This window comes from Conger conger, chromosome 14, assembly GCF_963514075.1.
Source record: "Conger conger chromosome 14, fConCon1.1, whole genome shotgun sequence".
Classification (NCBI taxonomy): domain Eukaryota; kingdom Metazoa; phylum Chordata; class Actinopteri; order Anguilliformes; family Congridae; genus Conger; species Conger conger.
The window spans coordinates 29,298,308-29,424,669 of NC_083773.1; the positions used below are offsets into that span (position 1 = coordinate 29,298,308).

General features: G+C 42.4%; 3 protein-coding genes across 5 annotated transcripts; 2 read left to right on the forward strand and 1 right to left on the reverse strand.

Moving 5' to 3' along the window:
- The first annotated feature begins 43,015 nt into the window (after positions 1–43,015).
- On the forward strand, positions 43,016–79,187 carry LOC133109337 (pleckstrin homology domain-containing family G member 4B-like). 3 transcript variants are annotated; one of them, XM_061218623.1, is made up of 24 exons: positions 43,016–43,355; positions 53,875–54,072; positions 57,361–58,690; positions 61,511–61,714; positions 62,043–62,166; positions 63,621–63,714; positions 65,345–65,443; positions 65,983–66,099; positions 66,549–66,647; positions 66,756–66,901; positions 67,479–67,617; positions 68,498–68,620; positions 69,017–69,208; positions 69,608–70,491; positions 71,828–72,077; positions 72,645–72,734; positions 73,621–73,845; positions 74,182–74,352; positions 75,513–75,690; positions 76,073–76,177; positions 76,297–76,557; positions 76,679–76,926; positions 77,096–77,132; positions 77,558–79,187. In XM_061218623.1, exons 1-23 carry the CDS (start codon positions 43,353–43,355, stop codon positions 77,126–77,128), a joined length of 5,313 nt encoding a protein of 1,770 aa, XP_061074607.1. In that variant the 5' UTR covers positions 43,016–43,352; the 3' UTR covers positions 77,129–77,132; positions 77,558–79,187. The 3 variants fall into 3 exon arrangements, with proteins under 3 accessions (XP_061074607.1, XP_061074608.1, XP_061074609.1); XM_061218624.1 differs by having other exon boundaries at positions 77,597–79,187; XM_061218625.1 differs by having other exon boundaries at positions 73,624–73,845.
- A 2,260-nt stretch (positions 79,188–81,447) lies between these two features.
- On the forward strand, positions 81,448–97,029 carry tgm2b (transglutaminase 2b). The gene is made up of 13 exons (XM_061219589.1): positions 81,448–81,582; positions 87,466–87,645; positions 89,478–89,705; positions 89,820–89,938; positions 90,599–90,727; positions 91,258–91,435; positions 92,576–92,711; positions 92,804–92,907; positions 93,184–93,423; positions 93,799–94,074; positions 94,466–94,626; positions 94,863–94,999; positions 95,746–97,029. Exons 1-13 carry the CDS (start codon positions 81,573–81,575, stop codon positions 95,894–95,896), a joined length of 2,049 nt encoding a protein of 682 aa, XP_061075573.1. The 5' UTR covers positions 81,448–81,572; the 3' UTR covers positions 95,897–97,029.
- A 7,149-nt stretch (positions 97,030–104,178) lies between these two features.
- On the reverse strand, positions 104,179–113,197 carry LOC133110629 (regulation of nuclear pre-mRNA domain-containing protein 1B-like). The gene is made up of 7 exons (XM_061220864.1): positions 112,010–113,197; positions 111,465–111,594; positions 110,804–110,943; positions 108,546–108,667; positions 107,729–107,855; positions 107,155–107,330; positions 104,179–106,000 (listed from the first exon to the last, which is right to left on the reverse strand). Exons 1-7 carry the CDS (start codon positions 112,158–112,160, stop codon positions 105,851–105,853), a joined length of 996 nt encoding a protein of 331 aa, XP_061076848.1. The 5' UTR covers positions 112,161–113,197; the 3' UTR covers positions 104,179–105,850.
- Positions 113,198–126,362: the final 13,165 nt, after the last annotated feature.

Below are 126,362 nucleotides of genomic sequence, written 5' to 3' on the forward strand. Positions count from 1 at the left end.
TTCTAATCATTAGTTGGTTGGGGCTCAAGGGCTCTTGTAGCAGCTGCATAATATCATTTTTTGCACATGGAAACACTCATTTGAGGCCATAGATACCAAGATTTGGGGTTCTAAAAATCCCCAGGGTGGCCAGAACTTGTCATCTCCAGACAGAAGAAAATTGGACTGAAAAATAATGTCTAGGTAAAACAACATTGGTGATATCACAATTTATTAGATATTTATAGTGTACTAAATGCATGCATGATATCAGTTCAATGCACGTAACATGTCTTTGATTCAGACACGCTTCAAAGTATTAGTTAATGAAATAGTAATTGTATGGCAGATTGTACTGGGTATCAGATAAAGGAGTCAATAATGAAACAATGTATAGGTCCATAGCCAGAGGGTGGTTATTTTAGGGGGCCTAAAGATGGAAGTTTGATCAATCACAAATGATGTACATTTCTTACATTCATACCTAGTACCTCACCCAAGTACAAGACTCACCACTATATACACATAGAAATGTTGCAGTATCACAGAAACTATTCAATGAAATATATTGGAAATACATTGTAATATTAATTTGTAACTTTTAATCAAAATTCAGAGGGTGCCATCCATCTGTAATCGGGGGGCCCGCACAAAGAGGGAAAAAAGGTGTTCTGCCGAATGAGAGTCGGTGAGCCCAACCCCACCCCTGGTAAAACCATGGGAAAAACACAATAGCTGTGTCTGGCAAGCTCACTCACATGCAGGGAACAGTGGATATTTCAAAGGAAACATACTGTAACTCTATTGCTTAAAGATAAATATAATGACAAATAAAAATAATCAATACAAAAACATAACGGTGCAAAAACATAAATGGCATTTGAATGCAACATCACCTTCAGTCCAAAGTACTGCTCTGATTTCAGCATTGTGTTCTCACCTTCTGAAATTAGAGCATGGTACGGGATGACCTCTCTGCTTACCGCTACGCAGTCAGGAACACATCCAATCTCTCTCCCCTTCCCTCTGCCCTTCTCCCTCACCCCCCACGCTCCTCCCCGCTTTCAGAGTGCATGGTGAAGTAAATGAGAAAGACAGATGACAGTATCAGTGGTTACCGAGAGGCCAGGGAGCCTCACTTCCTCTGGTCAATGTGGAATGGCGGTGTACTGTATGATTAGGCACACAGAGAGTGGTGCGGCCACGGTGCCTCTTTCCTAGAGGAAAGGTGTGTCAAAATAAAAGCGTCACATGCTCAATGAGGCCGGAAATACTCATGTTACAATGAACAAAATGGTATCTCAACAACTTCCTGTTCCTGAAATGAGTCACCCATAATGCACTGTTCAGTAGTATACCCTGTGATCCCTGCAGAAATACAACAACAAAAAAACATAAAAAACAATGAGAAATGGGCCAATGTCTGTCTTTTGTACTATTTAGCAAAATATTGATTTTGTCAGTTCAATCGAACTGCCTTTGTCCGCATGCTGTGAAATCCAGCACTGCACTCATGCCCTCCAAATGTTCTGCGGACAAGGTAAATATACACTCTGTGATCACTTTATTAGGTAGACCTGTACACCAGCTTGTTAACGCGAACATTTAACCAGCCAATCATGTGACAGCAACTAAGTGCATAAAAGCATGCAAACATGATCAAGAGGTTCAGCCGCTTTTCAGTCCCAATGTCAGAATGGGGAAGAATTGTGAGCTAAGTGACTTCGACCGTGGAATGATTGTTGGTGCCAGAGAGGGTGGTTTGAGTATCTCGGAAACTGCTGATCTCCTGGGATTTTCACACATAACAGTCTCTTGAATTGTGTGAAAAACAAAAAACATCCAGTGAGCAGCAGTTCTGTGGGCAAAAATGCATTTGTTGTTAATGAGAGAGGTCAGGGAGAAGGGCTGGTCAGAGCTGACAAGAAGGTGAAGATAATGCAAATAACCACTCATTACAACAGTAGTATGCAAAAGAGCATCTATGAACACACAACATGTCAAACTTCTAAGTGGACAGGCTACAGCAGCAGAAGGCCTATAAGTCTAATACATACCTTTTTGGTGCCATTAAGGTATCACTGCCTCATCTAAAATTGAATTGCAATAATTGTGATTACACTGTGAAATAAGAGAGACCTCATATTGCAACTTAATACAAATACAAATATAATTGACTAAACATACAGCTACATATGCATTTCCAAATCTCTCCCTGACCCACAATAATAAATTGTGATCTGTGAAAATACACTTAATTCACACAAGATCTAGGTTACCTCAAAATGGTTTGAAAGTATTTTGCATCATGTGCATACTGTGGAAAGAACATAACATTGAGTCAGAACATAACACTTAGATAATGTAATGGTCTGCGTTTGTTCTGTCTGTTTTCAGTGTTATTATTGTTTATTCTTGTTATTTATTCATCATCATGCCTATCTGGTTATTGTTCCCATTACAGTTATTTATTTTGTGATCCCCTGTTATGTCTGTGTCTGAATGTTTACGAGCACGAGTCACTCCCCTGTCTGCGTGCTTCACTATTCAGGTGGTTTCGGTAGTTTCCGGGATTTCAACATTTCTTCCAGCCTCGCATTCCTTACTTCCTGCTTCTCTCGATAGTTAAATATTGTAAAGCACTATTCTTACTAACTACTACTAATCTAGATACAGTACAGTACTAATCCGATTAATACACTTACTGTCTGTCTAACTAACTGTCACTTTAATTGGGTAGTTTAGATCACATAACTAACTCACGCAATCTCTTAGTTTTCTGCACTGTTCTATAACTCCACCTTCCTATGCTATCCCTGATTACTTGCTTAGTTTCAGCAAAGTGTTCCCACCTGTCTCTTACTATCACTACGTCTTCAATCTATGCCAATTTCTCCTCCCTAATCCGGAGCTGTATGTTTTACATGTGTGTTATCGTGCATCCAGTCCGTGTTTTCGTCTCCCCCGTTATTGTATCATTACCCTATTATGTTTCCCACCTGTTGTCTATTTGTTTAGCCCACCTTTCTCCCAAGCCCAACCTAGATTGTCACCTACCCTCATGTATTTAAACCTCAGTCTCCACTTTGTTCTTTGTCAGAATGTTGAATCTTTACCAATGGCAAGTTCCTTGTATGCCTGTTATTGAGATTCCTACAAACACCCCTTTGATTTGTTTTCAAGTTTGCCTTGCTCTCTGGTTTTGTTTGCCCATCTGATTTCTTGGTTTTGATTATTTGCTTTGTTTTTCGACCATTCTTTTGCATTGTTTTTGCTGTTTTTGGCATTGTCTTTGGATCTCTTGGCTTTCAACTTGGACTTATTAAACGTTTTTGGATCATCCCTTGGTCTGCGTCTGGGTCCTCAGTGCCGTACATAACAGATAATTAGTGAAAATAAGGAAATGTACAGGAGTAAACATGTCTAAATGCTTGGATCAGATTAGATCAGCAACATGAAAAGAAGTACACAATACATTTCAAATAAATGTCAAAATTATGTATTCTCATTGAGGTGGCATCATTTAAATGGAGTTTATGGCAGAGATAATGCCTGCTCCTCAAAATAATCACATTCTAATTGTTCTATACAGTATAATCCCGAGTGCGTGCCTAGCATAATTGAATAAAAACCAGCATAAACCTTTCCATCTCACTCCACAGCCGCATGAACTAGCTTTTCGTGCCTTTACAAAAATGGACATGTTTACTAGACCCAAATGTGTTTGAGTCCGCTGTGAGTCATAAACTACAGTCCTGCCCAGCTGTGTGTCACAAGAAATACAATTAGCCTGCTAAGCTAAAGGACAAAGTTTCAAAGGAATTTAACGCGCACTTACTCTGAGCCCACGGGCTTGCATTACTTTCTGCAGGGCTCTTTCATGTGCAAAATCATGTCTAGCTTTGCTCCAAATGCAAAAAGCTTGTTCTGCGTCAGCCCATTGCAAATATTTGTATGTTGTAGGATACAGTTGAAACAGCGTGCTGCTAACACGATTTTCTTTTCTAATTGTTAACCTAAATTTAAAGAATTTGTCAAAAAAAGAGGCCCCTATTTTTTACAGAAGGAATCTCACTTTGCTAAATCTCCCAAGTCGACTTTAATTAAGGCTCATCTTAGGAAAGCCAATTTGCTTCCAAATACCCTCCAAAAAATATTTGTCTAATCCCACACTCTCCCTTTCTGTCAGATATTCAGTTGGTGGATCAATAGCTCTTCTGAAAGCATGCTTTAGTTAGAGCACAAAGACGGCCATTTCTAAGGCTGGAAGAGCTATGTATGTACCAGACAAGATGTGTTTTTTAATTTATAAATGTGTTTTTTAATTTAATCTGTAAAATGCGCTATCCAACAAGGTACTTTGCAGGCTGGAAATAGAGAAGACTGAAACATTAACTTTAAACCAGTCATTAGTCTAGATGTCATTTACATATTTAAATGTGATTGATAAAAACAAATCAATCAATGAATTTAATCATCAGTACAGTATGAATCACATTTCAGTGACTGACACCTCACTCATCTCTAATAACTATTAGAAACACTTCACTCATGATCAAAGAAAACAATATGTGACACCAATGTGAAAATAAACAGACACACATATGTACATATGTATGTATGTATGTATGTACAGTATGTGTGTGTTTGTGTGTGTATGAATGTATTTACGAGTGTGTGTCTGTTTCTGTGTGTGTGTGAGAACATCTTTAATCCTAATGATAGGGGTTCCTTGGCTTGGCAAATAGGATTTCTGATGCTTCAATGGAGGGGAAGGGAGGGAGAGAGAGAGGAAGAGAGGGAGGAAACAAAATAAAGGGAGTAAGTGTGAGGGAAGGATTTAGCAAATGAAGGAGTGGGAGTGAGAGACAGAAAGCGAGAGAGAGAAAGCTGAGTGTGAGAGGGTGAGCGTGTGTGCGTGTGTGTGTATGTGTGTGTGTGTGTGTGTATGGCAGGGCACATTTTAACAGCCAGCTCTGCTGCATGCCCCAGTCTGGCTTGTTATGTCTGATGTTCTGTGTGCGGCGTTTGGGGAAGGGCGATGACAGCCCAGAAGAGCCCACGCTTCTCAGAGAGCACGCTAAAGCACCTCAGTGGCGGCAGGGCGACGCAGCCACGGGTGGCAGAGCTGAGACTTCCACATCCGCGAGTACCGCTCCACACACCCCGCCGTCTGCGCCCCCCCACCACGGATCAGACCGCTCCGTCAAACGCGCCTCAGCGTGTCTGCTGCACATAGACCAGGGCCGCTGCACCCCAGCCGTGCCCGGCCAATGAGAAAACTGCGTTCAACTGCTGCCTGGCTTCTTGTTAAGCCGCCCAGAGATGAAAATGTGGAGAAAAAACATGGAAATCCTACTTAAGAACTGCATGCTCTAAAAACTTAGCTTTAAACTCTCTATCCTATCGCCTGGTTCTCAAGGGGTTCTTCGGGTGGATTTTGTTTTCAGCCCGTAGGGAAAAGCCAGCGGATGGACAGGCCAACCCCACCCACGTTAGCCGTGCCGCGTTCCCGTCAGTCAGATGCGCACGCCGAGGTTCCACATTACAATTAGTTAATGGACAGGGAGAGAGAGCTCTTATCTAGAACAAAAATCCTCTCGCTAATCCTCTCTTAACACCACAGCTAATCCCGCATTGGCCTCGCTAGGGACAATAATGATGGCCCTCCGCCGCTATAAAATCTACAAGATCTTTTAAAAGTTTCTGTCGTCTGTCGTTTTATGCAGTGATGCTGAGGAGAATTCTCTCATATTTTAACCTCCCCAGCAGCTTTTCCTCAGCTCTCCTCAGTACAGATATGCTGTCCCTGGTTTCTCCGGTTTACTTTCAGCCTTTTTTCTCTCTCTCTAATGAATTCTGCTGGTTTGACATTTGTGCCTGCATTAGACAGCCATCTGTAGAACTTCTCCGCTGGCCTCAGGCTTAATGTGCTGATGTGGGTTTCCCCAGAGCTTTGGATGGGGTCAGAGTCCCAGGCTGCGAAGGGTTAACTCCATAAGAGGCCTGAGCTTTGGCTAAGAGAGGCTACCGCTACAATGACTGCTCAACGGCTTGCTAACACAGCTCCCGCCTCATCGCATTGCCTAAATTAATTCATGTTCAGTGTTTCTTTTTCAATCAAATCTTCAGAATTCAGGTAGTGTCCACATATAGTACAAGAGGGCTTGTCTATGTAGAGCAGTTGAGACAATCTGTGTGGTCTGCATGTCCAAAGACATAAATATGACCACTCTTATACTCAAGCCAGGAGCCATAAGAGTAAAGATTTCAGCAGTGAAGGGGTCTACTGTTATTGCTGTCAAGAGAAACCTCAGATGATGGAACCCTCAAGTGACTCAAACAAAATGTGTTCAAGTTTGAACTGCTAACGATGCCATAATGCTGTGGAGAAGGACTTAGTCATATCATGACACTCCCATCTGAGGAAGGTTCCATGAGCATTGGGGAAGATTACAGTTCGATTCCCATTTGATTGTGGGAACTTTATGAGAATGGTCCCCAGGAATATGTCTAGATATGAAAGTGCCATACACACCAAAACATTTCATATCATTCTGCTGAAAAATGAGATAAACCAAATATACAGATAAAAACTGTAACTAACTAATGAGCATCCTCAATTTAAAGTATATTTCCAAGAGTAACAAAAAGTAGAGTTGTGGGGCAGGCTCAGCCTCCTGAAATGGGACACACTGAAAGGCAGGGTGGATTTGGGGGGAAAGGTAATAGCCTTTTCAATTTCAGTTCTGCCACGCCTGTCTGGATGGCCACCCTCTGTTCTCCGGTCCCTCGCCACAGGGTGCAATTTTCAGCAATTCAATCACTATGGTAACATGGTAACACGATATACTCATGGTTCATCTATATAACCTGTTTTAAAATGCTATGGCATTAGCAACATTGCCTTATTTTGTAACATGTGGGTGGTAAAACAAGTGTGGAGGGACCTCACCTTCTCTGCATTTTGGAAATCCACATACAACACAAAATAAGGCAATGCCAGTGTCCAGCAGAGTTTGGGACAGAGAGGTAGGGGAGGGGGACAGGTGGGGGGAAGTGCAAACAATTTTTTATTTTTTTTTGCTGAATAAAAAGTGTTCTATAGTTTAGTAAGCCAAATGTTTTCCCATAATATTATTTCCAAATACTGCCTACATATACTGTACATAATATGTATATCATGCTCATTTTTGGTGATAGTGTCCTCAAATTTTAAATGGGATTTGCCCAGTGTTGTGACTTGGCTCCATTGTGTTTCTAAGCGCACCAGCCACAGCTACAAGAACCTGTATCCAGTCAAAAACATAAATTATTTTCAGTGAGAAAAAAAAGCTTCCACTTTCACTGTGTTTGAGTTTCTGTAACTTTGTTTTAGTAATATTTGGACTAATGCTCACAAACCCCAGATGGTTAACTTTCAGAAGAGACCAGAATTATGCCAAAAGGGTTCAAGAATAGCAATAATTTTATTTTGGGTATGTCATTTTTAAATGTCAAAAATACGGGTGATACCTAAGGGGTTAATCTCCACCCTTTCCTCTCCTGCTCCCTGACCTGCTGACAGGCTCCCCATCATTCTCGCTCCTAGCTCCTGCAATCCTTTCCCAGCTCTCTCACTATCCTGCCATCTGGACAAAGCCAACATTTATTTTATTTATTTTATTATTGTATACTCTGCTTCAACTTCCATAGATTAACAGTAACTGGCACAATCCAGTTTCTCTCTCCGTACATCTGTTTTTATTTTTACTAATTTCTTCTCAATGTGCTTTCATTTATGGAAATAAGATTGCAGACCACTTTCATTGCAGTTCTAAGGAGCACACTAATAGCAGACAGTTCTCTATTTAGCAGAGTAAAATACCAAAACGCCAATAAATCAGTGCCCCATTTCAACATACCAGTACCACTTCCACATATACTGTATATGAATCTAACAGCAATTGCTATGATGACAGATTATTAAAAAATATTGAGCAATAACTTTTTTCAGTGAAGCAGATGCTGTAGAATTCCTTATAAGCTGAGGTCTGAAAGACTGATGGCCATTCAATTTTGTACATTTATATAAGTTGCTTAAGCAATGACACATTATCATTGCAGTTAGTAAGAGGTACATATTTCTTAGATAGAAAAATGACTTGTTGAGAGCAGGCCGTTGAGTGACTCTGGCATTAGGAGGCATCATGTTCATAATTGACAATTGTCTCCTTTTTCACCCTCATTTTTCACCATGCAGTGTTTTTCTCTGCCTTTGTTAACTGGAGCCCTAGGCAACCAGGAGCAGGGCCAGTGTGAGAGATGTGGCGTGGCCAGGGCAGGGCCCAGGTTGGATGTAAGCTCAATCTTACACTTACAGATGAAGATCAGTGGCTCTGCTGATCCACAGATCTTCATCTGATGGGGATCGACCCAGCGAATGGGAACAGCTTTCTGTATGCTTATGATTGAGATGCAGTTCCTACCTAGCAGAATGTTAAGTAAGGCTCCAATGTCTGGACATATACCATGCTGCTGTTGAATTCTGCTGTTGAAGTCTGGCAGCCCTATAAGAAGGGATGTCATTGGTTGCAATGTCCTGCAGGGAGGTGCTAGCGAGTGTGTTTGATTGGTCGGTCACATGCATTCTTCTTGCACAAGTGGCACTTGAGATGGAGGGGTCACCTTGCATCAACCCGGGCCTCACTGGAGGACTGAATGTTTTCCACCAGAGCAAATATGCACAGAATTTCCCTGGAATCTCTCTGGCATACTCCGGAAGACATAAACAAATTCACCCAAACAAATTCTTGAAAGATGTGTTCATCACATCAAGGAAATGGGGTAAGACAGGGAATCATAAATGTTTGATAACAGCCATTGCCATGTGACAGGGGAGTAAGTCACATGACGGGGAGCTTCCATGGCTCAGACTGCACAGCAGCTCAGCTGGAGGTGTCACATTTTTGTGAGAGCTGTTTTTTGTCATTCTCTGTGAGTGGGGGGGGGGGGGGGGGGCTTTCAGCTCTCATTTCAAGAAAGAAATCCATAAATAGCGCCGTACAGTATCTGCACCCACACAGGAACTCAATTAGCGAGGGCTCTCACAGGCGCTGGATTGAGGGGAGCTGTCTGGAAGTTTAGTGTCACAGACAGACCCTGGTGCAGACTCGGTTCAATGGTTTACACCCACAGAACGAAGACTCGCCTGGGTCAGTGAGGAAAAGCTCCGGTGAAGGTTTCTCACTAAGAGCTTACACTGGTTATTAGTGTTCCCTAGAAGGGGAGGGTAAGGAAAGCATTTCCATTAAAATGTTGCACTCTCACTTTCCAAACATTTCCACATAAAATAAAGGAACGGTAGCATGCAATATGTAAATCAGACATGTTAAATACCCTGAGCTGTTGCCTTTGCGAGCAGAATGCAAATTACACCTGACCCACCAGAACACCTTACCGCGATTTGGTCACAAATGGAAGTAATCCACTTGTTACTTGTTATTCAGCCATTTATTTACTTATTTGTTTTTGTGTGAGCACGCATGTGTGTATGTGAGTGTGTGTCTGTATGTGGACCTGGTCCACTCAAGTAGACATGCTGCATATGATCACCCATTGGCATCTGTCACAGCCAAGAGAGGCTTCAAGCTTCTTAATTAAAATACTGTATGAAAACTACAGTAGGCTATTTACTTTCAGCCTATTCATCTTCCTGAGATGAAAGAAAATATGTTCATGCAATAATGCATCTGCATCTCATTATCACCTTCCTTCATCAAATATTCACAATCTCACAGCCAAGCCAAATTGTTTCAATTATTTAGGCTTAGTATAAACATACCACAGCTAAGTGCCACAATCAAATTATAGACAAAGCCTTACAGGCTCATGATTAAATAACAAAAACACCAAGGGTCTCTCCCTTTTAAGACAGAGAAAACACACCCACGCCATTGACTACTTTCTACAATCTGAGAAAGGTGCACCTGCAACTGATGGTTTACTTCAAGGAGACCATGTTGTGCATCTGTAGGGTGGCTGACTCTGAACAGACACTTTCTCTACTTTGATCTTTATCTGTAACTCTGTGCTTTGCCACATCTGAATAAAGTGAAGGAGATACACAAAAAAGATGGACTCTCTGCTTCCCTTTAAATAAAATAATGTCTGTCCTACTTCTTCTCACAAAATAACCTTCTTGACCCTCTCTAATCCGGTCCCAGGGCTGGATACTCTCCTGGGAGTTGGCCTTCCTCTCCATCAGTGGAGCACATAGAACATTTCCCCTCTCTTTAGTCATAAGCCAGCTGTTACCACAGAAGAAGTCCACCCTTCTCTCTATCCTTGGAATCTCAGACTCTTAAGTGGACTGAATCCGACAGTCCTTTAGAGCTGGGGCACTCAAAATTCAAAAGTCGTACTGCTGGTTTCACCTTCACACCTTTCACCTTTTCACCTTAACCTGCCTCCTCTGATCAGGGACTGCTTTAAACCTGACCCTGCTGAAAAAAAAACAGCTACGAATTAGCAACGGGCTCAGACAAGCTATCATCTTAGGGATAGTATGCATTTTATTGTTGGCTTTTCAAGCTTTTTCATTTTCATTTTCAAGCTGTGTTAAGGGGTGATATTTAAGGGGTTAACGGTGAGTAAAAAGATAGAAAATAACCCTTCACATCACATTGGCAACAGCTTTCTTTCACATGTCATGTATTGCCATTAGCACATAGATTGTGTGTGTGTGTGTGTGTGTGTGTGTGTGTGTGTCAGGTGTGCATGTGAGAGAAAGAGAGAGAGAGAGAGAGAGAGAGAAACAGAGAGAGAGAGACTTCACTCAATTAAATGAATTCATCACTACTATGATTATCTTCATCCTGTTAAATGAAAAAGCCTTGGGCAGCTCACAATGGATCACACTTCATATTGCATGTCTCGTCATACTTGCGTCGCTTTGCAAGGTCTTTTTTCGAGGAAGTCGGTAACATCTTTTTCTCGTTGCTGGTTAAAAAAAGAAACAAAAGGAGACGGAATGGAAGGAACTGAATATACTGTATTCAGATAAAACAATCAATCCTTTCATTCCAGGGGCTATTCTCTTTACAGACTCATTTTAGATAAAGAAAGAAAATATGCGAGAGAGACAAAAATGCAAACTGTATTAGAAATCCCTGCGGAAGTGTTAAAACTCCCGTTCCAATTTGCTAACAGACGTAATGAAATGAACACCTGTGTGCTGCAGGTGAACCACTATGCGGTAAAGAGAACATTCAGAGCTAAAACATTCGGCTAATTGCACTAACACGGTTCTTCATTCATTAGAAGAGCTGATTTCTGTGCAGTTACATCAGAGCTGGTGTGTTGTCAAGTTGATTGATGTGGCACAGATAAAACAACGCGACTGCTGAATTTTGCAGGAAACCAATGTAAGGGGGGAAATTAGCAGAGTTTACGTGGTTGACAAGAGCTTGAAGTGAGGAAATGCAAAGAACAATTCTCTGGAAATGCACGTACCCCCAGGTATATGGCTGAATATACAGTAATAAGCCCAGACCCTGCAGATAACCCAGTATAAGGCTGGCTGATAAACATTAGATTATCTGAACCCTCTCAATTCATATCATTTTTATTGCCAGACCGAATCGCATGACAGGAGGTGATGTCTTTTTTTCTTCTTTTTTTAATTTAGGAGATAGTGTGGAGAGGATTTCTTGACTTATTTATTGATGCATTTTATTTTTATTTTAACCTGGCCAGCATTTGGTCCATGGCGATTTTTATTCACCATGTTAAAGAAAATACATTCATTAGAAATAACCATTATCGATATAAAAATTGCTGCTGTTGCACCCCGTGCCTTAAAAGCAAAAAAATAAACAAATAATCTCTCCTCTGCATAAGCAAATTTACTTACTTATGATAAAAACAAAATCTGTTCAAACATAACCAGTCCACCTACAAATCCTTACCCTTAAGCTAGGCCCATTATTTTGTTTGCATTATTTATTATTTCTTCACATTTGCGATCAAGTGTAGAGTTGATGCACAGGTAATGAGTCTCTCTCCCTCTCTGTGTAATTGATTTGAATGGTGAAAGTGTTATATAATGTCAGACAAAGGGACCAAAGGGACATGGTGCTAAAATGGCACCATGTGACATTTCATGACAAAGGCCTCTCTCCAAACGCACTTATTGGATTTTGTGCCTTCCTTGGCCTGCTTTCTGAGAGACGGATCGTTTACCCGTTTGTTATGGCTTTATTGATCGACTCGGAGCCGTCGGCGAGATATGGACCCCACGAAATGTACTGTGGAGCAGCACTTGTGGAAGTGTTTGCTTCAGATGTTTCTAGAAGAATGCATTTTATTTTTTCCATTGATGAATTGACAGATGCTATTTCTTCCAACTCAAGATGTTTGGAGAAAACCTTTTGGTAGCTTTGTCAAAGGGAAAAGTTGTAGCTTCACCACAGAGAGTTACAGACCAGTTCTTAGTTAGAAAGAGGGAAGGAGCGAGGAGAAAGATGGAGAGACAGAGAAACATAGATAAGGAGAGAGAGAAACAGAGAGTGAGAGAGACCCAATTCCACCAGGAATAACAAGCATTGGACACGCATTCTAAAAAATCCTGAGTGAGATCAGAATGACAGAGCCTGCTGATAGAAAGGGAAAGATGTCCTGAAATTATCTCATAAGTAACACACAAGAAAAGAAAACAAATCAGTTCTCTCTTTCACTTTTTCACACTCAAGTGTATTAGACTTATTTTTTAGACTTATTGGGCTTCTGCTGTTGCAGCCTATCCCTATCCAGACATGCTCAGCAGATGCCACTGTTGTAATGCGTTACTGTCACCTTCCTGTGAGCTTAAACCAGTCTGGCCATTCTCCTCTGATGTCTCTCATTAACAACACGTTTCTGCCCGCAGAACTGCTGCATCATTCCCTGCAAATTCCAGAGACTGTTGTGCATGAAAAATGTAACTTATTGTAGATCCCATTTCTTCCCCATTCTGACATTTGGTCTATGCATTTAGTTGCTGCCAGATGATTGGCTGATTAAATATTTGCATTAACAACCTGGTGTACAGGTCTACCTAATAAGATGGTCACAGAGTGTATATAAAAACATTTCTGAAATGTATCTCTCTAAGATAAAAAATGTATATCATCATATAAAGTAAGTGGATCCTGGAATTATTATGTATGGGAAAAATCAATTCCACATAACTGAAAATATATTAGGTATATGCCAATGGAAAAAAAACTTTTTATACACATTGGAAATTGAAAACTGATGTGTGGCTGAACTAAATGGGCATATAAATGGGCATACTATGAAAACCATAGAGCTTTTAATTGAGCAGGTTTGAGGCACAGTCAAGGATAAAGCCCAAACCACCACTCACACATACACACACACACACACACACACACACATATACATACATCACTTTACACATACACCTACCGTTTACCTCAACACACAAATAACACACTTCTGCCATTTCTGAAAATCAATACATTTTCAAAACAAGAACAACATAGTTGGACTTAAGTGTGTCATTTGCAATATAAGATGTAATATAAGAATAGCTCTCTGACATCGCCACAGGAATCTCCCCACAATCTGTGCACAATCATGCTCTGCTGCCTTCATTCATAGACTTCTAGTCAACTTCCGCAGAAGAGTGCTCCTCATAGTTACTGTTGCCATGGCGGGGTAACAGATGTAAGAGAGCAGGGATCTGATTGATCGATATAGTCCAGTAGTTGGAAACCAGCGGCATATCACTGGACAAGAGCATGCATCCTGAAGACTCCTCTTGAATCACACAGCCAATCAAAGGTGTGAAGTACAGCACAGTAATAATGACATGCATAGTATACTTGGGGCGGGGATACCAATTTATGCATTTATCCCACTGTTTGAGAATTATAAAAATGAGTGACAGTATAGTGTGAGTATTAAGGAAATGGGCTGATAACTCAAAGACTGCAGGTTTGAATCCCAGGAGGTGCCGCTTTGTGCAACTTAACCTGAAGTACTTCAGGATACGTTTTTTTTTTTTCTGCGACTGCTTAGTAAATAATGAATAATGATGAAATTCTTCATGCCATTTACAGTACACCCTGAGAAATGTGCAGATCAGCAAAGCCAGCTGGTGAACTGGAACAAACCCTAACCTGAGAGAAAAAGCAGCAAACTGCATGCACAGCTACAGACACAATGAAAGCAGAGTCTGGGACTAAACCACAGGAAATACAGTATTGACAATAGAGGAGATGGCTCACGTGGATGAATGCTATTTTGACAACGACAACAGAACAACCCCTTTTCAGCCAATAAACAGTGTTCTCTCGCTCTTGCCCTATTATCAGCTACATGGGAACTGGACCATGTTCATGACTCACCTCATCGATACCACACACGGCTGAGGCCCACACTCTCCCATTTCAGCTGGGAGCTTCTGAGTTTCATTAAGAGCTATCTTATCATTGCTCCCCTGGGCACCAGGGCTGCCTCGGGTTATTCCAGATGGAGACGTCTAATGAAATATTTGCCTTGGATTCATGAGTCATGTCTCAACAAAATTACAGGTTTAATTTGTTTTCATAGCTGGGTTTGTGCAGCGCATTCTGCCACTGTGCAAGCAAGCTTTCCAGACTTGAAATTGTTTGAAGAGGCAATTTCAAGGTTACTGAAATATGACTGAGTTCATGGGCCATTTATGATCATGGTTCATTTAATATTTTATGTAATATATTAAGCTCTGTTTGTCTGTGGTGGGCAGGTTTGTTTCGGCCAAAAAGCAAAAGTTAAAGCATTTTGCTCGAAGAGGTAATGCATGTTCATGCTGTTCCACACTAAATGTACCTTGCCACTGTATTAGCCAATTAATTAAATTGTTGAAATGTTAGAGACCGGAACACCACTATTGTAATACCTGATTAACCATGGGAGGACTACAGGAGGAAATATATTCTGAAATTTAGCCCAATTGCTAAGTTTGGTTACCAAGGACACATGCATGTATTCCATTTCACAATTCCATATGCGTTTATAGGTGTGCAGCTGACCGGTATATGAAAAAAAGAAAAGGCATTTCAACAACCCTGTACGAAGTTGAATCCAACACTACAACATTAGTTTCAAGGCTGTGAGATTATCTTAAGTGGTACTACAGGAAAGCTCATCATTATAGTCCTGACAGAACAGCAGTCTTGGCATCTTTCACAAGCATTACATATGCATAAAGGAACAAGTTTGTCACGGTTTGTCATATATAATGGTATGGCTGAGAGGACTGTCAGATATAACGCAAGTACAGTGTAGGCCTGGCGATAATCACAATATGACACAATTTCTCATTACAGAAACAAATTTCTCATTTGTTCAATAAGAAAGGAGAGTTCCATTTTTTTATTTCGTGAGCATTCATGCAGAATCTCATCCATTTTGCCTTACACTGCTGCTTTGAAGTGAACGGCTGTCTCCTGCTCTGTTCACTGTTAAAGTGAAACGCCGGACAGCATCTTTGAAGACTTTTAATAGGAATGTGACAAATCATCAGTTTTTGTAAATGGTTACCATCCGATTTTGAAAACAGTTAAGCATGTAACCTATACTGCTTATGACCGGTAGGGGTCATATCTAATATAAAATATTTTTAAAAAACTGAAGTAGCCTACTGACAAAATTTAAATTGCAATTGGGCCACCTAAAATATATATATTTTTTAATGTCAACATTGTAAGTCAGATAATAGCCTAATTTCCAACTTAATGATTTATATTTACATTGACATCGTGCTCGTAGATGTCCAGCAGTCTGTACTTAAGGCTGCGTAGGCTACGGCCAGGCATGCTGGTCAATTGCGTGTCATTTTTAAAAATGCATCAGTTAAAATTCTTTGGGTTTTCATCCCACTTCCCTATGGATTCTGCCTGACAGACTTGATTGGCATGAAATGTGCCAAATCTGCTGCTATTGAGAACTTTGCTACAGACAGGGTTGTGCACTCAAAATTCTGTGGTCACATGAATGTCCAATATTTGCATGATATACAGTAACATAAGACCATGTCGTGGTGGCAACACAATAAATCTATATATAGAGGGGTGGCCTGTAGCGTAGTGGTTAAGGTAAATGAGTTGAACATGCAAGGTCGGTGGTTCTAATCCGGGTTTAGCCACAATAAGATCTGCACAGCCGTTGGGCCCTTGAGCAAGGCCCTTAACCCTGGATTGCTCCAGGGGAGGATTGTCTCCGGCTTAGTCTAACAACTGTATGTCGCTCTGGATAAGAGCGTCTGCCAAATGCCAATAATGTAATGTAATGTAATATAGTGCCTTTATCCAAAGTGCTGTACAATTGATGCTTCTCATTCACCCATTCACACACCAAAGACAATTTGCTGCCATGCAAGGGACCAACCAGCTCATCAGGAGCAATTGGGGGTTAGGTGTCTTTCTCAGGGACACTTTGAAACACCCAGGGTGGGATCGAACCGGCAACCCTCCAGATGACTGCTCTTACCCCCTGAGCCAATGTCACCTGGAAACAGAGCAAATATAAAAATGGGATTTTGTATAGACACCATAGTCGACTGGTCTAATGATTTTACTTTTATGCCAATGGTTTCTATACAATTTGGGTAATATTTCCATGTAACAGTAAACTTTGCCAATGCATTTGATTTTATACGGCGCAGGGCAATCTTTGTGGGGACCGGATTAATGTGATGTAATTATGTTTTGCTTTATTTGTTTTTATATTTACGGCAGAGTGGAAAGCAACGTTCGAAAAAGTTAGCTGGTACTTTGAATTTGTGTCAGCGTATCCTGTGTCCTATGTAAATCTTAAGAAACGCCATACAATACGCCATAAGTGACCCAACAGTTTCAGATAAAAAACACACGGAAACTATAGTACTGCAGCATTCAATTATTACGCAGCCAGAATTATCAAACCAATTTATTGCGTTTTGTCACTGGTGGTGAAAGCGCATTTATTTAATTAAACTGAGCTTACCATTTCAGCTTCAGAAAAAAAGAATCGCTTATCGGTTAGCAGTTAACTGTTTAAACCTTTAACCGTTACACACCTAATTCTTAATGAGAATTCTGAAGGAATCTTAATGAGATGTTGTTTATTACGGTTCACTGTTTACATTGTGTTAATATCTAAGATATTTGTAAATAACCGCATTATACAGCAGACATGGCACTGGCTGAAAAGCTGGTTAACCAATCAGCATCACAAAATGATACTGATAACGACACTTCCGTATGACCAGGGGTGCGCTTCCCGATAACGGTGTCTCTTAGCGCTTTACGAAGACTCTCTATGGTATACCTTACTAAAGTTGTTTACTTTTCTACGTGTGTTCCCCGAACTATCACTTAGGCGGTTGCTTAAGGGATAGCTGCGACGTTACTAGGCCCATCGACTCGCTCTAAGATCGATTATGCACTCCATGCAGCAACTGTTTGACTGCGTTATGAGAGAAAGTAGTGTTATTTATGAATAAATCCATGCAGTAATACTTAAAAATACTGCATTCATCACGACTAGTGGGAACGTATTAATAGAATTAAAAACTAAATTATCCAACCGTATATATAATTTTCGCCAAATTATATATACGGTTAGTGATACGGTTTGTGGCTACGCCATCTAGCAATACTACGCCTTCTTGCCATGTTTTATTTACATTATTTTAATATCTTTGTCATTGTTCCTTAAATTACTTTGCAATCAGGTTTGATTTGGCAGAAGCACCATCACATTACTGGTGTAATTCACTATTTTCTCTGATTAGCTGACGTTTTCAATAAACGCGCACCAACAAGCAAAACGCACCAACACGAAAACCTCTTCTTTTTTTTTAAATTAAATTAAAGTGGTCGTGTTGTGATTTTTAAAGGTGTCTTTTCTACAATTCACATGGCCTTAAAAGTTGGATCACCTGGTTTATTCCCGGTAGCCTGATCATCTACAGTTTCTTATTCAATTCAAGTAACCCCCTTGCAGGTCATTAAATCCAGAAGACATCAATTCACATTATGTACTTTTTCTTAACAGAATCAGATTTCTTAATCAGTACGAACATTATTTTGAATATTTTATATACCTTTAAAATAGCACGCATGAGAAGTAAGATAAGGGGGAGGTATGGAGGTCGGTTCTAGTCGTCAAAGGCCCCCAGGCGATGGCAAAGCCTGTCAAATCCAAAATGGCTGGGCCTGGCTAGAAAGAGACGGAGCTGTCGTCAATACCTGGTATCTGATCAGTGATGAGCCCTGTTTCTCAAAAGCACTGCTGAGGATCATCTGCTCTGGCTTATCGCTTCTTATAATCCTCCACAGCTTGGGAGCACCTTCATTTCAAATGGCAGCACTACAGTGTAACACACAGTACATTAATTACATTAATGGCATTTGGCAGACGCTCTTATCCAGAGCGATGTACAGTTGATTAGACTAAGCCGGAGACAATCCCTCCCTGGTGCAATGCAGGGTTAAGGGCCTTGCTCAAGGGCCCAACAGCTGTCCGGATCTTACTGTGGCTACACCGGGGATCGAACCATCGATCTTGCATGTCTCAGTCATATACCTTAACCACTACACTACGCTACAGGCCACCCTACAGTAACATTCATTTCTGCAAATAACGACTATAAAGTGAAAATAAATACCGGCAGGCAGCATGCTTCAGAGGAAGTGCTTCCTAGCATGCATCCTCCTGACCTGCAGCTGTGAACAGTGCATACAGTACAACAAGCTTTCCCAAGAACGGGTGTGAAAATAATAAAATGGGTAATATCTCAAAAACGTTACTGATTTTATGTGTCCAAATACTAAAATAGGAACTACACCGCAGCTAGGATTCATCATAAGTCAGCAGTTTAAAAAATGTAAATTAAAATGAAATAAAATTTGCGATGATGGTGATACAAGGCAGATAAATATCAGGTGACTTGACCGCACAACTGCTCTGCATAACGGCTGCACTGCAAAAATACCTCCGGTTCCTTCCGCAGAACCACTCCGGGCTCTGCAGTGACGGGGTAAAAGTCATCAAACTGCCCTCTAGCGGGACTGAGAAACCCCTCCAGTTCAGTGGGACGTTGGGTTTGGTGAGAAAGACTGAAACAGAGCCAGATATGGAGCCAGGATTTACACAAGGAGACCTGCAGCTTCCCGTCATGAAAAGAAATGAAATGATGGGATTTAAACCTGATTGCATGATATCAGGATTGATGTCACTGGTGAGATCTGATAAGGCTGCAGATGAGGCTGAAAATTCAGATGATGTGCTTCGGATTAGCGAGACCCACACAGCATGGAAGGACTGACAGGCAATCAAGATGAAGTACAAAAAGAAAGAAAGAAAGAAAGAAAGAAAATACATATCGGTTTGTGTTGTCTCTCTACACTCGCTCCCTTGGCCCTGTGATCACTGCACATGGGCTATCCTACCACTGCTATGCGGACGATACCCAACTCTTCGTCTCGTTCCCGCCGTCTGATACGCAGGTTTCAGCCCGTATCTCTGCTTGCCTGAGGGACATCCAGAGCTGGATGGACAACCACCATCTAAAGCTCAACCCAGGTAAAACTGAAATGATATTCATCCCTGCTAATACCTCTCCCCATCTGGATCTCTCCATTTCCCTCGGGGATACCACACTCACGCCGTCACCCAGTGCAAGGAACCTCGGCGTGGTGATGGACAGCAGACTGTCCCTTTCCGAGAACATTGCGGCGGTGACCCGGTCTTGCAGGTTCTTCCTATACAACATACGGAGAATCCGCCCCTTTCTCACCCCCTACTCGACCCAGCTCCTGGTCCAAGCGATGGTTCTGTCCCGCCTGGACTACTGCAATTCCCTCTTGGCTGGCCTCCCAGCGTCCGCCATCAGACCCCTCCAACTCATCCAGAATGCAGCAGCTCGTCTGGTCTTCAACCTTCCCAAATACTCACATGTCACCCCCCTGCTTACTTCCCTCCACTGGCTGCCTGTCATGGCTCGCATCAAATTCAAAACATTGGTGCTAGCCTTCCAAGCAGTTAAAGGGTCTTCCCCAGCTTATCTGCAAAAAATCATCAGACCCTACACCCCTGCCAGACCTCTTCGTTCAGCCTCCACAGGCCGCTTGGCACCTCCCCCTCTCAGAACCTCCACCTCACGCTCACGACTACTGTCTGTTCTGGCTCCACGGTGGTGGAACGAACTCCCCGTTGAGGTCAGAACTATAGAATCTCTCCCCACCTTCAAGCGCAAGCTGAAGACACACCTCTTCAAACAGCACCTCTCCCCATCCCTCCCTACCTCCCTGTGAACCTTAATTGTTGTCTCTGTGACTTGTGTATCGGTATTTTAGTTGGCTAGGTAAGCAGTGTTTGGATAGTTAACTTTGGTGACTTTTGCTCTGTTTGTTTGTTTGTTCAAAAAAAAAAAAAAAAAAAAAAAAAAAAATGGCCCTTGTCCTTATCTTTGTTGTACAGGTAGCAGTTGAAATTGTACTTACCTCTAGGGTCTTTCAGCGAACTTATCCCTGGTTATGGGTATGCACTTTGTTGTACGTCGCTCTGGATAAGAGCGTCTGCCAAATGCCAATAATGTAATGTAATGTAATGTAAATAAGTACTGGAGCGCTGCAAAGTACTGTTTCATTTCAAATCCAATATGCTGGAGTACAGAGTCAAAACAACAAAACTGTGTCACTGCCCCAATAATTTAGCATTTAACGGTATTTAGGTAAGCACATTTAGGCACTCTGAACTCTGAGATGAAGACAGTGCGGAAGAATTTATTTAGCTGCTTCACATGTATTGCCTATTATGAAGAATTGAGTTCAAACTAATTCTTCTGGCAGATTGAGGATTGTAGATTGCTGATGTCTTTTATTGACAATGGGTGGAATAAACAGTATCCTTTGTATCATGTAAAATGTGTAAAGTCATTACTTTGCTGAGGCATAGTCTTATTTATTTCTTTATTTGGCAGGGGGGAGGTGGGCACTCATGATGTCTGCATTTGAATTCATCTTCCACTGAATTCTGAGAAGGACACTGGGCCCAGGGAATCAAAATAGAGCTGAAAAAAGAAAAGTAATCCACCAACAAATTTCACAGCGGGGGTGATTTTGAATTTCATTTTTCTGTGCCCAAACAAACTGCTGATTAAGACACCTATGCATCTCAGCGTGATGATGACTTGCAGCCAAACAAATCACATTGTGATTTGTTTTGTTTTTTATATCCGCTATAGCAACGCAGCATACAGCACAGTGTGTTACAGTTATTTTTCCTTCACGTTTTATTCACATATATGAAAGTATGCGTTTATAATGCATGCCAAAGTGTCCTAACTTTATTTCAAATTTAGGTTAACCAGAGCCCTGTTAGTCCCGTAACCAGTACAATTAGAGGATTATCAACAGCAAGTCCAAATCCTGCAATTGTCTGTTACCACCTCATACAATATGGATGCTGGATTTTAGGAGGGAAATGAACATAAAACTATTCATAAAAGTACAATATCAGAATAGAATGCAAAGACAGAAAGCGCTACAATGTCTGCTCTACCACCAAACTGTCCTCTAATACTGACGTATCCTACAGTAATGTATGCACAACAGCCTGATAAATACCCCCAGGATAAGCTAAAAACATAGTTTTACAGCAATATGGCCCAACCATGCGGTGCAAGCTTATTGTATTCTGCACAGATTTATGTTGAACAAAGATTTGCCTGCAACACAAATGCACATAGGATGGTTACGCATGTCTGTATATTCATTCTGCTATGCAAACACAGCAATTTCACAGCTAAAACTAGCTAACATTTACATCAACCTGCATTATCACAAGAAAAAAGACAGTTGACATTGGACAACAACATACATTATAATGGCACTTATATATAGTTATTGTTGTATTTGGGGATATTCTAGCTGCCAACCATGGTATGCTAGTTGGTAACTTGATGTATTCTTGTCTTGTCCCTGTGTTCGATTTGCCCTGCTTTGTCTAATTAACTGTAAGTCACTTTGGATAAGTGTCAGCTAAATAACAAATTATTACAAAATTAATGGTGGCAATGTTGTGTAAGACAACTGAGCTGTTGTGCTACTGCCAAATGTTTAGTTCATGAACAATATTTAAGGATATTTTTCTTCTTCACTTATTTTTCCCCTTTGTAAATATCTGTCACTAAACACCACCTATGTCTCCTTTGTGTGCCCTGTTAAATTAGAACGCACATAGGTTTCAGAAGTCCATAAAACATGTCAAATGTACCATTACTATTCCTCTGCAACCACCACTAGCACAAAAACACACAATGATAATAATAACAACAGTGACCATAAACAATTGGTGTATAGTGCTCATTAAAGCTGCTTTTTAAAAGAGAACCTGTTCTATGATCACCTTGGGACTGCCGACCCAAATACTGTCTACAGCCTTTCTGTTTGACAGGTGGTGAGAGCAGAGCCAGGCTTACTGGGAATGCTGCACCACACATGTGACACTGAGGAGCTATATTTATTTAAAAGAGGTCACTTCAACCAACTCCTCTTACCAGCTGATCAGAAGAAGGCCATCGGAATCTCCACGGAGCCATGAATTAGACTGTGTCATTAACCTCTTTTTACCACAGGAAGTTTCATTGCTTCCCTTTATAGAGTTTGCCACATGCTTTGAATGTGAACCATGCATCTTATTCTTGCATCCACACAAGACTGGTGGAATAAATGAGAGAGCACAGCCATAACACATCCACGATACCGTCAAAGCAAATACACACAAAACAAACTCCATATCGCCCCCTAATGAAGAAATTGGAGAACTTCCACAAAGGAAGATTTTTAAAAATTACAGGAATTTGCGCCTAAGAATTGGCTGCCATAACGGTTTCACTTGCTCCATGTAGGAAATTGATCTTTGGGGTGTTTCCCAAACCAAACTGCTTACAGAAGTTACTATTGAATCCTCTTCAGATACAGATGGACTTCAAAATGCGTTATAAATTACCAAATGCATTATACAAATCGCTAAATCCTAATGCAATAAATTGGTAATCCATACATTGTCGCCATTGTTTTTCATTACAAAATGAATGTACATTTTGAGCTTATAACTATGGATACAGTTTCATAATATTAGGCCATTATTCCGTATTCCCGAAACAAAGATTGCAGTACAGGAAAGATACTGCACATACCTCTCACATTTAAAAGTGGCAAACCGTAAATTTCGCACAATAACAATGTATGACAACCACGAATCAAAGCGAATACAATTGCATGCATAGTTAGAGGACTCATTCCTCACTCCTTCAAAAAAATTACGGATTTTTTTGTTACAATAACACAAAAGTTTCAGCATCAGGAAAAGTTAAACAATACCAGTGTTTATGTGGTATTGTTTCCATTGTATTATTGTTACCAGAGTAGCCTATTTATATTTGTGGAATTGTTTCCACTGCTTGTTATAAATCAGGTTGCAAACATACACACATTCAGCAGACATTGCTTGCAAATGTAATCAATGGAAATTCACAATAATTGTGCACTGCTAATACTTTGACTTAAAAAGAAACACAGGCATAAACCTCCCAACAGCATTCTTGAAAAAAAGCCTTTAACAGGATTCTTTAAAACTAGCATATGACTAATGTGTTACAGTGCCACGGCCAAAGCAGCACACAATTGCCCTTCATAGATGATCACAGGGACACATAGGCTAGTGTTTATTAATTCCGTTTCCATGCACATTCAGCAAACGTTACAGAAAAGGAGAAATGTATTAAACTATGAACTTATCCATCAGAGCTTTCACTAAGTTGCTGTCAAAACCGATCGCGGGTCAACCGAACATTCCAGTCCACAACTGTGCAATTCATTTAAAATGCGGACATTCCGGTCCAAAACCAGGTACCAGGCCTATCTGTCAAGGACATCCCATCCACCAAACACACACACACACACACACACACACACACACACACACACACACACACACACACACACACACACACACACACACACACACACACACACACACACAGCTTGTTTAACTAAATAAAACAAGTTTCCTACCGAAGTTAACTCTCACATCTCCCGCGTTGCTTCAAACTCACGCGGAACTGTCTCGTTGTCTATTTTGGTGTCATGGTGGATGTTCGTAGACATGTCAGCCATTGTACTCCGTAAGTAGGCCGATGTCTGGAAACGATGAAAACGAGTGCGGCTCGTAGTATCTTCAGCACAGTCGGGTTGAGGCCTAGTTGCTAGTAGTGGCTGCGTTTCAGAGCTTGCAGTGGTATTGCTAGTCGAGACTGCTGATGTGTTTCCCTCTAACGTATTCCTTTCCTGGACACATTTATTTTGTTTTCCTCATTATTTCAAACACTCTTGCTTCTGTCTTAGCTATTGTTGAAGTCACTCACTCTCCCACCAACACTTTGGTCGCTTTTTTCAGTAGCAAACTAATCAGGAGCCCAATGGGAAAAATAACAAGCAAATCATTAGCATATATATATATATATATATATATATATATATATTTTTTTTTTTTTTTTTTTTTTTAAAGCTTAACCGCGGATGACAAGTGGCAGACACTTGCGAACAGCGAAATTCACCCCATGCCTTTCTGCGGTTTCATTGATATGAAGACTGTGTAGGCATGATGGCACGCACGGTGGCTACTACCGTACGACTGCAGGCGCAACCAGATTGGTTAGCCTGTTTGACAGAAATGGTAATCCCTGATCCCGGACCCGGAGAGCTGCAATGTAGGCCTAAATTGTTGTTTTTTCTTGTTTCAACTTGTAATTAGCAACCAATTTACTGTGACATAACTGTGCGTTGATCTTTACTTGATCAATTAGGTAGTGAATGACAACAAACACTGACAGACTGCAGCTCTGCAGAACTAGTGTTTAGTGCTCTGTTACTCAAGATATAGAAGACCTGTAGTTGTTTTTTTCCCCCTTGAAGCTAAGGCCTTGGGAACAAGGTGTGTGGATCATTTAATCAATCAGCTACAAACTGAAATATACAGAAAACAAGCAACTGTGGCCCTCCAAGTCTGGATTCTGGGACCGAGATAGGCCTACACCATGTTGATCACATGCTTGGGCCAAAAGATCCCCAAATAGGTGTTCAACTGGGATTTTTGAAGAATACTGAATACAAAAAGGATACATTTGATCATATTTTGTAGGTTTTGTGAATGAGTCATCTTGGTGTATATTTGATCATATTATGCAATGTTATACTGGATTATACCTCTTGTTTTGTTTTTTTATAAAACACCAGTGGCAATATATAGTTGTTTTGGCAAGTTGATTTGACTGAATGATCTCTCAGTATCTCAGTACGAATGTGTGAGCCACTTTTGTGGTCATATTGAAAAATGTAGTATATATGTATATAGCCTACTGTAGTTAGCTACCTGGAAACCATAGTGGAAATGGAGAATGAAGGCACTTTTTATAACTGTTACACTAACTTCATCCAGCATGAATTTCCTAGTGTCGTAACATTGTTTCCAAATACTTTTCATGTGAACGTGAATCAAACAAATTTAAGAATTGCTTGCAATTGTAAAGTGTTTACCTATGTGGGTTATATATAGGCTCCCCTATTTCAATGTAATCAGAAGTAGCCTATAGGCTATGTGCTGCCACACCCTGCCCCAGACTTCTTTGTGAAGACCTCTTTATAATTTATATACATCATCAAGTTCACATGATGAATTGCAGACAAACATATCTTTTCAATCCATGGGTACAAAACTATCAAGATTGATACAATTATAAAGGGTAGCCTGATAAATGTGAATATTAGCTAGATAGCCTATAGGGGTTGTATAAATGAGTTAAACACAAAGCCAATGCAATAGATGTGGTAGACAACAATTATAGGCTATTAAACATAACCCTAGGTTGTCTCATTGGAAAGGTTTCGTCACTGTTAAGTACGTTTTTTAAACAATATAATTATGTTTCAGCTGTGGTTCAAAACGTAAGATACGTGTAGCCCATTCCAAAATACATAGTGGTCATTTTCGGTAGAATTTGCATTTACTTGCACTGAACTTATTTCCCAACAGGGAAGCGCTGGAAGGACACCGACACACTCGAGACGCGGTGGCACCAGGATGACTTCCTCAACTTGACCTGACGACCGGTCTTGTCATTCAAGCGCGTATCTTTTGAAACACAATCTGGAAGCATTACGTCGGAGACAGCTCTCTGCTGATAAAGGGAATAGCTGAGCAGGGCAACCACCTGTTCGTTGAATCATAGCCTTCATTCCGTGTTGAGAGTTCTGTCCTGCTCACAACGTGGTGGAAGAAAAAATGCCAATTGCAGAGAGGTTTGGCTACACTTGGTGGGCACATTTGGAGATATAACATATTTGGAAGAATGTACTCTTGAAAAGGTACGTTTAATGTAAAATTGTTGTTTATAATTATTTTAAATGTTATAACTACAAGCATATTAGATAGGATACATTGTAGCCTGTATCTGAAATAGGATACATGCTAATAAATCTTGAACTGATTTGGATTTTCACATGAAAGTTCATTTTAGCTTATTGAGAAAGTAAACCACTAAACTGTCCAGATGACCTATACTTGCTTGGATGGTGGGAATTGTTTAGGTTTGCTTCCAGGTCATTTAAGATTGAGAACTGTCGGGTTATTTGGATAAACGGATTTAAATAATGCATAAACATACTGTAAAAAGCAATATTTGGATCACATCCAGCGAGACCCTCTCTGGCAACGCTGTCTCACGGCCAGGCAGTTGAAACGAAACGAAGACGCAGTGCTCACTCTTAAACCCGACGGTCGGGAGGTTCTGTGACGGCTTCCGGCGAAACGAGTCTTAAATTTACCCCTGGGCATAGCGGGTTAAGTGTCCAATCAGTTTATGTCGAACTTCGAAGACATGAGACGGGGAACCTTAACGTGTTGGCGATATGTGCCTTGAGAATACATTGTTCAGGGGACGCTTAAAGTGCAAAGCGAAAGGATGTTGTGTGTAGGTTTTAGGTGGTCTTGTGTCCTGGGTTTGAACAGCCACTAGGCGACCACATCAGACTAAATTGTTCTGAAGAAAACCAATTAAATCCGATTGTAAAATACTGCATAAGAGTGTATGTTACCTTATCCAAATCCAATAAAATGTTTGCTGCTAAACAACACCCGTAGTTGACTGAGAATCGCCAGATTAGATCTTGAAGTGCTTTAAATTTCGTGGAGTATACAGGAGTTTAGCGATGACCCCGGATTACCTAAAATTTTATGCACACAGAATGTGGTTATGAGCTAACTGGATTGTTTCACTGAACACGCACTGTAATTGTATTGTGTGGTATTCTAGGGCTCAATTGACTGTCTGAGCAGGTATTAGTATCAAGTATTATTCAGCTACTACCACATGGATTATTTCGTAAAATGCATTTTTGATGTGGGTCGCCAACGGTTTTTCTGAGAGGCTGGCAATCAAAGTGCCAAAGTCAAAATTGGCACTTTGATTTGTAATATATATATATATATATATATTACATTAATATTGTTTTGAAATGTACAGTATAGATATAAATACCTGAAACGTACACTCTTTTTATATTTTTCTCATATTTTGATATGCTGTCCTATCAATCGTATTGTATAAACACGCAATTTACTTTTGTACTGCACAATGTTTTTCTTAGCGGGTATCAATCACTCAGGCAACTGGGAAGAACATTTTAACCTTTCCAATTCAGCGAGGCAGCTGATGTCATGAGTAAGTTTCTTTGTGAAATGTCTCAGGAAACACACAGCAAGGGGATTGTATTCACAATTCACAAGGAATGTCTCATGGTAAGTAACGCCCAGACAAATAACCAGGGGAATAGAAAATATCGGGACTCTCAGTATACATTTCCTCTATATCTTAACAGACTCAGCCTACACAAATGAAAGAAATGAAATGAAATGAAATGAAACCTTCAAATCTATCCTGGGCAAAATAAATGATGACAAAAGATTGCTTCATCTCAGCGAGGCAATAAAAGCAGGGAAACTGTGATGACCCTCCAGTCTCTGCAGTCTCAATTGTCAGGTCAAATTCAGCCTACACAATACAGGCACACACATTTCAGTGCCTTTTTGTTCCTGTGTTGCAGCAATGGGAAAACTATCTATTTATTCATTTCAGATAGACATGAATCATGTTAACATCATGAATTACCTTACAGTAGCCTGAAAGTAGAGGTTGGTCAAATGCACAGTTATAAAATACATGATTTTTCATATTTTAACCAACAAAAGCAAGGTGTTAGAAGGCTCAGCTGTTATATTGATAACCTCCCACATCCTGCTTTGATTTGGCACTGTTTCACAATGCCACAGTTTCACCAAAGGGGCACTCCCAGCACTGGCCCGCCGTTGTCACACAGTGTGTCTCTTCCTCCGAATCCAAGTGCCTGACCTCTACTCTGTGAATCACGCAGTGAGGACACCCAGTGGTGGCAGGGCTGCAAAGGAAGTGAGTCATTGTAACCCAGACATAATTACTATCATTCAGAAAGCAGATAAGAGCACCCGTTACGCCACTGGGTGTATTCTGAATGCGGTATGATGCATGCTCTGCCACTTGTTTACAGAGCTCTGCAAAGCTGAGCCCAGGAGATCCTTGTCATTTGTGGGTTTGCGAATTTAAGTAGCCTACTCATGTTAGACAGCACTCCTCATGTCCCGTAATGATTACATAAATATATGTGTCACTCCCCTAAATGCTGCTTTGCACCTGAGTGGTTAGCATTATCAGCACATTACTTTATTCACAGGTTTACATGCTTTTGAGCAAGCACTACAATATCCTGTGTCGATTGCAAGGGTGTCTAGTGTGTGAAGTCTATAGGGGATACAAGAGGAAATGATAGATTGCACCATAACCGTTTACTGATTTGATATCAAGGCCTTCTATGAATAATTCTGAGTCACACATCGCCCAGGGTGAATTATATTACTAGATTAGAATTTCATTATTAAGCAAATATCATTTTTTAAAGTATTTCATAACATTTTCCTCATTGGCTAATGGCAGCATTAGCCAATACATACATAGGTGTGTGACACAGAGTCCACAGTATAGTGTGCGTACTGTAGTGTAATACAATATGATACAATATGACTCAGGCTCCTGAACATAATCCTCCTTAACTGTGAGTGGATAGGTCTATACCTGCTTCTCCTTCATACTTAGATTACATTGCACTCCTCACTTTATTTTGCAGAGTATACAGTATATGACATGACATATAACCAGGCAGTTACTCATTAGATGCTGGAGAGCCAGTTAATTCAATGCAATTCAATGAAAGGACCTCCTTGACTGATGATATTGCTGGATACTAAATTGCTTCTGATAACCAGAGGTTTTAGTGTTTTGTTTGCACGCAGGCGGCATGGTGATGCTATGTGTGGTGCTGTCGCCTCACTGCTAAATGGTAAGAGTTTAAATCTCGGCTCAAGGGGCCGTCTATGTGGATTTCACCCTGTGTGTATGTGGGTGTCCTCCTCCACTCCAAAGACATACAGATGAGGTTGACTGGAGGGTCTAAATTGTCCTTAGTGTATGAAGGTGTGTGTGAATGGCGTGTGGTTTGTATTTCTGCCTTTCAGTAATGCTGGGGTAGGCTCCAGCCCTGCTGTGAACCTGTCCAGGAATAGGCAGTTCAGAAAATGGATGGATGACATGCATGCTGTGCTGTTTTGTACATGAACTGGAGCACTGCAGGTCCTTTGATGTTCCTATCTGTGAGCAGCGTTTATGATGAGGTCTATGGGGCTAAGGACCTTGGTTCCTGTCTGTGGGGCCTGTTGTGTTCTGGAAAATGAGGGGTCACGACCTTGCAGGTGCACCTGTCTTGAGTGTGCCACACTATCACCTTCAATCCTTAACTCTGACCTATTGTAGAATACCAAAGGTAGATTTCTTCAGAAAACATGGTTCGGTGGATTTGGCAATCTCCAGAAGTAATCGCTATTTCTTTGTGTGAAGACAAAAAAACACTATCACGCGGGTTTATTTGTCATTAAAAACTAAGGACAATGTCTGATTGGTTCCAGCCGCACATTTCAGATCTTTGGAAGACAAAAGAAAGGAAATACACTTTACGAACAGTGTGTCTGGCCAAATTGCTTCCTCAATCAAAAGGGGTGTGTTTAACAACCTTTTTGCAAACAAACCAGGTTGTTTCATGGCCAATTTCAACTGCAATAGATACAGGAGAAACCGTTTATTGCTATACAGCCCTAATAATCAAAGTGCAGCACTGTAAAACTGGACAACGATTAAGCCATCAGTGGCTGTGACCACTGGCAGTCAGGGTGAGATACAGCCCTGCTTTTTGGCCAGTAGGGTCTTCTGCTGAGTATCCTCCTGATAGGTCGACTGTACCACACAGAAAAATGGTTTAAATATATACATTTTGTTACATATTACAAGTGTCTTGAATGAAAAAAACATGTTGTAATGAAAATATTTTCAACATCATTCATTATTGTCTATTGAAGTGTAGGTTTGAGCATAGTAAAATATTAGAAAATGTTAGAATAGTAGAATAATAATAGAAAATGAATTGCCAGGTCCCAGGAGGTTACATTTCTGCCATTCTGATTGTGCGCTACTGAAATAAATTCATTTGTTTTGAGCTAAATTTCTGTGCAGCAGGCAGTACATTTGAAGTGATTTGATGAATTATTCAGTTGACCCGGCTAAGGACGCTTAGTCAAATGTAGCATTGCAGGAGAAAGCCCTTGATGTGCAGGGATACTGTAAGTGTTCAGTTTTTCTATCGTAAATGCAACTCCATGGACCTTTTCCACAATGCGGGATGACTGAGTTAGCCAGATGACTGCACATTAAGACCTGGACCCTGCCCATATCTGGAACATGGACTGAAGTAGAAAGCCGTGTTCCGGGTTTCACTTTGTGCAGTTATCCAGCTAAATCAGTAATACTTCTTTATGAGCATGTTTCAGAACAACTTACAAGGCCATCATTGGAAGGTACATACAATAGCCTATACATTCTCTTGTGTAAACGGTACGTATAATAATACTCTCGGTTAGAGTTCAATAACGATGCATTGGCACAGGATGCAGAGCATCCACTCCCCATTCCTCCAAAATGGCTTCGGCTTTCAAAATGGCTGAGGATTTCTCTCAACTACAGCACCTACTGTACAGCCTGGTGAAAGGTCCATGGGTCCAGATGTGCTTACCTGCCTGGGCCCCAAGGTGAAGTGACTGAGGGGGGCGTTGAAAATTGCGAGGGGGCAAATCAAAATAGTTTCCTTTCTGTGGATTGCCACAATATTACAATTATTTACAACCATGAAAAGCAAGCCAGGCTGAACCACAGTGAGGTGTTCTGTCCATCTCCCCTCCGCTCCATTCAGTACCGGGGACAGCACCGCCTAAACGGATCTGTCTCCCAGGCCCCGCATCATAAGTTCCCCAAATCCACACAGTAGTCATTTCATAACAAATCTTCCACACTCATGGTAGCATGCTTTTTAGTGAGCATGCAAATTTCTCATGTGGTGAATTTGACTGCAACAGATCAAAACTGGAGCTTTCACAGCAGATGTTTGACTTCAAAACCAACTTTAGGTACTCAAAAAGCCGTTCCTTATCATGAGAACTTACATGGAATGAGTTTAGACAGCTGGAATAATTACCTGCCGCATACCATGGCGATTTTTTGGATAATGCATCGCTCCATTTAGCGCATTCCTTAAAGGTGGCTTGATTCCGCTGAAGCTCTCAGCCTTTCTACTCCTTCCACTTGAAGTGAGTCAGCAGTTTTCAAGTTTTAAAGTGACAAAAAATGTACATGCAGCTGGGCATTGTTTTTAAAGATTGAGTGTTCATTTTGGTTATCGCCATGGGGACAATTAGGCCTTAAATCTGTCATAGATTAATGGATGCACTATGTTTTAAAATTAAATTACCTCGCTAATTTGAAAACAATTTTGTGTCTTGCAGCAATCAAGCGAGATATAAAGTCTAGTAGAGTGGAATAACAAACAGAGTGATGCTTTGGATACCCAGTATGGAGGGCTGTAGCATAAGGCTTGCGGCTAGCTAAGAGGAAGACGAAAGCAGGCTGTGACTGTGCCAGATTTTATTTAAATTACGTAAGTAAACCAGCCCGACACTACTCTGCTGTCAGAATCATTAACTGGCTCCGTGCTGAATGTACAGGGCCCTCTATTCCTTACTCACCCGAGGAAAGAGGGCATCCTCTGTGTTATACTGTAATGTCAAAACAGCACTGAGCTGTGTGGTCATTGGGGATGTTCAGCTGTTTCGGGTAGCAGGAGTGACTGGGACCCTGCTTGGCTGCACTCACTAGTTTGTATGCATTATTGCTCTTTGGAATATATACTCACTGAGCACTTTATTAAGATAGACTTGTACACCAGCTTGTTAATGCACATACTTAATCAGCCAATCATGTGGCAGCAACTAAATGCAATGCATTTTTCAGACCAAATGACAGAATGGGGAAGAAATGTGATCTAAGTGACCGTGGAGTGATTGTTGGTGCCAGACTGGGTGGTTTAAATGATCTCGGAAACTACTGATCTCCTGGGATTTTCACGCACAACAGTATCTAGAGTTAACAGAGAATGGCGTGAAAAACCCAAAAAAACATGCAGTGAGCGGCAGTTCTGCAGGCAAAAACACCTTGTTAATGAGAGAGCTCAGTGGAGAAGGGCCACAGTAGTTGACAGGAAGGTGACAGTAATGCAAATAACCACTCATTACAACAGTGGTGTGCTGAAGAGCATCTCTGAACACACAACGCATCAAACCTCTTAAGTGGATAGGCTATTAAGAAGGCCATTAAGTCTAATAGATACCTAAAAGTCAAATGAATACCTAATAAAGTGTTCACTGAGTGTATATCCATAGAATATGAACTGAAATATTGAAAACTTAATTAACATTAAAGTCTACTGTTATCTATAAATACAGCACATATGATATGTAACCTTTTGTGTTTTTGTTGAACTATTTCAAACTGAAAACATTTCTCAGAAGATTTATTTTTTGAAGAATGGTGTCACTTGCAGACATGTTTGCTCACGCTAAACAGGAGTGTGAAATCTTTGAGAAGCTCACACTCTATTTTGCTTTTTGTGCTTATCAGACAGCTGAGGTCATTTATTTTGACTTACCCGGATTAAGAAATGCATGTTTCAGCATGAATCACCAAAAGGTTTTCTTTATTGAAACCACAAGCTCTAGCTTTTTAGAAAGCACTGGAACATGCTTCTTGTTGTTTAGTACATGGCCAGCAGATGGTGCTAATGTTAACATCCTGGCCTCCACAGAGAACCCTATTAAACTGTTTAGAAATGGGATCATGATCAAATTCACCTCCTTGCAGTTGCTCGTCGATGGACTCGCATTTCAGAGCTGATGCTCTGATTATAATCAGGTGGCTTGGGTTCTGGCGCCTCAGCGGATCCACGGGATGGTAGACCAGCTGCACGTGACGCTCATGTGCTTCAGGAATGAGCACCCAGAAATGAGTGCTTCTGCCGCTTTGCCTTGTAGGGTCCGCTCTATTAGCAGGCTATTAATACTGGGCCTGGCAGCACCAGCAGGAAGGGCCCCTCCCCTGTGTTGTTTCAGCAGCCGGGGGTCGGTGGCCAGGTCAGGGCCGATGCCCTGTGCTCCGGCCTGGAGCCTCTGGAAGGTTCTGGAAGCTGCCCTCTCCAGAGGGCTCTCAATGGGGTGTCTGAGGAACTCCTCACACCCGTATTCCTTTGAGAGGCCATCCACAGAAAAATTGTAACTGGGGCAGGCTTTTTTGATTGAAGGGAATTGCCCTTTTGTGTTGCATCCCACGGGCCCACAGGCTGGGATTCCGTGTCCCCCAAACGGCACGGCAGAATGCCGACCGCTTCAGTGAACTCGTCGTTTGGAGAACGGCTGGAAACAAAGCCCTCACCAGAGCTTTAAAAACAGGGACACTGCTGCCCTCTGGCCCTTGAAGCTAAAAATTGCCGGTGGGGCGGCTGATTTATGGCCCTCTGAAAGTCAGGGTCAGGGGACTGTCTTTGGGGAGGAGATGACCAAAACACAACAGGACAGCACTGGTCATGCACACAAGGTGAATAGTATGAGGAAAAAGATCCTATATGTTTGCAATTTCTCAAAAACTGGAAGGTTAAAGCAGCACACCTGATCTGAGGGTTGGCTCAATGCCTTGTGCCGTTTGATCATTCCTGTGCTGATTTCTATCAGTACCAGCTGTCTGGCGCCCGTGCATTAAACTACACGCTCACGTCTTGCCCCAGTGCATTATATTACAATGACTGCCCTTTCCCTCTTTGCTTTCAGCGAGGGAGTGATTTGCTAATGTAATGAATGCCACTTCCAACTAGTGTGAACCATATGGATAAAATGTAGTGCTTCAGCTGTTGGCTTATCGAGGAATGGTGAAAGAAAAATCACTTCCACCTGTATTGGAGTGGAGTTCCACGCAAAGTGACTCTTTTTTTGCTGTTGTCATCTGGTTGACTGCACTGTATCAGATGGAAACCTGAAGTGGATGGCAAAGGGTATAAAGTAGACAAAAGAATATAAAACATTGTTATAGCTAAGCGCAGATCATGTGTGTAACTATGGTGTTAGTGAGAGGAACATGAAATATGAAGTAGAAAAAGCCCTTAAGTTGCTTGCTGAAAGTGGAGGTATTCTCTGATGGTTTGTCTTGTAAGAGGCTGGATCACACATCAAAGGGGCTGGAGCACCCCTGAGGACGATGGTTAGCAGCCTGGAGTCATGTCCTTCTCGAGGGTTGGGGGGGAGGGGGCAGAATGGCTGCCGTAGGACTGAAGTCTTCAGGGTCAAATTCTCATTCTCATTTAGCATTCCACCATTACCGCCGCTCAACTACAGCTGCACACAGTTTTTGTTGAAATGGAAATATTATGACTATACATTTTAATATAAATATACAGGGATCTAGAATTGTGTATGTGAGAGACCTGCCAGACTGTGATCAGTACAATAACAAACAGAGACACTTCCAGGATCACATTGTCTAGACACAATAAAGAAACAAGAAAAAAACATGCAATGTTTTTTTTAACGGCAACCCATGATCATTACAACCAATAAAAGAGCTCAAAACCGAACAATAAAACGGTCAGATTTTTCTAATCAATTTACCCTTAAACCTGACGATATATCTGCTCTGCTACACGTTTCAGAGTCAGTCTTGTGCTTTTCCCATCAGTGGCCAGTCTGTTGTGTGATATTGTATTGTAGGATCATATTGTCAGGAGACAAGAAGGTTAACAGGAAATTAAATATGTGGGGGCCTGAGGCTGCTTTATTAGCACTTTAGTGTCACTTTGCGGTGGTTTATGGTTGCTTTGGGGTTAAGAGTCTGGCACGGTGAAAGAGCTCAAGTTCAATTTTCATATTAACCGCACTAAAGGAAGTGACTGGCCGTAAAAGCCGTGTAGAAACACTAGCCTGAGGTGGGAAACTCAGCGGGGAAATCACCAAACGGACTGAAACCGCGGGGCCTTTGAGTATCAGCACTGTTCACTTTTCATAATTCTGCGAATGCATTTTAATGCACTTACGCACTTTGATCAAATCTGGTCCTATGAAATAGTCTGGATTTTATTCATATGGATAAGTATGCGATTGGATGCAGTGGATGAAGGAGAGTGCTCACACAGAATGGCAAAGGGTTGTGCCAGAATGCACCTCAACAGTGTAAAATTATACATACGTACAGTACATACATACTGTAACAAAGGACACCTCAGTGGTGTAGTACGCCCCCTGGTGGCGTGGCCTTCAAGTATTTCCATTCTCAAGCAGTGGCAAAGTGGCCTACCAATGAAAGAAAACACACCTGGGGCCGTGTGGAGGAACACTTATAGACCCAAACTTTAATCAGGTGGCTGTATGTTTAAATCCTAGATAGGAGACTGCTCTTTACCACTTGGAAATTATTTTTTAACAGTAAATATAATGGGTAAACATACTGTATACATACATACTGTACATTGGTAAGATGTATTTTTGCCAAGTCTCCAATTTGTAATTTTAAAAAGTGAAAGTAGTTAATTTAGTTCATTCATAAGGTATGGTATTTAATTGCAGCATTGCTTGTTATACATGCATAATCTTTCATGTGAATGCATGATAATTAATTGTGTTGCATAAAACCCCTTGGTTGTGCCTCTGTCAAGAGCTGTGTAATTGAATTGTAAATTCTTTCTTCATAGAGTAATGTAAGTTTTCTCTTCATAGAGTTGTTCTGGGTGGAAGATCACTTGTTTCAGCATCCTCATGGGGTCAAAAGGGCAATAATACCATATTATTTCAGAGCATAGATGGCATAAAGGCATCCATATGTATGTTTATTTATGTACTTGATACCATGTACAATCTATGTCATACATTTCAGAAGCTGAAACAAATGCATTAAACAAGGATTCATGTCCTTGATCCATTTTCTCATCTCTGAGGAAAATGCTGGAAAAGTATTGCGTGTGTGCGTGTTTGTGTGTGGTTCTGTGTACTTGGTGGTCTATCCACACCCATTACTTGTTTTGTTTAGGTTGGTTGTTGTGGTTGATTTTATCCCTCTTGATATAAATAACATCTTTGTTTTGTCTGCCGTGCGTCCATCCTCTTTTTTTCAACCTCTGACAGTGGACAGACCACATTGCCTCTGGCACTTCAACGGGCAAAAATGTCTGGTTTTTCCAAACCACGTACAGCACTGCCTAATGCCTTCACACTCCCATATTGCATCTCTACTGAGGATTAGCACCTCCACACACCAGTGCAGGGTGATAAATCTGGCAGGGATTAGCTCCTTACCCATGGAGCTCTGCGTCAAATGGCCTTCTCCTTTTCATGACCGCAGTTTCACCAGGGCTTTACCGAAGAGAGGCAGGGAGTGAGAGAATGGAGGGTGAATTGAGGAGGAAGAAAATGAGACCGGAAGGGAGAGTGTCTCTCTCCCTCTCTCCCTTTCTCTCTCACACACACTGTCACCTTTTCTTCTTCTTCTTCTTCTTCTTCTTCTTCTTCTTCTTCTTCTTCGAGAGAGAGAGAGAGAGAGAGAGAGACCCATTTCTATTGGGATTGTAACTATATGACAATCAGTGGACATGCAGTAAGTACTAAAAATCAGACAGTGAGAAAGAGATAAAGTGACAGAGAGAGTGAAAATCAATGAGGCGTTTTTATGGAACCTCAGCATGTCAGCTGTAGAAACACAGTTTACCATTTACTAATAGACATTCAGTGATGGAATTCAGCAGAGGACGCTGTGATAAAATCTATGGGGTGACTCTCACCAGCGGCCATTTTAACTGCTGAGATGAATGGCCACTTGTAGCCCTGCCAACAGCTAGCATGCCTTGTCTCACAGAGACTTCAAAAGAGCAGCCATCAAATGAAAGAAAAACAGAGCACCAGCCGGGACCGGCCCTCCCGCACCTGCTGCCCAACCAAAACACCAGAGCAGCTTGAACCGGGCCCGCTCTCAGAGGCAGCAGAATTCCCCCTCGGCCTGTTTTCACAAACACCCGCCGCCTCCAGCTTTGCTTTTTCAGCCCCGTGAAACGAGGAGGCTTTCAACTGCCTGGGTGTCCTCCCAGCTGCGAACGCGCGTGCGTAAACCGGGGTGCCGCGCGGACCCACAGGTGCGAGGCGCCGGGCGGGAAGCGCCATTTAACGGCCTGCCGCGGCTCTCGTCTGAAAGCAGAATGAAACGAAACGAAAGTCGAATGAAAGAGGGACGGAAACCGTCGGATTCGCAGATAGAGAAACGAGGGGGGCGTTGCCGCTCACTCTGCCTGGACTCTGACACCACCACGGTCCTGCTCCGTGGGGAAAAGGATCTACGAGGGAGGACAGGGTTCTCACCAAGCGCCCTGCAGAAAAGCCACTGCCTCTAATGCTCAGGAGCGCGCCTGTAATGCAATTTCACGTAATTGGCAGAATATCGCGTAATTGGTGGGAAGACGCAGGAATGATGTATGCATGACTCACATACCCTGGATTTTTACGGCAGTCCCGTGAATAATGAGTCACACTTGACAAAATACGTGTAGTGGCTCCGGTTGCATGGCTTTGCCCCATAGAGAAACTTGGAATGTTCATCTTTGGATTCCTCTGGCATGTTCATAAGCTGTAAAAAGTGTAAATTAAACAAAATTGAATAGACTGAATTCAATATGGGAAGTGAGTGGGGTTCCATCAGTTACCATTAAAGACACTCATAATCTAGACTATGCCTTAATGGGTCATATTATGAGATGTACCAACTAGGTCCAACTACCAACTACTTCCTTAAACGTTTTTTGTCATTAAAAGATTTAGTGCATTTTTGAGTCCCTTTAAAAGGCTAATTAGATACATAATATCCAGCAGACACAGTTAATGAACACAGTGCATACTTACATTGGGTCTTACTGGGTTTGTGTAAAATTTCTCATTTTATTACTAACTCCTATTTTATTTCTCAGCTTTCTGAACTATCTGAAAGTAGTTAGGTAACACCATAGCAGCAGACAGCTCTGAATGTTTCCATACGCATTCATTTTACCAAAGCGCGTTCTGCACAAAGCCCCTGTTTCATGCTGTATATGGGGACCTGACATTCGAGGAGCTGGCCTAGTTTGCCACAGTGACACTAACTCCAAGGTATTCGTGACTGAGGCCAGTGTGGAGAAAAAAACAAAAAAAACAGCCCAGCATTTATAGGTCACATGGAGGGAAGTCCTTACAGTGAGACTGAACTGGTATGGGCTGCATTAGGACAACCCAACCACCACCCCCACCAAAATCCCAGGAATCTTTCGAGAATGAATGGGACACATGTAGTGCCTCCTGAAATACCAGGCCCGTCTCCCGTAATTTACCGTCACAGAGTCCTCTGGAGAGAGCGGATTTATGGGGCTGGACACAGAACCAGCGACGGACCTTTTCCACAGCCCCATTAAAGAATCTTTCAGGCAATTAGGCTAATTTTCACACGGGCTTCGGAAGATAATTTCCACATGGGTGGGCCTGTAATGTATTAGCTTCAACAGAACTTCGATTGTACTGCTGTGCATTAGTGTTTTATAAAATCATAGAGGCTTGCCTCATGTGATATTAATGGCACGATTTCAACCTGGCACTGAGCTTTATTTTATATTGACATTTTTTACTGCATTACACTGTCTTTGAAATCTTGTCCATAAATGCCATACCTACCTGATCATTTTGGATAAGGACTAAACAAGTGCCTTACCGTACATGGTTTGTACAAGGTAGGACTCTTCATGCCATTAAGAAGCTATGAGATTTAAGGTTTGCTGATTCAAACAGCTTTGCAGGAGGAGAAAAACATCTACAGGTGTGACAGACTTTTTTTTTTTACAAGAGCTAAAAGGATGTATGATATTTATATTTCAGTTAAGCTCAACTATCAAAGTCAGTGGAAACACTTCCTGGTGCATGGCAAAAACAGTTTATTTTATTTATTTGTTCACTCACCAATCAGTTGTGGTAAGTAAAGCCACTTCAGGGAGTGGTGGCGGGTGGGGAAGAGGAAGGGTACTTTAGTCAAAACAGTGTCTGTACAAGAGATGAGTCATGAGTCGAGACACCGCTTAGTTTTAAAAACATGTTCATGATAACAGTGAGGGAACCACACTGTTTGCAGTTGCCTGTGATCGGGTTGTACGTTACGTGGAGCAGAGCAGAGGCTGGTCAGAAACACTTATCTCTTCAGAGTGTATTACTGGGAGAAATATACACAAAAATTGATGTACTCCCTTTTTTGGCTATGTCTAGTCAGACACAAAGACACCAGAGAGCTCTCATTACTCAGCTATTCTCTCTCCACTCCTTCACCATGTAGGGAGGGCTGTCGAGGGTGACTTCCTGTCGATGAACCGATTGTACATCGCCATAATTTATGGTCCAGATAAAGCGAACAGAAGTCTCAGCAATCCAATCAGAGTGGTAAATATTATCTATGTAGCACAAGGACACTAGGGGCAGAGAAGTCACAGTCGGTTTTAGGCAATGCTTTTTAAGTATGGAAACTGCACTTCATTCATGATTACCTATTAAAAAAAACTCCTGCTGAACTTATTTACTGTTCTTGGTCTGGTCATGCACAACCAATATTACAACCTCTTAGAACTAAATCAGATAAAACTGACCTTTAGCCCTTTGGGAGAATGAGACTTATCTTTCTCTCCCGTCTGATTGAGAAGGTGGAAAGGGCTCCAGTGTGGTTTCCTCTGCTCTGGTAGGTTGTCCTTTTTGTAGGCCTCAGCTTTGTTCTCGTGTCCAGATTGTGTTTGCCTCCGATTGGGCAGGCCCGCCTCAGCTGTGATCTATGGCCCTCCTGCCTCCAGCGGAACCTGTTTGCTCAGTCCCTGCTGCCACGGAGAGTGGCTCCTTGCAGAACATGCAGAGCTTCTCCTTGTTTCAGCCTGTTCAAAGGAGAACCCTGCTGAACTGTGGGTCAAGCTTCGCAAAATATGTTTTTTCTGCTCTCGCAACATTGCCTTGCTCCAACACGCAAATATATTGTCCTTAGATTGCTGGTTTTCATTTAATGGAGTCTGTGTTAACCTCTTTTTCAACACTCATCTCAGAGTCATGGTCGTCTGGGTTTATGAGTAGCTGTTTATTGGGTTATTAAATGTGGTTTGTGGTTATCTGAGTATGATGCAACCACGGTTTGTTTTTAAGAAATTATTCAGGTAGCCAGGGAAGAAAGTATTCAATGAGACTTACCGGTCAAAGATATTTAATAAATGCCAAGCAATAGTCACAGCAGCCAACTGCACTTTGTTTAAGAAAATATCTTGCTTATCTAAGTGTTGTGTTGCACACTTCAGATGTTTACATTTGTGATGAGATCACAGGACCGGTTGCTGTTTAGTGATCTTCTTATAGTCTTCCCTTCTTTTTACATTCAATTATCTTTATTCTCAAGCCCTCAGTCGGCTGCATAGTTATTGAGAGTATGCGCAACGTCTTGAGAGGTTAGGAGTGCCAGAGTATGTTTTAAGATCTCAAATTGTCTTCATTTGGATTAATATGCTGTCAGGCCTAACCAATCAATCACGTTTTATATACAAAGTATTAAGGAGTCAACTGGAAGGCCTAAACTTAAACACATTCCACATTTACTGTTTTATTTTTCCAAACATTTACTAAATAGCAATTGTGCAATTTGCATAGATATGTCATATTTAAGCTTGACATCTGACCAGAGGTACAGTAACATTTGCATACCACTGTGCATACACTTTCATACTTTACTTTTATCAAGAGCAATTGATGTTGCTATGTGCTAATGTCTACTGTGAAATGTTTTCTGCCAATGCCAGCAGAAAACAGAAAAAAAAAGTCAAAGTAGAGTCACATGGCTTTATGGTTCTCTGACGTTAGGTCATGTGGGCACAGAGAGTTGAAACACAAGTAAGTGCTCATGGAAGCTGGGCCCAATCACTGTCTGGAAACACTGCAGACAAAGATACAGGGAGTCACTGTAGGATTGTTTACTTGCCATATGGAGAGGCGAGCCACTGTGCTTTTATCCACACAGCGTAGAGTTCTGGGTGGGAAGGGTGTAGGCCAGGTGGGGGTAGAGCTCAACAGATGGAGGGCTGTCTGTTTAAACATAGTTTGGGGGTAAAGTTGAAGAATGCCAGAGATCTGCACTCCAGTCACACAGCAATACCCCCCACCCTATGGGGGTCTGCCACTCACTGGAAAGGAATTGCCCAGGAGGAATAGGGTTGCGACCCCTCTCTGTAATGATGATTCTAGACAAATTGAGGACCTAGGTAGAGTCAGAGAAGAAGGTGGAAGAAGGGGGTTGACTGGTGCTTTTCCCTTATGAAAATCAAATGTTTCATTGAAACAAAGGTAGAACAATGGTAGAACGGTAGAAGTGTGACTTCCTCAAAAACAAAATTGCTTACTATCTCCTGTGCTTCTTTGTGGGTTATCTGTGGCCAGGAATTTCTTGAAGCACAAAAAGGTTTAATATTCTTGAACTGTGAGGGGTTTGCCAAGAGGTCTGAGAAAACTATTGAGCCCGTCTAACTTCACACGTGGCTGGTTCTTCAGCTTTTATAGCACTTGCTCATGAAGAGGATGTTCACACTGCTTCGAACTTCATCATTTCTATTAACACACCTGTCTGTTCCTGCGACCCCTGGAAACCTCAATTTACAAAAGTGAATAAAGGTTCTACTTTAATTCTGTGCAAAGGTTACTGCAAAGGCTCAACAAAACATCACACAAAGGAGGACATTTTTTGTTTAGTGTGAACAGTTTGTGTTTAGCATCGGATCAGTTGTAGCCTTTTTATTTTCTGGGAATGCTGTAGAAGTTACGACTGTTTCGGTTAATGTTGTCTTTAAATTTGCCAGTATGCAGACATTTTGGTTAAGGTTCGCTGTGCTACAGTACGTGTGAAAGCCTTCAGGAATGGCTGCTGATTTGTCATTGTCTTTTTCTAACGTTTGGGGCTGTGGCAGGACAGTGGCAATGGGGAGTGAAAGGGGGAAGGGTACTGTTGTACTTGCTTTCACAGGAAAGGAGTATTTAAATGAACAAAGAGTGGCAATGGGGGGAGGGTCTGGCTGTATTTTTCCCCTGCACTCACACTCACAGTGGAGTGTGAGTAAGGGTGTCTATACGTGTGTGTGTGTGTGTGTGTGTGTGTGTGTGTGTGAGTGAATGTACACGAGAGAACTGTCTCAAGCTACTGCTGAGAGAATTCTGAAAAGCCTCAAGGGAGATTTCCTCTGAAAGAAAAGGCTTTCCTCCACTGCCCCTCCCTCCCTCTCTTGCTCGCTCGCTCTCTCTCCTCTCTCTCTCTTGCTCTCGCTCTCTCTCTCTCTCTCTCACACACACACACAGACAGACACACACACTCAGTCACTTGCTGGCATGCTCTGCCCCCTCTCTAACTCCGGTCAAATAACACAGAGCTGAGAGAGAAAAGTCGAGGGAAGCCACAGACGGCTCTTCTCTCGGTGGCTCTGAGTTCTGCACGCTTCCTCTGGGACTGTGGGGAACGTGGGAGAATGGGAACTGCCCGACTTCACCTCCCGTGTTTACAGGCTAACGAGCGTCCGGAGATTCCTTCATCCAATAGAGCCTCTTTGGTTTTAACCGGCATGGACAGAGGACGGAAGCAGCCTTGTGCGGATAACTAAGGGGATTTCTCTAGACGGGAATATCGAGGGAAACATGACAACTCTTAATGGGATAACCAAGATACTTTAGGAAAGATGGTAACTAAACACCTTTACATTGCTTTTTTTGGCTTTCACTGCGTGTTCTGTGTAAATATGGTTTACTTACCTCACAATCTCACAGTCCTGTAAACTTTTCATAACAGCACATGAGCACAGTTTGATTTATGGCTTAGTTCTTGTCAGTATTATTGACAGTATCTTTCAGTCGTTCCTGCCTCTTTGGCTTGTCCCTCATATACCTAGATACACTCAGTTGGCACTTTTTTAGGTAGACCTGTACACCCGTTTGTTAATGCAAATATTTAATCAGCCAATGATTGGCAGCAACTAAATGCTTAAAAGCATGCGGACGTGGTAAAGAGGTTCAGCTGTTGTTCAGACCAAATGTTAGAACGGGGAAAATGTGATCTAAGTGACTTTGACCGTGGAATGATTGTTGGTGCCAGACGGCAGTGCTCACTGAGTGTATGTCTTGATCGAGGGTACGTTCCTTTCTAACAGAAAGTGAAACAGAAGTGTTTGTTGTGAATCCAGTCCTCTATCTCTTGCACCTTGTACTTCCCCAGAGAATGCTGATTAAACAATGGACATGGAATAATTATTGATCAAATTAACTGTTCACTGCTGTTTGGAAACATATGACATTTACCGGAAGCCTTTATCTCTTTGGCCAATATCAAACCATACTGCAGATTTAATTAAAACATATTTACATAAGGATTGACTAGATTTTTATTCTCAAATGCATGTGATGATAATTGTTTTCATACAAAGCACTTGAAATATAATGGGAGTGATTTTTCCATAGTATAAATATTCTGAGAATGTATGAGCACGTTCGCATGAAAGAATATTGAACTGCTAAGCTTAATAAATCTCTAAATATTTCCCTAAATAATTTCTTTTCATCTGTACCTCGTGTACAGGAGGCATTTCTCATCTTTGTGAACCGCTCTGGGGGAGAATGTGTTGGGGGCCCTGGTCTTGTGCGGATTTTCCTGCAAAACGTCTAACGCCTGAGCATCATTATCTTATCAAGTGGATTTATTAGACCGTGAGAGTTGCTGAGGGTTATTTTTTAAGGAACCTTGGGACGAGTGCAGGCCAATTATTGACTGCATATTGTACGAAGGATGAGCATGCCTCAGGAGATAGTGACTGTACTTACGTTCAGTGAACCATGATATGTTCATCTTTGTAATGAAACAAAATCTTCATGGGAAAAATTGGTCCATTTAAAGTTTATGTAAACTAGTACCTGTAACTACACTTGCTAAACTGGTCTGTGCTGTGCAGCTGTGACAAGTCAGGCCCAGCTATATTGGCTCCCATTTGTGTAGAGATATTACAGGTTTGCACCAGGGCTTTCCCATTAGCTGATCATGACCTTGAAACTTCAATTGACTTATGCCCTTTAAATCTATGTTGTATGACAGGCAGAAAGGACAAGACAATACGTACTATGCAATCCTTTAAAGCATTTCAGGATATGTGAGACAGATATTTGGCTGTTCCAGCCATTTTCAGACAATTTACGCCATTCAGAGCATTGGGGCTGCTGATACACACACACACACAGACACACACACAAACACTGCTGATACACACACACACACACACACACACACAGGTGTCCTCTGTACCATTCAGAGCACTGGGCCTGCTGAGATACTGGAGATAAGGAACATAGACAGAAGAACAGCAACTGCTCCAGTAAATGCACAGACATTTAGACACACAAATGTACAGGCACATTCATGTTTTAAAAACATGAATTTAGAGACCCCCCCCCCCCACCCCACACATTAGTATTTAGTAACAGCAACATCACCACCCGCCCCCCAAAAAAGTCAAATACTGTACAACAATTTTACCAGAAAAACACTAAACAAAAGCCTCTTTTAAAAGCTGAAATGCTGCAAGGGATTGAAAATGGACATTAATGGTTTTGTTATGCTAATTCCTTAGTGACAATACAACATTTGGAAGTCTGCCTGCCGATATGCATTTGAATTGTGGGTACTGCAGTGGAGCGGAAATTAACCTACATACTGATATTCAAGATGAAGGTGAAGATGAGGTTTCTAAACGGATGCGCACATTTCAACCAGGGCGTTCACAGATGCCTACCTGAGACAGGACAGCAACAGCCAGGATGCCTGTCAAAAAGGGCAGCTGCACCACCCAGCACAGACATTGTCAGACAGGCTGGGACTTTTGTGGCTGTGCTGCTAGTGTGCTGGTAGCATGGCACTACTTATCTGCCTTCATTCTATAGAAAGAAGTTCGCTCGTAAGAAAGCAATGGTGCGTGTTTCGTTTGCTAAACCGTAACTATTTAGGCTAATCTAGTTCAACACTGGCGAGAAGCGACCCAGTGCAGGACGTTGAAAGAAGCTGTCTTTTCAAAGCCCTAAACAGACAAACCGGTCCTGTGCGATGCGGGCTTTTTTGCTGAGGCGGTTGACAGATTTAAGGTCGCTCTTTTGCATGCCAAATCGGGCGGGTAGTTTGCCGTAAATCCCATTCTCCCTTCGGCGTTGCATGCCTCCAGTGGCGTCGCCGTGACTCCTAGAGGTAACCGTGGGCGTGGCTGGCCCACCTGGCCGTCCAGTCACGTCGCACACCGCTGACTCACTGCATCCTGGTTCGCTAATCCACAAAATTCTGTAAAAGAGCTGGTGACATCGCTGTTTTTACGACTGCGACTCGACTGCGTTTGTGTTATTAGTGTTTATAGTGCAGGGAACTGCTGTTTTCTGAAGCCATGCCTTGAACGTCATTCAGGTTATATTTATTGTATAATCACTGACGAGGCATCATCACACTGTGTTCGGACTGTAGTTCATTTGAACCATGTAAATACTGTATTTACTGGAATTCAATTGCTAAACATGGAAAATATAGAAAATATTTAAATGCGTAATCAATGGAATATAATTGCTTTTATGTCAAGTGTGTTTTTTCTGAGCTCAAACGCTGTCGTCGATGTGACATTCCCACTTGCTCGAAAGGAATGTAGATGTTATAAAGGAAGATGTAAACACTGTCTGATACCCTGTGTCTGTTGTCACTTTGAATGTAAACTGTATTTGTTTCGTCGCATATATTGCCCAGAACACTGCCCAACTTGATTCTGGACATTTTAATCTTTTTGGCTTTTTCTTTTGGCTTTTCCCAAACATAGTTTGCTCATAATATGAGCAGAATTCATTTCTGCTATCTTTGTTGTGCTGCAACCTTAGCCCTGTGGGGATTTAAAGTACCCTTTGATTTACTTTAAGGCCAAATGCAGGACAGTATGTTTAAACAAAACTGAAAGCCAAGAAATTGTCTCATAGTACCTAGAAAATAAAAGCTGTAACAAAGCCATTCCAAATGGCCTCTGGCTTTGTGTGTAATAATGTACCTTACCCCTGCCCTCACTAAATATAAAAGAGATATTCATCTTTTGGAGAAAAAGTCCCTGACTTGATTTTAGGTCAAGAAATACAAGCATTTGCTTTTGAAGGCTGCAGAAATGCCAGAAACATGATGCGCTACTTAGTGTCCGTTTGAGCTCAGATATCACTGGCTGATTTGGCCCGTTTGAGCAAAGGGGTTTGAAGGCTTGTGCGTACATGCTTGGAAATGACGGAGCGGCAGGGATAAAAGGGTTAAGGGAAGAAACTGATGCAGCACTCTCGCTTTTAGGAGCCCCTTTTTATTGAGCGACAGTGAATAAGGGGATTTAGAATGGCCTGCTTGAATTGTGTGCATTTGGGCAAACCCCTAAGCTGAGCTTATTAGAGCGGAGCAGACAAAGGTGGTACTGTCCCAGTGACAGGAGAGCCCCCCCTCAAAGACTGAGGGGGAAAAAGACAGGAAGAAAGGTGAAGAACTGCATGATGGGAAGTAAGGAGGGGGGGGGACTGTTTATTCCAGCTTCTTGCTTTCCAAGACATTTTACACATTTTTAAAATTCTGTTATCTTTTCATTTGTGAGTGCATAGGAGGATATTGCCTGCAAGTGGACCTAGTTGAAGGAATAATATGTCCTGCTTGCATATCTTCAAGGGTGGCTCTGTTTGTATCTGTATTATATCAGCCCCGAAAAACCACACCAGACTTTTTTTCACAGAGAAGTAACTGGGAATATGACTGCAGCAACAATTCAAACTTCTGCAAATAACTTCAATACAGGGGTACTTAATGCAGGGGTCCCTAGTCCTAGACAGCTTGCGTCATTTGCTTATTACTCAACACCTCTGATCAACTCTCACCTGGTTTGTCAGTTCTGAAGCAAATTCTGAGTTCAAAGGGAAAACAATCAGTCACAGCCAGTCTAGGTCCTTACTTAAATCAACAGAAGTCACTGTGGTGGTGCCTTTTCTTCCCCCACACAGTAACTGTGGAGAGAAGGCTACTCAATCCTCATTTGTTTTTACTGTCAGGGCCTGTGGTCCTACCTGCTCCGTGAAGTATCTGGGGGTGATGGAGACTAAGTCGGTGTGTTGCTGGCAGACATTTGTAAGCCGCTGTCGCTTTTATTTTCTGAGCCGAATCTTTGCACATTCTTTTTAAGGAAGGTGGGCTTGGGCTCCCTGCTTAGCGCTTGAGAGCTTCCAACTCAGCAACTCTGCCCGGGGGCTGGAGGTAAAAGGGAGCTTTGTAGGATCTCAAATCCTGATAGAAGTGTCAGGATGACATGTCACACTGAGAGGTGGGTGAGAAGAGGGTCTTGAAAAGCAAACTTTGTCAGGCAGCATGTGAATAATAGGACCCCTGCAGTGAAATCTCCAAATCTTTCTGTTATTCCAGTAACAAATTACACCACTTAAGTAAATAATCTGAATTGCTTGGTACGAGTAATCTATTTTTGCAGAAAATCCATGTACAGCACCTAAGTTATTGTATTCATTGTATTTCTTAATTTATTGGCAAATAAAGAAAGACCTGCATCCATTCACACACATAGACACACACACATGTACACACACACACACACACACGCACACGCACACACTATTAGGTTATGATGTAATTTGGGACAAAGTAGTCATCGGTTTTCTTAAGCCTGTGGTCTTTGACCTTTTTGGTAATTGCTTGTCTGACAGACCAGAAAATCTATAGATAAACAAGTCCCGTCCATCAGCCTGCATATACTGGTCTGCGAAATAAAGGGAGATGGTGGTGGGGGCAGGGGGTGGTTCATTCAGTCAATAGTAAGCCTCATTACAACTCTCACATGCACCACAACAGGACTCGGTATGTTTTGACAGAAAATAGGTCTGATCTCACCAAAATAGGTCTGATGCCACTTTCCACAGGAAAACAAAACAGTTTAATCAACAGGTATCAGCATTGATGTAAAAGCATGGAGTATATCACATAGCTTGGATTGAGACAAAGGCCTGGTTTCAGTCATCCTTGCCTTTGACAGTGTTGGTTTTTTATAAATCATCCTTCAGAAAAACAGTTTGGCGTGTTAATGTCGGTGATGTAAGAAAGTGTACCGGAAAAAAAGTGTGATTTAATCCAGACAGAATTCTCAAGAGGAGAGTAAAAACCTACAGTAGAATTTGGCTGGAACTGGTTGATATAAACCTAACATAAAGATAATTTACTTTTCCTTGGGGCTTGCAAATGATAAATCAGTCCAGACTGATCCAGACAGACATAAACAGGCCTCTGGATGTTGAAGAATGATCACAATTTTTATATTCAGATTTAGGCAATATTTTAATCGTTTTCATTGCATACAGTAAGCCTGTCAAAATAAGACAGTATAATTATTATGCAGAATAGCTGTGCAACCCAACAATACAGTCAATGCATTATTAGCTGTAAGGATATTCATTTTCAAAAAGAAAGCAATTTCCATTTTTCACTGAAAAGTTATGGCTGCAGCCTGAAAAGAACCAGCATGCACCACCATGTTTTTCAGAGGAGCGCGTGTGCTTGTTTGCACTCTCTTACATCGTCTGTACACGGTTGGGAAATCCTATGGAGAAGATGGGAGGGGGGGAGCAGTGATAAATTTTCTTTAGCCTGGATTTTATTTTAGGGAGAAGATTCCTTGGCTGCTCATCATCACATGCGGCTGGGACCATTTCAATGGATCTTTGTGAATATTTTTAAATATACAAGCCTCTACATGTTCAAATTTTGGATAGAGAGACAGATTTTTTAAAAGTACTTCAGATTATGCACGTTCCATCGCATCAGGCATCGAAATAGATCTTTTACTGTCATCCGTGCATGCTCTGAAGGATTCTTTTCAATTCTGTTCTTGGACTGTGGAGAGCTCGCTGGCAGGGAGTCAAGAGTAATCAAATACTAAAAGCCTGGCACAAGGTTTCACTGCTTTTATGCAGTAAGGAGTCAGAGCTGAACTGGGAACAGTTCCCTGGTGGCAGTTCAAGGTCCCCCGAAGGCTCCCGGCCGTATCGGACCGTGCCTGCCATGGAGCTGAGCATATACTGCCTGTGCATGTCAGCTATCCCACGGTCCCCTGCAAGAACGGGCTTAACCCGTCAGGAAGCAGCCTGGCCTCTCATCTGAAAGATTCACCAGATCTCCTCTCTCCCTCCCTTCCATATCTGCAGCTGTGAGGCATTAAAATCCAACCGGCAATCATGGTGGTCGCATCTCTGTACTTCAAATAAACTCATTATGCGCTCGAGCTGACTTGCGCTATTAGTTGCAAGGAGCGTAAAGTTCTCCTGAGAACATTCAGCTCGTAGATGCTGTAGATTGGAGTGGTATCTTTGCAGAGAACAGCTTTGTTTGGGTGTGGTAACTCATTAATGGGCTTTCCTCAAGGTTGGAATCTATGTACAGATTTTTTAAAAGAACTGTGCAGCACTTTTATAATAATGGTCTCGTATTTAAACGGAAAATGTCCCAAAGATGGCTCATTCAGACTGCACCCCACAGTCTAATATTTAATCCATTGCCAATGTATAAGCCAACCACACATGAAGGCATGCAATAGGCTTAAGTGTTACACAGGGAGGAAGGGTTTCATTCTGCAGGGTTGCCCTGGCATCAATGGATAACTACAACTCCTCTGGTCAGTCCATCTGCTTTAGCTGCCCACTGATGCACTCTAGTATGAATACTGCATTCCCTCTGATTCACTCTCCCAGATTTACAGAGGACATTGCAACAGTGGCATGGACCTAAAGTTGAAATGTACCATTCCAGATAGAAAAAACTATCTATGATTAAACACCTAAATATCCCCAACTGATAGCAAACAGAATGGATTCATGACAGAGACAGAGAGCAGAAAAGTGGGATGTCTTCAGCCAGCGTGATTCTCCAGATCTCCTGAAGCGAGGACTCAGGAGCCTGTTTGCCCCACTGGTGGCCTTTGCACAGAGCCCAGGCTAATTCTGGAAAGATCTAAAAGTGGAGTCATCCACTGGGTCAGAGAGCAGAAGTAAACTGGGACAATACTCCATCACAGGATGTCCCATAGACAGCTGCACTGAGAGTCGCAGTGTATTGATAAGCTCTCGCTTCCTCTGTGAAACACAGTCCAATACATACACAGCAAGACTGTGCGGTAGGTTCAAAAGCGCTTGTATAGAAGCGAAGCAAATAAAATCCTGCCATTTCGTTTATGCTCCCATGATACATTATTTTATTTGCATGCACATTTAGGCGCAGAAATGTTCATTTGCATAGACTGGATTGGACATTTGCATAGTGTGCAGCCTTTATTTTCTTTTGAAGCACACCCATCTAGCAGCAGCGCAGTGAGTCCTTGATATGTCGAAGACTTTAAAAACAAAGGATAGTATCTCCGCTAGTGGAAGTCAATAATGAAACGAGCTGCATCAAATGAATTAATACACGTATTTCCTCAGAAAACAAGGTGAAACTGAGATAAATCACTCAATTGCTTCCATGTGTGTGGTGTTGTTTTGCGGCAGTTGCACTGAAGCGTGGAGGAGGAGTCTGATTATCTTAGCCCCACGAGCTTCTTTCTTATTGGCCTGACTTTCTGAAGGAGACATGTATGGTAAACACTGCTGTCATGCTTGGTTCCCGCTCTCATTGGCGTCATTTAACACAACCTGCTTCCCAGCTGCCAGTGTGCTACAGGGCATACGTGTCTCTAATCCTATCTCTCGTTCCCATCTCTCTCAGTCCGATTACAGTCCGCCCTTCCCCTGCTTGCAGTGGCACATGTTAAATGGTGTGTGCCCTGACAGAGAGAACTGGAAGACTTACTGACCTGCAGGAGATGGGCCTGAGCATGTGAGAATGTGTATTCTTCTTTAAAAAGAAATACAAAACTTGATCTCTCAGTAATCCATTAGTCACGGGCTGTAAGGCTTCTTCAAGAACTCCTTGATAACAACCCAGATAGTAATTTTCTGTGAGAGCGTTTGCTGTTCCAGTGGTATAGGTCTGTTACATTTCTCATGAGTTCTTGCTTCATTGCTGAAGATGTAATTAAGCACAATTGGCTTCAACGATAGAGAAACATGCTCTAGCCTTCTATGGCTGCAAGTCTTCAAAGATAGCTTTTAAAAATTAACATATACTATACGGGCGGCACGGATGGCGCAGTGGGTAGCACTGCCGCCTCACAGCAAGGAGGTCCTGGGTTCGAATCCCCGTCGGCCGGGGCCTCTCTGTGCGGAGTTTGCATGTTCTCCCCGTGTCTGCGTGGGTTTCCTCCGGGTACTCCGGTTTCCTCCCACAGTCCAAAGACATGCAGGTTAGGCTGATTGGAGAGTCTAAATTGCCCGTAGGTATGAGTGTGTGAGTGAATGGTGTGAGTGAATGGTGTGAGTGAATGGTGTGTGTGCCCTGCGATGGACTGGCGACCTGTCCAGGGTGTATTCCTGCCTTTCGCCCAATGTATGCTGGGATAGGCTCCAGCCCCCCTGCGACCCTGTTCAGGATAAGCGGGTTCAGATAATGGATGGATGGATATACTATACGCAAATGTGTTGCTTTGCATGAATCAGCCTGCTTAGATGTGTAAGACAGATGGTGTCTTTTGGTGAGTCTCCGTCTATCCACAAAATTAAAATCCAGGCTGGAATGCCAAATAATAAAGATTTAGAGTCAGAAAATGTGTACATCTGAACTGAAGCCACGCCCCATTAGAAGCTTTTTGGCACAAAGACATTCACAGAAATATGGAGCTGGAGGAAACCAAAAACAAAAGTCTTCCATAAATTAGTGAATCACAAATAAACAGTCTATCAATCTTTTTTTTTTATTATCAGATATTGTATTACACATTGACAGGAACAAGAAATGAAACCAAGTGTGCAATATTAGTTGCAGTGTAATATGCCAGTACCGACAGGCCACACATTTCACAGCTTTGATGGCAGACTGGAACGCAATGTCAGCCCTGCAGCTGGATGTGATAAGGAAGAGGAACAGTCAGCTTTTTAACCTTGGATATTTCACTGACATTTGACATGCTTTTTCTAGTTTTCAGCTTTTTCAGAGGGAATATAAAATGCATTCAAAAGAAAACGGGTAAAAAAAAAAGACTAACTTACACCACACAAGCTCGACTCTGACATCAAAACAGAAATTGTACTCTAATGGTATCGTATTGGGTGAAAGGGTAGTTATTGTGGTTAGGGAACTGAGCTTGTTACTGTAAGGCCTCGGCCTGCAGGTTTGATTCAGAGTTGGTGTGCTACCGTTGTAGCCTTGAGCAAGTGACTTAACCCAAATTGCTCTTGTACATTCCAGCTCTATACCTGAAGTGTGTAGAAAGAATGTAAGCTATGTTAGTTGCTCTGGATCAGAGTGTCTGGTAGTTGCCAGAATGTAAAGTGCTATTGAAACCAATTATCAGTCGTTAACTCTCTCACTCTCTCACTTTCACTAGATTTCTTTCTTGTACATATATTCGAGGACAGTTCATATCTCTTTTTAATAATGTTCAGAGAAAATACTACTGGTACTCTGCATATATAACAACCCCCCCGCCCCCCTCAGAGAATGAGAAAAGGAAAACCTCTAGATGTTGTCATCACAGATGTCTTTTTGAAGATAGAATCTCACATTGTTGCCCAATACTTCCCTGAGATTAAGATTTAGCTGTTGTGCAGTAAATATACCTCCAACTTTCTCCATCTGCGCACCAGCCAGATGGTGTGAACATAATGTCCTGAGCATTGACTTGCAAACATAAGAAAACACTTTTTTTGTTTGTCTAAATATTTTAAGTAATTGCAGATATTTGTTGTGATAGATGCTGTCAACCCACATGCTTCGAATCATGTGGCTCGACAAAAATATTCTATTGCCAATTCCTTGAGATTATGATTTGGGCCTGGTTCCAATTCAACAAGTGACCTTTACTTTTAATGTAGCAGTTTCTCTTAGCAGTTACAGGAGTCAACAATCTTCAAAGCTAACTCACCAGTCACATTACGAAAGAAAATTAATGTTTGCTACCATGTACTTGTTAGTCAATGCTAACAACAAATGTTGATTGAATCCACATCTGCTAACCTAGTTTTCAAAGTACACACACTACCCTTCTCCCCTTGGTTCTGATGCTATGGTTCCTCCTGCCTTTACAGAACCCAGAGTCACTGGACTCCTCCATCCAGAGTGCCCTGTCCACTCTCTACCCTCCCTTTGATGCCACGGCCCCGACTGTTCTCAGCCAGCTCTTCCGGGTCATAGAGGAGCGTTACCAGGGCGACGCACTCCAGTGCCTGCTGGACTTCCTCATCCCCGCCAAGCGCATCCTCGAGAGTGTGCAGCAGGCAGCATGCGTGAGTTCCTGCATGCTCTGCACCAACAGAGCACTAACACAGCTTCGCTTCACAGAACATTCTAGTTTTAGCTTGCATGCCAATGGATAAGTTGCTTTATAGCCACAGTGAATTAGCCTGCCTATACATTCGCTTTTTTATCTGAATCATTATCATAATGTAGAGTACTTTTAGCCCGTACAATGCAAAAGATCCCATGGTGCCTTAAACAAGCTCAACTGCTCAAAAATCTGATTATGGCAGATTTATAAATATCTCTAACTGAAAGGCTTAACAAACAGACCTGAAATCAATTTCCAGATTTAGTGCAGCTTCTGACACTGTTGTAAAAACAGCTAGAAGATTTAAATACACATGAGAAGTATATCCCCTGAAAGGGGCAATTCAGCTGACAGTACAGAGTAGCTCAAAATAGATATTTTGTGCTCAGAAGAAAATAATGAGGCTTTTGTTTATGAGGCACTAAAGAGCCAGACAGTGTAGATGTGTCCAGCGCCAGACATGAAACCGCGCTGAGGGGCCAGAGGTGCTAGGGGTTGCTTTGTTTCATCTCGGAACAGACCGGAAAAAAAGATGTGCTGCAGCATTCCTGGCATTTTCCTCATTTGGGAGGTTGGGGAAATGTCTTGTTCTTGCCTGTTTCTGAGGCTCCGACACGACATGGTAATGTTTTCCTACCTGGCCACCTCAGGAATAGAAACACCAAGTCTCTCAGTGCTTATTATAGTATTGCGATTGGAAGTCTTCATTGTCTACATTTTTGTTTCATCAAATCATGAGATTCAATGGCGCTGATGGTTTTGGTTTCTCTCCACCTTGTTTTGAAGGTTTTCTTTCCAAGACATTAAATGGCCAGTTACTCTCCAGTCTCTATGGGGTTCTTCATACTTGAGCCAGCTGTGAAAACCATGATCATTCATTTCCTAAACAATGACTGTGAGGTAGAATAAGCAAAGTGATTGTTTTAGTTTGTGAACTTAAGGGAATGTTTCATCACACTTAAAACTAAGCAACAGTCTATTTGTGTAATAGAAAACACCAGCAATGCACTACAGCAGTCAATGTTGTTTTTTATATTTCTGCATTACATGAGGTAGAATTAGGCTACACACATAGACAGGTCATTCTTTGATTTGTGTTGCAAAACGAGCAATGTCTGAGCAATTTCACATTAGATAAAATAATGAAAAACATACTTATTGTCAGAAAAATGATGGTTTTGTTTTTATTAACCTCTTTTATGAATAGGAAATAGAAAGAATAGAGAAATTTTTTATTTGTATATGTATATACAAATCACACCACTTTGAGCATTTTGTGTCACCACATCATGAAAAACATTGGGCCCAAAGCCTTAATTGTGCAATAGGATGAGAATTTAACCACATAAACTTACATTTTAAAGGACTATTTTCTGTTCAAAATAAAATAAAAACACAGAAAATAGTGTTTACTCATTATCTAGATTAGTTTGAAAAAAAGATAAAATAAAATACTATTAAAAATTGTCAGATTTCATGTCTGTGCCTGCTGTCTCTTTAAAAATAAGCGTGAAGAACTTCTAAACTACTTCCTGTTGGAAGTGATTGTACAAAGAAGCGGGAATTCTGACAGGTTCGACCTACCAGGCTCTCTCTCTTACCTTTTGTTAAATTGAACCAAATGTCTGTGAATGTTCCAATTTATTGTTACTCGTTTCTAAAATGGTAAATGCCTGAATTTATATAGTGCCTTTATCCAAAGCGCTGTATAATTAATGCTCCCCATTCACCCATTTACACTCATGGCGATTGGCTGCCATGCAAGGCTCCAACCAGCTTGTCAAGTGCAATTGCGGGTTAAGTGCCTTACTCCGGAAAAATTAGACACACTCGAACGGGATCGAACGAGCAACCCTCTGAATGCCAGATGACTGCTCTTACCTCCTGAATGGTGTTACTCACACCACTGTGATATTAATTAATGCTGTGTTGTGTATAGCACAATTATAGCATCATTGTGTACTTCCCCAGAAATTATTCAGTGGGCTACTTACTTTCTAATAAAGGTGTTTCCAAGAAAGTAGTATCTAAATTCCTAGGAAGTATACAATTAAATTCAGCTAAAATGGCAGGCCCAGCAAAAGCATATGTTATATGCTAAGCATATAAATAACACTAAGGAGCTAAGCCTGAATATGTGATTCCATTGCAATGGGATGCACAGTGGTGCTGATGCAGTGAGATACACAGTGAGGTACACAGTGGTGCTGATGCAGTGAAGTACACAATGGTGTGATGCAGTGAGATACACAGTGAAGTACACAGTGGTGCTGATGCAGTGAAGTACACAGTGGTGTGATGCAGTGAGATACACAGTGAAGTACACAGTGGTGTGATCCAGTGAGATACACAGTGAGCTACACAGTGGTGCGATCCAGTGAGATACACAGTGAAGTACACAGTGGTGCGATCCAGTGAGATACACAGTGAAGTACACAGTGGTGCTGATACAGTGAGATACACAGTGAAGTACACCGTGGTGTGATACAGTGAGATACACAGTGAAGTACACCGGTGTGATCCAGTGAGATACACAGTGAAGTACACCGTGGTGTGATCCAGTGAGATACACAGTGAAGTACACAGTGGTGTGATCCAGTGAGATACACAGTGAAGTACACAGTGGTGCTGATGCAGTGAGATACACAGTGAAGTACACCGTGGTGTGATCCAGTGAGATACACAGTGAAGTACACAGTGGTGTGATCCAGTCAGATACACAGTGAGGTACACAGTGGTGCTGATGCAGTGAGATACACAGTGAAGTACACAGTGGTGCTGATGCAGTGAGATACACAGTGAGGTACGCTGTGGTGTGATCCAGTGAGATACACAGAGGTATACAGTGCGGTGATCCAGTGAGATACACAGTGAGGCACACAGTGAGGTATACAGTGATGTGATGCAGTGAGATACACAGTGAAGCACACTGTGGTGTGATCCAGTGAGATACACAGAGGTATACAGTGCGGTGATCCAGTGAGATACACAGTGAGGCACACAGTGAGGTATACAGTGATGTGATGCAGTGAGATACACAGTGAAGCACACTGTGGTGTGATCCAGTGAGATACACAGAGGTATACAGTGCGGTGATCCAGTGAGATACACAGTGAGGCACACAGTGAGGTATACAGTGATGTGATGCAGTGAGATACACAGTGAAGCACACAGTGGGGTGATGCAGTGAGATACACAGAGAGGAAGGCAGTAGTGTAATTACGTGTTTCCTCTCTGCTCCTGGCAGGCTGCGTACTCTGATGTGCTGTTTAGGTGTGAGGGCTGGCCCCTCTGCCTGCGTGAGCGGGTGGTGATCCAGCTGGCCTCCCTCAACCCGCTGCTCCTGCGCCCGGGTGACTTCTACCTGCAGGTGGCGCCCTTCTCCAACCAGGCCGCCCGCATCGTCCTCAAGAGTCTGCTGGAGGAGCACCGGCAGGTGGAGGAAACGCCCGTCTCCGAGACCTCCTACCCGTCCATTTTCACCGAAGGCTGGCTGAGTGCCGTCAACCGCGATCGCGATGGCACCCCCCTACGGCACTGCCTGCTGTCCACGGACCAGGGCGTGGTGAAGGTCCCCTGGGCTCAGGTAGCCAACCCAGAGTTTGTGGACAAACCCAAAGCCATGGCCGCAGCCTCCCCCTCCACTGTCCCAGTCATGCAGGAAACCCCTCCTGAGCTTCCACCGCCAGTTCCGGTCAGAAACTCCCCTTTCTCATTGGAGACCAGGATCCAGCCGGCTAAAGACGGGATCGCGGTGTCCTTGCGGCTTGTGGAGTGCGGCCACTCCGGGTCAGTCAAGGTGAGCAGGGCTATGACAGCCGGGAAGCCCGTGGGCTGGGTGTCGCCTAGCACTTGGGACGGTCGCCATGTTAGCGACCTGGAGGGCGACTATGTGGACCTGGTGGATTTCACCAAGGAGAAAGAGGCCCGGACTGAGGCTTCCTTGCTAAAACTCCCAAACATTAAACCCGTCCGGCCCGTTCCCCCTATTCCGCCCGCCCCACAGGGGGACCCGCCTCCCTGCCCTCGAACGCTCCGATTCTCAGAGGAACCCTGCACCCCGTGCCTGAGGAGGAAACTGGGGCAGGCTGTGGAGCCACAGGAGCTGCGATGCCGGTATCGGGATTCCTACATGGCAGCACTGCAGAACCCGGTCAGCTTTGAGGCCAAAAGCATGCTGGTCATCCCAGAGGAGTCCCCCCCTGTCAGTAGCGCTGGCCTGGACTCTGAGATTGACAGCAAGGCCGCGGGCCAGGCCCATGGCGGACGCTGCTGTCACTCTGGCCACTCTTGCCAGACTTCCCCTGCCAAGGAAGGGAACACTAATCCTTTGGGACACTCGGATGTACAAAATTTTAAGATGGCCCATAAAAACGTGGGAAAGCCTCTCTCCCCTTCCCCGTCCACTGTATCGGAAACTTCCAGAAAGTGTCCCATGATGCAAAGACAGAGCAAAAGGAGCAACAGTGATATCTGCCCTCAAATGATTCCCAGGATACATGTTGTGCAATGCAAAAAAACCACAGCCTTTGGACTAGTTTCTCCAAAACTGGAGAGACGAAAATCTTCTAAAAAAGGTAAGGTAAGGGAAGTTGCTGGTGATATTCTTGTGATGTGTGAACCTATAAACCTTGATTTGATTAACAGTATAATCATCTTAACTCTTGGGTCATATGAATAGTGTTAGAAGTGTTCAAAATCTTTGTGCAGTGCTTTTATTGGGCTCCACAACTTCACGCAGCAGAAGGTTTAAGCGAAACTGTCTTCTTCCCCGCCAGCGTGTTTTTGTCATCCCCAAAACCAGTTCCTCACACACTGTGTCAGCGAGCAGACGCGCTTGAACACAGCTCTGACGGCCAAAGTTAATAAGTAACCCACTGTGGTGCAGACCAAAGTTAGACCAAAGACGACCTCTGACATTCCCGAGGGATCCCTCCTTCTAGAATGACGGCATTCAAGAGCCGAGTCCTCAGACAACACACACTGAGAGCCCTCTGTTCTCCACCCTCATTGGCCAGATTAACATGCCGCATTCCCGTAGTGGAGAGACATCGGGCGCAGAGGAAGGAAAGGCCGTGAGTTTGGCCCTTGGAGGCGCATCACAAATTCCTCACACGCACGCGGACTATATTAGATCAGGGGAAAGTGTGTGCAAAGGTTTCTGTCGGACTAGGATGCCTCATTTCAGAGTGAAGCCAAAGAGCTTGAGGTGGAGTATTGCTTGGAGAGAGTGAAGGAGAACTGGCAGAGTAAGTACTGCTGTGGTGTAGGAATACCCGTTGAGCTGAAAGCCCTCCATCCTTCATAGAGCTGGATTGCTTCCAGCCCTCACCCTCGAGACTGAGGTCATCTGACAAGAAGCAGAATCTCCCTCAGACCGTGCCCAGGAGACGAAACAGTGTGGGAAAGATGAGAGAAGTGTCGAGTCAAACGGAGTCAAGCTATACTGCGAACAGAGTTTATACTACATCCCCTCAGGGGAACATAGTTCTGGGGAGCAGACATCAGTGCCCTGATTTTGGGTTGTTATCATTGTTCAAAGAATCTTTGTAATTTCTCAATTTTTTGTCTTTCATGTTTTATAATTGTAGTATTTTTGGGGTAATATATTCGGAATTTTAAAATGTACTTGAAAGGGTATTTAGGGGTTCAATGGTTCACAGTCGCACATCAGGAACATACATGATACGATGCGAATGATGGATCAATTTTAGTGATGGCCTTGTACACAAAATGTCTAAATTAACCCAGTATCCCAGTGAAGTTGAATTAGTTGTGACATGCCACGGTGACTGTGTGCTTATACTGTGATTGCAGTGATATCATACTGAGCATAGCAGGGGGTCCCAAAGTGGAGCCCAGGAGCATAAAATATATTTATCACCTGAATTACATTTTTGTTTATAGTTTTACAAATTTTCAATTTTTGTTTCATCCACATTCTTGGGAATGCTTCACTGTAATGAAAAAATATTCATTCTGAGAATATAAATATTGACTAATTAGCTCCATGTCTTATATATAGCCGTGCTTTAATGGCATCAGGATTCTGTTCCATGTAAGGGTACAAATTGTGGATGGGTTTGGGGGGTCTGACCATGCTAATTGAGACTTGAACCCCCCTGAAGGTGGAAAAACAGGTTAAGCAATTTCTAAAATCTTTACATAATTGTAATCGGCTTCCCTCAGACTGCCTACCTCATTGAACATGTAAAAACATGCGGCACCGACATACTGAAAACAGTCCATCTAAATTAACAATTTGGTCCGTTTTAAAGTAAATTTGGTAAAGACGATGTCCATGTTTTTTGTAGTAATAGGTTCAATTTTCTGAAAATGAAAATATGTCTTTCTGAGCTGTATTTAATGACTTCAGCGCACAACTGAAATGATTGGCTTCATGGTTTAATGCTCAGTGGAAAAATGCCAAACAAGTAAAATAAATAGAGTGAGAGAGAAACATCTTCGGTATTTTCACAGGATATGCTGACGATTCTGAAAAAAGAAAAGAAAATGAATTTGTACCCCAGGGTTCGAATTACGGGGGAGCCAGAGAGAGCTCCCCAAAAGAGACCGGAACTCCCCCGCAGTCGCAAATCCCCACACCCCACACCCCACACCCCACACCCCACACCGCCCGGCCTGTGATCTCACACACCCGCTGTAAGCCCCAGTGTCATTCCAACCTGCTTGTAAACCACTTTATTGAGGGGGGCTGGGGGTTATTTTAGGGGGCCTAGAGAAGGAATAGTTTTAAAGTTTTGTTGCTGGTAAGCTTTCTCACAGTACAAGTTCACAGCCCCCCCGAATCAGTGTCATTCAGACCCCCGCTGAGATCCTGAGCACTGGTAATTCTCTGATGGGACGGGGTTATATTTAGGCAAGGACTCAGCTGGAGTGAATGGGCCCAGCGATCACCAGGCTTCCAGCTGTCATCGGGAAAGTAGGACATCTCTGGGGGGGGTCCAAGATCAAAGAGTGAAACTATTGTATGAATAAAAAACCCAGAAGCTCCAACTGTCAAAACTACCGTCTCTGATCCTTAAAACCCAACTTCAAAATCCTTTTGCTAATTTTGTATTTTCTATTTTTCAGGTTTTAACTAACATTTAACTTGGTTGTTTTATGAAGAACATGCATAACATGTTATGTAAATATTGCTGTTGTTTCTTAATTACTCATTACTGTTGCTGCATCTGGCTTATATAGATATACAGTACACTTGTAAACAGTTACAGCTTGTAAACTGTTTTTTCTGTGTCCTTTGTCAATGCTCCTTTTCAGGTGCTTATTTAATCTAGTTTGTCTAAACATGTAAATCCTTTATAATGGAAGTGGAACAGAGTTATGTGAACAACATAAAATCATAAAGTGTTGGTTTTTCTCTTTATCGGCAGATGTCACCCTGCCTTGTAAAGCTGGACCGCTGTCCCCTCTGCCTCCTGTAAATGGCCAGGAGAAAGGGCTCCAGGCCTTACCGGCAGAAACACCGTCAGGCCCCCACATCCACCCCCCCTCCCCCCAGGCTACCAGCTCACTGTCTGTGCCTTCTCCACCACCCAGCAGCTGTCTCCTCCACCTGGGACTTGTGTGTCTGCCAGGTGTTGTACTTGCATGGTTCATATGAGTGGAACAATACAGTTACAGTTACAGTTATATAACTTTTAAGTCACACCATGCCAGCTAATTATTTCCATAGTATACTAGTATTTTGTGCATTCCCTCATCATACCTTTTCATCTTGGTAGTAACCTTTTGGCATGAAATATGTAAAACTGGCACAGAACATATTCTCTGTCTATGGTTACCTCCTTGCCAAGACTACATTTCCCATAATACTTGGCTCCACCGTTGAAAAACTACATTACCCTTCATGTATAGCTGCCCCCATGCTAACACTACATTTCTCATCACGCTCCCCTCCCCCAGGAAGCAGAGACAGGACAGGCAGAGCTGTGATTGAGGTGTATGGGGACCATCATGGCTGGAAGTCACCTTTGGTGTCCAAGCAGGAGCTATGCAATCTACTGCTTCACTTGCACTCAATTCCCAGGTACTTAGCTGCTCCTGCGGTATAGCAATAACTTTAACAACCATCTTCATTTCCTGCCTGTTCTAATGTTGTGTTCCCCTCTGTCATAGAGAAAGAGAGCCTTTTCATTCTCTGGCCTAGGTTAATAAATTCTCAGAATGATGTACGGAAGGGTTAAATATCCCTACAGGGACTTGTGAAGATGTTTTTTTTCCTCTCCAGACAGAAATCAATACCTCTACAGCAGTGTGTGAACATGAAAACATGAGATTTTATAGCAAATTGCTTCCAGAAAATGTCCATCATGTTGTGATGAGTATTTATGATGGGAATCTAGGGCTGTTCTCTGAAAAATAATTAAGATGTATACCTTCAACTTGTGTATGTCTGTGTAATTGGAACAAAGCATTTCAGAATATTTTTCAGAGAAAATACATTTTTGAAAATGAAAAGGGTGTATCTATTTTTCTGTCCTCTGTCCTGGGACAAAGCTGATTTATGAATGATTTGCTCTTCCACCAGAAATAAACTATCACTCCTGCAACCTTAATTTTTAATCGGCTACTGACATTCTGTACTTATAACCATTTTCACCTCCTTTTCAGTGATCCTACTATCTTTGGCCTGTGTCATTTTGGTCTTTGTTGATTTTTTCACAGTGTATTCATAAGAAATAGTTCTAAGACACACCCTTCTGCACAATTTGTATTTATATTTCTGTTCATTCTATCAATCATCTCTTTCAAGTTTTCTGCCGATGGAAAGTGTGACTAATTGTCTTTTTTGAATCAGTGATTATAAGGACATTAACTGTAATTGTGTGTGCTATTACAAGTCTCATATCCGGTTTTTCACAGACCTGTTCAGAATTGTGAGGTTTGCTTATCTAAGGCATTTCCGTCAATCACCTTTATTTTAGTCTGGTGTATATATATTTTTTTTTACCACAAGAGGGCAGCAAGTCATTACGCTTAGCAGAATTTAATCCACTACTGTTAAAGCAACACTAGGAGAGGATTTCGTACCCTAATGCTGTGTAAACATTGTGTTCTGCGTTAATCCACCCTGGGACAATACCTCTTAACTATAGCAAATTTGTAATGCTTCTCATAGCTTTGAGGCTGACATTGTTTTGAATGCTTTTACACATATTCAACAGATGATTTTGAGGTTAAGGTTGTTGGCAGGCTTGTTAAACAAATTGCCCAACTTCCGTAACCCAGAGGAGGGCATGTTTCAAAACAAAGATGACACTATACCCATTTTGAGAGCCGCCCCCTGTCTGGTATGCAAGCTCGTAAAAACCGGCGGTTTTTTTTGGTCTCACAAATGGGTCTTTCAAAGACGCGTTGTGAGCTTCAAGGGGGGATTTCACGAAGGGAGGGGAAAAAAGAGACAGATAATTGTTAATTTTGGTTTGCTGTCCAAAGTGAGTATTCCGATACATTCTCACGCTCTTGTGCTTGAACCTTTAGGAAGGAGGTTCGAAATCTGGGAATGACAGTAGTCATAGATGGAAGGAAGAAATCACCTCCAGAAACGCTGTTCAAAGCTCTGCTAACGATTCAGGTCAGTTTTCTTTTGTACACATCTGTGCCTACAGGTAATACTACACATATCCACCAGGGCGCAGTATAGTATCAGAGCACTTTCACACAGCTCCTCAATCAAAACACAGCTAAATCACTATTCATGAAAGAGAGAAAATAAATTCAGCGCAAGTCACACCCCATATTAGGCTACGGGTTTTGGGAAACAGGTCTGGTTTTTGTTATTCATTTCCCTAACAGGGAATTTATTTAATCTATGTTTATTTAATTTAATTAATTAATTTATTTATTTATTTACTGCAATTCCCTCTTGGCTGGCCTCCCAGCGTCCGCCATCAGACCCCTCCAACTTATCCAGAATGCAGCAGCTCGTCTGGTCTTCAACCTTCCCAAATACTCACATGTCACCCCCCTGCTTACTTCCCTCCACTGGCTGCCTGTCATGGCCCATCCATCCATCCATCCATTATCTTAACCTGCTTATCCTGATCAGGGTCGCAGGGGGCTGGAGCCTATCCCAGCATACATTGGGCGAAAGGCAGGAATACACCCTGGACAGGTCGCCAGTCCATCGCAGGGCACACACACCATTCACTCACACACTCATACCTATGGGCAATTTAGACTCTCCAGTCAGCCTAACCTGCATGTCTTTGGACTGTGGGAGGAAACCGGAGTACCCGGAGGAAACCCACGCAGACACAGGGAGAACATGCAAACTCCGCACAGAGAGGCCCCGGCCGACGGGGATTCGAACCCAGGAGGTTGTGAGGCGGCAGTGCTACCCACTGCACCATCCGTGCCGCCCTGCCTGTCATGGCTCACATCAAATTCAAAACATTGGTGCTAGCCTTCCAAGCAGTTAAGGGGTCTTCCCCAGCTCATCTACAAAAAATCATCAGACCCTACCCCCCTGCCAGACCTCTTCATTCAGCCTCCACAGGCCGCTTGGCACCTCCCCCTCTCCAAACTTCTACCTCACACTCACGATTACTGTCTGTTCTGGCTCAACGGTGGTGGAATGAACTCCCCGTTGAGGTCAGAATTGTAGAATCTCTTCCCATCTTCAAGCGCAAACTGAAGACGCACCTCTTCAAGCAGCAACTCTCCCCGTCCCTCCCTACCTCCCTGTGAACCTTAATTGTTGTCTTTCTGTGATTTACTTTCTGTGTATCAGTATTTTTAGTTTGGCTAGGTAAACAGTGTTTGGCTAGTTAAGGGGTTTGTTCATACATTTGCGTGTTGCAGTTTGAAGAAAAAAAAAGAAAAAGAAAAAATCAAATAGGCCCTGGTCCTTATCTTTGTTGTGCAGGTAGCAGTTGAAATTGTACTTCCCTCTAGGGTCTTTCAGCGCACTTATCCCTGGTTATGGGTATGCACTTTGTTGTACGTCGCTCTGGATAAGAGCGTCTGCCAAATGCCATTAATGTAATGTAATACATAAACAAACATAAGTATGCAAGTAACTATAAAATGAATTGTAACAGGGATATATCCATCAGATTTCATATTCCTTCCCATAATATTGAAAAAAAAAAAGTATAAGGAAGGGGAGTAAGCCCTGCACATCAGAAATCCAAAGTGACGCATGAAGCATTTTTTTGAAATGGCCGTTGTTGTTGTGTGCTAAAATGGTGGCTTCTGCTCAGGCTTCGGCCCAGGTGCAGGCCCCACACATCATCCACAGTGTCCTTATGCTGGTGGACAAAGAGACCAGCCCTCGTCCAGAACGCCACCCTGGGCAACAGGTTAGTACAAGGGGTCAGGCTTATTGTCATTGATAGCTGCATCCTTAAAAGGCAAAGATAATTCTGTTTTTCTCAACAAAGGTGTTTAGAATTTTGAAAGTCTAGCATAATGTTCCATGGAGTATTCCAGCTCTTCTGGTGATTTTTTTTTTTAGACAGTTGATATGTCTGAGAGAACAAATTTATTACTTCATAATTTGGACCTAATTTTGGCCGAAGCGATTTAAAAAATCTTTTTAAAGTTCACAACTGCTCGTGCTTTAAAATAACAGGGATGTGTGGGATTGAATGTATTTGTTCAAACTACACAGCTGCAAGATTGAATTAATACTTTCTCAGCTCAGTAAGAGACAAAGAATTAGTCACTTATAAAGAATAAAAAAGCAAAAAAAATGTTGGGGGTGGAGGTGGGAGGTGGGCTGGGCTCATGTTGCAATGGAACGTAAAACCTGCGGTGACTAAAAGGTTTGCGTGTGTTAGTGTTAGCTTTGGTTTCTCAGAGGTTTTGCTATGCTGACATCATACTGCCCTCTGCTCAGATGGATGTTGTCACCTCGATGAAGGCTCTCCATAAGTCAGTGGAAGGACAGCAGCTGACGTCAACGCTGGACGGCACCTTCCCTTACAGCCACAGCGATTGGCTGAAGCTCTATCAGGTGGGACATGCACACCTGTGCAGCAGGTGTATGCCTTCCAGGGCCTCAATACATTTGTCCAAATATTTCACATGTATTGAAAATGTTGATTTAAATGACATGGAAACATCCAGAAGTAGCATTCATTTGAAGGATTTATAATTTGGATAATTAAAACCCGGCTTTGGCATCTGGGATGTAGAAATTGAAGTTGGCCCTTAAAGTATTACGATAAATGGTAATCTAACCTAAAGATGAACAGTTCTACACAGTAAAATGTCCAGTGTTACTTAAACTCTAGAGTACATACTGTAAGTCCAGTTTGGACCAAATGTTCTCTGTAAGAATTGATTCATCACATAATATTTTACTGTTAGAGTTCTGGCTTCGGTTTCCAGCTTAGACTCACAATCCTATTGTAGAATATGCGTGGAGGGAAATCAGACAAATGAAACCTCTCTTTCTTCCAGAAACTAGATCCTTTCGTGTCAGACTTGCGTGAAGCCTCTAGTTTGCTCCAGAGGGCCATTGAGAGACTCGCAGACCTCAGAGGAGTGGACACAGTGCAGGTACACGGTTTGTTTATGATCAGAAACCCTGGCGTGCGCTCCTGTTACCTCGAATGCCTTGCGGCTTCTGGCAGCTCTGATCTCCCAGCATCTGGCTTGCCCTGGCAGGAGGTCCAGCAGTGCATCAGGGAGCAGAAGGCTTTGATGAAGGAGGTGCTGGAGGACACTCGATTGGTGGCCCTGCAGAGAGAGGGCGGGGCCACGCTGGCCAGGCTGAAAAAGGAGACCAGATTCCCTCATTCCGAGGACTATCGGTAAATCACGGCGGATTACTTTTACTGCGGTGTAGAAAGACAGGGTGGACATCTATTTACAAAGGCACCGGCTGTGGTTTGGACTGGTTTCAGAGAGAGCGGCCTGATGTAATGCATGATGTAATGCATGCACGTTGTAGACGTATGTTATGGCTGCAGTTCATTTTCAGCACCCCCGCTTATTTCACATTTCCAAAGTAGACATCCAAATAGAGCTTCCTTCTCATGATGGAAAACAGAATGTCTCATAATCTGGAGATGTAACATCCAGTGCTCACACCACTCATATCTTCTGCTTGGCCACCTCAAATGTGCTTCTCAAAATGTAGTGCCAAGCCACACTTAATCCACAGCATTTCATCATTTTCAGTCCTACAGAGGAGACATTAGTCCAAGCACTTAACCCACTGTTGTTATTAAAGATCCTATGACACTTTTATAAAGAGCAGGCGGTGACCTACATCTATCCATATACCACAGTATCACAGCATACATCTGACTACCTACTCTTCACATCTGCTTGATTCCATGTTCGGAGGAGGTTGAGGACTCTGACAGTGTTTGGCTCTTCCTACAGGGATGCCATGGACTCAGTGACCAGCCTGTATGATCAGGTAGAGGAGCAGGTTCACTGCCTGGTGATGAAGTCCAATGAGAGTCTGCAGCATCTGGACTTCCTGCTCCATCTCAGAGGTTTGGAGGACAGGTTCAAGAGGGTAAAACACTCAAGTTGTCTATGAAAATCTTGATACAATGATACATAATGTAGCTAGCTGTCAAGCTAATGCCACATATTTTTAAGTGGGCTACAAAAGCCATTAGACAAGATCCGCTCTTTACTCATGTATGGGTGCAGTCAGTCAAATCTGTAGGACAGTGTCTTCAGAAAAGCAAGTATCCTAGCTAACAGCAGAAATTGCTAGCTACCTTATTAGAAATGGGTGTTACACAGTGCAATGAAGTATCCATTTCATGTTCAATCTAATTTATTGTTACATTATTCCTGGCCCAATATCATCTTCTACAGTTTAGTATGTTTAACAGTTAATCATAAAAATAGTTTTGCAGTGAATTGTATTTATTTTTTAGAAAAAATGGTCAGTGTCTGTGGTGAAAAGTTCCTTGAATTTTGTTCCCTCTGAAAAGTATGATTGTGTATTCCAGAGGTGGATTATTTATGCATGATTCACCTTTGGATCTGATTTTAAAAGTTGGTTCTGTGTGGCCATTAACAAAACAAAAGGAAAGGGAATTGGGTGCTAATCCATCAAGGACTACCACAAAATAACTTGAAACATCAATTCTCGCACAAAATGTAATCATAGTGAAGAGAAATGTAAGTTCTCTTTTAGATATTTGGAAGGCTTCTTCCAGCTGCATCCAAGCTGCAGCTGTTCTGGTGATTTATTTGGAAGACCCAGGAACAGAGCATTACCCTAGCGTGTTATCACCTTTCAGCATGAGTCAGTTTCAAAAATGGTGTCAATGAAGAAATATCTTCAGATGAAAAAGGGCCACATCAGTGCATCTTATCTACCAGGATAAACGTGAAGCATTTAGCGTTTTTTTTTTTGACTGAGTGGTCCCTGTGTGTAGGCCATGGGCTGGTTCACTGAAGAAGGAGAATGGCAGCTTGTGGAAGCGAATGCAGGTCTGGACACACTGGAGAGGGTGGAGCAGACACGTCAGCGGTTCAGCACCTTCCTTGCACAGACCAGCGTAAGTCACTGCATTTCATCTACCCTGTGTTTTCCCAAAGCCATCTCTGTGAGACAAAGTCTACTTCTCAAGACAGACATGGTTCAAGACGGCAGCATCAGCAGGGAAATTACAATACAAATATACATGCGTACACAAATTCACATTTTAATTTACGCACAAGCATACTGTACATACATTGTGTAAGCCTGAGCATTGTATAAGAAGAACTGAGAATTGTATAAGAGGAGGGAATTGTATAGAATGGGTGGTCTGAATCCTGCACAATTATTCACTGAATTGAAGCAGAAAATCTAACTCTTGACAAACAGCAGGCACACTGATGAGTATCTAAGTATCTAAAAAAGAACAGATTGTACATTTCTGTGTCTTTACCGGATTTGGCGCTCATTTCAGGAGCAAAACCAGCAGGCTCTGGCTTTGATAGCTGAAGCAGAGAAGGTGGAGGGGGCGTCCTATCGCGAGACTGGGGCATTTCGGTCAATGGTGCGCACATTCAAGGCCAGCCTTGCTGACTTCTCGCAGAGGGCAGAGCGGTGTCGCACTGAACTGGAGACCATGGCCAACCTGTACCGCTTCTGTGAAAAGGTTGGTCTGGAACCGGCGGACAAAAAGGTCACATCCCAGTGATATTGCCTGTCTATGTCTTAATCGGCGAGAGGATTTTCACTTTTCAGCCAAATGTTGCCAGGTTTTCACCTGAATGTTTAGATGATTAACTGCTCACCATAAACTACTGGGTTCGCCTTGATTCAACAAACTGTTCTCTTTATTTTTCATCAAAATGTAAAATACCAATGTTGTTTTGACAAAAATAGCAACTGGTGAAGAGAGTTAATGTAGAAAAGTAGAAGTAGAAGATGAAGACAAATGCTCATTGAACTCAGGCCTAGGTTAGGAATGAACAATTTGAAGTTTCAAATGTTAAATGCCAAAAACAAAATCTCCTGAAGGACTTACCCGACGACTATTTGTCTCTCCTTTCAGGCTACTGAGCTTGCCAAGGAATGCAGACAATATATGGACCAGGCACAGCCTGGATGCTATTCAGCAAAGACTCATCAGAGTGCACTGAAGCGTTTCCAGGAGCGGTTTGGTGAATTTTCTGCCGAGCACTTCAATGATGCTAAGGCCCGGGCTAGCGCTTGCTCAAGGGGAGTGAGGGTATGGAATGTGGCCTGGCTCCGGTGCCAGGAGGTCAGGGAGCAGCTGGAGGAGAGGCTGCGGGAGGCTGACAGAGCCCAGAGGCCCGTGGTGGGGATGGCAGAGCCCAGGTGTCAGGTGAAGGCCGATAGAAGCCTGTCAGAGCCCTCTCCCGCGGACGTTCGGCGGGCGGCGGAGAGCGCCGGAGCGGGCCTGCCGGGGGGCCGGCGTGTCAGCGAGGGCGACAGCGCCGGGGTGACGTGCTTTCAGTTCACCCCCCGTGGCAGTGGAGCCAAAACAACGGAGGACTCCGAGCTCCCTGCATCAGAGCTCCCAAAACCCAGAGCGGAAGAGGAGAGCGGCCTGACTGCAGAGGAGCGCGAGGGCGACGCGGGGTTTGGGGAAGACGACCCTGCCAAGGGGGTGGCGTGCCACCAGGCCCTGGGCCGGTCACTGAGCGAGGGTTCCAGCATCAGCTCCTCCCAGGTCGAGCCTCAGGAGGAGTCAGCCCGGCCCCTGGACCCGGGCCCCGCCCTGGGCCTCTCCTGCGCTCACGGACAGCCCTCCTGCCGCATCCTGAAGGCCGCGCAGCACTACCAGATCTCCCGCCACGGCAGCTTCTGCGCCAACGAGCCCTGCCCCCTCAGCGACCCCGAGACCCCCGCCGGGCTCGGGCATGAGGGCCAGACCCCCGCGTCAGACCCCTGTGACCACGGCAACAGCATGCTGTAAGATATTGTGACGTCTCAATTTTGAAAGTCTGCTGTATTCAATAAGATCCATAAGAAAGATTTGATCCAGATCCATAGATCCATTTTGTTCATGCTTTCTCTTCCTCTCCCTTACAAAGCTGGCTATGATGTCATACAGGTACAGTTATTCACAGTTATGCACATTAAAGAACATGCTAAACATGGGGCAATATATTGCCATGGTTTCTGCATGTTGTAAACATAAGAGCATAAATTTTATGTTACGGGTGATACAATAATAACAATGCTCTTTTGGTCAGAAATTTTGCGACTCATTCATAAGATGCATGGTTAAAAGTGAGTAAACGACCATATATTGTACCCTGAGTATCATTCACCATCCTACCAGCCATCCACACTGGGTATCTGGTAAAGGATAGATCTGGTTATGTAATAGAGGGGTGTAATAGAAGGAAAACTTCAGGGCCAGGGTGGCCAAGCCCTGGTATACGCATTTGTCTGGGTTTATATTGGAATCATTTGGCACATTATATGTGTGAAATATGCCGGAGGTATGCCAGCACATTTGACACATGGTGCGCGCGTTCCACACTATCTGTGTGTATTAGCATGAGGTGGTGCGTAGCTGTGGTAATGTGATCGCTGTGCGCTTGAGCATAAAGTGGTACGCAGTTGTGGTAACGTGGGTGCTGTGCCCATGAGCATAAAGTGGTACGTAGCCGTGGTATCATGGGTGCTGTGCGCATGAGCATAAAGTGGTACGTAGCCGTGGTAACGTGGTCGCTGTGCGCATGAGGTGGTGTGTAGCCGTGGTAACGTGGGCGGTGTGCGCATGAGCAGGGGGTGGTGTGTAGCCGTGGTAACGTGGGCGGTGTGCGCATGAGCATGAGGTAGTGTGTAGCCGTGGTAACGTGGGCGCTGTGCGCATGAGCGTGAGGCGGTGTGTAGCCGTGGTAACGTGGACGCTGTGCACATGAGCATGAGGTGGTGTGTAGCCGTGGTAACGTGGGCGCTGTGCACATGAGCATGAGGTGGTGTGTAGCCGTGGTAACATGGGCGCTGTGCACATGAGCATGAGGTGGTGTGTAGCCGTGGTAACGTGGGCGCTGTGTGTGGGGCATAAGGTGGTGTGTAGCCATGGTAACGTGGGCGCTGTGTGTGGGGCATGAGGTGGTGTGTAGCCGTGGTAACGTGGGCGCTGTGTGTGGGGCATGAGGTGGTGTGTAGCCATGGTAACGTGGGCGCTGTGTGTGGGGCATGAGGTGGTGTGTAGCCGTGGTAACGTGGGCGCTGTGTGTGGGGCATGAGGTGGTGTGTAGCCGTGGTAACGTGGGCGCTGTGTGTGGGGCAGGAAGCTGCAGCGGATCGTGGAGGAGCTGCTGGCGACGGAGCGGGAGTACGTGCGCTCGCTGGGCTACGTCACGGCGCACTACATCCCCGAGCTGGAGCGCTCCGACGTGCCCCAGGCCCTCAGGGGCCAACGCGGCTGCATCTTCGGGAACCTGGAGAAGCTCCACGACTTTCACCTGCTGTCCTTCCTCCCGGCGCTGGAGGGCTGCGCCACAGACCCACGCGGCGTGGGCCGCTGCTTCCTCCGACACGTGAGTCGCACAATCCCCTTCTGCTGGCGTTACCTCCACCCCCGCCACAACGCGTTCCTTACCCACCAAATCACTTCTGTCCGCTGTAGGGGACATCAGTCTCTGGTCTTCATCTCAAGAACCATATACTCTCCTCGACTGAAACCTATACTACATACATATTTAAATCGTATTTTTGAAAATGAGTGTGGGTGCAGGCTTTTACTCAGAATTACTGTTAGGGCAGCAAATTATTTCATACCAAAGTACCAGTTGAGGTGGCCTGTCAAAATGGTGAATGGTGAAGGAACTGTGATCTGCGATAGCAATGGCCAACCCTGTTAACACCCAGGGGTGAATTCTCCACCCCATCTATAGCCATGGATTGTGCAAGAATTACAATAATTCCATTCTCAGCCTTAAAATCAGTCATGCAGTACATGCTTATCCGTGTGTAATCTGAAGTCCGATTTTCCATTACTTGGAAATCCACTCACTGAAGTCATGACGGGAAAGCGTTGTGACTAACTAAAGTGGATGATACACTTCCCCAGAATGTTACATTGATGTTTTGGTTTCTCAATTTAGAAGGAAGGCTTTGCTCTTTACGCGCTCTACAGCAAGAACAAACCACAGTCAGACATCCTGCTGAGTCAGCATGGACATGTCTTCTTCAAGGTGAGACACCGGCACCAAAAGCACAGCCCCTCATTGTCATGTCTCTTATTATTAGATTAGAATATATTTATTTCCCCAAAGGGAGTGGTATAAGTATAAATTTGTGTTCTGTATGCAAATACGAAACAAAACTATAAAACACACTTGTTTTCCTGCAGAGCGTCTTAGTGACAACTTATCAGAATTATTAACTTAACAATAAAATGAAATTTAATTGAATTTCATTGTCTTTGTTGTACTCTATGGCTGATAAAATCAGACAGTTATAGCTAATTCGTATACCTTATGACAGTGTGCTGCAGTTTTTTAACTTGGAGCATTTTGAATATTAAAGAGGTTTCCTCGGAGAATGGGATAATCTTCTCTCATTTTTTCAAAAAAACTATTTTAACATCACAGGACAGGAAAAGCTTGGGGCTATTCCTTCTGAAACGCACCGCTGAGATTCTGATAACCCACAGTTTTCAAAACTTTCTAAAAGTCAAGCCATTTTTTCAGGTGAATTTTGACTCATTGCTGCAGCTGCTTCTTCCAAAGAAGTACTGTAGGTTGGGAATGAAGAAATGAAAGAATGAATGAATTATGTTCATTTTCATGTCTTACAAAACAAGATTTCTGTTTACTGCACAGTAAATTGCTATTCTATTATATTATGAAACACTTACAATATTTTCAGGTCAAAGGTAAGGGACACATGATTGAAGTATTATTGTAGTCACTTTAAAAATCATGGATGGTTAATAAGGACATGTAATAAGAGCAATAAGTAAGTATGTTTGGTGATATCAGGCTATTCACCTCTGATCTTCTCCACCTGGCAGAACAGACCTTTAAGTACGTTTAAGTCTGTGTGCTAATGGGCTCTGTGCTTTGTGTCTGAGGGCAGCAGAAACAGACGGAGCTGGGGGATAAGATGGACCTGTGGTCTTACCTGCTGAAACCTGTCCAGAGGATCAGTAAGTACAGCCTCCTCCTGCGGGACATGGCGAGGGAGTGCGGGCCCCAGCGCGCCCGTGAGAGGGCCGAGATCCAGGCCGCCCTGGAGGTCATCCGCTTCCAGCTGCGCCATGGCAACGACCTCCTGGCCATGGACGACATTCAAGACTGTGATGTAAGCAACGAATACACCTTTTCTTAAATGTCCATCTCGGTACTGTCAAATGGTAAACATGGTCAAACATTCCAAGTTCCTGCACCTTCTGAATATTCATGAAGGACCTTAACTTATGACAATACCTGGTAATGGATGTTCTTGAATGTATATAAACTTTAATTTAACACTGGTAACTACTGTACTGTCACCAACCACGCTATCCGAGAGAAAGAAAGAGAGTGTAGAAAGAACATGAGTTGACCATCAGCTAGTGAGTCTGCAGAGGAGTGAGGATGGTGCTGGGAATATGGTGTCTGTCAGGGCACCTCCACTCACTGTCTGCACCTTCTCCAGGTGAACCTCAAAGACCAGGGTCAGCTGATCCGTCAGGATGAATTTCTGGTGTCCTTCAGGAAGAAGAAATGCTTCCGTCATGTCTTCCTTTTCCAAGACCTCATCCTCTTCAGCAAAACCAAGAAGACAGAAGTAGGAAATGACGTGTACATCTACAAGCAGTCCTTCAAGGTAGTTTTACTAAGGACAGAGAGAGGTTTCCTGAATTATGCTCAATGATATACACTCACTGAGCACTTCATTAGGTAGACCTGTGCACCACCTTGTTAATGCCAATATTTAATCAGCCAATCATGTGGCAGCAACTAAAGGCTTAAAAGCTTGCGGACATGGTCAAGAGGTTTAGTAGGTTTTCAGACCAAATGTCAGAATGGGGAAGATGTTATCGAAGTGACTTTGACCGTGGCATGATTGTTGGTGCCAGGCAGGGTGGTTTGAATATCTCAGAAACTGGAGATTTTCACACGCAACAGTTTCTGAGATATTCAAACCAACAGTCTCTAGAGTTTGCAGAGAATGGTGCGAAAAGCAAAAATAACAAAAATAAAGTAAAGCAAATAACCACACAGTGGTATTGTCACAATGGTGGAGCAGAGGAACCATGCGCAGACTCAGGGATGTTGAAAAAATGGTAGGTTTAATAAGCAGAGGAAGGGGCAGACAGAGCGTAGTCAAAAACAGGCGAAGTTAAAAAACCGGGAGGTCAGTCCAAACAAGGGAGAGTTCCACAAAACAAGAAAAGAGTCCGAAGAAGCAGGCAGGGGTCATAAACAAGAATCCAGAAAACAAAAACCACCAGGACAGAATGCCACAAGGGCAAGGGCTTGGGAACAAGGAGGCTAGAACTGGGGTAAAGGAATATAAGGGCATAAGGATAAGACAAACTAGTGAAGTGCAACTGAGAAGGACAGGTATAAATACACAGGGGAATGAGAGAACCTAGGCGGGGCATGGGAGTGAGAGTGGTCTAACAAATAAACATCAGGTGAGAAACATGAAAGGGTAATAATACAATAACGAGGGGGAAAAGAAAATGAAAACAGGTTTGCAGAAGAGCATCTCTGAACACACAATGCATCAATCCTCTTAAGTGGATAGGCTACAGCAGGAGTAAGCCTAGACCAATAACTCTAAAAACTATTTAATAAAGTGCACTCTGAGTGTAATATTGTATGCCAAATGTAATGCTTTCTAAAATTATCTTGATTAAATGAAGCTTAAAATGCTGTATGTGACAATTAAAATGAAAATTGATTGGTTGAAGGCCAATAATGAAATAATTTGGTCCAAAATGGCGCAATAGTCTGACTCTTGTTCTTGTTTCTGGCCAGACCTCTGACATTGGTATGACACACACCTCTGGCAGTAGCGGGCTGTGCTTTGAGATCTGGTTTAGGCGGAGGAAGGCCCAAGACACCTACAATCTCCAGGCTGAGAACGATGAGCTGAAGAAAGCCTGGACTAACGACCTGGAGCGGATTCTGTGGGAGCAGGCCATGCACAACAGAGGTCAGAGCGTGGACATAACAGCCATCACAGGACATCATAGCCCATTCAATACTTGGCCTCTTCACTTACCACCATTGTGGCAATACCCAGACACCAGGAACATTGCAGTGTGCAGTCCACTGTTAGCTAGTCCCTATTTCAGTACACATTGTACTACAGGAAGGAGCTAGCACTCAATGAATGAGTGATGCATCTGTCCCTAACATCCCATATGAAAAAATAGCATGCTATAATATGTGATATTATACTTAAGAATACCGGTTTTTTTTTGGCATGCAGACTGAGCCGAATGCAAAGGCGTTGAGAATTAATATAACTTTTTGGTTGCCTCATTTTCATCACGGTCAGTGCTAGTAACATCTGTGATCTGTGTGTTTTGTAGAGATCCGGATGCAGGAACGGGTGTTCATGGGAATTGGCAACAAACCCTTCATGGACATAAAGCCGAGTGATGCGGCAATCAGTGATCGCGTGCTGACCGGAGGAGGTACTGTTATTTCTGATAGTTAGGCTTCAGTTAAAATCCTACACAAAAAGTGCAAATGGAAGTCATTATGCTTGGCTAGTCTACCTCACTGTGTTTTCTGTTTCCTTTTTACCTCCCAGAACCCAAGGTTTCAACGTCCTCTGGGGGTTCAGGGACTAAGGGAGCTCTCGTTTTGCCACGCCCTAATTCTATTGGATCAGGCAGCAGTGCATCATCTTCTGAAAGTCGCTCCTCTTTCTCCTCTGGGCGAGGGTCCCTGTCTGCCATTGGCTACCTATGCGACCAATCCCAGACAGGCACCAGCCATGGCCTCTACTCAGCCACAACAGCTTTGGAGGATGATGATCTGGACAATGAGAACGAGAGCTTTCATCTACTGTGTGAGTGACTGGGAACAAGATATGTACATAAGAAACTCAACAATAGCACAAAGAACTGCAAATTGAATAATACAACAGAGTATCGTGAATATAATAATTTCATGTCATTTCTTTTTTCCAGTGGACAGCTCAGAATCGTCTGGGGAGAGTGTGAGTGGATTCAGCAGCTCTGATCAAATCTGTCTGTCTGTGATTGGTGGAGAAGCCGAAGACACATCCTCTGTGTCTTCCACTCATTCCTCGGGGAAAAACCACGCCCACCAAATTCTACAAAGTCTCCGTGCTCACGCCTCTCCTGTTCTGCCCCGGCAGTGGTCTTTTTCTTCACCCATACAGAGGCCTAAAATGAGCCCCAAGCGCTCTGGAAAGGTGGGTTCACAGGACACCAGTACCCAATGTGACCCAATGTCCTTTTGATTAAAACACTGTGTAAAATGAAAATAGTTTTATTTATTTGCTGTCACTATAGGTGTTTACATTGATAATCTTCCCAAGATCATAAAATCGATGTGTAAATCCTGCCTGCTTTTTTCTGCAGGCTAAGGATACTGGAAAATCTACAGAAGTATAACATGGTAAGTTGCGATCAACAATTAAAGCATACTCAAATAAAAAAGCTGGAGTGAACCAGCTTGGATATCACATATCAAGTTGGACACCCTGAAAAGCTCAGCCATTGTGATACCAGTAAATCCTTCCTGTTTGGGCTCTACGCACACTTGGGGAGAGTGCTTCCTGGAAGAACCAGAAAAGAGTACAACTGCAATTTCAATGGAAGTGGGCTGTCTGCATGCGATTGGACGAAGCATGCAAGTTTAAACATTAACATGTGTTTAAATAAAATGTATAATTAAGTGATGCAAGTTCATTCCTACCTCCTGACCTCACAATGGTTTCAATGTTTCCGGAGGAAAGGGAGAGATGCAGTAGAGATTAGAGATAACTGCATTGTTCTGAATATTGTGCCAAATGATCAGTTGTCTTTCTGGTACTGCCTCAGGTAAATGTGACGTCGTGTCTGTGCCCTCCCCCAGTGCAGAGGGGTCTGGAGACTGCGTAAAGTGGAACTGTGAAGGTTTGATGTCACGTTGCAAATGTGGATTGTCTTAAGAAGGGAAGGACAATCATTTGATCGCCCGGCCATTCCTATCACCATAAAACCAACTGCCTCACCAGTATTCTTCACATTGAAAGCTCACTAATAGACTGGTCTGATGTTACTGTAATGGGGTTTCTACTTACTACATATGGCATCAGCTAGTCGATAGCCATGAATCATGTTTTTTATTTTTTATTTACTGTTTGAGTTTTATTTTGTATGTATGTATCAGCCTTAGAAATTGAATAATATTACCACCGTGGTCTTGAAGTCTGTATCCTTTATCATATATTCTAATAAGAGGAAGTCCATTTTAAAATTATGCCAGCTGTCAGGAAACTAGTTTTTGTTTTATAAAGTAACCTTCTTCTGTAACCTCAAAATATATTTTTTCATTGTCATTTTCATTTTGTGAAACTCAAAACAAGAATTCTGATACCAAAAAGTCATTTAGACATTCATGAAAAATTAATAAAATTAAATATAATTATTTGACACTTATCTTCTCTCTTGTGTCTTGGTTATTTATGGGGAAAATGTTTGCACAGAAAAAAATAGAAACCTAAATCACAAATTCCTTAATCTGTGATGAATTTTGGCAATGAGACTATCAAGGCAGCTGCTCACCTGTATATCATTTATAATTTCATAATAGCTACCCTCTGTTGAAACTCCACTTGCATTACTGGCAAAAAGAAAAGGTGCTAATGATTTCAAGACCATTTTCTTTTATTGTCTCTGCATGGTAAAATAAGTGTATTGGGGCTTATTAAAACATTGTTTAATCTTATTTCTATAAGAAAACAACAATAGAGTGATTTTGTAATGGAGTATTCATTGAAAATAATGACACACATAAATGTTGTCACAGTCTTGAGTTGACAGTTGGGTTCCCATCAGACCACAGGCTTATCCTGTTTGGCACATGACTGTTTGACTGACTCTTAATGATGTGAAGATAATGGGAACCATTGTGGAAAGAAGTATTTGCACTTTTTTTTCTTCTTTTTATCAGAAGATGCAGTGTACATTGACTACTTATAAATGTGGCATGCACCCTACAGAACATGAATTCCAGATGCGAGACATGTTGCATGAAAATGAGAACATGCAGTTCACTAATTTAACAGCGAATTGCTTGATGGATCAGAGCCAACTTCAAGCCATCTTGTCTCTAGATCAGGAAAGTACCATCACCTAGGTCTTGCCTGAGTGGTGATTTAAAACTGGCCCAGTACAAACCTGACTTTGAGCTCCATGAAGGGCAACTTACCAAATAATATCAGTGATTTAAAAGAATATTCCAGCATCCACTAATCATAAAATATTTCCAGGGTGTCAGATAGATACAAATGTATTATAGACTACAGTAGAAGATGGCTGCCTTCACGGAAACTATTACTTGGGTCTTGTTGAAGACATTTCTATATTGGAGATGTTATCATTTTGATTTTATTTCATAATTCATTTCTGAAATGCATTGTTTTTTGCTTACTTCCCTGGCTTGTTTGACCCTTGACATTATATTTATTAAATCTGATCTGTATTTGTATTTCCATATTGTAATGTGATAAATGCAATGTCTGAAAAAACCTTTGTTCGGTTTGTGTTTCTTGTGGACAGTGCCAGCAGAGGTTAACATATTTGTTTTAGAGTGTGGGTTTTCAACTTGAGTATGAGTGTTTGCTTTAAATTACAAATGAGAAAGATCTTTTTTTTGTAAAAATTTATTTGGCCAAGTGAGAGTGGTAAGAAAGTAAAAGCATGTGTGAGTTCATTACAGATTGGAAAAACACTGATTGAAAGCAGGTGTGATGTGTTGTGGCATTAATGATAAAGGGAAAAGTAGCAGTAAACATGTTCTGGTCCCCTGAACACTCCCAAAGTGTGCTACAGGCAGCGCTGACGTACATAGATGGATGAGGGTAAAGGTCAGTGGTATCTTCCCGGAGGCTGGCTTTTACAGTATATTTAGCTAATTCAGCCCAAGGGAGAGAAGCAACAGTGAAATTAATAGTAAGTCACTGAGGCTTAAATTAATCAGAATTGAAACATCCATAGCTCCTGCCTCTAAAGGGGTTCAAATACAATCAAGGAAGGGGAGGGATACTGTTGGGTGTGACATCCAACCTCTGATGCATGCAGTTGGTTAAAAACAATTCCAACAGAGAACAATTTTACACCCAGTTGAGTAATCTTTATAGAAAAAAAGGGCCCCCGTCCTTATCTTTGTTGTACAGGTAGCAGTTGAAATTGTACTTCCCTCTAGGGTCTTTCAGCGAACTTATCCCTGGTTATGAGTATGCACTTTGTTGTACGTCGCTCTGGATAAGAGCGTCTGCCAAATGCCAATAATGTAATGTAATGTAATGGCTCTTCCAATTCTGAAGCGTTATATGTGAAGATCTCGATCCCATTAAGCTCTCATGAAACGTGATGTCACAATGTAATGCTGTCACTGCCAGCGCTTGTTTGAGTGTATTAATATAACAATGCTTGCTTGAAAACACAAGGGGTTTCCACTGAAGATGTGGACTCATAAATAGCATTACTAATACCTGGAGCAGACTTCCACAAACTCGAATAATTCTGCATTGTCTCATTATGTATTTTTGAACTGATAATGTAGATCATTTTCATTTGCTTAAACAAAGATCTGGAATTCTAAATGTACTGGCAATTCCCTGAATTGAGTATAGTGAGACACAGAGATGGATCTAGAAATGGGAAAAAAGTATGAGTGCAAATGTGTGCAAATACATGTACACATACATACCCCACATCGAGGGTACCCTTGGACGTGTTGATGGGTGGGAAAGTTTTCCTTGTTCCCTTTACTGCCCCTGAGAGAGAGCATGGCTTTCATGAGTTTGTCAAAGTAAGCTTATGATGTTAGAATTATTGAACAGAGGTGGTGTTGCATCTGTGGGAAAGCATCAATGGTTCTTCGACTGTTTTTATTGTGATTATATAAAATTTGTGCAGGTTGTAGCTTGGCTGGAAATTTCCACAATGATTGGTAAATCATGTGACAGACTGCAGCATCATTTATCAAATGCAGACTATAATTACTGTAATTGTATGACTCCACTGGAAGAGAGATGACGAGTGGTGAGAGAAGGCCAGTCATGTTACCACTGGGTGCATCCAACGCACATCTTTTCACCTATGGATGTGCAGCCAACAAAGAGTTTCGTGAAAATGGGTCATATGAAAATAGTTATTGTCATTGGCCAAGTATTTAACTTGAATGGTTCTTTTGGATACAGGCCATCCAATTTACAGCAGATTGCATAATAAAACAATATAAAGGCACGTATAATGAGAATATATGGATATAATATCCACATAAGCGTGCGCGGACACGCCCGCCCAGGCTCGCGTGCAAACACACGTGTGTATATTATAGCGTAGTTATTAGTTATTGCCGTTATTCCGTATTCAATATTCTGTTGGTGTGGAGTCATCTAAATGTTTGGAAGGCATCACATAGTTTAGAAAAAAATTCAAATGTATATAAATATTTTCTATTTATGCTATATGCTACAGATGCGCATAGGGATGCTATTCAGCAATTGTTTTACTATTCTAGACGTTTTAAATTAGATTTGTAAAGTGGGTGTTTCTTATAAAAGTTTAAGTAATGGTTAGTCGTCAGAGATTGCGCTAGTAGACTTGTCATCGTTCTATGTAACACCAGTAATTACTAGTTCAATTATTGCGAAATATAATTGGCCAGTCATTGATAATGGGGCTGTACACTCGCCAACAAAAAAAGGCAGTAAAATTCCGGTGACGCCTTATTGCCCACTCTTATAAGACCAGGACTTCAGCTCAACTCAGTGTACACAGCGAGACTGAACGCAAGTGAAGACAAAGCATTACACAGGAGGCACCTATCGACATCTCATCATAAATGGCTCAAGGTAAGATTTCAAGAAGTTCGATGCCATAAATATGACTGCAAAAGAACTCATAACTTTTCTCCCGCAACAGAAGATACCTTTAGACAAGTGAATAAGTTTTTTTTTTTAAGTATAGCGATTTTGTGAAATTGAATATTGTGAATATTGTGGAAATTGGCGTGTTTTCTGCAGTAGAATGCAAGAATATGTCAAAAAAGACAGTGACTTTGTCACAAATGGTAACCTGGCATAATGCTTTTTGGAGCTGTAGAGTGGTTATCCATTTGGAGAGAATTCGTAGCCTGCAAATTGATGCTTTGACGCTGCCTTTTATGGAAGTTTATATGGCGCAACCGGCAGCATATTAGGGTCTAGGAATATCAACACAGGTGTTAAAATGTGATGATTATGTTGCGAGTTACTGCAGTATTTCATCACCATGTTTATTTACATGTACAGTTAGTGCATACACTTTTAATTAACACTTTAAGATAATTGCATAGTGATTTTCATACTGTATATGCATTTGCAACTCTCAATAGTCTATAATGAGGAAAATGTGCTTCATACAAATGAACTTGCTTGTACAGAGGCCCATATTATGTTAGTAATATATAATGTTGATTGTTGCATTTAATAGATAAATAAAGACATAAATACATTAGAAGAAAAAAAATAAACAAACAAAAATGGCCTTTATTGGCTGAGCTCCTAATGTGCAGCCCAGATATACTAGTTTGTCTTGGGTCACAGTGGGTTTCAGTTGGTCTCCCCAGCCCTTCCCCCAACAATGCTTCAGGCCAGTGGCATTCATCAGTGTGTGATAAGCCCATCCGGCAATCCGAGATACCCATTCCTGGTGCAACATTCCTGGAGCACTGTGTAATCTGTAGTGTTGAAAATAGTAACTGGCTCCAAACTCAATTAAGGGTGACACGGTGGTAACTCAAGTGTTGGGGTGGAGTCAAAGTTTGGGATAGAACTGTGTGAATTTCTGTCCATGCAATCAAAAACTGAGAAACCCGCTGTCTGCATTGCTCCAAGTAAAACATAGAAACAAGATTCTTATGCCAAGTTTGCGTGAGAACAGTTCATTGATTATCTTTATTATCTCTTCAATTTAGCAGCCTAGCCTACCCAAGATTAAGTTTAATAAAACAGTTTATTTATTTGTGCCATGACAAATTCATTGAAGGCTTATATGAGCAGAACAGCAGAACATTTTGTGCAGGTTTTGAAACAGAGTTGCCCTTGAGTGCACTGTATGCCAGCAGAAAGTTGTTATAGCAGGGGAGATGGGGGTAGGCTTTTAATAGCTCTAAAAAGCACCAGCTGTAGCTGCAATCAGTCAGTGACAACGTCTGTGAGGGGAATGTCATGGGAAAAAGCTCTATAAATCCAAATAGTTTTCTATAATAAGACAAAATATGAACAACCTAATCTAAACAAGAAATGATAAGTGGTCTCTATGTGATGCACATTGTTGGAAGCAGCATGTGCAGTGAGTGTACCATCATCACAGGACACAGTTCAACAGCTTTTGTGAATCTTCATTTGAAAAGTGGTTTGACTTTCCAGTGATTTGAGATCTTCAGTTCCATTCCATCTCCTATCTGGCTTTGGTCACAAACATGGTTACAGTACAGAAATTAACATGTAATTTGAGTGTGGCATTGCCATTATGAGCTTTTGTACAGGAAGCGGTCTGAAAAAGAAAGAGTATAGGTGTAATCCATGTCACAATATTGTCACAGGCATCTACAGTAAAATGTTTGTATGCCACTTAATAAATAACTACTATATAGTTTAGGGAGGTTTAATATAATTTTCAATCAGGCACATATTATTGCTTGCTGCTTTCACCGGTTTCTGTATGAATGTATTTTTGTCCACCTGATAAAATGCAGAGTAATTCTGCATTCAGCTTCAAACAGATAGTATCCAATAACAAACCACTATGGGCTTTGATTTGCAGGCTGAAAACATTTTAGTAATGCATGAAAGGTTCTGTATGAATTCACTTGGCTATATAAACTGAGGCCTAACAACTTGCTAAGCTCTGCTGGTATGGTGGTATACTGATTGTGTCTTATACATTTCTGCATTAACGGTCTGTCGCATATGATTTCTAATAGGTAGCTGGTCAGTTAGCTGGTGAGGTGTCCTGTACATGGCATTGAGGGAGTCCTCTGGGAGACTTACTCTGTGTTATTTTGTGCACTAGAACTTTGAGGTCACCGGTAGGGAGAGATCAACACCCAGAAAAGAGTACAGTGAATTGACTCAGGCGCAAGTATGTAAACAACTTGACTATACTGAATATACAAAATACTGCACTGAATATGTGTAGGGTGTAAGAAAGAATGAAAGGAAGGAAGGAGGACAATTGCCCAACATTTTGAAACCTGTTATCTGTCTAAGTACAGGCACCGTGATTTGGCTGCGTGCCTATGTAAAGAGTATTATGAGGGACCCTTCCTAAGTAAAACACAATGTGTAAATCAAGCAGAATCTTTCAAAGAGATTGATGGCTGTGAGCGCTGTGGGCTGACCTGACTGGGCACCACAGTCTCCGAGCCACACAGAGGACAGGCAGGCTGGTGGTGTGGTGAGGGTGTGTCCCACAAGGTGGGCGCACACTGGGGCTCTTGTATAGGGCAGCAGCCATAAACATTTACCCACGGGAGGGCAAAGACTGGACACTGTGACATAGAGGCAGGAGAAGACGAGTCACATCCTACCCATTTTTTGTAGTAGCTGCAATTTGAGTGTACAGCACTCATTGAGCTCTTTATTAGGGACATTTTTACACTATTACACCGACTTATTCATGCGATTATCTAATCAGCCAATTGTGTGGCAGCAGTGCAATGCATACAATCATGTAGATACGGGTCAGGAGCTTCATTTAATGTTCACATCAACCATCAGGAGGGGGAAAAAATCAGACTGTGGAATGATTGTTGGTGGCAGACAGGGTGGTTTGAGTATCTCAGAAACTGCTGGTCTCCTGGGATATTCACGCACACTAGAGTTTGCAAATAACGGTTAACACTCTTAATAATAAAGTGCTTGGTCAGAGTATATTCTAAAGTGTGGGCCACATTTCACAGTGAGCCTGACTAAATCTGATTATTAATATATATATTTTTTTATTACATTATTTTTATTGTTTATTTGCATAGAAAAGGTCCTTACTCAGGACAACATCTATCCATTTACATTTTTGACATACAATGTGTTTATACTGCTGGATGTTTTATTAAAGCTGTTCAAGTGAAGTGCTAATTTTAGGAGTACAATGGCAGCACTATCAATGAGTTACAAACCCAGTTGACTGACCCTTCATTGAACTACATGTCTTATAAAACACGTCTCAAAGATTTTTTTTTTACTGCTCGGTAGCTAGATAGACAGAGCGATAGGTATTATTCTTTGTCATTGGCTGAGAGAATGCATCAAGCTACATCCTTCTTTGTGAGAGAATTTGGATTTATGCCAACCATTTCCTTTCTGAACCTTTTATTTATTGTCATTTCTTTAGAAGGTTTCAGCAGAATGTACTGGCAGCACATTTACTGTTTGTGCAGACTTTAAGCTCAAAATAACTGCCAACATGTCACATTCCCCTGACCAGAGGTCGAGCTCCATCAGGCTTGCCATTAGTCTGAGTTCAAGATATATTTCAGAAATTGAAGCAGAATACTTTATATAATATTACTGCCCCTAATATATGTGTGTTTAATAGCAAGGGTTACATACTTCAGGAACTGTGCTTGTTCCTGTACAGTCGAGTGGTGTGAACTGATTTCAAGATCTTAAATGATGAAAAGGCGGTGGAAAAAGCCTAATTTCTCTCAGGAAGGGAGTGTTTTCCCCTTCTCAAATCCCATGGAACAACCTAACCTGTCATGAGGAAAATGAGTTTTCCTCCAAAAATAAAAAACAAAAACATGGAATCAGAGGGTGGGATTCTTGGACTCATGCCAAGCCCTAGAGAGAAAGTGTACTTTCACCCCTCACAAGAGAGTGTCAGAATGCAGCCATTTCAGCGTGGTGCTAATGGAAGGGAATCCGTGAGTTTATACAGGACTGTGAGTGGCTCTCTGCACAACTTAAACCCAGGCAAGGTGTTTGGCTGCATTCACAGTATCCATGTATTATTTCATGAATCATTACTATGAGGGTCACTTAGTATTACATTGTGTGTACATTATCAATCCATTTGCATGAGGTTTATTCTCGAATGACAAAAGTTTATTTTGTCATACATGCATCTTGTTCTTTATCACCTAAGATACGTGAGATACAATTCAATAATTAGTGCTGTTTGTAACATCCTGGCCCCAGTATTATGGCAAGCAAACTGTAAAATGAAAGCCATTTACAGGACATGGTAATCACTGTGCCTATATACCAGACTCCCTGATAACCCCCAACTTGTTGGCTGCTCTCTTCTTCAACAACTGTAAGTCTGGGCTGACCTGATTTGGCGAGATACGTTTTCAGCAGCAGCGATTTCATGGGAAGCCACAGTTAGTTTTGGTACGGCCACTGCTCACACTGCAAAAAGAACCGAGATTCCCTTACATTCTTGTATTTTCCCTGTATGTTTTTAACCGACTGTGAATTCTGCAGTCAAATCAACTGTATCCCATTTCAGACTACATTCCTCTTTTCAGTGGTGGTTATTGTACCGACAGGCTGCCCGAGGTGGCCATACCAATTATGCTAATATGGCATAATGTCTATAAATTGTGCCATATTTTATAGACATTATCCATGCTTTACTCAAGGAATTGAGACGTGTCCAAATGTTTCCGGAGACCAGAAATAAATGCCTTTCCTAAATAAGGCCAAAGACAGAGAGAAAATTGGTTCCTGCAGGACACAACACCATGCGGTGTCCAGCACTGAGAGAAAGGGCTGAGGGTCCAGGAGTAGCATCTGTAAAAATACAGGACATTTCTTGAGAACAGCACAAGCTGTTTCACAGCAAGGGAGTTAATGAGACAAGGGAATAGTATTGAACCAAAAAAAATGACTTTTTGTAAGAGGCTCTGAATATACGGGAAGATGGCAGAAAAAAATGCCAGGAAAAGGGGATGAATTAAAGCAGGAGAAGAAGATGAGGAAGAGAGGGAAGAGGACAGGAGGTCCAGAGCTGGTTTTCTTCGTTTCTGAGAGAGGATACTGTGGAAGAGTGGAGAGAATGGTTTAGAGGGGGAGGAAAGATTATGGTCGTGGTGATCAACCAATTTGTAACCACACTCAAAAATAAGTTGGTTAATTTGAAAAAATAAAATAAGTCACTGTTGGTGGTGTATATGAAGTGCCAACTTAAATACGGAGACACCAATTACAGTACATAATTTTTTTACACTCTGAGGTGCCAATACTTTGGCCTGAGCTTTGAGTCATGATTAAATGCAAATTAACCCATTATTAATGCAAGTGTAATTCCAATCATGAATAATGTAAGTCTTTTTTTATTTGTCAATACAGTTAATTTTAGTGATTGCTAAACGTTTAACTGTACAGGAAATAAAACACTTTTCATTGTAAGCCAAGATATGTTGTGGGTATGTTGACTGAATCCAAACCTTTTTCTCAAGATAATTGTCACAATTCTCAATAATTATACAAATGAAAGGAACATGTCATAATATTGTCACTATAATACCATGCTGATTTCCCATGAGGCTTTCATAGCCTAACACTCAGCTCCTGCTAATGAAGCATCTAGAAATAAACAGAACTACAACCTGGCTTGAACCAGAACAGGGCAGTGCCAAAACTTTTCATTTATCATCAAGCTGTTAAACAGTCATTGTTAAGACATATAGGTACTGCTTTTTATATTCATATCTGTTTGTGTGTGTTTTCAATCCTCCCTTTCAACAGCTTTGGACATTGAAAGATGGGATTTGGAGTGTGAGTTTAACAACACAGATCACCACACTGATCTAAACGGGGTGGATCGTCTGGTTGTCCGCAGAGGCCAGCCATTCACCATCAGCCTGCACCTTCGTTCCGGTACCTTCCGGCCAGGAGTCAACACCTTTACTCTCATCGCCGAGACAGGTATCCGCCCTGCAGTCCACCAACATGTTTCACTATCTGCGTGCGTGCGTGTGACACACAAGTCTTAAGTCAGATTTTTAATAACCAAATTATGAAATGTTTATGAAATGATAAGCAGAGCTCTACACTGCATTTGCCAAATTTGATTGCATGACTAGATTTTTGGTTGTTTTAAAAGAAGATTTGGGGACTAATTACTGATTATTAAACTGTTATCTCAGGATTACTGCCAATCTCTGTGAGATAATTTCCCATGGAGAAAGAAAATAATTACTTTTCAAATTTGTCAAATTTGTCAAGAGGCCAGGCTTTAGTCTTGAATCAGATATGGAAGATTAATGAAGTAAATGAGGTTCTTTCACTGCACCATACACTACAGTGTATAAACTAGTGAAGGCATTTAAAAATATTTATATCACCATTTGCCTTTTTGAAACACTCATTCGTCGTTCAGCAGACTTTACAATAACAAAATTCACTGGGCTAGATAGTGTGGGAATGTGCGGTCCACAGTGTCTTCCCATGAGAATACCCAGAAACACATTTTCATGAAATGCTTCAGGGTCACCATTAGACATGCTAAAAAACATGAACACATGTGAGCATTTGTCAGACTACCATATTTCTGTTACCAGCAAAGGAAACGGAATGCATAACAGGAAGACATGTTCTTTATCAAACGATATGTGAAAGCATTGTGCATAACCATTTAAAAGATATACAAAGGCCCTAGGTTTTGAGCAGTTAGATGTTGTCCCTCAAAGGAAATAGTCCTTGCCTCATCCATACCACTGAAGGTCAGGTTCAAAGGGGCTGATCCCTTGAGAATGCACCAGAGTGAACACAATGGCATTCCAGGGCCTGCTCAGCCCATACTCTAACTGAGGTCATAGTTGGAAGTATGAATCCACATAGTCATTAGGAACATCTGCAAGCTGCACTTCACCAGACCATAAATTTCATCAAGAGCAGGGCATAAATTGACCGATTTGGGAGTGGAGGCGTCAGCATGGGGCTGGTTTGATGAAGTGTGGTCCGTAGAAACAGTCAAGTTAGTGAACTGCAAACATAGGTACTGTAAGGAAATTCCTAACTTGTGAAACAATTCTCATACACACAATAAATAATGCCATTGGTACATACTTTTTTTTTTAAATGTAGGGAACATTAAAACACATTTAAAAGTTACGTGAGGCAAGCTATCCCAATTGTTTGTTGGGTTAAATGAGTATCAGTGCTGGCCACGACTCATGAAAACAAAAATGCTGTTCATTTGAAATAGAAGGACACCATTTCTAATTCCTTTTAACTAGTCAACTATTCACTTCCTATTCTCAGTTAAGAAAATGTTTACCACAACAACCAAACATTTTAAGTAAGTGTCTACAGATACTACAAGTTTTAAAGACAAAAGACCCTTCTGGCAGGCAAATTACTTTTTTCCAGTGTTCTCCAGTTGAAACAGGTCGATCAGTTTATGTTATGATAAACAGTTGTGTGATATCAGTGACAATCATCTTTAAAACAAGCTCCTAAAACGGGAAACCATGGCCCTGATCAACAGAGCAGGATTACTGACATTACTGAGCCAGATACACTTACTGAGTAATACCCAGGCCATGGCCAAGAGCTGTTCCAAAAAATCAGTTTTGATTCAGTTTGATCACTATAAAATAGTTTTTTTTAATACAACATACAACAAAACAAAAATAAATATATAACTATATATTTTAAGTGTGTGTGGCCTGCTAAAAAGCTACTGTTGAGAGTTTTTTGAGCCTGCTTTTTCTCCTGCGTTGATTGATGACTCTGTTCTCCCTGGCTTCTTAAAGGGCCATGCTCCTCTGAGGGAACAGGCACCAGGGCGGCGTTCGGTCTGAGCGACTCTGTCGACGAGACGCGCTGGAGCGCCGCTACGTCCTGCGTGGACGGACACATCGTCTCCCTGTCCATCTGCTCCCCCCCGGACGCCCCCGTCGGTCGCTACTCTCTCACCCTGGACCAGGGCCACAGGGTCAGCCTGGGGGAGTTTGTGGTCCTCTTCAACCCCTGGTGTCCGAGTGAGTACATCCTACTTTTCAACAGAGATTCTGTTTAAAGCCTGCTGGAGGATAGAATTACTCGGGCCCAGATCTCATTAATCACTCTCAATGTTATTTGTTTCTGGGCAACAGGAGATGTGGTGTATATGGACAGTGAAGAGAAGCTGAGGGAGTATGTGCTATCTCAAGATGGGATTATCTACAGAGGAACTTACGAATACCCCATTGGCACACCATGGAACTTTGGACAGGTACCAGAAATAACCGAAATACTATTTGTTAGATTTCACCTCCCTCCGGAAAATCACAGCTGCCCTCCTGGGAAAGGTGACACAAGATGAACATTGTCTTTGAACATTGTCTTCTTTCATCAGTGACCCAATGTAAATACTGTATGTGTTGTGATGAATGCATGGTAGTATAAATAACCTTGTTACAGAATGTGATTAATTTAATTCATGTTTCATAACTGCAATATGCTGCATAAATCCAATATATTGTTTTGGGAACTCTGATTAATAGACCATGAATTAAGCATTGATATATGATGTGATATCAATGTTTTTTTTCAAGCACTGTAGACTAATAAATGCAAACAATTTATGTACATGAATTTTAAAGTGGTATATTTATTGCGATGTGTTTATCTAAAATGAACAAATAATAAATACAGGTCAATATGTTCTTTGAAGCCGTATATATATATTTAGAAATATTTACTTAACCAGAACAATATAATACACAATGCATGCAACATAACCGAACCAGTGTATATACAAAATATTGATTGTAAAGCAATCAACACATTCATTAAAATTTTGATATCATTCCTTCAACCTTGAGAGTAAGTAAGACTAATTAAAGGTTGCCTCTTGTTACGTAAATCCCATGTCTGCATTCACTTGCTGTAGTTTGAACCTGGTATCTTGGATGCGTGTCTGCGGATTCTGGACATGAACCCGAAATACATGCGGAACCCAGATGAGGACTGCTCGGGTAGGCGTAACCCTGTGTATGTGAGCAGGGTGCTGAGCCGAATGGTGAGACCTTTTATTATTATCATTATTATTATTATTGTGATTATTATTATTATTATTATTATTATTATTATATTATCTGTCACGGAGCCTGGAGTGGCTAGCAGGCGTTCCTTCACTAATGAGTGGACAGCAGCAAACTGCTTTCAGTAAAACCTCAGCCTTCAGTGATGCATTAACTAACCTCAAAAGGCCTGCACCAGACTAGTATCCACAGCTTTGAGCCCTGGCCTAGGCTGCTCCCCCTGCCTGGTGTCAGCTGGGGTGGAATGCTATTGGCGTTGTCCTGGCAGGGCGGATTTCAATCCTCCATGGTTCCTTAGGTTGCTGCTGTATGAGACACAGCAGGTACCCACGGACTACCTGCAGTCATTACTGAAAGATGCTCCAGATTGACATTACCAGGGCTCTTCGGCTCAGTAATCTTCTAAGGCTGTAAAACGCTGGAGGAGAGGGCTCAAACGAAAGGGTCTGAACAGCCCGTGACTGCTGTGGCAGTGCTTCAGGATCTCAGGGGCCTTTGCCACCCGCAGGTGAACTGCAACGACGACAGGGGGGTGCTGTACGGGAGGTGGACAGACGATTACACAGACGGGGTCAGCCCCATGTCCTGGAGGGGCAGCGTGGAGATCCTGCTCAACTGGGACGCCACTTCCTGTAACCCTGTGCGCTACGGCCAGTGCTGGGTGTTCGCTGCAGTGGCCTGCACAGGTGAGATAACGATCGTGAGCCAATGCAAACCTCCTCATTTTTCTCCTAAGAGCATTCGCTTTTATCCAAAGCGATGTGCAAAATGGTGCATATCAAGGTCATAGAACAAACAGCAGAACAGGTTGGATAAGGTACAATTTGCATATGATCGGCTGTTAAGTCTAGTACACAAGGTAGTACACAACTACAGGACCTAGAGTACAGAGACAAATAGGTTAAAATACACTTATTTTATTGTAAATTAGAGTCAATGTGAGTCTTCAGACTGCAGCGGGAAATGGGCAGTGAGTGAACAGTTCTTATTGGATTCCACCACTGGGGAGCTAGGGTGGAGAAGCTCCGGGCATCAGAACAAGTGACAGCCATTCACGAGATGAACAAGTCGGCAGCAGGGCGGAGAGGTAGAGCTGGTGCATTGGGTTCAGTTATGTCCTGTAGCTGGGGAGGGGCTGTCTTGTTGGCCGCAGTGTAGACAATCTAATCCTGGAAAGTGCCCAACTGGCTAGTTCATAGACAGAGTAAAAATAGCAACAAAGCCAAATCTCAAAGTTCTCTCAAAGCAAACAATGAATATCTCCTGTTGCGAAAATGAGATTGCCCAATATAGTAAAAAGTAACTTGTAAGAAAGAAATGAAAAAAATTAAATACACTTGGTATGCATAGTGTACTGCTTTGGCGCAAAACAGTATTGCTGAATAATTTGAAGAAAACTGTTCAACACCCCCCACACACACACATTTTCTACTGAAAAAACTTGAAGAATAGTTGGTAACACTTTACATTTATTTACAATGAATTGGCATGAACTAATGAAGTTAGTCTCTACAGCTCTCAATGTATTTGTACATCATTGTTTTATGTTAACTACATTAGTTACTGCCAATACATATTGGAAAGAAAAGGTCAATGTATAAATGTATTTGTTAATGGGTAACTAATTATATATTCGACCTATGGTTTGTTAATGTATAAACATCCTGTAACAAGTTTGTTATTTAGTTGTTAACAAATGCATTAACTAATTTAAGTTAGTTGCTTGCTTAAGCAATGTATTTGTCCTTCATTAATTCATGTTAAAACTGCATTAATTGAAAAGTGTGACTGAATAGTTCTAATAACTTCTTCCATGGGTTTACCAGTTTCCAGAGCTCTGGGGATCCCCTGTCGTGTGATAACCAACTACCTGTCCGCTCACGACACCAACAGTAACCTGGTGATCGAGCGCTATGTGGATGAGAGGGGACAGCCAGTGCAGAGGTCCAAGGACATGATATGGTGAGGAACCCTATGGAAGATATTAATTTCATTCGGAGGTAAGGGAATGTAGGGTTATGGGCATTAAATCCTGTTGGGCTTATCTGTTTCAGGAACTATCACTGCTGGGTGGAGAGCTGGATGACTCGACCTGACCTGCAGCCTGGCTTTGATGGTTGGCAAGCGAGTGACCCAACACCACAGGAGAAGAGTGAAGGTAAATTCTTTGGGGGTATACAGTCAACTGTGCATGTGTGTGTGTGTGAAAGAGAACATATTAATTAATTGTTAATATACAGCAAGCACATTTCACCTGAACAGTTCACAAGGAGATTTAAATTAAGATAAAGAATCAGGTTCAGTTAAACCAAAGAAGAACAGGCAGATGAGACCAGGTAAGGAGCTTCAGGTCACAACGTGTCGTCTAGCGTTCCCCTTTAACACGAGGAGGGCGTTTGAGTGATGTGTCCTGGCTCCCTCTCGTCTGTCCCAGGGGTTTTCTGCTGTGGTCCTGTCCCTCTGAAAGCCATCAAGCAGGGAGAGCTCACCTTCAAGTACGACGCCCCGTTTGTGTTCGCCGAGGTCAATGCTGACGTGCTCACCTACACCCGCCACAAGGACGGCAAGGTCACCAAGATCATCCACTCCACCTCCGTGGGCCGCACAATCAGCACCAAGAGCGTGGGGACCGACAGGAGAGAGGACATCACACACCTCTACAAGTACCCCGAGGGTGAGCGGGAACACTACCATGGACTCGGTTAATGGCATATACTGCCTGAAAGAATAATTTCTTACTATTTTTAAATTGCCAAGCAAACATCTTTATGCAGGGAGAAGAACACAGATTGCATTTCTTTCTTGTTTTGTTCAGCTTTGCAAGTATTTCAGGTTACATAATTCTCCCAATTATACAATGGCATTGCAGCACTTAGCATTTCACTTTTTGGTTTTTCATTGTTTTTAGGTCCTGCGTACAGTACTAATGCTGCTATAATCTCCTTAACCTAATAAACAAATCCTTTAATAATGTTAGATCTCACATATTACCATGGGGATGAATAAGCGAGCGGATTATTTTTAAATGTATGACATCCTGCATCGGTAGGCTCCAGCGAGGAAAGAGAAGCCTTCAAAAAAGCCGACCATCAGAACAAACTGCTGCAGCAGGGCTCCACCTCGGGACTGCGCCTGAAGATCACCGTCTCCAAGGAGATGAGGAAAGGCTGCGACTTTGACGTCTTCCTCGTGGTGGCCAACGACATGCCGGACACCAAGCTGTGCCGCCTCATGTTCTGCTCGAGGGCCACCTCCTACAACGGCATCCTGGGAAAGGACTGCGGGTACAAAGACCTGCTCAACCTGCAGGTGGCGCCAGGCGAAGGTCTGTCACCGTCTGGCTAGAGGCCCTTCATGCCATTGGTTGTAAAGATTGCCAGCAGCATGTGGCTAAGCCAGGGCCTTTGATTTATAAACCCATGGGCTTGTTGAATGGTCGCTTTTTATAAATCAAATTAGTGTCTTGTATGAGCATCTGTTGGAAACTATGTGGATCAATCTATTCATCACTTAGTCACATGATCGTGAGAGTTCCTAATGAAGGAGGCTAATGCTGTTTGATACCTTTCCTTTTGATTATGTTTTCTGCATAATGCAATAAGTTGTCTATTTCTTGTTTATTTATTTATGTTCATGTTAATATCACACTATATTGGCTGTAGCATTTGGTGTGTGACATACAGCACATTTTAACTCAGCTGACCTGTGGCTTTCAGAAAAACAAGTTCCTCTCAGACTCAACTATTGCAAGTATGGAGCAAACATCACAGAGGACAACCTGATCCGGGTGGTGGCTCTTCTCACTGACTACAGCAACAAGGATATGTACCTCGCAGTGAGGACCATTGTATTGGACGACCCAGAAATCAAAATAAGGGTATGATGTCACAATCTCCACAGTGGAGTGGAGAACTGAATGCATAAAGCATACTGTGTGAACTGCCTTCAGACTTCCCTCGTGAGAACCAGTTCTTTCATTTGGAGTGAAGTCTTTTTTTTAATAGGGTATAATATCATATTTCGGAATGCCTGTCCAGGAAGGGGTATTGACCATTATAGTATAGGCTGTAACTATAGAATGCTGTTACCATGGGAACCTGTTCCCACCTACAGGTCCTGGGGGAACCGAAAGTGAACCGGAAGCTGGCAGCGGAGATCACGATGCAGAACCCCCTCCCAGACCAGCTGGACAACTGCTGCTTCAGCGTGGAGGGAGCCAACCTCACGGGAGGGAAGACCATAACCGAGAGGTGCATTTGTGCTGCGATCACCAATCATAAACACAGTTATGCACACTTGTTTTTATTACTCAAAGACAGGTGTTTGTGTCAAGTTAGCGCAAATAATGTAAGAAGCTGGTTGTGCTCACACCTGTTCAGCAAGTGCCAATTTGGTAGCGTTATTTGGAAACTTGCTTGTCATTTATAATTACACAGAAATATTAAATGATGGGTTGCATGACCAGCAAATGAGGTTAGCACCATAAAAAGGCAGTGTGCTATTTATTTTAAATGCCAAACTACCTACAGATGAAATATGCTTAACTTATTATATTTCATATCATCATATGTTCCAAAGCAGATCATAACCTTAGGGCAGTGGCAGAGTCGCTGATCTAAACCAAATGATTGAAAGATATTCCAGTGGCATTATAACATCAAAGGAATTGATTTACTGTAGTGGCCTCAATGTTTCATGTACTTCTGTCTGGTCATATAGGAAAAATACATTCAAGTTCACTCAAATTTTCGCCATTGTTTTCATTTCTCCTGAACAGACGTTTCCATTGTTTTCATTCCATAGCGTATGCCATACACATCCTGTTCACCGGGCATTACATAACAAGAGCTCATATAACAACCTTTGAACTGCATATAGAACATCTGATTCTGATTGGGAGATTATAGATACCAAAACTCAGCATTGGTTAGACCTGGATGAGTTATTTCTATGTTAATGTGTTAATTTGGTGGTTATTCTTTGTATGTCCCCACAGGTTGGGGTCTTCAGTGGGACCTGGGCAGGAGGCTAAAGTGAAGGTCTACTTCACCCCCACACGCTCTGGGCTCAGGAAGCTGGTGGTGGATTTCAACAGCAGCAAGCTCGGTCACGTCAAGGGCTACCGAAACGTTATCATCGGAAAGTAGAGTGCAACATATATAACCTTTATTTGACTAGGAAGTCACATTGAGATTAAAACCTCTTTTACAAATGAGACATAGCCAAGACAGAGTCAAATAGCAGCATAACAAAATCATAATCACAAGACCATTACAATAGAGTACTATCCATAAGTATGTTACTTAAAACAATTACAGCTAACCGTGAGAACATCCATTATTCTTATATTAAAATCGCTTAATGAAATAAAATAATTGAGTTTGAGCTTAGCCTGCAGCTCGTTCCAGGTCCAAGAACCACTGTAGGACAAGCATGCTCTTCCATCACTCTTGGGCTACTTCCTCTTTGGCTTCTGAATTCATGATAACCTTTATATAGAAAAGGCTATGTCCAATATTGATTTATTCAGATTTTTCAGCCTAATGATGCCTGATGTACTGCTATTGACACTTACTGTATCTGGTCCACTTGTTGAGAGACCGCAGTAATAGACATGCACATTTCACACACATTTCACAGATATCCTAGAATCAAGGTGCTGCAATGTGCAAGCTTTCAATGTACAAAACAACTGTCAAATTACATTTGGTCCCCAAAGAAAAAGGGCTGTAATTCCGACATGGATTATCCAATGTGGATGTAAATACCCTCATGTTAAAGCTGACGGTCTGCACTTTAAGATTATATTCACTGTTTTATTTCAAATCCATTGTACTGGTGTACAGAGCCTAAAAAAGATATTTGCAGACTACACATGTATATGTGGCTATCATGCATTCAGATACCAAGGAGGTCTATCAACTTTCTGAACTCACAAAGTACGATATTTACACATTGGATATTGGAATGTATATTTACACTTTTTGTTATTGACTTGGAGGCGACACCTCTTTAGAAACATTTACGTGCAGGTATTCAGCAGTCTTCATTAATTATGTGCCTATACAATATGCATTTTATGGCCAGACATGTTTCTTCACGTGAAAGTGCAGTTTTTTGTCCATGTGCACTTCTTACATTTCAAATATGGATGAACACCAATACAAACTATCTAAAGGTCTAAAGAAACTTTTGCAAAATTGAAGGTTTTTATGTACTGTGTACTATTGAATTTATATTGTTATACTTACGCTCAATTAAAGTGCCTTTCAATATTAAACCCATTCTACTATTTGTGTTGTTTTTTTAACTGAAAATTTCCCTCACGTGTCACATTTATGCAAGAATACCAACAGATACAAACAGATAAATCAGTGTTACTCTATTTTAAACTCCAACCAAACTCCTACCAAATGTCATTATAGTATGATATGCTGTGATAAAATGACATTGCAGATATATTTACCTCACTATACTTGAATGGAGGTGCACTTCTTTTTGTCATCACAGGAAATATTGAGTCATGGCACTCAATGACATGCACAGACAGTCATATCTTTAAAAATGCTGTTAATAATTAGCAAGCAGGACCCAGCACACATTTCTCAGTCTTTAAACATGGGCTATGTCATAGTCAAAACATGCCAGGATGTGTTGTGCATGCAAAACGATAAATTCAAGCAGTGGTTTTTATCAATATTGTATTTGCAACTTGATTTGTCGATTAAATATATCCAAGATTAGGAAATATTTCTAGGAAATGTATCCACACCTTTTCCCATACATTTCACATGAATGTGTCATTGCAAAGGAATTTGCATCATAGGATTATAGGAAGAATTTTATTCTGTTTCATCTTTTACAATGCTTTTGTTTCATGGACTGGTGTGATGGCTCACCATCTTTAGTAAACAAACAGACAATGGATTAATTGTGTTGAAAGGCCTCAGAAAGAGCCTAGCAATCAAATATGATGCAATTTTATTCAATAAAAATGCTCCTTTCATCATAACTGGATTTGTCAATGTACTGATATTGATAGCCTTGTAATTAACCCAAACTCACATTCCATCAAATTAATTTTGGTGGTTGGGGACTTTTTCTTGCTTTAGTGCAAAACCAAAAGGATTAACTGAAAGCTAATAAGATGTAAAGCAAAAGCAAAAGCAAAGCTTCACAAGTGCAAAACATAAAGATTTCCACTGGTTACCACTGCTTTCATTCACACTGCAGTCTACACAATCATTAAAATAGTGTACTGTAACCCTGCCTATACCACGGGTTTTACTGCTCCTGTGGGATAGGTTCCTGAGTCTGGCAATCCATTCTCCCCTTTATTGTTCCTCAAATCTTAGAGCACTTCCAGACTTCAGGGTGTTTCCTTGAAATGTGGGGAATATGATTTACATTGCGTTATAATTTTTAAGACAAATAATTCAGCCTAGTAGAAGCGTGTATCAGTATGTTATTATAAATATTAAGCAGGCCTATCGTTTTGTTTCTGGAGCTGATTTGAACATCGTTTCACTTCCAAAACATTGGCTGGAATCAAAGCATTTTTTATCATTTGTTGATGTGCTGTACATGCCCTTATATCTTTGTGACTGATTACGTTTTGACGTTTAGCAGGCTCTCTTATTCAGCGTAGCTGACACAGATCACATTTTTTAATTTATACAGTGTCCTGGCAGGGAATCAAACCCACAACCTTACAAGCACAGTTCTCTAATGATTATATTATATTATAATATATTTAATTATATATATATATATATATATATATATATATATATATATATATATATATATATATATATACTCAGAGAGCACTTTAATAGGTATTTATTAGACTTATATTTTTGACTTTAGTCATCTGCTGCTGTAGTCTATCCACTTAAGAACTTGACACGGTGTGTGTTCAGAGATGCCCTACTGCATAGCACTGTGGTAATGTGTGGTTATTTGCAGTACTGTCACCTTCCTGTCAGCTTTGACCAGTCTGGCCCTTCTCCTCTGACCTCTCTCATTAACAACACGTTTCTGACTACAGAACTGGTGCTCACTGGATGTTTTTTTGTTTGTTTTTTTGCACCATTATCTGCAAATCCTAGAGACCTCAGGATCCCAGGAGATCTCACATTTCTTTCCCATTCTGACACTCGGTCTGAAAAACAGCCAAACTGCTTGACCACGTCTGTATGCTTTTATGCATTTAGTTGCTGCCACATAATTGGCTGATTAAATATTGCATTAACAAGCTGGTGTCCAGGTCTATATAAATGGCTAACTGAGTGTATATTATATTATTAAACTACCTAGACTACTGCAGTGCCTTCCTACATTGTCTGCACATGCAACCCATTCCCTGACTCTTCATAGCATCCATATCAATCAATTCCATAACCCCATCCTTCACCTCCTGCATTGTTTCCCTTTAAAATGTACAGGGGACTTCACACTTCCCTACAGTGCCTCAAAATGGCCTCCAGCTTTTACCTCAACAGGCATCTTCTCCTTCCACAGGATCAAACTCCTATTCCCCCACAATCAAAATACTTACCTTGAAATGCTGCATATGTTCATTTACTTTATTTTGTGATGTCTAAAACACTGTTGAAGCTTTGACACAATATATTAGCAAAATCCCTTTTGCAATACTGAATTGCAATATAGAAAGGTGGTTCAACGGAGCAATATATGAGCACATAAATTTTGGTTAAATGACTGACAGTCAGCAATTGAGAATGGAAGGCGGAAAGAACATTTTAAAAACTGGCACTGTCACAGCTGAAAAGCGACAAATTGGCAAGTCGGGGTTTTGTTTACAAGAAAAAGTACATTTTATCTACCCACTCCAGGGATTGAATGATATAGAACAAGAGGGCCAGGCCAAAATAATAAAATAGACTCTGTCCGTGAGGCATCTGTAGAAATAAAACTTGGGGTCAAATCAGGTCGACTGCACAACTTCACCAAGGCACCACATTTATTTCTAATCGCTAAAGCGATCATATCTGCCACTGGGATGGTTCTACTTCTCCCATGAATAAATATAAACAGGAAGTGACTGTTTAAAGCCTTCAAAAACAAGCTGCATCACATCCAACCCTGCCATATCTCCCCAAACCCCTATCCACAATTCAGCATAAGGCAGCATGTCTGAATGCTTCAACAAGAACATTCTTGCATCTGATTGAGCGGACTACCAAGCCAGAGACATCCCACAATGGTCGGAGTTGCATGAGTATCACATCATGAGAGACGAATGCTGTTGTCATGGCAGTGGAAGATTGTGGGTGTGTGTGGGCACATCAAGCAGCAGATGTTCTGGATGAACGTTCATTTATCTCACCCTCCTCCGCTGTTGTCCAGTTCACAGAACAGCATTAAAGATGTTACTACGGAACACCGATCAATCAAAATGTATTAATATACTCTACATTAGACGTTACCTTTTGCCAACAGCGGTTCTTTGCCAACAGCTGTTAAATCTTAGTTGCATTAACAGCAACACTTGAGCAAACATATACCACTTGTCAAGACCAAACCAAACATAAAGTGTACAGTAAGAGGTTTGGGATGTGGCATAGAAAAGCACTCCGTATTTCAATATCATCCTATGTTCTTTTTTACAGGATTCCCTCAGGGAATTTACCTGCCCTGAGCCATATATCATTCTGCTTCCACAAAATAAACACACTGAACTCAAATCTGTGAAAGAGAGAAACAGAAAACTTTGGGGTGTTACTGTTGTGCTGGGCAGCAGTGAGGTTAGAGGAATTGTAGTTTTATGACAGAACATTTGCAGATGGCTTTGTATAAAATAAGAAAGAATCGCTTCCCTGATTAATGATTGATCAAAAAAGTGCCTCTTCAAACTCTGAAACCTGATTTGGCTAGTTGAATGTTATGAACAGAATGGCATTGTGCTAACCAAAACAATCACCACTGGATACTTTGCAAATACAAATGTAAACGTGTGTTGTTTCTGTTGTAAACAGATTAGACTGTAGGCTCATTTTAATTCACTGACTGAGATAGCATTTATGGATGCAACCTTGGATTATAAGAAGCATTTTCCCAGCCTTGCTTTGCTGTTTGTTTTTCTACAACTTTCTCCCATTTCTTACAGTGTGTGGCAGTACATCAAAACTGCTATGACATAGTGTCATACAGTGATCAGGGCCGGGTTCCCCGATAACGGTATCTCTTAGCGTCTTACGAAGACTTGAAAGGTATACCTTAGTAAAGTTGTTTCCTTTTCTAGGCGTGTTCCCCGAACTATCACTTAGGCGGTTGCTTAAGGATAGCTTTTACGTGCGACGTTACTAGACCCATCGACAACTGTAAGATTGATTATTCACTCTATGCACTGGTTGTGACTGCGTTATGAGAGAAAGTAGTGTTCTTTATGAATAAAACACTGCAGAAATACTTTCAAATATTGCATTCATCACGACTGGTGGGAACTTATTAATAGAATTAAAAACTTACAAACGAAATTATGCAATCGTATATATGATTTTCTCCAAGTTATATGTACGATTTTGGGTTATCAGCAGATTGTGGTATCATCTCGCTACGCAACTTAGCAGTACGCCTTCATTGGCGTTTCATTTACATTATTTTAATATTTTTGTCATGGTGCCTTAAATGACTTTGCAATCAGGGTTGATCCGCCAGAAGCACCTCACCTTACTGGTGTAATTCACTATTTTCTCTGATTAGCTGACGTTTACAATAAAAGCGCACCAACAAGCAAAACGCACCAACACGAAAACAACATAAGCTATGGCGGAAAAAGAAGAAAAAAGAAAGACAGAGTAGAATTATTAGTGTACATATTGCTTAACAGAGTGAGATGTAACTAAGAGCAACAGCTAATTTCTGAGGCTTGCGGTCGTAACAGTGGTGGCCACTAGCAGAGTGAGCTGACACCACCGCTAAGGTATAGCTAAGAGTGGTCCAGACCAACCTTACGAAAGTACGACGTACAGAAAGTATACTTAGCCAAGAACGTTTCGGGAAACAGGCTGAAACGTTAAGGTAGAGCTTAAGGTATAACTTACGAACGACGTAGCGTTAAGAAGGCTTTGGGAAACGCAGCCCAGAACTTGGATGAGTTTTATGGCCAGGCATATGTGTGGTGGCTTTGACAGAAGGACATACTTGTGGCGAAATATGGTGGAGGACATTTCATGAGATGGGGTTGCTTTGCATCAACCAGGTTTTGTGGCTCCTGCTAAGGTCAATAGAATCATGAACTCCGAAAGGCCCCCCAAAAAATTGTCCACACCCCAGCAAGGCAGTGAGGTAAGACTGAGGTAATATTTTGTGGACAACCATTAGCCACAAGATGAGGTAAACTCAGAAAAGGGGAAGATGTGGGTGTAAAGTATTTAAACACATGACTGAACAGATTCTGCTTTAATCAGCAAAGGTCCAATACCAATGTGCTTATTATCCCAGTAGCTTACATTTTCCTGGTATGAACGACGCCTTTGCACGATAAATTTATCTTTATCTAAATCTATTATCTAAGCCTAGCCTCATTTTCAACAAATATTGAAAATGACTAATAATTTTGATGATCTATGTTGGCCCTTGACAATTCTTTCAGCAGAAAAAAATATTGGAAATAAATGAGGTGGAGTGGAATTCTGAGCTTATCGCAGGATTCAAGCCTCTAACCTTCAGGAATTAATTTAGCAAAAGATTAGTTGTCTTTTAACCTACAAAGCCCAACAAGCATTGTAAAAATACCCACAGTATGCTCCTAGAGAACAGTGCCAATCTTATACCAGACTCTACTCTCCATTTAAGGAGGGCTGTGAATGATCAGAAGCATGGTGACATTTTTAGCAGTGTTTGCTTTATAGATAAATAATGTTCCTGACTTCACTGCTTATTTAAACAGAGGGGTGTAATAAATGTAAATGTCTAATTAAACTAAAACACAGACAAGGTTTTCAAGGTTACAGTCAAATATCATGTTCCTAATAAGTCCAAAATAAATCTAATAAATCATATATATTGTACTCAATGGTTGACTAAAATCAGTGAATATGAACAATATAGTCTCTAGACTACACCTGTACTATTTAAAACATTAAATGCACTGATGTATCTCGAGGCACTAATCACCTCCAAGACCATTTGCCCTTTTTTAGGATTTGACCAGGTCACTGGTCAGGGTTTAGACAGGCTGTATTGAGCAATATAACATAAGTCATTATTACAATGATTACAATAATATAACGTGTAAATATGTAACTTGTAAATTGTAACAATTGTTATAATGTAAATGATAACATTCAGAAACATATAAACAAAATGGAAAATATATTTACATACCATATTTACACACTTACTGAAAAAAAGTAAAACAATAAAGACCATTACTTCAAACTGAAGTTAGCTTGTGTCATACAAATTTCAATCTGTTTGCTCGGTTCTGAAACACTCTGAATCCAATTTCCCCATAAAGGAAATCCCTAGTTTTCACATGGAAAACCCTGCCATTCAAATGCTAGTTGTCAAAGGTTAAAAGAATTCACAACCAAGAACATTTATTGCACAAATAAGAATGAACTGTACTGTGAAAAGAAATCTGAGCTAGCATACAAAAGCAATATTGCTTCTCGGAACTGCCAATAATACTGCAAGTACAGCTGTAAATTATGTTTAACAACAGAATTGAATTCTCACCAATGTATGGTAGCAACTATATACCCGCTAAGGGAACAAATTGGAAAGGCTAATTGGAGCAGTGGTTTTTTGTATTTTGAGTAAGGAATTGTTCCAGACCGTTGGATATACCTGTCAAAATGATCTTGCCCTTCACTGTATTGACTGCTGAAGAGCAATTTCTGATAGTGTTGTCATTTTCTTTTTCAAAGAATATTTGAACTACATATGAGCCCCTAGTGAGTAGTTTAACTGATGAGGCTGGGTTCAATAAGACAGGAAGAATCATTAGGCACCATGCCATTGCAGAAATCCCTGGCCAGCATGAGAGAAATATCACAGCTAACAACAAGCACAAGCAAGTGTGCTGTGGTTTCACAGTTTAGGCGAATTTCTAATTAATTACATTTCAACATAACAAGGAGAATATCCCAACTGCAAAATGCTTTACCTATGCTGTGTGCAAAATGTGATGCAAATGCATGGGTGTTCATTGAAAATTGTCCCCCAAATTATCCAATTAACTCTAAAATGTTTCCAAAGGCATACAGCACAATATGAAGGATTTGTAAACAGAGCCTGTTTTAAGTTACACGAGTTCGGAACAGGTGGGCCTGTTCACGGCAACAAACGTTGCCAAAAGAACACCAGCAAAGGCAGTACGGCAAGGGGGAAGCAACTTCAGCAACAACTTTTGTGAAAAACCTCAATGGCAGCAAGACATTACAATAAAGCTCAAATCTATCTTTAAATATGTCTTTATTCAAATCGCAAAAGCATAGGAAATAGGGGAGAAGCTTTTCCATACACCACATTCCCGATGCTCCCAAGACAGAAAACTGGCTGTATTGTGTTTTCTTCGCATTTTCCCAAACCAGCAGACATTCCAAAGAATTAACTCAGTTTATTCTCAAGAAAAGGGTCCATTTCGGCACATTGTCAAACGTCTGCTATTTCACTAAATGTCTGCCCAACTGTGGCCAAATTCCAAGGTGGGAACAATGCAAAAACACATTTCCTTCCGCAAATGGGACACCTTGTCTAGTCAATACATGTGCTTGGCTTCTCTTCTTGTCTTTATCTTTAAAGCCCAGCTGATGTTTTTGGTATGTAATTTCAAAAATAGTATGGCTGTACTGCTGTGGAATTTCGGAAGAAGCGTTTTCATGAGAAAAAGTACTCAAGAAAAGAAATGACTCACACAGACCTATTCGCCTTTGAGGTTTTAATCTGGCATGTGGCCTATCGTTTGTATCCCCCACCGTTTCTCCCATGGACATGTCTCACCAGCTGGTTCTTTCTCGTGAAGGATTATTCAAAGGCTGCGGCAACTCCTCATCCAGTGCTACTTTCATGTTGTGTTTTTCAAATCAGGGAGGCCAAAAGGTCACTGCTTATGAGCCAACTGTACAGTGGGCCAATACTGTAGCATAGGAACATGGTAACATTGAAACAACTATAAAAGCTGGCACAATAAATGACATCTGACGCAGAATACATTTTTATTCCTAGTAACAGGTCCAAAAGATGTTGGGTGAAATGTCCACAATTAGACACAGATATAGCATACGATTGATTCAATTAAATATGCTAATGGAGAATTTGAAGTTCTTCAGATGCCTTAGGAAGTAAATCAAAAGAACACTTCCGTGTTTATGTGTATATGAAAAAATGAACCTCATGATTTTATTTCCGAAAATGTAAACTTGGGATGCAAAATCCTCAGATTAGCACTTTATTTACTACCGATATTGAAAAGAAGCATTAAAATTGAGTGGAGAAACAGAGTATGCCACTTCCAGTGTGATTCCAGCCCACCTTCACATTACGCCTTAAATCCACCAGGAGGTCAATAATGATGGACGAAGTGAGGAGTTACATGAGCAAAATAACAAAGGCTCTGAGCGAGAGAAACGCCTTGAATGTAGTAAGTATTACTGATACTTACGCAAAACATTTAGTATGTTCACAGGGGTCTGGACTAAAGTGTGCCATTGTGGTATTTTCTTGTCATTCAGGCCGGTCAATAGCGAGAAATCGACCAACCAAATCCATTCTGTGATGGAAAAATGGCCGTGTGCTGATGGCGAATCTAAAATCCTGGCTTTGAGAACTGGGTCTGTCAGGTCCGGCTATTCAATCTAACCCACAGCAAAAAAAAATAAAAAATAATTACGAGAAAACTGTACTACAAACGTTTTGTAACCTGAAGTCTACTTAACACACTGCTTCCCTTTTAACCTGCCGAGGGGGCAGAAGTGTGCGTGAGTGCACGCGTGAGTTTAAGAAAAAAGGTTTCTCTAATAAAGCTCGTTTCCCAGCTGCGGAAGGTAGAGGAGCTATCGGGCGGCTCGGGGCCCCGGGTTTGCCTCAGTAGTCTAACGGAAAGCCGAAGCGGAGGGCAAGGGAGCGGTTCAGTCCGTGGAGAACAGGTCTCCGGCAGAGGGCAGCGGGGCCAGGCCCCCGGTGACGTTGGGCAGGAGCGACAGGTCCGGCAGGCTCTGGATGTGGGACTTCAGTTCCTTGCGCACCTGTGTCACCCTGGCCAGCTTCTGCCTGTACTCCTGCAACAGAACCGCCCCACGCAGATTGGCTGACAGCTTGGCTATAAAGAGAACGGTTTCTATCCAAGAGGCCGAAGCCTTTCCATAGCATCAGCCAGCGGTTCTCAAACTCGGTCTTGGAGAGCCCGGTGCAAGTATGTCTTCATTCCAACTGCTATCAAAACAGTCTGGCAGCAGTCTGACAGTGGAGCTGCGCTTTCAACAGTGCAGCTGATCACACTTCAGCCCAGGCAATAATGCACCAATGTTGTTGATATTTTTTTTGTATTTAATATCTGTTAGCCATACCTTTTGATCAAACTTATACATTGCCAACATGGGAAGGGTGAGCCTTTCTACTGCTTTGAAATAATATATTTGTCAAAATGTTCTAATATATTATTACAGGCCTCAGACAAGATATTGGCAAGGTATCGCAGGCTTTCTGTTGTAAAAAGTGTTAGAATTAAGTATTTTCCCAAAACTTCTGGACTAAAACAATCTTTGTTTCCTACTAAATATCATGAAATTTATCACTAAAAAATAATGATCGATTAGCCAAGATTAGTAAAGTCAATGGGCCCTTCTGAGCTCAGCACACATTTTCACATACTTCACTGCCTGGACCCTCCTACCCTCTCTAGTTTCTATGTATGCTAGATGCTGTCAGGCTGCAGCTCTTCTTCAGTGCCATTTATTGGAGGTATGAAAAACCAACGTTGATGCATTATTCGCCACCTACTGGACTGGAGTGTGATCAGCAGCACTGCCAGCCCGGCTGCAGCCAGACCCTTCTCACCACAATTACAATCCCAGAATTTTAACTAGCCGTTTTTCTTTTTGTTGTTGTTGTTGTTAAATCAGAACATGATCATGACTTGAGGAATTACTTGCCAATTCAGTGGACAGAATAAGTGTAGACACATGGCCATTAAAACTATCCATCCGGTAGATAATGAAGAATTCAAAGACAGAGCAAATAAAGAGCCAAACATGTACAGTGTTAATAGGTTTAAGAAAGAACTTACACATGAGTGTTCAACAACCTAAAATTGAGCAAGAGATGTAACAAAAACCAGAACTGAGTCTGAGAACCACTGACTTAAAAAAAAAAAAAAAGATATTCCAGTAGGTACCGCTACCATAGAAAATAAATGTTAAAAACGAAGGCTTGCCTCCAGTTTCTTCTCCCTCTGGGACAGCGCTTCCTTCTGGCTGTGGATGTACTCGGTCAGCATGCGGGCCAGCTGTCTGCGGTCCTCCAGCTCGGCGGCCAGGCGGCCGTTATACTCGGCCAGCAGGAGGCAGGCTTCGTCCACCGTCCTGGACAGCTTGTCCGCGGCGTCCTTATCTGGGTGCAGACACACAGTTCAGGCGTAAAGGGCAGGCATCGCGCAGACGGACACGCTCGGAGCCGATGCCGGGAAGCGCCGCGCTGGCGCAGATAAGCGCAGCATAAAGCGGTGGCGTGCGCCATCGCTCTCCCTCCCCTCTCAGTGCAGTACCTCAGCTACGTTACAATCTGCTCAGCGTTCACCGTGGGCTCAAACAATGAATTCATGACCCGGGAATTCCCCAGAATTCGGCTGCTAAAGTGGGTCAAACCAGCGTTGCGGAATACAAAATATACACAATGTCATTTTTCAGCGCACAACAGCGGTCGGTCTCCCGACTTAAAAACGACAAACAAGCGAGGGAAAGTGAAAACCCCGGTGAGGGAGTACATGAGCTCGGGGCTAGGCCTCTCACCGGTGATCTTCTCCAGCAGGGACACGTCCTGCACCTCCTGCGGCAGGGAGGCGATCTTCTGTCGCACGGAGGCGTCCCCGGAGGCTGCGCTCTCCAGGTCCTGCAGGGCCTTCACCAGCTCCTCTGTCTGGAGAGGACACGGGACAGGGGCTCTTATGTGCAGCCAGGAGTCTGGGGTGCCAACCCAATTACGGTGCCGGGGCCCAATTTGGCAGGAACGATTTGTTGACTCGCCGGGGCTGAAACCCAGCTGGGCCACTTTCAGAGGAGTCTATCCACATTAAGGTGAGCCTACAATCCTCCACCAAAAATCAGCAAGGCGCAACTTTCTCTGACAACGAGTCAGAATCAAGCCTGTATAGATGCAATTAGGCGGTGCAGTAAAAAATAATTTCCCTCAACAGGCCTAATGTCACATTTCAGAGCAATATCTCATTGTTTTATTTTGCAGGCAAGAGAAAAAGAACTTTATGGATCACATGGTTTGCATTTTATGCCTGGCTATAAAAAGAAACATAAAGAGTCACTGCTTGGGGTCTTTAGAAGTAATAGGATGCCATTTTTTCTAGATATATTGGTCCTGGCAACACGTTTAACGGCTAGCTTCAAGGTCCGATATCTATGAAAGGTCTGGTGCGCCATGCAAAAAAGTAAATATGGCCCCAAATGGACCGTGCACGTGCGATGGTTTTACATGATTACCGTTCAGGAATAGAAGGTGAAAATAAGGCCGCTCTGACATCTGCTGGTGAGTGAGTGAAAGTGCAGGCTGATTGCAGCAGCCTGAGGGCACGAGGGGGGTCGTATAAAAGCTCACCAGGTGTGGGACGGTCATGTCAGTGTCTCTTGGAGAGTAGTGCCCCCTGTAGTCGTTGTCCTCATCCTCCTCCTCTTGCTCCGGCACCTTCGGGTGGGGGCGTTTCTTGGCTTTCTTCTCTTCTGCAAGTCATACAGAATCTGTCAATTTAATCATTTCCTTTCCAATAGAGGTATGCAGTAGCAACGTAAACAAAACCATCTGCGTTCCAAGGGGCGAATCGGTGAGCGGAAGACGGAAAGCAGTATCTGCCAAACTAGAACAACTGGCATCCATCGCTAAAAACTCCACTCCTCTTGTTGAGTTGAGGAAAGAGCAGACGAACGCCCGCTGTCCTCAGAGGAGTGTGTAAAAGATGGGAGTCTGAGACGGCTTCATGTGCAGCTTTGGCAGGCAGACCGCGGGAGCTCCGCTGACCAGAGGGGGCGCGGCGGGGGACCCACTGGCCCTGCTGAATGAAATCCCAGCATGCTCAGCCAAGCGCACGCCGTCCCTCGGGCTGTTACCCATGGCCAGCAGTGACACAGCCTGGACTCCGTACCAGGCCTCCTGCCGTGCATCAAGCCGACTAAACCAATTAAAGACTCCGAGGCAGGGCTGTCTCTACAGTGCTTCCATTTTAGGAGCGTTTGCTCCGGGAAATTCATGCGAGCTAACTGAAAAATTAATTTAGGAGCACATGAGCTAACGGATATGCAGAAGTCTGCTCCTAAATCTTACAGGCATGTGTTCTTCCTGGAAATGTTGGCATAGAGCCCTGTGAAGATGTGTTTATACAAAACATTCAACAGGTTCATCACACGGCACCTGCTAAATGTTCCACATACAAAAAAAAAAAAAAAATCCTCCGATTTCAGGGGGTAAATGTCACAGGCCAAGAAAACCAATTGTACTGTAGTAGTTATACAGACAGCAGGACTGTGTGTTACACGTGTACAGCCTGGCGCTCAGATGACTGGCCAGGGCTGCCAGCGTATGAAAACCTCCGCTCTGTGCTGAGGCCGGACCACTCGTCCATTCGCTACAGGATGTGGATTAGAAAGCGAATTCCACGGGTAATCCTCCTGGAGGCAGAGGGCGTTGAGATCACCGTGTGGCGTAACCTGGCGTGAAATAGCGAGGCTGGCCGTTTTATGATGCACTGCACACCCCAGAACGGGCTGGTGTTAACATACATCCTCGCCGGTTAGCTTTACTTCAAACACTCTCGCTCTCTCGCTCGACCACCGCCGATGCGAGGTGTTCACGGTCAGACGTTTTTGTTGACCCTGCAAGCTGTACGATGACTTTAGTTCTTGTGATGTGCCTCAGATAATACGTAGATATGAAATAAATTCAAATATCTTACACCTCATCCAAATCCACAAATGAGCGGAGTAACAAAACCACATTACACGAGACTCGTCTCGATTTACTGCAACTTATCAAGTTTTACAGACAAGTGTCCACCACCAGAAATAAATACAAAATAATTTTAAAACATCCTTTAACAATAGGTCAGCAGCTGTATTTTTCTTTCACATTTTGTGGCTTTTTCCTGCAGTATTCCCATGGTGCACTGGGCTGAGGCTTTTTCCAGGGAGGGCTGAACAACCCCTCGCCGCCAGGGGAACGGTCAACTGCCTCGGTTGCCAAGACGACAAAGGGCCAACTGCTGATAAAAACACTCCTTCACATTACCCATACGGCTACGGGGCAGCTGTGACTGGAATAATAAGAGCAAGGCAACTGTGCAGAAAATACCAAAACAGGGCCAAACATATAGTAGGCCGTACCCTTAAACAGAAGGTCCTGTCATGAGTGCTGTCACTCCAGCACTAACACTAATGTGCTGAACTCTGCATCAGCAGGGTGGCGTGGTCTTCCCACTAAAATGACAGTGTGTGCCCGTAAAACATACAAATAAAACTTCTTGATGGTTTAGGAGAATCTGCTCAACCCAAAACAGATTATTACAGTAACTCACACCGTGGTACAGAAAGTAAAGCCTAGCAAGCACTCACAAGGAGAGCTTATAAGCATTGGCAAGTAAACACTAAAAAGTACTACGGTTGTGCTGAGAGGTCCAAAGCATTGTGCACATGGTTCAAGACTAACTTTTTGAACTGGTGCTGCTGGTGCCACTAACTGGCGGTGCAATCGCAAAATTGAGGAGCCCAACATTTTGACGTGGCATCGCACATTTAAGTTTTACACACACACAGTTGTGAAATGGCATAAGCCATTGAAAATGACACAGTTACAGCGGCTCTACTGACCTGCAGGCTTGGGCTTGGGGCTGTTTGAGTCCTGGATGGCCAGCTTTAGCTGCTGGATGAAGTCAGGCCGGTATACTCCACGCTCCTTCCAGATGTGCAGCAGCCTCTCGATGGGCTTGGTGCTGCCCTCATCCCCTTCTCTGGGGGGCGGAACAAATCGGTCTGGTGTGAACTGGGGTTGTGCAGTCAGAATCCAGAGCCCTGCCCTTTCTACAGTTATCCTTCAAAGAGCAACACATTTTGCACGTGGAACACCAGGCTGGCGAGTTCCAGTCCACAATTAAATTATTCAAGGAAAAGTTCACCTCTCAATCTATGTCTCTGTTGTTGCGTGTTGTTAATTGCAGGAGTATGGTCAAACTAATTTTCTAATTTTAATTATAGGCTATATTTAAACTTTTTGCATCTTTTTTTAAATAGCTGCTTGAGTAGAAGGTCCTCCAGTTTTGCATTGTGACAATTCCCATCCTACATTTAACAAACATCTCAAGAATATCTTTAATGGTTACTAGAGGTATTGCAGTTTAGTCAGCCTCTGGTGCCAAAAAGCTAATTTTCTATGAATTTACCCTGGCCAAATTATACCATTTTCGGCAGTACTTTTAAATTCTGAAATGTCTTCATAAAGAAGTAATTATTCTCCACCACAACGCATACCCACCTTGCGACATGAGAACATGCATCAACGAGGACAGACTCAAAATCCCGGGTGAACTCTGGCCCTTTCCTCTTGCTGTTCTGGATCACGTCATTGGCAAGGTGCAGGAAAGTCAGCTTTCTGCTAGTTTTGGCTGAAATAATGAATGCACCAACATACGATACAAAATAATTAGAAAGGGAAAACGGTTATAGGTCCATAATGACTAAAACGAACTAAACTAACCAAAATGCTGCTAAAAAATGTCCTAACCGTGGTGGACAAAAGTTGTGTATAACTGCAACCAGGGACTTCGCATACAAGTTAAACTTAAGTAGATGTTTGCAGGCTACATCGTTACCAGATATAAAGTTAACAAAACCTGTTTTATCGAGTAAGTTATGCACAGGGGAACCAACAATTCGACATTCCACAACCAACTTAAGTTCACTTTAAATAGCAGCCAGAGTGTATACAACCCGTGTATACAAACAATTAGCTAGCTAACTAGCTCCCAGAAACCAGAAAATGGGCTACATTGCTTTCTTGGTTAATTTCAATTAAGTTACCTTTTCTCAGTTCTCGATGCCAAACATGCACAATGGGCGAAGAATGTTTTCGGTGATGAATAATCCACAGCGAAAGTGTCTGGACGCTTTGTTGAGAGTTGCTAAGTTCCAACAACTTCTTCTCCAGAGCAGATTCCGAAAAAGACGACATTCTGTCTGCTAGATTAGCCTATTTACCCTTCTCACCAGTATAACAATTCAACACGTTAGCTCTCTAACTAACTCTGAATAAATGAATAAACAGGTCTCCGGAGAAAGACGACGTTCCTGTTTAGATAACAAGCTGACCACGTTACATGCTTTAATGACAAACTGATTGCAATCTCTTACTTTCTCGTTGCTAATTTAGATAGCTAGCCAGAGCAAGTGTTGCCATGAGATTGGCACTTTCTACACAGCTAATGTTATATTCCTGTTCTCGTTAACCAACTTAGCCTGGTAACATTAACGTTAGCTAGTTAGCCCGCTACAGACAAGCTTAATTTAGCTAGCTAGCTTTGAACTTGCAGATTTAAAAGAAAGTAATATCCAAGTTGGCTACCTAACCTAGCTAACAAACACACTCACGGATCAACCCCTCACTCGCCAGTTCCAACGACCAATCCACCAATTCGCGTTGCTAATGCTACCTCACTTTGGTTAGCCAAGTTAGCTCGCTAAGTTAACTAGTGAACAGCTGATTGTGAAAGAAAGCCGTATGAAAGTTGTCTTGCTATGGCTACCAAGGGTAACACAGCAAAACATAGCTAGCAAGCGAACTTGTTAAAATAAACCAAAACGTGTAGTGCCGACAGACGGGAGACAAATAACGCTAGTTAGCTAGTTACTAGATAACTGTTAGCAATAACAAACAACCCACTTAGCTATCACAACAGAGCAACGGTGTAATAACCCCCAACTACCAAGCAAAATCACGAACTAGCTAACGTTAGCTAGTTACCCAAACTTCTTGATTATGTAATGGAGGTAACGTTAACTTGGCCAGCTAACGTGGCCCAACTAATGCAAGCTAGCCAATTAATTAGTCGCCATATTCAAAAGTAATGAAATTCCTCCCAATCGCCAAAAGGTTGTTGATGTCTAAAACTTAAATGAAAGCTGTCTGCAACTTCATGAGACTTTCATGTTGCAGTTAGCAGCGTATGCTATATGGCTAGCACCACCTGAACAACGTCACGATGTGGTCGTGTGACCTTTCACCCGGAGTTCTACACGAATCAGATTAGAGGACGTTGTGTATGCCCAGAGAGGACCCAGCAACCGTCTTTATGATTTGCTCCCCATTTGGATCAATTTATTTAAAAATAAATAAATACAAATAAATATATTTCTGGTCACATCTTAGGCTTCGCGTTGCAATAAAACATTCTAAGTTTAAGCAGCACAGGCGTTTGTAAATGTATTAAACATTTTATTTTATGGATTCATAAAAAGCATTGATTGCATTTATTGATAATTGATCATTCCCTTCACTAATTTGTTTCAAAATTCTGACTTTGGAGAAGGCACTGACCACATCAAGGCTGGTGTCATGCAAACTATACATATGGGACAACCCTGAACCCTCGCTCACTCAAGCGTTTATGCATATTTTGTATGAAGGCTCAAAGGTAGACTGTTGGGGACAAGGCGGCTCTTCGACGCTGTGGTATGATGGGAGAGGAGAGGCTATGACTTCATTACCCAGGTTTCTAGTTCAACATGCTGTTTAAAAATGTGGTGTGTCCCAATAGTCTGAATAATGTATCCTCCTTTTCTTCACTCGTCTCCAATTCAGAAGTATGGGCTGTTCAAAACTATGGGGGTAGGAGACGAATGGAGGAAAGGGTGATGCATTTTTTAAGTATTGGGAAGCCATGGTCTTGGCGGGGAAATCAGGAAGGGGTCAAATGCTTTTTCAGGGCACGGTAAATACCTCATATGAAATGTCTTCCTCCAACTCTGTGTCAGATTAGCTTTGTTTCACCTGTTTCCGGGTAGAACCATAGTGTCTACACTCTCCCAAACCTGTTGTTGCAAACAATTAGCATTTCAAACTGGGGTGGGAATTGGACATGTTCAGCCCCTCATTGAGCACATTGAGTTTATATGGGCAAGTAAAATGACCTGATAGCTAGCCTGTCTAATCAACCCTCAGCTAAAATTTTATTTTCCTTCACCATGGTGATCTCCGATCTTCTGTAGATTACTTAAAAGCCAAGATAAATCAAAAGGATACTAAATTTCACGAGGATTCAAATATTTCCAGGTTTTTGACTTCTAACTGCTTAAATGGTACCTCAATGGGAGAACACTGCAAAAATTGTCCTCTCTTCAGTGCTCTGTGTCCCTAAGACCCCTGGTTACTGGCTGGCTGAATGGGAGAATGGAGAACAAGTGACTCTGTTTAGGCTGTAACATAAAAATAAATCCTTCATACTTCCAGATATTTTTCCCCATGGGATTAAATGAATATATAGCAGCAGCTAAAATGTCTAGAGCAGGGTAAATATTGATTGAGAAACCCATCCTTGTCGCTCCTGAGGGCAGTGGCTGTGTAGCTCTATCGATTGATGTTTGTGTCAACAAGAAGCCATGAGCAATCACCCGCCGATTAGAAACCTGTAGTATTCAAGGTTTTTATTCTTACAGCCAGCCATGTTCTTTGTCAGACCCCAGAGGGTGCTCACTGTTTGGGGGTGGTGTGCTGGAGTGACCTTTACTTAACCAGGAGCATCAACCAATTGGCAATGACTATCCAGGAAAGTTAATCAGTCAGATGTAGGGGGATTTTACATTACGTTATTGGCATTTGGCAGACGCTCTTATCCAGAGCAACGTACAGCTGATTAGACTAAGCAGGAGACAATCCTCCCCTGGAGCAATGCAGGGTTAAGGGCCCAATGGCTGTGCGATTTAAAACCACCGACCTTCTGTGTCCCAGTCATTTACCTTAAGTACTACGCTACGGGCTGCCGGGATGGTTAGATATAGACAATAGTGTCAAATTCCTATGAAGCTATCTGAAAAGTTTACGGGGAACCTTAACCACACTGAGCCTGGACCTCAGCTTATTATCTAACCTGAACAATGGTGGCTTCTACCCTAAAGTGCTCCATCACTGGACTGGTGCAGTGAAGTTTTTAATTTGTCCCAGGGGGAGGAGTTTTCCCAGGAAGTCTCCTATCGAAATACTAACAAACCCGGCCTTGCTTAGTTTCAGCAGTTTTATATAAGATGGGTACAAGGTTGTTTGGCCCTTGGCAACAAAAAAACTGAAGTATTAAGAGGAACAGTATTCAAAGGGGCCAAGAGGGATTTGGGGGAACAGACATTCTGCCCAAGTGAATGCAGCTCTGCATGTTGGAGGGTGCACGCTGGCTGTTTTTAAGCGTTTTCTGAGTGAGGTTAGTTGCAGGTGCAAAGTAATTATAGAGCCTCCTGGGCATTTTTCTTTTCTATCTTTTCTTTCCCCTTTTCACACTATGAGATGGAATTCAGCAAAGATAAAAGACCAGCAATAACAATCAGTTTACATGCAAATGAGCCTTTCACTTCATCATACTAGCGCTGTTTTCAAATTGTCAGTTTGAGATGGTCAGCATGGGTGATTTTACAACCAAGAATCACCATCAAAATACTGTAGCTGTTAGGGCCATACTTCCTCAAAATCAAATTAAATTGCCATTTTGAGAATAAATACGTCATTCAGTCAAATACTGCTTTTGGGTAGTGCAACATAAATCAATTACATGAACATATTGGTCCAAGCGATGGTTCTGTCCCGCCTGGACTACTGCAATTCCCTCTTGGCTGGCCTCCCAGCGTCCGCCATCAGACCCCTCCAACTCATCCAGAATGCAGCAGCTCGTCTGGTCTTCAACCTTCCCAAATACTCACACGTCACCCCCCTGCTTACTTCCCTCCACTGGCTGCCTGTCATGGCTCGCATCAAATTCAAAACATTGGTGCTAGCCTTCCAAGCAGTTAAAGGGTCTTCCCCAGCTTATCTGCAAAAAATCATCAGACCCTACACCCCTGCCAGACCTCTTCGTTCAGCCTCCACAGGCCGCTTGGCACCTCCCCCTCTCAGAACCTCCACCTCACGCTCACGACTACTGTCTGTTCTGGCTCCACGGTGGTGGAACGAACTCCCCGTTGAGGTCAGAACTATAGAATCTCTCCCCACCTTCAAGCGCAAGCTGAAGACGCACCTCTTCAAGCAGCACCTCTCCCCATCCCTCCCTACCTCCCTGTGAACCTTAATTGTTGTCTCTGTGACTTGCTTTGTGTATCGGTATTTTTAGTTGGCTAGGTAAGCAGTGTTTGGATAGTTAACTTTGGTGACTTTTGCTCTGTTTGTTTGTTTGTTCAAAAAAAAAAAAAAAAAAAAAAAAGCTCCTTGTCCTTATCTGTGTTGTACAGGAGCAGTTGAAATTGTACTTACCTCTAGGGTCTTTCAGCGAACTTATCCCTGGTTATGGGTATGCACTTTGTTGTACGTCGCTCTGGATAAGAGTGTCTGCCAAATGCCAATAATGTAATGTAATGTAATGTAATGTAATGTAATGTAATATTGACCTGATTTTCCCCAAAATAAACACCGATATGTTAATAGTTTACTCACTAATCCACAATTAGTTTTGGAACATTCAATAAGAAGCAATGCTCCTCGGAATATGTTTAAGCAAATATTGTCACGGCATTAATTTGCTACTATAATTTCTTGCTATACTAAGAATAGCCACTAGGTGGTAACCATGAGGCACGTAGTAAATCCTTCGAAAAAAATTATCTGTCTGCATTGAGTTGTGTTTGTGCATTTAAATCTTCTCGCCTTCCCCCGAATAGACACTTCGCTGCTGTGTTTGTCAGGGGTGATCAAGTTGCCAGGCTGAAGCTATTATTAAACTCATTTTTCACATGCAGTCTGGGACCTCCAGTGTATTTGGCTCTTTTTAGCACCAGACAGTGAAATGAGCAGCTACTGCAGTGGAAGATACACCAATATATTGTAATTGAATTGGCTGATATTATACAAAAAAATGCACCTTGCAATGCAATGGCTGATAACTGCTGGAAACATCACCGGAATGCAATTACCATCAACACCTCAAACCACAGAATGCAATAAGTGTTTGATAGTCTTTAGTCACAGAGCTACAGAGAATTTCTCCCTTGATGTTTTCCTGGGCTCAATTTAAGAAGCAGTCTCAGGACATTTCTTTGCTGTTATTGTTTATTATCATTATTTTTCAACCACCCACAAAAGTCTCCCAAAGGACTTTGCTGCAAAAACGTGTGCAGTGGCTAGATTATGCGTTTTGAAAAAAATGCAAGAGGGAAATGCACATGGTCATTTTGCCACAAGCTATTTTTAAATTGAATTTAGTAGCGTTATTGTGTACAGCGTTAGCCTGGTGCTTGCTTAGTCAGTATCAAAGAATCATTCAGAATCTGTTTCCTAGGTATTACATTACATCACATTCATTTCGCAGATGTTCCTATCCAGAGCAACTTACAATTCAGGAGAAGAAGTGCATTTACATGAGCAATAGTGCCGGACCTGGACAAGATACAGTGTAGTATATAGTAATACAGAATAAAGAATATAGTGAGTACAGATACAACATCACTACAGCCTTTATGAGAGTTAACTATGCTTAGCAATGTCTCATTCTGAATATGCCAAATTATTTTAGATTTATAGCAAGCCCTGAGAAGAAAATCATAATACCAAAACCATAACTTGCAACAATAAAGAATATCAATACTTGAGTTGGCACACAAGGTGGGAGTCCTTGAGTTTGTGCCTGTTCCATTCACAGCCCTGGAGGCTAGCGCAAATGTTTTAAACTCTAGGTGTACCAAGTAGGGAGGGAGGGAGATGAAGAAGGCTTCGACAAGAGCACGCTTGAGAAGGCCATATGGCTGTGTTCTGTACTAGCTGTAGAGGTGTAGGGGGGTCGCCGATAAGGGAATAGAAACAGTGCAGGTGTGAGAATACCAGGGCTGGACAGGGAGCTGTGTAGAGAAGGTTGTAAGGAATTGTGTATGATTTACACAGTATGTTCCTTGGTTTTTACCATTATGCATTACCCTTCAAAAATTCTCCATTCTCATTCTGTGCTTGGAAAGCACCCTGCTGTGTTCTTGTGAAGGATAAAGTAAACCAATCTGAAGGATGCATTTTCATCCTTTAGTTATTTTTTGGAGCCATGTCAAATGGGAATGAAATATCCTTTAGAGTGTATATTTCAATTCAGCTCTCTTGGGATGAGCTAGTCAGTTATATTGATTGCTAGTTAAAAACCCAATATATTTGTCTTCAGAAGAGAAAAACACCCCATTAGGTAGGTAGAAAGCTTAATTTATTTTGGAGTTGATATTCAGTCCACGGAACAGTATTACTTAAGCAGTACCCCCTGAAAGTGTCCCTTTGATATAAGAAATGCTTTAAAGGTTTTACAACTTCAAGTTGCACAGTAACAAGTATAAATGTAAATATGGTCAGAAAAAACAAATGAAGCCATTGGATGATAAACTAATGCCACTGAAAATATCCTAGCCTAAGGCTAGGATAAGGAAATGCAGAATGCATGCAATTTCTGTGTGACTAGAGCTGTTTCTCCTCATGAATTAATGAATTCATCTATTGTATTCAAAGACTCCATGATACGGCCACACAATGACCCAGTTACCTCGCCCGGAAAAGGGAAACCGGGGCCCCCTGCTGGAGCCAGACCCAGGAGGGGAGCTCGTCGGCGAGCGTCTGGTGGCCGGGCCTTATCCCATGGGGCCTGGCCGGGCACAGCCCGAACTGGTCACGTGGGGTCGCCGCCCTGTGGGCTCACCACCTGCAGGGTCGGCATCGGAGTCGGGTGCTTTGCCCCATGGGCAGTAGGCAAAGGCGGGGATCCGGGCGTGCTGATCCTCAGCATCGCAGACTGGTTCTGGGGACGTGGAACATCACCTCTCTGGTGGGGAAGGAACCGGAGCTAGTGCGGGAGGCAGAGGGGTACCAACTAGATATAGTTGGGCTCACCTCCACGCACAGTACTGGTTCCGGAACCAAACTCCTGAAGAGGGGCTGGACTCTGTTCTTTTCTGGAGTTGCTCAAGGTGAGAGGCGCCGGGCGGGTGTGGGGATACTCACGAGCCACCGGCTGAGCGTCACTGTGTTGGAGTTCCACCCGGGGAACGAGAGGGTCGCCTCTCTGCGACTACGTGTCACTGGGGGGAAAGCTCTGACTGTCATTTGTGCTTATGTACCAAACGGCAGTTCAGAGTATCCGGCCTTCTTAGAGTCACTGCCTTCTTAGAGTCATCCTGAAAAGGGTGCCACCCGGAGACTCCATAGATCTGCTGGGCGACTTCAACACTCACATGGGCAATGATGGAGTAACCTGGAGGGGGGTGATTGGGAGGAATGGCCTGCCTGATCTGAACCCAAGCAGTGTTTTGTTATTGGACTTCTGTGCTGGTCATGGATTGTCGATAACAAACACCATGTTCAAGCATAGGGTAGCTCATAAGTGTACTTGGTACCAGAGCACCTTAGGCCAAAGATCGATGATCGACTTTGTGGTCGTATCATCAGACCTGCGGCCGTATGTCCTGGACACTTGGGTGAAGAGAGGAGCAGAGCTGTCAACTGATCACCACCTGGTGGTGAGTTGGATCAAGTGGCCGGGGAGACTGCCGGACAGACCCGGTAAACCCAAACGTGTAGTGAGGTTGAACTGGGAACGTCTGGCGGAAGCCCCTGTTTGTGAGGTCTTCAACTCCCACCTCCGGAGGAACTTCTCACGCATCCCAGGGGAAGCTGGGGACATGGAGTCCGAGTGGACCATGTTCAAAGCCTCCATTGCAGAGGCGGCAAGCAGGAGCTGTGGCCAGAAGGTCATCGGTGGCTGTCGGGGCGGCAACCCAAGAACCCGCTGGTGGACACCAGCGGTGAGGGAGGCCGTCAAGCTGAAGAAGGAGGCCTTTCGGGCTTGGCTGGCCCGGGGGTCCCCTGAAGCAGCAGACAGGTACCGGGTGGCCAGAAGGGCTGCGGCTTCGGCAGTCGCCGAAGCAAAAACCCGGGTATGGGAGGAGTTCGGGGAGGCTATGGAGAAGGTCTTTTGGTTGGCCTCGAGGAAGTTCTGGCAAACCATCCTACGACTCAGAAAGGGAAAGCAGGGCTTGTCTCAGGCTGTTTTCAGCAGGGGAGGAGAACTGCTGACCCGGACTGGGGATATTGTTGGGAGGTGGAAAAAGCACTTTGAGGAGCTCCTGAACCCGAACAACACGTCCTCTGTGGAAGAGGCAGAGCCAGAAGACTGCACCTATATCCCTGGCGGAAGTTGCTGAGGTAGTCAAAAAGCTCCTCAGTGGCAAGCCGGCAGGTGTAGATGAGATTCGCCCTGAGATGCTGAAGGCTCTGGACATTGTTGGGCTGTCTTGGCTGACACGCCTCTTCAGTGTCGCTTGGAGGTCGGGGACAGTACCTGCAGAGTGGCAGACCGGGGTGGTGGTCCCCATTTTCAAGAAGGGGGACCGGAGGGTGTGCTCCAATTATCGGGGTATCACACTCCTCAGCCTCCCTGGGAAAGCTTACTCTAGGGTGCTGGAAAGGAGGCTCCGACCGACGGTCGAACCTCGGATTCAGGAGGAGCAATGTGGCTTCCGTCCTGGTCGTGGAACAGTGGACCAGCTCTTTACCTTGGCACGGTTGCTGGCGGGGTCATGGGAGTTTGCCCATCCAGTCCACATGTGCTTTGTGGACTTGGAGAAGGCTTTCGACCGTGTCCCCCGGGGAACCCTGTGGGGTGTACTGCGGGAGTATCGGGTACCGGGGCCGTTGTTACGAGCCATCCGGTCCCTGTATAACCAAAGTGAGAGCTGTGTCCGCATTTTCGGCACAAAGTCAAGCACGTTTCCTGTGGGTATTGGACTCCGCCAAGGTTGCCCCTTGTCACCGGTCCTGTTTGTGGTATTCATGGACAGGCTCTGAAGGCGCAGCCGAGGTGAGGAGAGTGTCCGGTTTGGTGACCTCTGAATCGCATCTCTGCTTTTTACAGATGAGCCTTCCGGCTCAGCTCTCAATTTACTGGTCGATCTACGTCCCAACCCTCACCTATGGTCACAAGCTTTGGGTAGTGACCGAAAGAACGAGATCGCGTATACAAGCGGCCGAAATGAGCTTCCTCCGTAGGGTGGCTGGGCTCAGCCTTAGAGATAGGGTGAGGAGCTTGGACATCCGGAGGGAGCTCGGAGTAGAGCTGCTGCTCCTTCACGTCGAAAGGAGCCAATTGAGGTGGTTTGGGCATCTGATCAGGATGCCTCCCAGGCGCCTCCCTTTGGAGGTTTTCCGGGCTCGTCCAACTGGGCGGAGACCCAGAGGGAGACCCAGAGCCCGCTGGAGAGATTATATATCTCTCCTGGCCTGGGAACTCCTCGGGATCCCCCAGGAGGAGCTAGAATGCGTTGCTGGGGAGAGGGATGCCTGGAATACCCGGCTTAGCCTACTGCCACCACGACCCGACTCCGGATAAGCGGGTGATGATGGATGGATGGATGGATCTATTGTTTAAAGAATACTGCTCAACATTCTTATTCAGAGAAAGTATACAATGACAGTTATTTGATATATTGTGCATATTCTGCCAAGCAATATTATTGTTAACAAGTCTGCAGTTGTCCAGCATTACTAGACCCAAATATCAAATAATTCTCATAAAGAACACTATTAGAATTATTACCAGGCTATATTTTGTTATGATTTTCTGTTACTTAAAAAATATCAAATGTAAGCATTAAAAGTGAAGATATTAGTGGCTAGCACTTTTCATGTTGAGCTCTGAATGTGAATTTTGGATCCCCAACCTCCCCTGAAAAAACCTGATTAGACTTTGCCCTGGGGCTCCCAGAGAGCTGTGCTTAAGATCAAAGATGTGACGAGCTGCGGATAGGTTACAGTCGCATGCATATATTACAGCCTCTGTGTGCGTGCGTATGAATGCCGACTGAATGTTTCACTATCTGATAGAACAACAACATCCCATACTCTTGTGTCTCAAATGTAATTACGTCCTCAAAACCTAGCCTTTTCTGCAGTGCTAAGGTCTTCAAGCTCCCGGAAGAGACTGGCTAACCCAAGAGAAATCAGGAACAAGGTAATGCTACCAGGAGTCCAGGACCACTTAAAGGAGTCATTTCACAGTTGCAGATTCCAGTCCCAGTTTGGACACAGCTCCTGGACTGTCCTGTCTGACTGTACAGTTGTTTGCTATTCAAATAAAACAATATTAATGTAAGAACTATCTGCAATGAATCAAGAGCACTTTAAGTGTGTCTGGGCCAGAACTGATGTCAGTGGCATTATTACCTGGATTCAGCTGTTGGGCAGGATGCACAGTGGTTTTGGAATTGCTCTTATCTGAACAGGTCTCAGGTTAACATTAGATGGGCTCATTGCCTTCGGGAGGAAAAGATACTTAGCAATGATTGATTGGATAGCTCTGCATATCTGGATTATGCTTTACACATGGATAGTGCATGAAGTGAGAAATCTGAAAATTCCCCTAAAAAAGCCATCTGTCCAGCAAGTAAGTAATGTAATATGGCGGGAGAAGAGAAATAGACAGGCATTGTTGCTCATAGAAGACACAATGATTAACTTCCTGGCAGGGTGAAGAGGATGATGGACAAAGCCCTCTGAAGTGAGGCAGCCCTACTTTTCTAAAGTGGCATCCAGAACTGAAGATGTGTCACAATTAAGAATTCTGAGGTCCCCAGGGAAGCATGAAGCTATAATTAGATTTTTTGAATATGTAAATTTATTTTGCTGACCAGTGCTGCAGTGTTTGAAGTTACAGTAATGCTCCAGGAGAGTGGCTCGGCACAGCGCAGCAATTAAAAGTGATTCACTTGAAGTCCTCACCTGGAGGTGAAACAGAAACGCTGTGAAGTGAAGGTGCCCACTGGGTGGTGAAGAGACGTTTCCTGTTCCTCCACTCCATTGTCTGCTTAGTTCTGCATTTTGATGTTTGAGCATGCTATAGACAAATAGAAAAACAATAGCTATGCTTGCAACAACAAGAGAAAAAACGCCACAGTATCTCATTGGGTCCTATCTTTCCCCCCCCCCCTTTCTGAAGGTAAGATACTTGCTTTACAACTGGTTGCATAAAATCCAGTATTATTGCATGTTTATCAAGATAAATGACATAAATTGCATGTATGGATGTCATATGATTTTTTTCAATGATGCTTGTTCATGTTTAGCAGCTGCCTTGGTCGTCACCTGTCCATGATGGCCACTATATTTATGTTACTTTTGCTTTAGAGTCAACTGCACAATGTGGTCGGCAGCCATGTTGTTGCTGTCTCCACAAGAGCTTGTTTGATGCATGTATTGGCCACTTGTCGAAGCAGAGTTTCGCATATGCAGGCTTATGGCAGAAGGTGCCGTAAGCCCTTTGGCGTTTGGGACGAATTTGCTACAAACTAATGAAATGCAAAAAACCCCAACAAAAAACAAACAAATACGCTTCATATTCACTCTCCTTTTGCTCCAATTAATATTTAATGCCCCAACCACTAATTCAAAAGCAATATCAAAAAAGCATTAACTGAGGGTAGTTACAGAACAGCGCTCTATTGTTCTTTACATTCATAACAAGACACCTCACAAATCTAAGCCAGTGGTTTGTCATTTGCGAAACACCTTTATCTGCACGTTCTCCTGGGTTCGTATTGTAGTAGCAGCTGGCATAGGAGCTATAGTCACAGGTTGTCTGATGTTCTGTGCACCACCATGTGTTGTTGATATTCATTTGTGTCATATATATCCCATGTCACTATGATAAAAGTTGCTGGAACCACAGGTGTGAGGAAAATGGGTGCTGGTCCTACAGAAATTCAGTGGAATCTGCCTTAGTGTTTATTTACATGACAGTTATTTTGAATTCCTTAGGTGGCCGCCTTAGATGGCTTTCGCTGTAATTCACTCCCTAGCTTGCACCTCATCATTTCCTCCAATGACCTTGGTTCATACTGTGATATAATTTGAATACACTGAATGCCTGATTCAGTCTTGCCTTCAGCTCTACTCAAATAGCTTGTAGTTCATTCCCTCTAATCAGAGATGAGTACTCTGTAAAGAAAAATGCAATCATTGCAAAGATTTGTTGTCTACTCTTTACTCAAATTGCACATGTAATATTCATTTCATGGGGGAAATTAATACTTGTGTGTGCGTGTGTGTGTGTGTGTGTGTGTGTGTGTGTGCGCGCGTCTGTCTGTGTGTGTGTGTGTGTGCAGTTGTGCTTTCAGGAGATTTGCATAATTTCAGTCGTGTTGACCCTAGTCACCTCCAATTTTAGTTTTTGGATTGAGAATGGGAAACTTGTTCCAGGCTGACTCAGTGTCTATGTCCTCTGGCCCATTGAATTGAAATGGCAAAGCCAATTTCAAAACCTCATTTCTCTCTTTCAAGACATATTCAGTACTTTCTCTCAGTGTTTTTCTGTGGATCACATTGTGACAGGTTATTTGAAGCCATCCGCGTATCAACCCCATGTCCTCTGGGATAGCCAGGACTGGTGGATCTCGGGGACTAATTATAGCACCACTCACACTTAGCCTACAGTCTATTCCTGAATCTGCTTTGTCTGTGGGAAAAAAACTACAATAAAATAAACCCAATAAATGGAGGCTTTGTTCTCAAATCTTCACTATCCAGGGTATAAAAAAGAAAACCTTATATATTTAAAAACATATTTTAATCTATATTTTTAAACTAATGTATATACAGTATATAGTATTTACCAAAATATATTTTTTAATACTGTGATTTTGGAGTTCAAATTTACTTCCTTTAATGATTTTGTGAATGGTGTAATGTGTTTGACAGCATGACTCTCTTGTGATCATGGCCGTGGTACACCAAGCAGACTTTCTGATCCTGTCATCTGCTTCATCCAACATGCCTTTTCATTTTAATAAATAAAGCAACCTGAAATTCATTAATAAATATACACTCAGTGCACTGACGGTGGTGTAATTTGGGTATATGTTAGTTGTACCTTCTATTCAATTTTGGAGTGAATTTCTGTGTTGTACACACTTCCCATAAAATGCCAAAAAAGAGCTTTTTTTGATGCATGTAATGGCCACTTGTCAAAGTTTCACATATCCAGGCTTATGGCATTACGCGCCTTAAGCCCTTTGGCGTTTGGGACGAATTTGTGTCTTGTACACACTTACAATAAAATGCAGAAAAACCCAACAAAAAACAAGCTAACAAATCCGCTTCATAGTCACTCTTCTTTTGCTGCGATTAATATTTATTGCCCCAACCACTAATTCAAAACCAGTATGAAAAAACGTCTATTTTTGTGATGCTGAAATGCAACGGAGAGGTACCCACTGATAATCAGCATTAGCTGAGGGTAGTTTGCTACAGAACAAAGCTCTACTATTCTTTATATTCATAACAAGACACCTCAGACATCTAATTGCTAGCCAGCTAGTTAGCAAACCAATTAATGATATACAAAATTGCGCTATGACATGAAGTCAAAAGTGCCAAAGTTAATTGATATTGATAATATGAGCTCTCATAGCTTTCCAACTTATCTAGACAATTTGGGGCATGGAAGACAGAAGCACTAGTCTCCGTCCCTGTGCACTGATAGTGAACTGAACAGTTTAAGACTAACATGTAGTACTTTATTTACATTTTGGATAGCAGGTTGCATTCGATTAGTTTGTCAAATAGGCTACATTGTAATTAAATAGCAAGTGGGTGTTGCCTACATTAGAACACACAATGGTATTCCCCTGCCAATCCAGTTTATACATTATTTTTGCATTTGTTCCATTTACATGATCACAGTCAGCACCATAAAGAAGTCTATTTTGCATATTTTGTGTGTTTCATATAATTTCAGTCATGGTCAAATGGTCTGTGGGTAATGTATGTAAACCACATAAATCCATCTGTTTAGCAGTTGAATATACAGTAACAATGATGCGCAGGCTTCACAATAGCACCTCAACTAAAAACCAAACTGAATGTCTGCAGGTACTCTTGCGTTTTCGGGATTCAGCACAATGTGTTCCGTGAGGAAAATGCATCCTGCATTAACCACCTCTGTTGAGAATGACTCAAGGCTTCAATTTTGTCATCATCATTGTTGTTGGTGTAAATGTGCCTTCCACCAATAGCATAACTCACCACTGTAAAAGTCTATTTCACATGTGATTTAGCTGCTAGATTTCATATGACAGACATATGATTCATGTTGTGTTCACCTATGACAACAGCTGTTCTGCCCTATACTCACTGCATGTCCTAATGAGTCATCATTAATAACCCTGTCCT

Excerpts from the sequence above, each read along its gene's own strand:
- LOC133109337 (XM_061218623.1), top strand. Across the intron at positions 66,100-66,548 it reads ATTGGCTGAAGCTCTATCAG|AAACTAGATCCTTTCGTGTC; the intron begins GTGGGACATGCA and ends TCTTTCTTCCAG. Across the intron at positions 76,178-76,296 it reads TCGCGTGCTGACCGGAGGAG|AACCCAAGGTTTCAACGTCC; the intron begins GTACTGTTATTT and ends TTTACCTCCCAG.
- tgm2b (XM_061219589.1), top strand. Across the intron at positions 91,436-92,575 it reads CGCTGCAGTGGCCTGCACAG|TTTCCAGAGCTCTGGGGATC; the intron begins GTGAGATAACGA and ends TGGGTTTACCAG. Across the intron at positions 93,424-93,798 it reads CCTCTACAAGTACCCCGAGG|GCTCCAGCGAGGAAAGAGAA; the intron begins GTGAGCGGGAAC and ends CTGCATCGGTAG.
- LOC133110629 (XM_061220864.1), bottom strand. The coding sequence starts at position 112,160 with ATGTCGTCTTTTTCGGAATCTGCTCTGGAGAAGAAGTTGTTGGAACTT. Across the intron at positions 111,595-112,009 it reads GCATCGAGAACTGAGAAAAG|CCAAAACTAGCAGAAAGCTG; the intron begins GTAACTTAATTG and ends TCATTATTTCAG. Across the intron at positions 108,668-110,803 it reads CCCCAAGCCCAAGCCTGCAG|AAGAGAAGAAAGCCAAGAAA; the intron begins GTCAGTAGAGCC and ends TATGACTTGCAG.